The 140,586-nt window shown below is 53.8% G+C and overlaps 2 protein-coding genes across 4 annotated transcripts; both read right to left on the bottom strand.

Annotated features, from left to right (window-relative positions):
- Positions 1-29,848: 29,848 nt before the first annotated feature.
- Positions 29,849-52,125, bottom strand: KCNC4 (potassium voltage-gated channel subfamily C member 4). Of its 2 annotated transcripts, none has more exons than XM_032421839.1 (4): positions 50,630-52,125; positions 39,217-40,153; positions 36,984-37,187; positions 29,849-31,031 (listed from the first exon to the last, which is right to left on the bottom strand). In XM_032421839.1, the coding sequence occupies exons 1-4, from the start codon at positions 51,305-51,307 to the stop codon at positions 30,970-30,972; spliced, it is 1,881 nt and encodes a 626-aa protein (XP_032277730.1). In that variant the 5' UTR covers positions 51,308-52,125; the 3' UTR covers positions 29,849-30,969. The 2 variants fall into 2 exon arrangements, with proteins under 2 accessions (XP_032277730.1, XP_032277738.1); XM_032421847.1 differs by having other exon boundaries at positions 29,849-31,093.
- Positions 52,126-60,617: 8,492 nt separating this feature from the next.
- On the bottom strand, positions 60,618-109,881 carry SLC6A17 (solute carrier family 6 member 17). 2 transcript variants are annotated; one of them, XM_032421868.1, is made up of 13 exons: positions 109,505-109,881; positions 96,488-96,601; positions 93,017-93,389; positions 88,339-88,496; positions 86,583-86,709; positions 85,650-85,831; positions 83,816-83,926; positions 69,603-69,844; positions 69,142-69,334; positions 67,455-67,647; positions 66,787-66,946; positions 65,004-65,166; positions 60,618-64,569 (listed from the first exon to the last, which is right to left on the bottom strand). In XM_032421868.1, exons 3-13 carry the CDS (start codon positions 93,300-93,302, stop codon positions 64,201-64,203), a joined length of 2,184 nt encoding a protein of 727 aa, XP_032277759.1. In that variant the 5' UTR covers positions 93,303-93,389; positions 96,488-96,601; positions 109,505-109,881; the 3' UTR covers positions 60,618-64,200. The 2 variants fall into 2 exon arrangements, with proteins under 2 accessions (XP_032277759.1, XP_032277751.1); XM_032421860.1 differs by lacking the exon at positions 96,488-96,601.
- Positions 109,882-140,586: the final 30,705 nt, after the last annotated feature.

Here is a 140,586-nt window from a genome sequence, read left to right on the forward strand (position 1 = left end):
TGGAAGCAGCCAGAAGGCCTGATGTGGGGTGGAGAGGCAGCCCCACTGGTCCCCAACCCCTTGGCCCCCAGAAAGCTGGTGCCCCTCTCCCCAGCAAAGCCCAATGTGCACAAGCGCCTGAGCCGACCGCCACCAAACAGGCGAGGACCAGCAGCGCCCCCCAAGGGCGACGCCTGCAGAGGGGTGCAGGCTGCTGGCTAAGTGCGAGCTGCTGAGACTTGTGGAGCTCTGCATTTGTTTTCCTGCAGGCCCCTTGGCAGACGCTGCGGGCTCAGCAGGCCCAGCAGGCCGAGGAGAGAAGGTCGGGTGCCCCAGGGGAACTAACCGGGAGATGGTGAGCGGGGCCTCAAAAGGAACAAACATCCCCATGACAACGGTGCATCGAGGCGTGGGGTCCACAGGAACCTAGGGAACCCTGATTTCAGGGTTCTCCTGGTATTGAGGTCCTTTGGGTTACAAATGCCGAAAGACATCAGAGAAAGGAATGGGGCCCAGCAGGGCCAGGCATGGACAGAACAGCTGTGGCGGGCACAGAGCTAAGAGCAGACAGCGGAAGGGGTTGGACTCCAGGGGTTCAAAGCCCAGCCCTGCCACTTAGGGGTTCCTGCCCCCAGGCAAGGTGTAAACACCTTTTCAATTCTCACTTCCTCATCCGCAAAACAGGGACAATCATAGTACCTCCCTCCCAGGGTTGCTGGGGAGACAAATGAGTTGTCCCACGTGCAATGCTGTCTCGGCAAGCCTGGCTGCTAGCGAGGTCTCAGGAAGGGTGAGCAGCAACGGCTGATGGTGTTGGTGAGGATCTCCAAGGAGTCCAAACACATTCTCAGGCTGGACTGATTTGTGGGACCTGGTTCTTGTGAACTTTGGCCTCTACCCTCCTCACTCAGCCCTCTAGTGTCCAGCCTTGTGCCGACCAACCTTTCAAGGTCCGTTTCAACTCAGCCCAGCTGAGAGCCTCCCCCCCCCCCCCCGCAGCCGTGAATCCGGAGGGCACCAAGCCTGGCTTTGCGGTCCTGACTAGCCCCCTGGCTTATTGTGTTGCTCCTTACTTCTGCCCCTATTCCACAGGGCTGCTGGGGAGTGGAGTGACTGTACTTAAGTGTTAGAGTGCCCGCATCTAGTAGGTGCTCAGTGGTGTTCCTTTTGTCCTCATGTGGAGCTCAGGAACCTGTCTCCACAGCATCCTAGCTAATACCCCCACACCACCAGCCTAGTACCTCTACGTTTTCAGGAGAGGCTCTAGTTCTGGGCAGCACCTCAGCCATCCTACCCACCCCCTGGGGCCCTGTCCTGGCTCTAAGTTCTCTGGGTCCCAGAATAGGCTTCCCTGGTGCTAAACAGAAAATGACGTCTACTTGAGCTCTCTCCCCCAGCCGGTGAGGGGTAACATTTTGACATTAAATATTGTTGTAATCCAAGGACCTCAAGCAGCCAGGAGAACAGTGTGGGGTGATCACGCCCAGTGCTGCTTGGGGAGAGGGGGCCCAGGGGATTCTCTCGGGCAGCCCTCTCCAACAGCCCCTCTGGGCTCTGGCTACAGTCCTTTTCCAGTGACCTTAGGTTCTGTCGATCAGGAGCTGTCTTCTGGGGGGAAGGAGGTGGCTTTTGTGTGTGTGTGTGTTTGTTTGTTTATTTGCTTCTGCTGCTCTAGACCCAGGAAGCCTGAGCGTATTACCATTCTGGCCGTTTACTCATCAGCCACTTGGGAATCTGTTTTGCAAGGCTTCCAGCCTAGGAAGAGCCTAAACACTATAAAGGAGAGATTTTTCTAGGGACTTCTAAAAGAAGTTCTAGTCATCAATAAATAGCTTTGATATTGCAACTGTTTTGTGCTTTATTTTCTTTCTCTCTTCTTTTTTTTTTTTTAAATGTCAAGTCCCCATTAGAATTCCAATCTGCCTCACTCGTACTAAAGGTGATATGGGAAAGGGACTTTTCCCCCAACTCATGTGACCAGGGAGAGTAGGGGAGCCTGGTACTCAAAGGGGAGGCAAAGCCCAGAGGCAAAGAGATGCTTGCAAAGTGGCCCTCCTCATATGAAGACCCCTCCCCCATCCCCTCCTCACTCAAAGCTTGGAAGAATTAGGTTTTGTTTTAGGAAGGGAGACTGTTGGGGCACCTGGGTGTCTGAGTCGGTTAAGCGTCTGACTCTTGATTTCAGCTCAGGTCGTGATCTCAGGGTCGTGAGATCGAGCCCCGCGTCAAGCCCCACGTTGGCCGTGAAGTCTGCTTAAGATTCTCTCTCTCCCTCTCCCTGCCCACCATCTAAGAAAAAGGTGGGGGGGGGGGGAGAGAGACTGTTGTCTTACAGACCTTCATTTGTTTCCCAAAGTAGTCTCCTCCCTGGAAAAGCTGTTTCTTATGCTATGTGTAATACTGGACTTTTGGACCATCAGCCCCCATCTGAAATGACCCCCTCTAACTGGACTCCTTTGCATCAGGGCCGCTTTGAACCCCAGAACAACTGGGTCAGATGATGGCCCACATATTTCTGGGCGTCTGTCTGCATGCTTGTATTGCCCAGACGTGCTCCTACTTAGCCTTGATAATCCTTTCTAGACCAAGGGTGCCAAAGTGAGTATCAGTCACTCTGTCCCCAGTAGCAATCATAGATGGCCCAGGAAATGTCAGCCGTAGAAAATAAACAGCCCTAATATTAGCCCAGACATGTGGACATGTTCTTCCAGCAGGTGTAGGGGGGAAAAAAAGCCCTTAAATTCTCCATGTATTTTTAAAGTGTGCCTCATGCACCCAAATGCCTCAGGGCGTCACAAAATGCATTTTGGCCCAGAACTGCAGTTATAACCATCGCTTTTACCTGAGGGATGAGCCAGCATCCAGCCCTCAGTTCCCTGGGCTCTAAGTAGCCGGCTGTCCCCAGAACAGAACAAAATGAGCACCCCGTATGGCTTCTCACCCCACAGGTCCCCTCTGCTGCCCGCCAGGCAGTGATTGTAGGGTCCCAGCTCATGGCCACTCCTCCCACCATAGAAAAATGTGCATGGGACAGATGCAGAGAGTTCACCTCCAAGACCCCAGGTGTCACGCTGTCACCAATGAGCATCTGCTGTGTACGCTGCGGTGTCGTACAGTAAGTCATGAGGCCTACGTGCAGCATGTCCCGTTGTTTGCAAGGCTCTGCTCCAGGCGCTGGGCCTCCACAGAGGCTCACAGGCTGGTGGTCCTAGGCTGGACAGTCCATCCTCATCATGATACGTGCTGAGAGTGCCCAGCTGTGTACATAAGGGCTCTAGAAAAGCTCCCAGGGGAGGGATGGCCCTGAGAGGACAACCGAGGCCGGGATGGAAGAGGTGCAAGCAGGAAATGGGCTCTGAGCAGGGTCTTGGTGCAAACCTAGACCTCAAATAAGTAGGCAGGAGGAAGGCTCCTAGAGAAGAATTGAGAAGAGTAGGTTTGATGAGGTTGATGGAGACCAGGTGAGGCAGAAGCACAGTATTTCTTTCCTTTTTTTTTTTTAATTAGAGGGTGGGGAGGGGCAGAGGGAGAGGGAGAGAGAGAATCTTAAGCAGGATCCACCCCCCAGCTCGAAGCCCTACACGGGGCTTGATCTCACAACCCTGAAATCATGATCAAGAGCTGGCCGCTTAACTGACTGAGCCACCCAGGCGCCCTAAAACACAGTATTTCTGTAGAAGTTAAGAGTTTATCCCGTGGCCATGAGGAAGCCAGAGTAGGTTAAAGCACCACGTGTTAAAATGTAGGCTACAAGATTTGGGAAATCCCTACTGGCCTGAGATTTACATTTCCCTTAACCAAGGCAGCACCTGCAGAGCAGTGCTGGGCCTCGGGGCAAAGTGGGCTGGGGAGGTCAAAGCAGAGGAGAGGCAGGGAAAAGGGAAACAGTCACCGAGCTTCCAGCTGGGTCAGAAGACAAGGTGCACTCCCATGGGCTAAGACAAGACAGTCCTCAGTGCGAGGCAGTAGACAGTAAGCGTTACATGGTTGCTCTAACACCCAAAGTCTGTTCTTCCAAGCAAGCAGAAACATTTTTATAATGATTTATTATATATGATATAATTACTATATTTTTATAATTTTAATAAAAGGGAGTCAAAACCTATGGAGACTTCTCGTTTAAAAGGTTCTAAGACAAGTTAGAAAATTCTGTTGCTGACTCTTCTGCAGTGGACAGACAGGAGAGATTGAAAAGTATCACAAGCAGGGCTTGGGACAAAATCGTGTAACAGTGGAACATCCAAACATCTGTTTTCAGGTGCTCTTTCCCTGGCATGAGTTTATTTTTTAAGAGATGATGAAGCATCACCTTTATCTTGAAGGGGCAGATCAAGAGAGCTTATTAAAAAAAATCTGACAGCCATTTGTCATCACGGAGAAGGGCAATAAAAATGGAATATTTGTCCTCATAAGCAAAATTCTCTCAAGTTTGGGAACTCTTTTAACTGCTTGCTGAGAGAAATCGGGGAACCTCTGTGTGAAATGGAAGATCTTCCTGGTCATTCTCTATCCCATTACAAAGTGCTGTAAAGACTCCATACTTTAAAGACCTTGTTTTTATAAAACTAACAACATGAATGACAACCCTCAGTGCTCCTGCACATCTGGTCGCTTCTTGGCTGTCGAGTGAATGAATAGCAAGTGTGGTTCTACCTTTATAACCTCATCCCAGGCTCCCCTTTTCATTTCAGTCCAGAGTTTTCCCATAAAGGAGTTTTGTTTTTTTTTTTCCTGAGAAATTACTCATTTACTCTTCTTCCCGACGTCTTTCCTTTGGTGATTCAAAAATAATTCTTTCTAGTATTTAAACTAAATCTAGCAATCCCATTAACTGAGATGTAAGAAAGCTCCATATTTTCAATCAAATATAAAGCAAACTTCCTGTAAGGCATACTCTGTTTTATTTTGTTTTATTTATTTATTTATTTACTTAGATATTTTTAAAGATTTTATCTATTCTACTCATTTGAGAGAGAGAGAGTGAGCTAGAGAGAATGAGTGGGGCGAGGGGCAGAGGGAGAGGAGACAGACGCAGACTCCCCACTGAGCCGGGAGCCCCATTCAGGGCTCAATCCCAAGACCTTGGGATCATGACCTTAGCTGAAGGCAGACACTTAACCAATTAAGCCACCCAGGCGCCCCTGTTTTTTGTTTCGTTTTTTGGGGGGTTTTTTGTTTTTGTTTTTTTTTATTTGAGAGAGAGAGAGAGAGAGAGAAACAGCATGACAGGGGAGAGGGTCAGAGGGAGAAGCAGGCTCCCCGCTGAGCCGGGAGCCCGATGTGGGACTCGATCCCAGGACTCCGGGACCATGACCTGAGCTGAAGGCAGTCGTTAACCAACTGAGCCACCCAGGCGCCCTTTTTTGTTGTTTTAAGATTTTATTTTTAAGTAATCTCTACACCCAATGTGGGGCTCAAACTTACAACCCTGAGATCAAAAGTCACATGCTCTACCGACTAAGCCTGCCAGACGTCCCAAGCCTACTCTGCTTTAATATTCACTTCTTAAAATTTTTAGCAATGTTTCCTATGCATCTTTCAATAACACCTGCTGACTAAAGATTACATACTTTGTTGCCATATTGTTTTTCGTGTATTACAGCCATTTTGTCATGGTAGAAAAGCAAGTGTTTCCCTAAGGGCACGCAGCTTTTTGTGTTTTGCAATTACTAAGAAACACCAAAAGACTCTCGTATACACTTACTACATTTAATGAAATTTTGTTAAATACTGAGACAAGCATGGTTAATAAGTTTAAGCATCGATGAAATAATTGAGGAAGTTTATACTCATTGTCTGGATGCTTAATTTTTAAATATCTTACTAATTGGGAAGCTTTCTATTATCAATAGCTAATATCTCAAGGCAAAAACTCTTAGGGCAATAACCTTCATTAACAATAATAAATGTCAACCATATTTTAGGGAATTATCTTGAAAATGTTGGCTTTTTTGGTCAACTTCTTTTTAGGTCCAATTAGGCTGTCATTGCTTTTGCTGGCTAATAAAGAGCTTATTCAGGAGGAGAAAGTTCATTCCAGATATTTTTATTGTTTCTTACGTTTGCATCATCGATAGTATCTCTAATCCAGGTTTCTTTGCAAGAATCTTTTAAAGCCATTTGCTCATTTTGTGAAGATTATATAGATATATGGTAAGCACTCAAAAAGATTTTGGTTGAACTGAGAAAAATCTGACAGATGATACAGTCATCATTTCCTCCCACAAAGCCTTAAGGTCTTATGGATCTCAAAGGATTGAGACCCACGATCTATGGGGCCGTCAGTGGGGGGCAGTCCTGTGGCCTCAATGGTTTGAAATGGGAAAGGAGAAGATTCTGTTCCTGAGTCTAGGAGGATCAAATTTTTAATTCTCAGGGACTTCTCAGCCAAGAAGCATTTTCCTGGATGCCATGTTCTCTCTTGGGAGGAATAAAAGCAGTCCATGGGACTTAATTTTTCACTTTCCCCCGGAGTGATATATTAAGATGAACAGTCAAGATGCAAGCCCAGGCCTGCTGGAAATTCTTCCAGGAGAATCCAGCCAGTTTCTTTCCCTGATACATAGGGGGTCTGCTTCAAGCTGGCCCCGTGAGGAAGGGAAGTGAGCCTGGGGACAAAACCAGCACAGGAACTGCATATGGGTTGGCAAATCCACCATCACACAAAAAGGCATCGCCCTTTGGCAATCTTTGGGCATCAGTTAGGATTGCATTTGGCTTCCCTTAACAGAAACCCACGCTGGCTCACCAAATGGGGCTTTGATTTTTGCCATATAACCAGAAGTCAGGAAGTAGATAGCACAGGGATGTTGTTGGGAGAGTCACGAAGGACCTCAGATCGTTCTCGCTTCCTACTCCACTATCTTAGCATGGGGCCTTTTCTTTTCAGGGTTGCTTGGGTTCCCAAGCATCTCCTTCTCACTCCAGTCAGGAAGAAGGGGGAGGGGGGAGGCTAAAAACGCAGTCTTCTCCTCTGGGGCCTTTGCCTTTTATTAAGGGATGAATAGGCTTCCCAGAGATGTTTCCCTCTACTTTATTGTCCAGCCCTCTGGACACCTGCCAGTGAGCCTGAGAGTCCAAGATACTGCAACTGAGCACATTACCGCTCCCAAATAAAAGTGGTGTTCAGTTGGTAAAGACGAAGGGGAGAATGGATTCTGAATACACTAGGAGTGTCTGGGCTCTGTCATGAGTGAACCACCCAATTTCATATTGACTAGACTGATCCCTGCTTTCTCACTGTCCCCTTCTCAAAAACCTTTCATCATGCCCTGGGCAATGGATTCCTTAGAACTATTGCCAAGAAGCACCTCACCAGGGCGCCTGGGTGGCTCAGTCGTTAAGCGTCTGCCTTCAGCTCAGGTCATGATCCCGGGGTCCTGGGATCAAGTCCCACATCGGGCTCCCTGCTCGGCAGGAGGCCTGCTTCTCCCTCTCCCACTCCCCCTGCTTGTGTTCCTGCTCTTGCTATCTCTCTCTCTGTCAAATAAATAAATAAAATCTTAAAAAAAAAAAAAAAAAAGAAGCACCACACTGAGAGAAAGTCTTGCAGCGGGATCCCTGTGCGCCCAGTCATGCCCCTGCGCCGGCCTGCCATCCACTCCTGAAGTCTTTCCATGGGGGTGGCCAGGAGTCGGGGCACCTGGGCCCGGGGCTTTCGTTTACTATGGGTCTCCTCCATGTCCTTGACCTACCTTACGGGGACTTGAGAAGAACAGCTCCAATTCATAAATAACCGGAGCCATCTGTGAGCTGCCACACCCAGGCCGAGGCTTCCTGGAGAACCCGCAGCGCCCACCCCTGCCGCTCAGCATGACTCCAGGTGGGCATGCAGCCCAGCAGCCCCGGCGGCCGTTGGATTTCGGCGGGCCCGGAGACTGTGTGTGGGAGGCGTTCCCAGACAAGATGGGCCGGGGGCTGGCGGCGGGGGAGGCTCAGGGCCGGGGAGCTGGCTTTGCATGAAGCTGAGATTTTCTACAGCTTCCTCGGTGAATTTGCCACTTCTGCTCCAAGCCTCTTCCCTGGGTGATATCCACAAGGTCTGTAGATTTCGTTCACACTGAACTGCATCGATATTAAGTTTGTTTAAACCCTGCTTTCAGAAATGTCGTGCTGTCCTCGTGAAAGTAGCATAACCTAAGGGACTCTGAGCAGGCCCAGTCATCCCACCTGTGTGGATGAATAGGAGGTTGGAGGGGTAGTTTTTTGTGTTTTTTCCTCATTTTCAAATAAACATATAACACCGCAGATAATTTAGAAGTATCAGTCTCCCACTCTTCGTTCCTCCCACAACCCCAATTTTATTTAGGGTAGCCATGTGCCCAGGTAAAAGATGACATTCTTCAACCTTTCTGGCAATTAGCAAGGGCTAATGGGCTGTAAGTAGAACTTAGATGGGCTTTCAGGAAGACTCCCAAAGGAGGCGGGGGGCAGGCAAGGCAGGCACATGGACCCTTTTGTTCTGTTCTCTTCCTCCTTTTCGTGCCTGGAATGTGGATGTGATGGCTAGAACTCCAGCAGCCATCTTGGGTGTTTAGAATCAACCCTCTGTGTTGAAGGCGGTGACACAGAAAACCAGAAGGAAACTGCATCCCTGATGACTTTGTCCAACTGTCAAACAGCCCTGTAAAACCTGCCCCTGGACATCTTTTATGAGAGAGTAAGCTCCTCGTTTGCTTAAATCACTATGGTCAGGTCTCTGTTAAGAGCAACTAAAAGTAATTCATAGCTGATCCAGTACCTGACACAGAGCGAGTGTCCAGTAAAAGTTTGGGGCAGCACATTTCTCTGGAAAGAGCTTTGGGTGATGAGAAGAGTGGGCAAAAGAATCCTGGTCCTGTTTTGTCACCAACTCCCTGAGTGACCAAGTTTGTGCTCTCTCTGGGCTTCAGTTTATTTTCTGTGAAGTGTGAGGGTCAGGCTAAATGCTCTTCAAGAGCATCTTTGGGCTCTTATCCCTCTGAATCTGTGGACCGGACAGACCTGGGTGTTCTTTTGGTTTTACATCTTGCTAATTTTGTAGCAGTATGTGGATCATTTAGCCTCTTGGAGTCCCAGATTTTTTTAATCTCAGCTGCCTCGCTTATCAGGCACACAGGCAATGTTTAGTGAATGAATGAGGGAGGTGGGGACCATGCCGCCTATCTGAACTGCCTCCCCAGATGAGAGCAAGGATAAAACAAGATAACCCTGCACAATGCCATCCCAAGAGTAACTCAAATGCCTCCAGGACTGGCCTCCACCTGCCCCTCACAGAGCTTGGGTTCTAGGTATCTGCCAGGACTGACCTCTACTCAGAATGGCCCTGCCACTTTCCTCCCCAGGCAGCTTCCAGACTGCTTCTTAGGTGGCCCCAGTCCCTGGGCAAAGGAACAGAGAGAGAACCAAATGAGTCCTATGCCACCTGTGAGGAAGAAATAGAAGCAGTCCCTCCCTGAATGAAGTTCCAGAAACAGCATCTCCCATCTCCCGGCTGACCCCCTCCTGAGGATGCCAGGGACTCCTGCCATCATTTGCCTTCAGGAGAAGAAGCTGTGGCCATCCAAGGAGCTCCTTGGTTCCCATTGGCCCAGAGCTCTACCTGTGCCGCTCTTTCCTGACAGGAAGTTCAGTTGCCCTGGCACTCCATCTCCATGGCAACCCTTGCTTTTGAGACACTGAATGGAAACTGCTGGTGTGGGGAGGCCAGTAGCAGAATACTGATTTGCCCGGTGTCTGTAACCACGACAGCATCTCAATACCTTTCCAGATACCCAAGGAGCTAAAAATACACCTGGTTCTGTCTAGGGCTCTCCAACCAGGCTTAGCATCTTAAAGTGCATCTGGGCTGCCCCTGACCTGCTAATATTAGTTATCTTAAGCAACTGGGGCTCGGGGGCCAGGGAACGGGGCACTGAATGCAAAATTGCAGAGCACAGGTCTAGAGGGGTCTGCTGGAGAGAAGGCAGAGAAGTGAAGAGGGTCTCCTGAGAGGAAACTGAGGGGTTCTGGGGCACAGCCAGCCAAGACCACTGATTCCCTGCAGAGCTCCAGTGAACTTGGCCGTCCAACTCATGATCCGTGCCTTTGTCCATTTGCTCATTCGACAAACATGTATTAAGCCTCTACTCCGTTCCAGACTCTGTGCCAGGCACTGGGATTACAGGTGTGAATAAGAGGATGCACACGTTCCCTGCTCCCACCAGAGTTTACAAGATGTTTGAAACTGGGATTATCCCTGAAAAGGCAAACAAACTACGTGTATTTCTGGATGTCTTCTCTGCTGTGCAGTGAGCTTCCCGGCTCGAAGATTATTTTACTCATAACCTTGGCAGTGTTTGCAGCACAAAGTAGGTGGTGAGCTACCGTGGGATTGACGGTGATGGGAAGGACCTGAGTGGTTGACCCGCAGCCTCCCTCTCTGTGGGCACCCCAGAGGCTCTGCCCAGCCCTGCAAAGTGCGTGCTCAGGCCACGAGGTGCTGTATTGGGGATAGAGAAGTGTCCACTCCACTGACACCTGTTAAGGCAGCTCAGCATTAAATGACGGGCTGAATTACTTCCTAGTCTCCTTGGCAGGCTCTGCAGACAGCCCTCCCCCCACCCCACCTCCTCCTTCCCGTAACCGCTACACATGTCATTCAATTAATCCTGCATTTCCCAGAGCAGGAAGCTGTGCAGAGTTTACAGCAAGCTTTGCGTGCCAGGGCTGCTCTCAAAAAGCGGGTGCCACACAGCCCCCGTCCTGGCTCCAACCCTGGCCTCCTCCCTAAGGCAAATGGGCCACAAGACCGAGAGATGGGGAGACGCTGCAGGGGCTTTGCAGGTCCGTGAAGATCCCACAAAGGATGCACCAGGTCACAAGAAGCTGCCCGCATGACCCTGACTGCCTTCCTGGGCTGCAGGGGCTCAGATCCAGTGGCCGGCTGGTTGGCTTGGAGCAGGGAAAAGGGGCGGGGCTCCTGGAGGCACCCCACCTCCTTCAGGCCATCTGGCTGAGTGAGAATGAGGATGGCTCCACATAACCCGATTCTCCTTTTTGTCAAAGCAGCTCCAGATCAGCCTGATGGGGGCATCCACTGTTTGAGGGAAGCTTCTCTGCATCTGGTTCCCTCCTGTAAGTCTGTGGGCAAAACAGAACCTTGACTCCTTCTGCCTGGATTATTTCTTCCTTTGCCTGAGGCCCTACCTGTTCTCCGATTGCTTTCCTTTCCCTTCGTCCTGGAGAAAGGATCCTGTGGCGACCTGGGGATTGGTCTGTAACTGACCACCTGTCCCTACTGGTGGCTCCCTGCAGGGCCTTGGGGTGGAGCGGGCACTCCACAGACCTAAGACCCTGCACGAACCCGTTGGGGGGCACTGGGACGTCCTCTCTTGGACCAGGATCTCCTTGCTGAGTGCCGGTCCCATTCAGGGCTTCACCTGAGATACTTCTTACCCTCTGCCTCAGGCTGCCCTCAGAGCCCCTCTGAAGACACTTTCAACAAATGGGGCCCCAGCAGGGCCCTTTTCCTGGCTCTGTGGAGGAGAAAACAGTGGAGAAAATCAGCTGATCAGGGACACCATTCCATGAAATAGCTGAGCCTACGTCTTTGGCCTGGGTGGAGGAAAAAAGCCCTGCCCACAGGATCAGAAAATCTGGGTCCCAGTCCCTGGTCTTCTAGCAACCAGCTAGTCAGCCACCTGGGCTGAGGCAAGCCCCTCCGAATCTGTATGCCCACCTCCCAGGGGCTTCAGGAAGATTCATTCAAATAATGGGTACTCAAATGCATTGAACAATAACATAGAGATGTGTGAATTTATTCAACACCTACTTTGTGCTAGTTGAGATGGCAGATCCAGAAATGGTGGCCTCCACCCTGAGGAAGTTTGTAGAATCTGGAGTTGACATCTCAGGGCCGGGAACAATGTGGCATCCCAGACGATTGGTGGTTGGTCTTTAGGAAAGGCAAAGAGACATGTGAAACAGGCCAAGAGCGCAATGGGTGCTCTCCTGTGTTGTAAATGCAATTGGGGGTTGGGAAGGAGAGAAAGGGGGAGAAGGGCAGGGCCCCAAGTGTCCGAGAGGCCCAGTGGAGGAAGCCGGACCGCACAGATGGACCGGGAAGATACTCAGAGCTGGCTTCAGAGAGCCGGCTGAGAGGATGTGGGGGAGAAGGGTGCTGAGGGTGGGGGGGCACCTCGTGAGCCAAGGTCTGGAGGTCCAGCTATGGGTGGCATGAGGGAAGACAACCCACCCAGTGGGAAGATAAGATTGTAAACATGGGTTGGGCTCCAATTTTAGGTGCATCTCTTAGTAGCTGTTTGCCTTGGATAAGCTTAATTAGCCTGTGTGAGTCTCAGGTTGTCCACCTAGGAAAACTCGATACAATACTTAGATGAAATGGCCAGTGTGAAGATTATATTAGATCCAGGCCTGAATTTACAACTCACTAGGTGCCTGACCCAAACAAGTTAACTTCTCTGAGTCTCAGATTTCTCATCTTTAGAGTCGGGAACGCACCTCTTCCCCAGGGTGGTGGTAGGGATGAAGGAGCTCGTGTATGCAAACCATTTGGCCCCACGTAAATGCCCAGTGAATGGGAGAATGTGCCAGATCCACCCGAGGGAGTTAGGGCATTGGGAAGTTATTTGAGCAGAGAGGAAGGGTTTGGGCTGAGCCATCTGCCCTCTTCCCTGTGACCAAGGGAGAGCCCAGTGGGGGAGCAAAGCCTCTCCCCATGCCTCTCCAGCGGGCTTGAGCCAGTGAGTTCACCAGGCCAGCCACAGCCCTGTGGGGCAGGCTTTCATCCCCTGAACCCAGATGACCAACTTAACAGCTTTATAGCCAAAGGAGGGAAGGAATTCAGAGAGGGCTCTCCTCTGGCAGCCAGGGATGAACTGTGAACCTCCTTTCTTTGTGGGAAGGAAAAAGAAATCATTTTAGTAGATTTCTTTTCTTGCAGGCACACGGTCACAGAACCTGGTCATCCTCCCACACCCCCCACCGCCCCAGACAAAGGCACTCAAGCTGCCAGGACCAATGGGGTCTGGGGCACCTAGGTGGAGAGTGGGGGGGAGTACAGCAGGCTGCACCAGCCCCAGGTGACTCAGAGCTGCCCCATCCCTTCCTGCGGGGTGCTCCCTAGGTGCTCCTTCCTGTGGCCAGCCCTTAGATCACTACCTGCCAGACAGCTCCCCATCATGGGCTTGGTCTCTAAGGCCCCCTAGTGTGGGACCCCACCCCCTCTTGGACCTATGCAGTCAGGAGAGGCAGCCTGGAGTGAGCAAGAATCCCGAGCCAAGGACAGAAACACTAGCGTTAAATCCGCCTGTTTCCTTTGCATGCACAACAGGATAGCGTCCTGTCCCCAGCTCGTCTCGCAGGTTTGACGTGCAGACCGTCTGGGTTAATGTTGTCATCCTAACACCTTACAAATAATCATGAATGACCCAGTCATTTAAAATACTTCCTTCTCTCTTGAGCAAATAATCCCAAACCCTTATCTTCCCGTCGAATTCAAATCCTGTCCCTCTTTCCACCACACATTTCCACGTTCGTGGCCTGTGGCGCTTAAAGCCCTCTAAACAGACAGCTCTCTGAGCCAAGCTGGTCTAGTGTGCAGTGCCTGATAACGGAGGTCCTGCAGGGACTCTGGCCAGTGAGCTCCCCTACCTTGCTGGCGCTCCCCGCTACCCTCTGGGTATGAGCAGCTACCACCCCGGATACCTGTTTCTCTGTCACCTGTCACCCCGGTGGCCGCTCCCCGCCTCCTGCACCGCTCTCATCACCAGTCCTGACGTCAAAGCCTGGAGAGTTAGCCGAGCCTCCAGGTGAGGCCAGTGCTTCCTAGCAATGCACAGATGTGGCTTCAGAGCCCCCTGCTTCCTGCCTGCGGGCTTGGCTGAGCCCCCCAGGGAAGCCCCGGGCCCTTCCTGGGGGGCAGGGCCTCTCCTGGCCCCACGGCTGTGTCTGAGCTCACAGCACCTCAGGAGCAGATCTTACCTTCCTCTTTCCCTTGGGTGCTGAGCTGGGCGCCTGGCTCAGAGCAGGTATGGGTCTGACCATTGGGCTGGGCTGTGTGAAGGAAGGAAGGAAGGAATAACTGTGCTAACGGTGTCACCAACAGTTCATCCCCTTGGGATGTGGTTTTCCTCAGGACACGAAATCTCCACCAACAGTGAAAACTCCTCCTCCCCATCCTTGGGCCAGCCGCGCGGGCATATTTCTCCAAGAGGATAATTCCATCTCTTTTCCTGGGAGTTTCCAGCCCCAAAATGGCTCAGGCTTGCGCAGAGGTGCCAAATATGGTACACAAATTATTCTGAGCAACTCACAGCCTGGTCTTACACAAATAGTGAAGTAAAAGAGGATAATTCTGGTTTTCTCTCTCTTCGTGCCTGTCTTCCCTACTGTCATTGATTGAGTGAGTCACTCATTGATTCATTGATTCAAACTGTTGCTGAGCGCCGAGCACTGGGAGGCTCGGGTCATGCAAAGGGACAACGTGAACTGCGCCCCGGAGAGAGTGTGGCCAGGAGGGGGTTAGCACATAAACCAGTAACACCGAGGGCAGGGAGCCTAGTCGACAGAAGGGAGTCCAGGGAAGCTAGTGGGAGGGACCCCTTCTGGGGTTGTAGCTGGGAAGATTTCTGGGTGGAGATGAGGCTGGAACTGAGGCGTGTGGGCTTTTTAGCCAGTAAATAAGGGAGGCCTGGTGATGTGGGAGGAAGAGGGGTAGGAGGCCAGGGAAAGAGGAGCTTTGTCTGGGAACCGTCTGGAAGACAGTGTTTCATTTGACCTGAGGAAAGGGAGAGTGATGACCCATTCTTCTATGATTCCTGCTAAGATGTTAATTGGGTTTTTTTTTAAGATTTTATTTATTTATTTGAGAGAAAGAGAGCACAAGCAGGAGGAGGGGCAGAGGGAGAAGCAGACTCTCCGCTGAGCAGAGAGCCCAAGGAGCGCTAAGGATCCCAGGGCCCCGGGATCATGTCCTGAGTCGAAGGCAGACCCTTAACCGACTGAGCCACCCAGGCCCCTAAGATGTTAGTTGTTAATTAAAGAAAGCGTTAGCTGCCAACAGCTTTAAAGTACGGCCCCCTCTCTCAAAGACTGTATTTGTTTTCATTGCCTGCTGCCTGGGAAGAGTGTGACCTCGGAATCAAGCCGACCTGGACTCAAAACTTAACTGACAGTTATTATCTATCACCTCGAGCAAGTCATTTACTTTCTGGAATCTTCACTTTTTGTAAATTGGGGACAATAATCTTCACCCCCCCCCATAGGGTTGTTGTGTGGATTAAATGAGATGTCATATGGAAAGGGACTAGCTCAGAGCTGGTACCACACAGGTGCTCAGAAATGTTGCTTTTACCTCAAAAGATTAAACAAGCATTACCCTATGATCCAGCAAGTCCACTTCTGGTTATATACCCAGAAGAACTGAAAGTAGATCTCAAGGAAATATCTGTATACTCATTATTCACAATAGCCAAAAGGTGGAAACAACCCAAGTATTCATTAATGGATGAATGGATAAATAAAATGTGATACAAACACTGGACATTATGCTAAGCCAATTACAAAAGGACAAATACTGCATGATTCCACGTATATGAGGTACATAGAGTGGTCAAGTTCATAGAGACAGACAGCAGAATGGTGGTTGTCAGGGGCTGGGAGGAGAAGGGGAAGGGGGCTTGTTGTTTAATGGGCACAGAGTTTCAGTTTGGGATGATGGGAAAGTTCTGGAGATGGACGGTGGTGATGGATGGTACAACAATGTGAATGTACTTAATGCCCTCGAACTATACACTTAGTTAATTTTGTTATGTATATCCTATCACAGTAAAAAAAAAAAAAAAAATGTTGCTTTTATTCTCTTTCTCCAGCAGCAGAGCCTCTACAAACTTCTCTTTTCTCCGTAAGGGAAGTGGACAAGAGCTAGCTTGGTGTGACACTTCTAAAAGGTCACCAACCCTGAGCTTGATGCCTAATTATCAGTGGATCCTGCCCAGACTCCCAGAGGGGGGATTGATTAATCAATGTTCTGTTGAGGCCAAGAGTCTATATATCAGGCTCATTGGAAGGAAGCTGGCTGTAGGCTGGAGTCAGGCAGAGGGAGGGAAGGTGGATGAGCATTCACCGAGTGTCCACTGTGGGCCAGGAAACGTGCTCAGCAGTTGCCAGGCATACAAATGACAAGCTTCTGCCCTCAAGGAATTCACAGTCAAAATCTACCCTTCCTGCTAGCTGGCCATCCCCCACTGTGGAGATGGCAAAGAAGGTAAAGGGTAAAAGACATAATTTACAATTATCTGTCGGGACTCAGGACCCAGGGACTTTTCCAGGGCCCCCAGAACACAGGCTCCCCAGGCTAGCGCAGCTTACTGACCAACACAAAAGTGTCTTTGTGTCCAGACCTTGAGGAACCGTCAGCATTGTCTGGTGGGATCTTCATAGGGCTGAGGTTGGGAAGAGCCCAGGCCATGGGCAGCAAGGGAAGGGAAACCTATCCAGGTACCCAGCTTCCTGCACCCCTAGAGGGGTAGGAGGGCCAGGAGGACCTTCCCATGAGCTGACCAAAGGGATTTGCTTTGGCTACCATCCTCTTGGGATCACATGCCCCCAAAGTCAGGGAATCTTCATGGGGACCACCCAAATAGCTTAGGGTTCTCATCTTTCCTACACACCCCCCACCACCCCCAGACATATGGCAGATAAGGATCCCACTGCAAAGTGTGGTTGGCAGTTCAAACATGAGGTCCCAAGTCCAAGCAAGTGCTTTTTACTCATTCAACAAACATTTCTTGAGCCCCTACTTACTACCAGGTATGCTAATAATTCAGTCCGTGCGCTTAAGCTGGACAGGAGATAGAGATCTAAGTATAATTTCTAAAAAGTTAATAGCACGAGTCTCCTACAGATATAAGATGAACATGTGTCAAAGATTTTATTGAACTCATCAGTTAATGAGGGAACCAATAAGGTGCTAAAGGTGGTTCAAAGAGCCTTCAAGGAACTGCATTTCAAAGGAAGGCATACCAAGATAAATTTCTTTGTAAGTTAGAGACAAATCTGGTAAATGTCCTGCAGGGCAATAAAACTGGGATTCTCTTGCCTACCAGACAGAAATCATTTGAATCCCCTGCTTCTCCCTCTCCCTCTGCTGCGACCCCTGCTTGTGCATTCTCTCTCTCTGTCAAATAAATAAATAAAATCTTTTTAAAAAATCTACAAGTTAACATGCAACTTGACAGTCTGTGTTCTTTATTAATAAAGGCAAATGACAAAGTCACGCAATGACAGTGCTGTCCAAGAGATATAGAACACGAGCCATGTGTGTGTGATTTAAATTTTTCTAGTAGCCACATTCAAAAGTAAAAATGAACTGGAGAAATTAATGTTAATAATATATTTTATTTGATCCAACATGTCCAAAATATTGTCATTTTAACCTGGGGCATTTGCTCTTGACATGTCAAGTGCTCAAAAGTCCTATGTTGATAGCAACAGTTCTAGAGAATTAAATAGTCCTTGCATAGGTCTGTTAAACAAAGCTTCGCTATGACATTGCAAGAATATACAGTCATCCTTCTGGCCTTACCTAAATTTTGGATAATTTTTCTTAATATATTTAATATCCTAGTATCTACATAGGTCCCTTGGCCCAGTTAGCAGAAGTACAGAAAAGGTGAGTCCAAGCTAGGGCTCTTAAAAAGGTTTGTGCAAGGCAGTCAGGTAAATACCAAGTGCAAACAAATGCTCTTGTAAAGGTGCATCAGGGGCTGTGAGGGCCCTGAGTTCTGCTGGTGGGATGTGTGGATCAGGAAAGACTTCGCAAAAGATGAGTAGTTTTCACAAGGTGGAACAAGTGGGGGTCCCTGTAAGGTAAGGGAAGAGTGTGACCAACGGCAAAGCAGTGCCCAAGTTCAAAGAACACCCCTTTGGGTGTGTGGGGAGGGAGGGGCAGAGACTGAGGCCTGATGGGCCACATGGTCTTGGGCATCTCACCTTTATCTGACAGGGAATCATAGAAGGGTTTTCAGAAACAGAGGGACATGGTCAGACTTGTCTTTTAGGAAGACCCTTCAAGCAGGTGTTGGAATCTTCCAATTCTTTCCCCTCTCATTACCCCTGTGGTGAATGGGGATGAAGTCTGCGTCAAGGTTGGTAGCTAAAAATATTTCCTAGGCATCAAATTACAGATGGGGTGCCCAGACCCAGAGCGAAAAAAGCACTGACAAAGGGGTCAGGGTGGCTTCTGAGGTCAGGACAGAGTTGAGATTCCTTCTGGGATCTGAGGAGGGGTGCAGATGGCTTTTATGGATTAGTGGCTTGGTAGCTGATACCCTGGCAACCTTTGGGGCCAGGTGAGTACAAAGGAAGAGGAATCTCAGCTTGGCATTAACCCAGCCACTGGCCAAGTGAGGCGAGCAAGGGCACAGACTTGGGCTGTGTTTTGGTTTGTTTGTTTGTTTGTTTTTTAAGCTTTATTTATTTATTTGAGAGAGACAGAGAACAGGAGGAGGGGCAGAGGGAAAGAATCTCAAGCAGACTTCCTTCTGAGCACAGAGCCTGACACGTGGGTCAATCTCAAGACCCTAAGATCATGACCCGAGTGAAATCAAGAGTCGGACGCTCAATTGACTGAGCCATCCAGGCGCCCCCATCTCCATCATCTGGATGGAGATAAGAGCTGGCTTTGGTTTCTCTTGCTCTTTACATCTGAGAAGCTCCAAGTACTTTATGGGCATTCTCAAAGATGCTGGTCTCTCGCCTCGGCGAGAGGCGGGTCACACAAGGGCAAGGAAACTCCTGAATTTTCTGAAACGCCCTCCTTGGTCCCCCAGCTCCTCAATGTCAGAGAAGAGGAAGCTAACTTGTTTTGCTTCTAGTTCTACCTGAAGTGCACAGAACAAGCCGCTTTAAGCCAAGAGCCTGCAGCCCAGGGGAAGGGGAGAGTTCAGGATGGCTCTGCAATCAGTATCTCTCTTGGTGGTGTGTGCAGAGGGGGTGGGGGGCGAGGGGTCTCAAATCAGCTTCCTTACAGCTGATGTGTTTCTAAGTGTTCAGTCTGGGAAGGCAATGGACACTGGGGGCCCATTTCCACTTGGGGTTATATATAATCACCATGTCCTGGACTAACCACCCAGATGAAACAGGAAAATTCTGGTCTAATCTCCTTGGAGATAAGACTTTCCCCTTGCTTGTCGCCATGAATTGATCACCAACAGGGGCTCCGTGGCAATGCCTTCTGATGAAAACTGGAGCCCAGAGCAACAGAGGAAACGGAGTCAGAACTTGGGGGAATGGACCCACACCTGCCAGCTCCCAGCCTTCTAAGACTTCCTCTCTTCCATCCTCCACCAGAGCTAAGCCTCCGGCCCCAGCGCCTCCTGGACAGGCTGTGGGATGGCCTGTGTTCTTTCTCTCCAGCTTAGGTCTTCCCCAAAGATCCTCTAGTGGAGTCTACCCGCTCAGTTTGGAAAGGTTCCTTAGTGTTCATCCAGGAAAGAAGAGACAGAGAGGAAGGAAGGAAGTTAAGCTTTATGAAATGTCAGGTACTGGGCTAAGCAGTTGGGACACGGGATCTTATTCGAGCCTTGGGAGAACCTGCTAAGGTGGGCAGTATTACCCCCAACTTGACAAATGCTGCAGCTCAGCAAGCAGCTTGCCAAAGATAGCAGAGCCAGTGGTAAACACAAGGCTAGAGCTCCAGCCCCCGGGGTTCCTGTCCACAGTCAGTCCCAAGGAGAGCTGGGTCGAACTCAGAGAAATCCATGATGGAGCAAAAGCCCCAAAGTGAGGAGGACTGCTCAGGCAGGCTAAAAGGAGCCACCAGGGGCCACCTGGCTCCAGCTATTTTCATAGTCTGTGCTGGCCCAACTTCTAACTTCCAGACTACTCCCCGGGGCATCTGAGGAAAGCTCTGAATCCCTCCTGTGGAATATGACATACAAATGGCTTTGGCTGCAACTTCAGGGGGCTCATGGGCCCTGAGAGTCAGCAAATGGTCTTTGAGACCCAGGAGTCTCCCTAGAAGCCTAGGTGGGAAAGAGAGCCAGGGGTTTGGAAGGGTGGAGGAAGATGGAAAGAGCGCTATGGGGGCGGGGTGGGGCAGGGGTGGGGAGTGGGGAGCGGAGAGGCAGTGCCACTGACGGCCAGGGCAAGGGCCCCGCGACAGAGCCTCAGGTGGGCAACGCACCTCCCAGGGTGAAGTGTGCTGGCATCAAGTGAGGCCACCAAAAGGCATCATGGAGCCCTGGGGGTGCTGAGGGAGGCAGGGTCCCCCAGGCCAGTCCTGGCCCACCCTGGAACTGGGTTTTGTTCTAATAAGGGAAGGTGGTCTCCCATGACACAGCTCAGCGTCCTAAGCCTCCATTTGGAGAGTGGATTAAGATTCCTTCCGCTGAAGCCAGACACGGCCACAGTTACAATAAAAATCCAGAGTGGTCTTGGTCTCCGAGTAACTGAAACCTTCCACTTGCCAAGGATGGGGTGGCGTCAGGCTAACCCAACCAGCAAGGCAGCCTGTTAAAAATAATGCTTACGTAAAGAAAACACCCTCAGAAAAAGAATCCTGAGTAATCTGGGCGGGCTGGAATGAACGCCTCCTGTTCTGACCTACCTCTGAGATGAAATGATCTATTTCTTCCTTGAATTGCTCCCCCAGTTCTGTTCATTCACGTGCTTGCTCAGCAGACACCCAAACAGTGTTTTGGGTTTGCCCAGCTGTTCTATTTCCAGCCTGTTGAGTTCATTTTAGGTCCCACAGTCGGGATTGGTCTCTCCTCCTTCTCCCTCCTCCCCTCCTCCCCTCCTCGAATTTTCTCACTCCTCCCCCCACGCTTCCTCTCCTATTCCTCCATCTTCCACCCTTCCTCTCTGCCCCTCCCTCCTCTTCCTCCCCCTCTCTCCCCCCCCTTCCTCCTCCAGGATCCCTGCTCTCTGCCTCTCCTCTAGTGCTTTCTCCTACCTCCCCGCCCTTTGGCTCCTATGCCCCACAGCTTGCAGGTGTGTGTGGACAGGACTTGGTGGAGAGGGGAGGGGGCACGCCGCTCGAGGGCTTCTCTCTGACATCTCACTGCCCTGGGAAGGCCTACACAGGTATCACTGCTTCTGGGTTACCAAGAGGGAAATGGCCACGCCAGAGGGTCACCTCATGAGCATTCACGTCATAGGGCCCTGCGTCATGCTGGACACTGTCTTCATCCTGTCACCCCCACAGTGAATGGCCCTAGCAAGGATTTCTAGAAAAGGGTTTCTAGTCAGGCCTGCCAAGCCCTACTCCCCCGATTGTTTCTCTAAGTATAAATGGGGGACATGCCCAGAGCACCGTCCGCGTGGCTGAGTCTGGTGGGCTGTTGCGTGCATTCCACCTCTGTGTCCTCCTCCCGGCACAATCTGCTTCACTTCGCGGGCAGGGGGCCAGCGCTCAGAGAGGTTAAGTCATTTACCCGGTGTCACATAGGTCATGAGCAGCAAAGCCCGGGGCGGCCAGAATTCTGGGTGTGGGCAGTTAATCCATGAGAGTGGTGGCGCCAGGGCCGAGGGGGCCTGCTCCATCCTGTGGCTGCGTGTGGCCAGGGGCGTGGGGCCCAGAGCCAGGCGGAATGGGTTCAGGTCAAAATCAGCATGGGAAATCTATCTGTGAGATCTCTGTCAGGCTAATCTCTGTGCCTTGGTTCCTTATCTGTAAAATGGAAGTGATTTGGCCTTTTAGGGCCCTCACCTCCTGGGTTTCTTCTGAGGATTCATCCACACAGAAGGCTTAGAACAATGCGTGGCCTGTTACGCACTCAGTGTGAGCTCTTACTTTTTCCAGAAGCATCAGCTCTTCTCTTCTGGAGGAACATCCCAATCCCTGAGAGAAGGTCGGAGGAATGATAACCTTTCACCTCAGGTAGTGCTCTAGGGGTTCCAGAAGACCCATCTACCCACTTCCTCATTTAACCTTCATACCTCCCTTGGATGAGGGCAGGGAAGGTTTAATTCCCATTTCACAGATGTGGAAACTGAAGCCAAGCAATGGCACGGGACTGGCCTGGGCTCTTGTGGGAACAACAGTCTCCAGTCTCTCTCTCTATGGCCCCCTCGTGCAGCAGGGATTTTACCCACATTGGCACTCAGAGAGTCGGAGAGGGCAGGAGGCTCCTAAAAGAACACTCTCATGAAGACTGAGCCTGTGGAAGATGGAGAAGAGAGGAACCCAGGACATAAGCTCATAGGCTTCCCAGGTAGACTCCAGTGATAACCAGTCCAAAGCCATTAAGACCAGGAGAGAAAGGCCCAGGTGGTCAGAGCCTGGGAAGCGGAGGGGAGTTGGGGGCTGTGGTTGGGGGCTCTGATGGCAGGAGGGGAGACTTGGCTGGCACACTGTCATAGGGTGGTAGAGGGAGAGGCCCAGCATCCCAGGGAATGGTTCTGGACAAATTCTGAGACCAGACATGGGCTAGAATGACAGGTGCACATGACGGAAGTCAGCAGTGAGCAACTAGCTCATTCCCTGTCTGCTCATTCATTCATCACTGAGCTCCTGGGCACAGAGCAGGGGCTGGAGATAAGAGCGCTAATAAGAGAAGCACCCATAAATGAGTCAACAAGCAATAAGCTATCCCTGTGCTAAGTACTACAATGGCGGGGGGAAGGCGTGCAAGGTACAGTGAGAGTGTAAAGGGAGAGTCCAGGGAGGGCTCTTGGAGGAGGTGACAGTTGAGTGGGCCTTGAGGCCTTGGATGAATAAGTATTTGCCAGGCAGAGGACTCAACGCTGGAATATGGAAAGGGGATAAAAAGGAGAGAAAGGGTCTTCTAGACAGAGGCAGCTCCTACTGCATATCACTTCTGATTCCCCTTTTGCGCTCCATTTTCTCTTTTATTAGTCAAAGCGAAGCCAGAATTCCTTGTAGAACCTTGGCCTCTAATTTGATTCACACAAGGAGCTCCTGCTTTCTCCTCTGATCAAACAAACAAAAAACTACCTTGCTTGGAGCTCTCTGATGTCAGGACTTCCTACAACAGAGAAGGAGGCTCTTTCTCACTCCGTAAGTTGAGAGGAGGTCTAGTAATCCTGTGTCCTGGGAAATAAAATATGTGTGGACCCTAATTTATACTAGAGTGTGGATGACTGGCACAAGATACTTTTCATAGATGCGTGGATTAGACCATGAAGAGAGGGTGAAGAGAACAGAAGGGCCCTGGAAATGTGTGGGTGTTTGAGATGCAGTAAGGGGGTGGCATTTAGTTAGGGTAGAGAAAAACCCAGGAAGAGAGATGGAGGATTCTAGAAACCAATTTTCCGGTTCTGTCCAGGGAAATCAGCTAGTCACAGTCCAGCACACTGAGGTCCTGAGGGAGAATGGTACCACTGGGGCCTTCTTACACACACCCTACCCACTTCGTCCTACCCCCAGGCTCCCTGGGGGCTGGTTGCCACCTCTAGGGGTGTCCTGAGAGAAATGAGGTGCCTAATCGATCTGCCAGGAGTACAGTGTTGTCCCTCAGGGGAGGAGGCAGTCCTGAGGCATGAGGCTGGATGCAGCTGGGGTATTGGGAAGGCGGCTAGTTCTGACTCCTGTTCCTTGGTGCTGTGGCCCCTAGTGCACTGAGAGGGTGGCACAGACGGGCCCCCAGGTTGGCCGTCTAGTGGCCTAGGAAGGGCGAGCCTCCTGGGGCAGCTTCTCCATGCTGAGAGTGGTGGCGGCGGCAAAGCTCTCTCTCCATAGCAACTAGGCAGCCGCCACCCCAGGGAGGGCCACCATGGCAACAGCTAGTCCAGGAACAGCTCCTCGGGGCCTCCTGGGCCTCCTGGGCTCACCCCTGGTCTTCCCAACGGGCGGCTGGCCGGGCCTGGGCCAGGCAGGACACCTCCTCTCTGACCCCTCTTGGGTGAGGGCTGAGGGCATGGAGAAAAGTGTTTTTGTGTGTTTCCCTTGTTTGTAGGATTTGAACATTTGATCACTGATACTGAATTTGAAGTAATTGTCCTTGGAACTGGGGCCTAAAGGGAAGAAGCGGGGGAGAGGTGTGAGGGGGTCTCTAGGGGTATAAGGAATGGAGTTGCCCCCGAGTTAAGGAATCCCAGGCTCTGGTCCCTACAGAGGTCCCCTCAGGGGTAGTTACACCCCAGTGGCCCCAGGCTCTTGAGCTGAAGGCTCAGGATGCCCCTGGAGGACCCCCTTCGTCCCACCCAGAGGCCTGAGCTGGACCGGAGGCTCAGAGTTCCAGAAAGAGTGCGTGTGGGGGAGGGGGACTGGCTTGAGGGCCCCGCTGGGCCAGGCAACTCGTGTTCTTTCCCTCACCCTAACCCCTGTCCCTGCCAGCCTTGTCTTTCCCCTCTTCATCACGCCTTCATCCCTCCCACCTCCATCACGGCCTTCCTTCACTCCCACGTCCCAGGGGGAGCACCTACCATGCAGGACAGGGCCCCGAGGGGAGCCAAGGTGAATCAGCTCCCTCAGGTAGCTCGCGGTGGGGGAGGGGGCTGGCACAAGTTCCCCAAACGGTAGGTGGAAGCCAAGTTCCAGAAGGAAGAGCAGGAAGAGCTCCGAGAGCTCTCCTCTCAGCCTCCCTCTCTCGCAGCCCTTCTCATTATTCTGACAGTTTCTCAGGCAGGAAATGCATAATGTAAAGAGAAGAGCTTTCACGTTCCTCCCCAAGGACTCCCAGGAATGCCCTAGAAGTGAGGTGCAGAAGCCAGCTGGAGACAGCTTGGAGGAAAAGGGGCGGATGTAGTTCGGTGGCTGCTCATGGCGTGGCCAGGTCTGCCTGTTCATTCATTCACACAGTATTTATGGAGACCCTTGCACTGTGCTGGGCCCCAGGTACTTACAGGGAGGTGGGCAAGAGACAAATAGGTTGTTCCAAAGCGTGCTAAGCCCCTGGGAGAAAATGAGCCAGCTGCAGTGGTAGGAGACAGCACGGGGCACTGGAGAGGGCCACCAAGAAGTGACAGTTAAAGCCAGAGCAGAGGGATGAGAACTCAGCTGGGCAAAGGAGTCCGGTGAGGTGGGCACAGTGTTCCACTAAAGCTGGAAGAGACGGTGTGTGTAAGAAAGGCTCAGTGGCTGAGAGGACAGAGGCCTGGGTGACAGGGCAGAGGCAGGGAGGGGCTTGACGAGCCGCAGGCCCTTGAGGGCCCCCCTTAACGTTGACAGAGTTCGGATTTTATTCAGATGCAGTGGGAATCCCTGCATCTGGGCTGTCAGGGCCCCGGGAGGCTGTAGGGGTGGGTGCGGGCTACACGGAGGGTTTAAGCCCAGGTGACGGGATCCTAGTGTTCATTTTAAGAAGCGCTATCTGGCTGCCAGGAGGAGACGGGCTTGTAGAAAGGCAGATGGGAGCCAGGGAGGAAGAGTGAGAGGTGGAGGGCTTGCGAGGTGTATTTCAGAGCTAGGAATGACAGGACTGTAATGGGTTGGAATGAGCATGGGAGAGATCATTACATAGCTTTGTAATCTACTCATCTTTTGGCCTGTCTCCCCCATGACATTGGAATGTAAGCTCCCTGAGGGCAGGGATCCTGCTAGCCTGATTCACTGTCAGTGCCCCAGGATGCAGTAAGGGCCTTTGGTAAAGATTTAATGTGTGGTGAGTGAGTGAGAGTGAGTGAGTGAGTGAATTAAGGTATGAGAGGGAGGGGTTAATGACAACACCCTGGTTTCTGGCTCAGCCTCGGGGTGGATGGTGGTAGCACACGGAGGGGAGGGCCGTGAACTCAGAGCCCAGTGTCAGGGCGGGGGCTGGGTCATGAGCAGGTGCCTGGGAGGGCCCGAGCGGGCAAGGTGAGTGGGTGTGGAGAGCAGGAAGGAGAAGGGGCTGTGCGCTCTGGCCACTGATGTACACCCAACCTGGAAAGCAGGGCCGGGAAGAGAGAAAAAGCTCACTGTGTGTTTGTCGAATGAATGAATGGAGTTGAGAGGAGAGTTCTGGGCCGGACCTACAAACTTGGCTGTTACCAGGTCCTAGAAGGTGTTTCAGACTGTAGGCATGGACAAGATCACCTAGGGGAGAGTGTGTAGAGAGAGAAAGGAAGGGACCTCCTCTGGCCACCCCCTCTCCCCACACCAGGAATTGTTGATGGAGGGAAGCAGGGACTCTAACTCAGCAAAAAGCAGAGCCCTGCAGTTTGGGGAGACTCTTAGGGAATAGCCCTAAAGGCAGGTAATGTTGGTGACCGGGAGTGAGGGGAGGGGGAGGGGTGCAGGCTGGTCCCTCAGCCCTGTGAGAAAAGGAGAAGCTTCCAGCACCAACAGCAGAAGGCCTCTGACCCCTCTGACCTGGAGCCACGACAGCTCTCCTTCTGGTTCCCTCTCCTCAGCCCGTGATGCTATGGCCAGGCCCAGCTGAGGTTCCCCAGGAGAGAGCAGGGTCCCAGCCTCCCTGGCAGCCCTTGTGGCCCTTAGAGCAACACACGCTGTCCGAGGCTTAGGTGTGGTGACCACAACGCCACGTGACTGGGCCAGCTCTTGGGCCACCTGTTGTGTTGATCCCACAAAGGCCCGGAGCCTGGCAAGGAAGGCAGGTGGTCAAGGTGAGAAGGCTGTCAGGGCCCCGGGCGGCTGTAGGGACAGGTGCCGGCTACACATCATCAACCCAAGCCCGGGGTATCAACCGAGTCATCGGCCCAGACGCACCGCGAATGCCAGTCTTTGCCCTGGCATACAACCCATGACTGGCTGGAAAGAGGCAGACTAGCAGGGAGTTCCCCTCCAGAGTAAAGGACTTGGAGGAAAATCATGCTGGGAGAGGAGTTTATCCAGGTCCTGTTAGGAAGACCTGGGCTCCGGACCTGCCTGCACCCCTAAGGGTTGCGTGATGCCACCCCCAAGCCTCCAGGCAGAATGTGTGAGAACTGGGAGAGGTCTTCTAATTCAACCTTCCACGCCCAGCAGAAATTCTTCCCACGAACCCTGGCACATGACCACCCAGTGGTTCTCCAGACATTTCCAGGGACGGGAACCTCATGCCCACAGGGCGGCCATTCCTATTCGGCAGTTGTTAGAAAGCTTCTCTCTTTCCCAAGGCCTGGAAGGACCAAGACAGATGTTAACAGTGTCACCTCCCAAGGAGGAGCGTAGGACTATGGGAGGGTGACGGGGCCTTCCTTCTCTGTTGCTTTGGTATGGGATGCTTTCAATACCGTGTGTGAAATTTGTAATAGCAAGGAAAACAAGAAGTCAGGTTCTTCTTTATTTGACCCCGATCTGTCCTCCTAACATTTCCACCTATTGGTCCCAGGTCTGCTCTCTGGGATCAGAAAATCAGCTAAACCCGCTTCTCCTTGGATGCCCATCAAATACTTTAGATGGGGATCCCGTTTCTTCTCTAGGCTGAGCCATTCCTGCTGTAACTTGGTCTCCAGACTGGACCCCATCCCAGTCAGCCCCTTCTGAGCCTCAGACAATAAAACTCAGTGGGTTGCAGAGGAAGGAACCAATAATTCTGAGTTGGGTGTTATGCTAATTAATTAATGATGTCCTCTTTTATGTGTGTGTGTGTCGGGGTGGGGGGCAGGCACCACCAGATCACTCACTTCCTCAATCCTTGGTTATCTGTAAAAAGGGAAAACAATACCTTTGCTATCAGAATCAACTGAGATGAAAGAAATGAAAAACATTAAAAGCACAAATCCCTACCCTTTCAGTTCCGACTTAGAAGCCCCATTCCGTTTAAAAAGCAGCGAAGCCTTGGACTCATGGAGCCAAACGGCTTGGGTTCGAATCCCAGCTCTGCCACTCATCGGCTGTGTGACCTTGGAGAAATGAACCCCACATGGCTCTACTGTAGTTTTCTCCGTGAAACAAGGAGAATGAGAACACCAATCCCTGAGTGCGTTTTTAAGAGCATAGGATGTATCGCCCAGCCTTCGTGTTAGCTGTCCACTCCGCCTTCTCCCCAAGAAGAGAAGGGCTTTACCGAAATGAGGCTAATTTGTAGCACTTCCTCGGAAGGCGAGGCCATAAACCGAACTGGGGTGGGCTATTGGGGTGAGTCACTCCACAACACTCCCCCTGCCCCCCAGTATCTGCGCCCAGGGCTTTAGAGGGTGTTCACTGAGCTCTGCCAACAGCTCTGTGAGGTGGGTGCTATCCTCACTCCCATTCGACAGAGGAGGAAACAAAGGTTCACAGGGGTTAAGTAACTCGCCTCGGGTCACACAACTAGGAAGTCATGGAGCCGGGACTCTAGCTGAGTCTGTCTGACTCCCAACGTCGGTGTTGGACACCGGTGTCCTGTTCTCCTAACCAGCCCCCTAGTTTGGGCTCCTGCTTTTTGAGGAAGCCACGGCCTTTCTTCCCTGACCGCACTGTCCACTGTTTCTGTGAGGCGAGGCGGAGGGGTGGTCTGTTCTCTCACTGAGCTCTCTGCCCCTGCGCGCCGCCCCTCTCCCCTCCAGAAGTCTGTCATCAGACTGTCACCAGGGACCCCAGCTGCATCTCCTTGGGTCCCCTCAGGGCCATCCTGGCATGGTACCCCTGGGCTGTTTGCTGGTTCTTGGCCCCTGACCGTGAAATGGTTCCACACTCATCTACAAAAGAACAAAACGAGAAAACAGCCATTTTGGACGTGGGCCCTGCTGCGTAATATCATTACCCCGAGCCAGCAGAGCATCCCGTCCCATTATCGCCCGGCCAGGCTTCTCTGAGGCAAGCCTGGCTGCAAATGGCTTTCTCCGGGCTGGGGGGGCGGGGGGGGCGGCCCACAGCCCCTACTTGCCCTCCACTGCCGGAGGAGATCTTATCTTTAATTGACAACTGGCTGCCTGCCATTGCTTTGCCTCAGCTGTCTCCAGCTCCAAGCCCGATTTTCTCTTACGCTTTCTGGAGCAGGCTTCCCCTCACTTCTTCTGTCCCCCTCGGCTCTGCCTCCCTCACCCCCTGCCCCCCTGTGTGCTCTTGTCCTTTCTTGGGGGGACGGACACAGAGGAGAGCTCGGAAGTCTGTGGACAAAAGCCTGAGAGCTACGGCAGGGGTGAGGAGAGACTAACACTTGCTGGGCATCCACCGTGTGTCATACGCGCACCTAGGGCCCTGGGCCAGGTCTGTACACTCACTGTGTCTGAAATCGGGGCTGTTGTGATCCCCGTTCTCCAGGCAGGGAAATGGAGGCTCGGTGAGCTGCCCCCAAGTCACCCAGCTAGCACGTGGCAAGCTTTGAATCCAGACTTTGAACTGAGGCCCTAGGACTCTCGCTTATGCCTGGGCAGACGTGGCTGCATGGTTTCCGGAGCCCAGTGCAAAATGAACACTCAGAGCCCCTTCTTCCATGATTTCCAGATGGTGACAGCTGAGCATGAAGCCGCACGCCTGGGAGCCAGCCCTGCATGTGCCCCCACGTGAGTGAGCGGGGAAAGCCCAGTGAGGGGCCGTGTGTCACCATCACGTACCACGACCCCCATCCTCTCTGGGCCCAGGATTCGGTTATTCCCCGTCCCTCGGTGGTCCTGGATGTGCCACCACTCCCTTGTCGGCAGTTCATCAGCCACCCAGTCGTCGCGGTGACTGGGGCATCCCAGGGCCTTGGCCCACATAGAACTGGCACAATTGCAGGGAGGAGGCCCCCCGCAGAAACAAGCAGGAATACAGGGGAACTCCTTCCGAACGCCTCTGTCCTTCCGCACCACAGTGGGGCTTAAGGGGGCAGCAGCAGAGACCAGAACACTGCCTGGGAGCTGGGGGGTCCTGGGTTTTCCTTTCCCGACCCCAGGCAATCCTTTCTCCTCTCTGAGCATTCGTGTCTAGCTCTGAATGCAGGGGTGGCTAGGTATCGATGATTCCTGGGGCGGGGGACAGGGCTATGATAGGAGTGTGCTGCATTTCTCCGGTGCTGCGGTGGAAGCCCGGGGACGTCCCCACAGACACAGAGCCAGAAAGGAGAGGCGGAGGCAGTCACTCGTGGCAGGAGCAGCAGGATGCTCCAGACGTCTTTATTGGGGCTCGAGCACAGCATGACAGTGGAAGGCATGCAGACAGGGCGGCAGGGCCCAGCCTAGGCATGCCTCAGACACACACACACACACACACACACACACACACACACACACACACACACGAGGGGACAGCTTTAGAAAAGGACTGACCAACACTAGGGAGGGACAGGGTGGGGGAGTGGGGAGGGAGGGCCGCGGGAGGGGCAGAGGCCAAGGTCGAAGGGGTCACCTGGCCTCTGCTATTGCACGGTCCTCTGGCCACCGGCCAGGAAGTACAGTATTGCAACTGGTCTCCGCTCGCCCGAGGCTTCCCCTTCTCAGACCCCTGAGCCGGATGGGCGGACAGACCCCTTCCCTGCCCGTCTGCCCAGCAGCATCTTTGAAAACAAACGGACAAAGGAGACAGAACAAAACCCCCCAAATAAAAAAAGACAAAACGCTCCCCCCTCAGTCCAGGACAGAGGTAAGGTGGAGGAAGGAGTGGGAGAAGCTGCAGAGGAGCCCCTTGGAAGTCCCCCAAAACTGGGGCGAGGGTGGGAGGTAGAACCCCAATCTGGGGTGGGGTGGGGCTTGTGGAGCAGTGACCCTGGGGGGCAAGCGGGCCTTCCACAGACCACTGGCCACAGGGGAAACAACCCCAAGAGGGCAAGTCTAGCCTGGGATCCCCCAGTGGGACTGGCCGTTCCCAGATGCTCTTTTCCTGGGACATTCCACATACGTGTTCAGCAGAAACAAGGAGTCAGTGAAGGGGAAAGGGGACGGGGCTGGGGGGGGCCGGGGGGGGGGGGCCCGGGCTTGGGGAGACACAGCCTAACAAAGAAGACAGACCACCAATAGCACGTGCACTACACACAAGAGTATAGTATGTATGAATATAGATACTATATGTGCATATATATCTCTTCAATGTACAACAGAACAGAACATCGGACCCAGATGGCTCTGGGCCCAGAGGGTCACGTGGGAGGTTTTCCGTCAGTCCTGTGCAAACAAGGATCTCTGAGTCTTTCCCAGCGAAAGATTCTTGCCAGGGTTCCAGAGTTTCCCTAAGCCTTTGGCTTTCTGTCTGTCTGCCTGCCTCTCTCACGTTGGTGCCGCTTAAGAGAGGGTGAGGACTTCAGCCTGGGCATAGCTGGGCGAGAGGGCGTCTTGGCAGGTCTCTGTGTTTAAAGAGCACAGGTGTGAGACACTGGGACGCACGCTTTCGGCTCAACATTGCCTTCTGGGGGGGCAAGGAGTTCAGCAAAAGAAAGGGAGAAACAAAGAATGAGACGTTAGAAGGAAGCCAGCTGCGGACCCACAGCCTGTGGGCTAAGGACTAGGCCAGGAGCAGAGCTGGAAGGCATGGGGACCCAGGGCAAAGAGGCCAGGAAGCGCAAGGATGGGTCAGGGAATGGGGGGAGCCCCTCCTGCAGCCCCTAGCTGCCTACCCAGAGCTAGGCCAAGTGACTCCTAGGTCATGTTACAGCTTTATCTCCATACCTGCTCAGGTAATAAGCTCCAGGAATCCCTAGCCCTCAGGTCTTCGTAACTCCAGTGCAGTGGGTGGAGGGACCACAACCCTGAAGCCTGGCATGGACGCAGTGGGGGAGGTTCCTGGTGTGGCCTGTGGTCCAACCTGGGCTCCCTTCCCCCACATAGCTCCACCCGCCATCACTAGCTGGGGCTATCCCACTGTCCCAGGCGGGCTAGTGAAGAAGGCTCCTGAGTGTGCTGCCTTGTGTGCCCAGCCCCCCTTCCTCAATCTGGCGGGAACAGAGTTGGAACAGCTGGAGGGTAGATACTGAAGGGGAAGGTCAGGGAGGACCCATGTATCCATCTCAGGAGACAAAGCCAGAAAAGAGCATCTTACTGAGCGAGCCCTTCTCGGCATCCCATCCTCAGCCTGGAATGTCAGTGGCGTGGGCTTTCCCTTCTCCCACCTTCCCAGTGGGGGCACAGGAAGGGCAGGGAAGGAGGCTGCTGTGAGGGGCAGGCATTTCACGGTGATACGCTGGCCAGGGCAGAGGAGGCCCTCCTCTCCCAGGGGGCTCTGGGAAAGGGTGACTCCCGGGCCTACGCTGAACAGACGTCTTCCCCCCTGGTTCCAGCTCATAGCTCCTCCCAGAAGCCCTGGGGGTTGAGAAATGGCCTCTATGGCTGTTAACAGTAAGTAAGGTTAACAGCTCCTATCTGGGGAGCTTCCCTGCTCTGCTGGGAGGGAGTGGGCCCCAGCCGTGGGGGAAAGGTTTCTCTGAGACAAAGTAATGGGTACAGGTCCAAGTCCATGTGCAACATAAAGCAAACTGTGCTCTCAGATTATAGGTGGAAGAGAGAGTCTCCCCCTGAGGTGCGAGGCCCCAGGTCTGGATAAGCTGAGGCCCGTGCAGGCAGCCGCCTCCCTGGGCAGGGCCCTGGGAAGCCCAGTCCTGAGAGGTAGCTGGGGCGGACAGCCTCCTCAGCTGTCCTGTTAGCTAGGTCCTGTGTTTCCCCTACAGAAGCCAGAGAGCCAGTGGGGGAACGGGCAGGAGCCCACCTCCCAAGGCATGAGGGGCTCCAGCCTGGCACTCCCGCATCATGTCGCCCAGGGACAGCTGTACCCGACAGAGGGGTGCCGTGAGCACGCCCATCCCTGTGGGAGGGAAGAGAGGGAAGGAGGGGGTGGGTGCCGTGGAAACTTGGACTCCTGACAACTTGAGGGCCGCCACAGAAATAGCCGCCTCAGCTCCCTGAGCCAGGGAGGCAAGCCCGCGCACAGAAGAGCTGTGGTGTCCGCGCTAAACCGGACACCTAGCTCATCACGTCCCTGCCGGGGTCAGGACCCCGGTGCCAGGGAGCCCTGTGGGGACAGGACTGAATCTGTCCTTACCAAGGAGCAGCAGCTGGGCTCCCAGGGCCAGCTGTGAGAGGGCACCTAGAGTCTCCATCCTGCTCCACAGGGCTTCCCTGTCTGTCACTTGAAGGGGCCTGTCCCCTCTTGAAGGGTGGTCACATGGATGCCCCTTTATTTTCTCACCTCTTAGGGGGACATTTCATTCTGAGAGCAAGCAGGAGACAGGCCCCATGACCACAGCAGGGCTGGGGTATCCCAGGGCCCACTGTGGACAGACTTCTCTGGAAGGCACATTCCTGTGTCTGCCCCAGGCTGAAGACAGAGGGCACTGAAAGGGGGGTGCTCCTGGCACAGGCTTTTCACAACACCCAACCCTCATGAAATGATCTGACCTTTCTGCCCAGTTCACCATTCGGCGTGGCCTCCAGACTCCCCGGCCTCCTGCTGAGTCCCTGAATGCTGTCTTGCCCTTCCTATCTTTGCCCACCCTGGAAGGAGCAGATATGGACCTTAGTCATTCCCTCTCCAAAGTTGCATAATCTGACTCTAAAAATTGCCAGGCGCACAGCTCCACTGTCAGGTCTAATTCCCATCAGGTAAAACAGGAAATGTCTTGGCTGAGGCCTTCGGCGTTTCTGGGGCCGAGGGGGCCTGGAGATCCTCCCCTGGTTCGCTGCTGGAGAGGGGCCACCTGCAGCCTGGCCCAGCCCAGCCCTGCCCCGCCTGGGAGTGGCCGGGTGTCTGCGCAGGAGCGGGAGGGGGCGGGATGGCTTCTGTCCCCACACTTCCCCTCGGCTGCCCCTGCCCAGGGTGCGCCCCTGCTCCCTCAATGACTCACAAACCTGTTGTGCTCCCGGGCTCGTTAGGTAAATGAATACACTTAATTATAGAAATTAGATGAGTCTCCGGTTCTGGCAGCAATCCAGAGCGCAGAGGCTGGGTGGGAGCGGCAGGTGACTCAGGCAGGGCTGGGAGTCTGAGGCAGCAGGAGAAGGAGGGAAGAAAAACTCGTGGAAGCAGAGAGAGCAGCTCGGGAGAGATACGGCTGCTGGGCGCAGATGGGATGCCGGGCTCTGCTGTCACCGGATGTCACTCCCAAGAGGAGGGCATTCCCGTGCCTAGGCAGCCAATCGTGGGGCCCTAGGGACCCCACCTGCACGCCAGACCAGAGCTGGAGACCATCAGGCCTCCTCTCCCAGGGGGGCACCGCTCCCCTGACCAGTTAGCTCCCTGCGCACCAGCAGAGATCGGGGTGCCCCACGGGACGGCCTTATTCTTTGCTGGTCTGGGTGTGGGATGGACAGACAGACAGACAGAGATACTCAGTCGCAGGCTGGTTACTGACTAAAGGCCACGAGGAAGGGAAATGCATTTGCCATGAAGAAGGTGGGACCCTGAGGGGAGGCAAGGCCCAGAGGCACAGGTCCTGGGGGTGCCGGCAGCTCCGGCTCAGGACAGGGAGGCGGGGGATCGGTGCGAGAGGAGCCCTGGGAGCGAACTCCCCCTTGCTCTCAGGCTCCAGAGCTGAATGTTCTGGGGAGCTGGGTGCTGTGGAGGAGAGGCTCGGGGGCCTGGGTTCCTCTGCCTCCTGCCCGGCTCCCTCAGGCCTCCGGAGGAATGAGGGCTGGAGGGCATGTGAGCGCGGTGTGCGCCCAGAGGTGGGGAGAGCCGAGGGCGCAGCTAAGGGGCCGGGGGCCCAGGGAGGGGACTGGTGAGAGGGCGGAAGGGGTGGGAGAGCAGGAGCTTTCCTGGAGGGTAGGGTGAGCTGTATCTCGATGCCAGTGGAGACAGCCCCAGACTGGTTCCTCCTGCTCCAGCTATGTTGTTTAGACTCCGGGATTTTGCACAGCCTTGGTGAAGAAAAGGCACATGGGTCAGAGGGGCATGGCTCCTCGTCTGAGCAGCTCCGTGGGATCCATGCTCCAGGGGGACCCTGCGGGGCAGGTGGCCCCTTGCTGGTTGAGGGGTCTGGCCCACCCGGAGAAGGCTCCCTGACTCTCCCTGGCTTCCAGGTCACCTAGGCTCAGAGGACAGACCTCAAGGACCCACAGCTGATCTTTGCCCTGTCACTGTCCCCAGGTAAGTTTCCACCAGCCACACAAAGACCCCATAGCCTCCAGCAGACTTCTCAATCCTAAGCAGCCCTGATTAGCACTGGTCCCCGTCCTCCCAGGAAGTTCACACTCTGACACTCGGGCAGCCGGAGGCTAACCATGGCGTCTGTGCCCAGGGCTGAAGGAGCCCCGGGCTCCCCGCTCCAGGTCCTACACGGAGCCCGAGTGCAGAGAAGGGAGGCATGGTCTGGCACGGGGAAAGTTGCCGCGTGCTTACTGGGAGTTTGGCGATGCTAATTGCCACGCTTGCTTAGCAGGGCCTGTTTCCCAGCAACCCACCTGTTCCTTCTCGAAGGTCACTCTAATTGGCTGAGCTACATGCTTGTTGCCAAGAAGCAGTGTGGAGGCATCTTGAAAATAAAACAGCCGGGCCACACAAGCACCCAGAGGGATCTGGCGCTGTGTGCAATCCAGACTCTCCGGCCCATGCACGCACACGTGCAACCCCTGCCCTGGGTGTGACCCAGTCCCCAGGACCTCACGGTCCCTCCTGACTTGCACCCTCGCACCTCTTCCACGCTGCCACTGAGCCCCTGCCAATACCGGCGTGAAAACTGGGGTGCTCGGCACTCTGCTCAAGTCCTACATGGGAGGTGGGGTCCCCCCTGCCCCACATCCTGGGCCATCACTTAGCGTGCTCCAGCCAAAGCAGGTCTCTGGGGCTAAATCACGACAGAGTAGAAGCCTCCGCATGTTTGTGATGGGGGGCAGGAGGGACCGGCACATCCAGAGCCCAAGGATTGGGGCACGCAGAGGATGGGGTGACCAGAGGGACACAGGAGATGGTGTGAGCGTTCTGAGGACCTTCCATCTGCAGCCCTGTAGCTGGGGCCTCTGGGCCATCTCCTTCCAGCTGCCAGATGGCTGCCCTCGCTGCTGCCACCCAGCAGGACATATGTCCAGCAGAGCGGGACACACACCTCTCAGGGCCTGGTTAGGGTCAGGGTGCCCTGGGGATCCCATGGCGACAGGGGCTGGGAAGGTGCCCCGCAGGCTGCATGGGATGGGCGGGCCAGCGGACATCCTTGGGGGGACAGAGGCATCACAGGCTAATCTTGTAGCAGCCACGGCCCCACCTCACTCAACCCAGACTTGGCCTAGGGTTTGGGCATAGTGAGAAGTTTGGCAGGGGTCGCGGGGAGGCAAATTTGGCTAAAAGAGGGCAGGTTAAGAAGTGGCCTGAGAACCCAGGGACAAGCTTTTTTGCAGGGGGCAGGGGGGGAGTCAAGGTTTATCCTGGAACTAAGTGTTTAGGCAGGTCATGTCACAGGGACAGGGCACAAAAGACAAAAAAGGGATCAGAAACTGGGCAGGAGCACCTGCTCATGAGACTCCTGTCCTCAGCCACTACAGGCCCTCTACCCTCCTCGGTCATTTCTGACCCCTTTTTTGCAGGCAAGGACTCCCCAGCTCCGCTGCCCAGCTTCTGCCACAGCTTGGGGCCTGCTGACAGAATTTCAGCCTTCCCTTACCGGAGAGAAGAGGCTACTTCCTTGAGCCCTCCAAATCCTTCAGAGCATACTTCAGAGGGACACATATTCCCTACCTACCCCTACCCCCATCCCCACCTCCTGGTCACCCTCTGGCTCTGCCTCAAGAGGCCTGCAGAGATGGGTCTGGCCCTCCTGGGCTCCTGGACCGCCCCCCCCCACTCCCCCCGCCGCCGCGTGCAGGATGGAGGAGGTAGGGCCTGTGCTAGGATCTCCAAAGACCTCACGGCAGCAGCTCATTCTTGCCCTGACTCCTGAATGTTGTTGGCATCTCTCGGGATCACTTACTTGGGAAACCTTAGCTGTGTTTCAGGGAGGTCTAGGGAAAGTGTGGCACTGACCCTGGGGAGCCAGGCCTCAAGGTCGCAGCAGGAACCAGAGGGAGAAGTGGTAATCAAATGGAGGGCAAAGGCAGGGGCCCCTGATGTGGTATCCCCTTACCTTCTAGTGCTTGTCTTCCCTGTGGGTATCTGGGGTGGGGGGTGCTGGGCTCTGTGTACCTCCGGGGGATGCCCGAGGCCTTTCTAATCCAGGGACTGGGAGATCAGGGTACCTATCTTAAAAGCGGGGACACATCCAAGGCAGAGGAGATGGTGGCCAAGGCCTCAGGGAAGGAGGGGACCTCACGTTTTGTGGGGGACACTGGGGAGACTCAGCTCCCGGGGGCTCTCCCCCTGCCCGGCCTGGGAGCCATACCTTTCCGGACACTGCCATCAGCACAGGCATAGTCCCCGGCGCTGAGCAGGAAGCAGGCGGCCGCCTTCTTGGTTTTGTCCCGGGGGCCAGAGCGTCGCAGGGCCCGGCGCTCCTCAGGGGTGGGGGCAGAGGCCAGGGGCTGGGTGAGGCCAGCTCCCTCCTCGTCTGACAGCACCGCATTGGCATCGCCGTTCTGCTTGGAGTCTGAAGGGGGCAGACAGAAAGGAGGCTGTGTGAGGGGCTGCCCAGGCCTTCCTCCCGGGCTTGCCTGGGGTGTCAGATCCCGGACCTAGAGTGTCACTTCCCCGACCCAAGGGGGCCTGGCATCTCCCCGCGAGGGCCAGGGGGCAGGGGGCACCTGCTTCCCTCTCAGCCTCGGCCTAGCGTCTGTCCTGGGACACGGAGCCGCAGATACCCTAAGCAGGGGTTCCTGAAATCTGCCCGCTGCAGGCTGCCCCACGGGATTAGCCCGAGGCTGGTGGCAGACTCTTCTTCCTCCGTGGGTCTGGCTCAGGCTGAGTTTGCATTCCCTCAGAGAACGCCTGGCTTGCTGGGATGAGGGCTGGCACCGGCAGAGTTAAACCAAGAAAGTGGCTTCCACGGCCATCTCCCTGGGCCCCCTGAGTCACTCTCGTTCACTGGGCATCGAAGGCATTGTCAGGTGCCTGAAGGACTCGGAGCCCTCTGCTCGGGGCTCAGCCGTCTGGGGAAGAGCCTTACCGAAGAGGCTCGGACGCAGCTCCCACTGCTCGGGGCTCTGAGCCCCAAGCCCCGGCCTCCGTCAGGCGGCAGTGAGGGGGGCCCTCGGCTCTGGAGAGGGGCCCACTCGGTCTGAAGGCAGCGGCCTCGGCATTGGCCAGGGACACCCTGACCATGGCCAAGCAGTTAGTCAGGCTGAGGCACAGCCGATGGGGCCATGGGAAGTGTGCACCGAGGAGCGGGTGCGGGGCTTGTCCGTTCTGATACTAGGTTTCCCTCTGAGCTCTGAACGGCCCTCAGGGTACAGCTCCAATTTCCTGGGGCACTGGCTGGGAGATGTACATTCAGGGATCAGGGAAGGGGGTACCACTATGATGCGGGAGAAGCGGGGAGACTGAAGGGTGCTGTTCCATCAAGGTCTCTGGAAGACCCAGGCCCCCAAGTGACCCCAGGGAGTGAGTAGCCCCGGCATATACAATGGGCACCCACCAACAGGCCAGGTGAGTGTCTCGAGTCAGGCTCCCCCCTGGAGGACGAGTCCCACTTTGCCCCCAGAGCTTGGCCAGAAGCTGCTACCTTTGTCTCCTGGCCCACCCCAGCTCCCAGATGGCCTGGCATCCAAGGGCTCCCCAGACTAGGCATCCCAGACCTCCCTCAGGAGCCCACCCCATACCTAACCCTTAGGTTCCCGCTCTCCAACCTAACTCCAAGTTGCTGTGGGTTAAGCTGATTTCCTTTCCCATCTCTTGACTCAGGTGGAAGCAAGCTTTCCAGGGGTGGCCTTTCCCATCCTTGCAGAACAGGATCCAGGCCCTCAGGCCCTCCCCCTCCAGGATGCAGGTGTCATTTCTTCCACACTTCCTTTGCCCCTGCCCGATTCTGTCTGGGCTGTTCGCTCTTGGTTCCCTCCCCTCCCATGTTAAACACTGAGCCCAGGACTCAATCTAGGCTTGTGCTGAACAGAAGGCAGCCTCCCACTGCTGTTACGTTATCACATTTATTAGGCCAAGAGACATCAGACTCCAGTGTTTGGAAAGAAATGATTCATGCGTTGATGCACCTTGGAAGAACAGCTGCCGGTCTCTCTAGCTAATAACGACAATGCCTGATGCTTGTAAAGTGGTTTTTACTTCTCAGAGTCCTCTCATATCTGTCATTTGTTTGGGTCTCATCAACGTCTTGGGAGTAGGAGATCATTCCCATTTACCAGGTGAGGATCAGAGAGGGTAAGTGACTGGTCTCAGGTCACACAGCACAGTGGCCAAGGTGGTACTGGAATTTACAGACCCGTGCACTGCCCATCACAGCCTAAATTGGGTGGGACACTCCACAAACCCTGATGTTCGGAAAGCTACTGGAACACCAGGAGATAGAGATTGGGCCTCAATACTTTGCACTCTTAAAGGCACATCTTATACTCAGGGAAGCCCGGAGTAGTAAAGCACAACCCCAAATTCCAAGGGCTGAGTTTCATCTGGGGACTCCCTGGGCCACTGGGGGAGAGGTGGCTTTCCTTCCCAACCCCCAATCTCACCTGCCCGTTTCCTCTCAACCATACCCTCTTCTGGGGCAGGGGGGCTGGTATCACTGTAGGTGCTGTCCCGGGGCGAGGTCTCCTCAGACTTGCAGTAAATGGGTGACTCAAGCTGGGGCGGCCGGGGCACGTGCTTCTTTCTTTTCTTAGGCAGCTTCTGCTTGGCCATGGCCAGGGAGTAGTACATGCCGAAGTTGTTGACGATGACCGGCACGGGCATGGCGATGGTGAGCACGCCAGCCAGTGCACACAGCGCCCCCACCAGCATGCCTGACCAGGTCTTGGGGTACATGTCCCCGTAGCCCAGCGTCGTCATGGTGACCACCGCCCACCAGAAGCCGATGGGGATGTTCTTGAAGTCGGTGTGGTCATTGCCCCGCGGGTCGGAGGGCCTGGCGCCAATGCGCTCAGCATAGTAGATCATGGTGGCGAAGATGAGCACCCCCAGGGCCAGGAAGATGATGAGCAGCAGGAACTCGTTGGTGCTGGCCCGCAGGGTGTGACCCAGCACGCGCAGCCCCACGAAGTGGCGCGTGAGCTTGAAGATGCGCAGGATGCGCACGAAGCGCACCACGCGCAGGAAGCCCAGCACGTCTCGGGCCGCCTTGGAGGACAGGCCGCTCAGGCCCACCTCCAGGTAGAAGGGCAGGATGGCCACGAAGTCGATGATGTTGAGCAGGTTCTTGACGAAGTCCAGCGTGTCGGGGCAGCACACGATGCGCACCAGGAACTCCAGCGTAAACCACAGCACACACACCCCCTCGATGTAGGTCAGGATGGGCTCCGTCTCCACCTCCCGCCGGAAGTGCACGCTGGTGGTGTTCCCCACCCGGTGGATCTCTGTCACGTTGCGGTCAATGTTGAAGGCCTCATGGGTCTCCAGGCAGAAGGTGGTGATGGAGACCAGGATGAAGAAGAGAGAGGCGAAGGCCACCACCTGCGGGCAGGGAGGAGAGTGCGGCAGCTATCAGGGCCGGCTGGGTGCCCTCCTGTGGAGGGGTGGGGGTGGGGCAGGGGCCACCGGGCAATTGTTAGGTGGCGAGAGGCAGGATTAAGGTACGCAGTCAGGGGCTGGAGCTCCCTCCTCAGAGGGTCTTTATCCATCTGCTTGGGTGTTTTAAGGCAGTATTCCCAGTCTTTGTCCCCGTGCACAGAAGACAGACGGAGAACTATAGCTGCCTGGCCCCGCCTCCTGCCTAGCTCCGTGCCCCTGCAGTCCTGCCGGGCCTCAAAGCTTCCCAAACTGTATATAAATCATCTGGGAATCTTGTAAAATGTGATTCTGATTCAGGAGGTTGAGGGCAGGCCCTGTGATTCTGCATTTCTGACAAACTCTCCCGTGAGGCTGCTGGTCCACAGACTACACTTGGAGTAACTAGGCTTTAAGACAGTGGTCCTCAAAGTGAGGCCCCGGCCCAGTAGCAGCATCGCTTGGGAACTAGTTAGAAACGCAGATTCTCGGGCCCCGCGTAAACCTACTGAATGAGAAATACTGGGGGTAGGGCCCATAATCTGTTTTAATAAACCTTCCAGGTAATTCTGATGCACGCTATGTTTTGAGGTCTGCTGCATTAAGGGGTATGCCCAGAGACAGGGGGCTGGAGGAAATGACCCTGGGCCTCTTTCTGCCAGCTGAGTCTTTAAGCTCCAGCCATGACCCACTCCCCCTCCTCAAGCCCTGCGTCCCAGCCCCTCTCCCCCACCTCTCAGTTTAGAATGTCCCAGCCAGCTGCCCAGACAGTGAGAAGCATCTGAAAGAAGGCAGCATGCTCCATGGCAGGAGACAGGGGGAGTCTGCTCAGAATAACCACCCCTTCCCTTCCCGACAACTGACATTTCCTGGGACACTGAGCTCCAACAAAAAATAAACTGCACCCACTGGGATCGGAGTGTGGCAGCGGCTGGTCCAGACAGCTGCTGGGATCTCAGCTAGAATGATGACAGCAGTGCTCGGCAGAGGTTTAAGTGTCCAGTCATTATGAATGGAGAGGAAATGCATGTGTGATAACACCAATTATGGAGGCTCCATCTATTATTCACCACTGTCAGGGTACCTGTTGCCGAGGTCTACACCCCCTGCCACTGCCTGTCCTGTGGAGCGTGGGGATGGGCTTCCTCCCGAGCAGAGGGCTGCGCTTCAAACAGGTGCATGAGGAAGGACTGTGGGCCCACGACCACTGGGCAACCCCCACGCCTGACCCGCCCTGATTTCCGCCTGACCATGGCGTTGCCTCCTGTCTAATGGTGCCTCTGGGAGATGCCCTGCTCCCTGAGAGTCTGCGCTGGGAGGGAGAGAAGGCACGCCTTGCTCTTACTACTGCCGAACACCAATGGAGAATACAAGGGGAGCTGGGAAAATGAAGCAGCAGCATCTCCGGGGCTTCTGAAGCAGAACCGGGTCTGAGGAGAGAACTTGGGAACAGACATCCATTAGTGGTCTATTCTGTCCTGGCATGGCTGGGCACTTGGTACGTGTTACCGCCTTCAGTCCTCCCTGTGACCCTGTGAGGTAAGCCCCATCATCTCGCTTTACGGATGGGGAACTGAGAGTCAGAGAGGTTCTGTGCTTGCCTGAGGTCACACAGCCTGGAAGGGGTGAAAAGCAGACTTGAACTCAGCATGGTTTAACTTCAGAGGCTGCACCTTCTCTTTACACCACACAGTCTTCACCACCCCCAGGCAGGATCAATTCACAGACCCAGGGACGTCTTCTCTGAACCGTCAGCACTGCCCCCACCAGCTCCCTGATGACTGCTATTTCACCCTGAGGGATGTGTACCTTTGGCTTAAGACAGGCACCCATCACACACTAAGACATCTTATTTACACTTGAACATGGACGGGTTGATCAGATAGAGTGAGGAAGGAGAAGGGGCGTGGCAGGCCACGGATCACACTTTCCCTCCTTGAACAGCTTTGCCTGGAGCTTCTCCTGTCTGCTGCTTTCTTGTGAAGGTAAATTTCAAGTTCCTTTTCTGACCTCATTTTACTTCCCTGAGAAATGGGCTAGCAAGGCAATACAGGCTGATATGGACCTTAGGCAAATGGCTCCAGCCTGCGGGCTCTCCGTGGCCATCCAGAGATGAACTGGTAGAGGGACCTGTCCCCTGGCTGCAGAGATGCTGGGAACCCAGAGTCCTGGCACTGCCCCCCCAACCCCCAGAAGCAGAGGGGGTTGGGGTCAGGGGTGGGGACAGCACATCCCGGCTCTGCCAGGAAGCATGGGAAGCAGGAGCTCACTCTCTCCGAGGAAAAGTTAGCCAGGAGAGTTGGCCCGCCTGGGAGCCAAGCGTGAAGTTAATTAGTGATTTGGAAAAACAAGTTCAGGAAGAGCTGCCAAGGGGCTGAGCAGAGGGCTGGGGGGGGGGGGGCGGTGGCGTGTGCCCAGCTCCTTCCAAGCTCCTTCCTCCTCCTGCGTTAGGGGACAACCCCCTGAATTCCCGCAGTGTTCACTCATTTTCGCTGTGCTTTTAAAACACAGAACTGTTGTGTCTATTTACTCATACCGCTCACCTCCGCCCTCCCAGAAGATGGGGCAGGGAAAGGGTATCCACCCACGGGTGCCCATTTCTCAGGGGCGGCAGACGCACAAGAGGGAAAATGACTGGCTCAGGATCAAACTGAGGCCAGGTCTCCTGCCTCTCCGCTCAGAGTTCTTTCCACTTGGCCCTCTAACCAAACAAGTGGGGACAGTCCCCTCCTCCTTGGTGACCCCTTCGTGTGACCTCTCCAGGGCTGGCAGCCAGCGGCAGGCAGGCCCCAGAAAGCCCTCCCTCCCCAAGGAGACAGACAGACCTGAGGCCGAGCTATGACAGATGCAGGCATCTGGGCTCTGGCATGCTGCCCCACGTGGGTCCCGAGGTTACAGGTCCCCCTTCGGGGCCCCAGTTATTCCTTTTCTCCCCTAAGTTATTCCCAAACTGAGTTATTTCGTAAGTGGTGGTCCTAGGCAAGCGTGATCAAGGCCCTTCACCAGGCCTTCCCCTCTGGTGGTAGGGACACTGCTTTTTTCCTCCCACTCTCTTGATTGAGGGCTTCTGAGGACAAAAAAGGGCCAAGGAAGGAGGTGGTGGCTGCAAAATCACCCAATTTAGGCATTATGGAGCTGGAGCCTTGCGAGGCCATCCTCTATAGCCAGCAGGGCGCCCGTGCCTCTTTCCCATCGGCCCCTGCCAAGCAGAGAGTGAGCGCAAAGAGCTAAGGAGCCCTGGGGTCCGATGGCCTAGGTCCCCCACCCTGGCCCGGGCCCTCACTAGGTAAATGGCGTGCTTCGTACCTGTCCCTCACTACAAAACGGGGACAGCACTGGTGGGCACCGGGTGGTGTTACTGTGGGACTAAGTGAGCTTCTACCTGGCAAGTATCTGGCCCATAGTATGTGCTCAGTAAACAGTGGCCGAGCCCAGGAGGTGTGGGGGCCTCCACAGACCCCTGGGCGCAGCTTCTGAAAGCGGAGTTGGATCTGGAGCCAGAAAAATCACAAAATCCTTACTTTTTAGGAGCAAAGGGTCCTGGAAGCTCATCCTTTTCTATGTTTTACAACCCAAGAAACTGAGGCCGGGGGAGGAGGGACTTGCCTTGGTTCCTTCCCATGGCGGAATCCGTCAGTTCTTTCCATGGCCTGAGGACACAGGGCATAGATTCTGCCGGAAGACAAAACTGCCCACGCGGAAAACTGCTTGTGCGAACTGGTCTGGCCAGCAGGTACTCTCTCCCTGCTGGAAGGCTGCAGGAGGGCCCCACCACCCTGGGCAGGAGGTTCCTAGCCTCTGTGCAGGAAAGCGCTGCTCCTTCAAGCTTCCTGCTGCCTGTATCCCCTTGGGGGACCCGCCGGTCCGGACACCCACGTGTTTAAGCTGGTGGGGTCAGCCCTGTCATGGGCCTCCTTCACCGAGCTCAACCTGAGATAGTCGGTGGTGGAAATCTAAAGTCCACACTTCTGGGTCCAAGGTGGGCTCTGCTACTGACTGCCCGAGAGACCTTAGGCAAAGTTCTTAACCTCTCTGAGCCTTCGCATCTTTGCCCATAAAATGGAAATTGAGTGCTTACTACGTGCCAGACACTGTTCTGGGTGCTGGGGAACAGCAGGAAACAAAACAAACACCCCTGCCCCTTACGCCTTACATTCTCGTAGAAGGAAACTGTCAACAGGTAAGTAAAGTATATTGTATGTTAGATGCTGTAAGTGTTAGAAAGAAAAACAAAGAGTAAAGGGAGTAAGGAGTATGAGGGTGAGGGAAGTATTTCAAATCGGGTGATAAGGCAAGGCCTTAGCCAAGGTGACATCTAAGCAGAGACCTGAAGGAGTGAGGGAGTGAGGAATGTGAAGATCCAGGAAAGCTCAAGAGGCAGAGGGAGCAGGCAGTGCAAAGGCCCTGAGGCTACAGTGTGCTTGATGTGTTGAAGGGATGAGAACAGTGCCCACCTGATGGGATTGTTTTGAGGATTAAAAGAAACGGTATTTGTAAGACTCAGCACAGAGCCTAGAGTGTCTCAGGAATCTGGCACAGGCTGGGTCGGGGGGGTAGGGGGGAGGTGACAGACACCAGTCATTGGGAACTGAATATAATCAGCGGGGGCAGCGGAGGGGAGCCCAAGGAGAAAGGGCCAAGGAGACAGATGGACAGATAAACATAAGAAGACTCATGCCCAAAACCTATATTAAGGATGAAGTGTAGGAGAAGAGAAATTTGAGAACACAGCCAAAGACACTTGCAGAGGAAGATCTGTGGGGATGGGATGAGGAGCTGAGGTTTCTGGGGAAGTAAGATCCTCGTGCCCGGGCAGTGCTGTAAAGGGAGTAGGCAGCCCTGGGGGCTCAGAGGCAGGAAAGGGGAGAGAGCCTCCCAGGCAAGGCATCTCTCGGCTGTGCCTGGCCTCCTGAATGAGGGCCTGCACTACGAGGCCCAGGACCAGCCTAGAGACCTCTGCTCCTCTCCCTTTGCAGGCTCCCCTAGGAGCAGACCCTGGTCCTGGGACCTCCCATCCCATTCCAGGGACCAGAGCTGGCCTTTACCCATGCCCACCTCCTGCCTTTACCTATGCCCACCTCCTGCCAAAGCCAGCACATGGGGCTTCTAGAGGCCTCTGGGGGGCCGAGAGCTAAGGAGTCTGGCCCCAGAAGAAATTTGGTCCAGCCCAGATCACTGGCCAAGAACTTATCCAGCCAAATGCAATTCCTGGCTATTGCCTATCCACGTTCTACGCTGTCCTATCTCTGCCCAGGCTGGTCCCCTGGCCAGGAAATTCACCCCTTCCCTAACTCTGCATGGTTAAGCGCTACCCACATTGAAAACTTATTTATATATTTACTTATAGCCTGCCTCCTTCTAAAAATTATTTAAGGGAGCTAAGTCATTATCCTGCAGGGCCTATCCAGCTTAACTTCTGTTTCCTCGTGGAAGCTTCCCTGCCTGCCAACCCTCTCCCCCGCCTTGCCTCACCTCACGTACGGCTGGGATTTATCGCTTTCTCCTCACACCTCCTATTGGACTTTATTTTTGAAGACTCCTGTGGCACCTCTCATGATCTTTCTTGTATTATTATTACTATTCCTTGTCACATAATTTCCCTCAGCTGCTACCTACTCCACCTGACCTAGCTCTCTTCAGGAACAGGACCATGTCTGACTCATCTTTATATTTATAGGGCCCAGCTTGGTGTCTGGCATGTAGTAAGTACTCAATAAATGTTTTCTGAATGACTGGAGCCAAGGTGACGGCCTGCTTCTTCTCCTGGTCCTGGGGAGCCTGTCACGAGGAGACATGGCCAGCCCCACTAACAGGGGCCAGAGGGGACAGGTATGCCCAGCAATACCTCCAGGCACGTGGGCTCTCAGACTCCCGTGGCTTTCCAGGGTGGGCCAAGGCCACTGCGTGACGGAGCCCCCTGCCAGGGTCTGGGGCACCATCACCCAGCCTGAAAAAATACCCTAGCAGGGAGCTGGGCCAGAGGTGGTGGTAGGCTGGCTGCCCAGGAACAAGGATGGTGTGAGCGCCCTGGTGCCCAGCATGCCAAGCCAGCACTGCCCACGGATGGACGCCAGGGGCCTGGGGACTCCCTGTTCCCAAGGCCCAACTGCCTGGCTCCGTTCCTGCCCGTTCTCCCCGCATCTCCCCCAAATAGCTGGAGTTTATTTTAGCCCCTCCCCCACTTTACACCCCACCCCAAATGGTGACAAACAGAAGCACCTCATTATCCGGAGGCAAGATGTTCAGAGGCAAATGCTGGTCTGTTCAGAACAAAAAAGAAAAACACAAAACAAACCCAGAAGGAGATTGGGAGGCTGCCTCCGGGCAGGTCAGGGAGAGGCCTGCAGACTTGGCCTGACACCCCTCCGGCTCCTGGGAAGGCGCATGCTGGCACTCCCTTCCTGGGGGGCTGGGGAAGACAGGGCACCCTGTCTCCCAGGCTTGGCTTCCTGGCTCTCCCTAGCCCCGCGGGCTTGGGATCCGAGGGTCCTGCCCACCGACCGGCTAGTCTCAGGCAAGGCCCAGGCCAGAGAAGCTGGGGGCCTTCAGAGGCGATGAGCAGGAACAGAGCTCTGCATTTCTTTCCAAGAAGGCCTCTGTTTAATTCCGCCGCCTAGGCCAGGGGACACCTAGTGTCCTCTCGTACTAAGTCCCCTTTCTTTTTGTTAAAGTCCCACAGTGAGGAAAAAATAGAGAGCAAGCTCAAGGCGAGCAATTCTAAGGAGTGAGGGGATGGGAGCTTTAGTCCGGAGGGAGAAGTTAGGGGACGGATGGGAGGAGAGCAGAAGGCCCCCTCTGGGGCCCCTGAAGTCAGAGACCTTCTGCAGGTACGGTACAAACACGGACGTGGCTTCACGAGATCTGGGTTTGGAGCCTAGTTCCACCGCCAGCTGTGTGACCTTGGGCAAGCCCCTCCGGGCCTCAGTTTCCTTCACTGTAGAGTGAGGTAAATGATCCCTGCCTCACACGGGCCAGATGAGATCCTAGAGCAAAGCAGAGGTGAGAGCACCTGATACCCAGTGGGTGCTTAACCCAGGTGAAAACCCAGCTCCAGCTGCCTACTTGGGGCACCAGGGATCCTTGGGTCACATCCTCTCCTCAGAAGGGAAACATTATGGGAAAACTAACCCAGGTATGGATTTAGCCAAAGGAGAACGACTAACACTATCAATAGGGCTGATAACTGAGCTGAAGCCAGTCTCACCCCTGGGTCGTCAAGGGGTTGGGGGTGAGAGAGAGGAGTGTCCCGGGATCCCGTTCATCAGGCCTCCCGTCTGCCCTCAGGAAAAGAGGAGGGCCTATTTTACCGCTCTCCATACTGCCCAAACCCCCACTGGTCCCCCTCAGTCTGGGAAGCCGCCTGGCTGCGGCTGAGCCCGGGACAATGGGCACTGGGCAGGTGGGGACAGGACCAGCCTGCCCGTCGTGCCTGCTCCCAGCTCAGGCCACAGAAACGGAACCACGGCAGCAGCCGCCATGGGCCCGGCCACGGTGAGGGGGGCAGGGGTGAGCACCCCGGCCCACCTAGAGCCTGCCCGATCGGGAGTGGCTCTGCAGGCCAGGCCAATAGCTAGGCGACAGACTCCACCATCAGCTCAGTTCACTTCCCGTTGGTATCTGTTTTGCTCCTGTCATAACGCACTCCTCAGATGACCAGCTGCTGTGTGCAGAGAGACGCCTGGGGCGGAGCGCTACTCCTCTGCCCTACTGGCCTTCAGTGAACGCCCCAAGGCCATGGCCGAGGCTGCAGGCCCCCGAGTAGGGGAGGTACTGACCCAGGGGCTGGTGCTGGAGGGGCTGTGGTATTGGCCTGGGGGAAACAGGGTCAGTAGGGAGGCCACAGCCCCAGAACGCCTACACCTCAGGCCTGGAGGGGTAACAGAGCCAATGTCCCTGCGGATGTCCCCATCTGCCCCTGGGTTTTCTGATGTCACCCACAGGAGGTACAGAACCTCAGAACACCTTCCAGGCCAGAATAAGAAACAAGCCACCTCTCCATCTCAAGAACAGGAGCATTCGGTGAAAAGAACATGTTGCAATCGGAGGAGCAGGGCCTGGACTCACAGCATGCCACTATCTGGCTGTGTCATCTCAGGCAAGATCTTTACCTTCTCACGGCCCCAGTCCATTAAATGGGGAGGACAGCTCCACTCTAAGTTTACTGGGAGGACTAGAGCTTAATGCAAAGTACAGTTAATAGCAGTCATTAATTTTTTTAGATGGTGTATTCCCACCTGTCTGTCCCAGGAACCGCTGAACCGAAGGGCTGGCCTCTGCCATGTACTCCTTAGCAGGAGGCAAGTCCTCTTTTGGGACAAGTGCCATTAAGCTCCATACAGCTGTTCACATCAGTATTCACAACCAGAAGTTGGAAACTAGGGAAGGCGTCCTGCTCTGTTGTTACTTAACTGTGTTTGACAACATTCAACACCTCTGAATCCTGGTTTCTTCGTTGCTTCAATACGAAGAACTAACCCTGCCTGGTCCCAGACTCCTGACCTCAACTGGAATGGCTGATGTGATTCCATATCAAAAGGGTAAATATCTTGGGCTCCTGGAGGAATTGAAAGGGCCAACTAGGCTCTGAGCTTACTCAGAGAGCCCCCCCCCCGGCTGGTCCACCCTGGGGTTTGCCGAGCAGAACATAAACTCATTGATGGCACAGTCCCTTGGAATCCAAAAGAGAAGAACCAGAGAAGGTGAAAAGTCCCCCAGATACCCCAGAATGCTCAGAAATAGGACCTAGCTCTCCTAACCTCATCTCATTCCTGCCTCTACCGCCTCCTCTCAACTTGGAAAGAACGTGAATTATCCACACTTGTCGCTCTCCCCTAGCGCACATAGCCTCGAGCTGACACGAGCAGGGTCAGTGAAGTGCATGAGAAGTTCGCAGAACCCACAGCACACCCAGGCCAGGGCACGACCTGGCCCTCACCTTCTGAGCTGATCTCAGGACTGTAGGAGAAGAAACAAAGGCAGCTGGCCCCTGGCTTCAACTCTCAGTCCTGAAAAAGGTCTCTGCCCTCCACGGGCTGCCCTGGGGATGCCTGCAGCCCCAGCCTGGTAGGCCTCGGCCCCGGAGACCTCTGTTCCTCAGGCAGGAGCTGCATCTGCCCTGGTCTGGCATTGGCCTACAGCCCCACTTCGGTCTCCCCTCCTCCCCTGGGTGGGGAAGTAGAACTTTTCCTTCCATGACTAGGTGGAGGCCCAACCCAGGAGGTGCTGGGGAAGGGTGACAGAGCTCTGAGACTCATTAACACGACAACTTGGGAGGCCAGAGGTGAGGATCAGCTTCCACAGCAAGAGGCAGTCTCAGACCCAACACATATTGCTCTTTCCTGTCTCCAACAGACCCCAGCCAGGCTTCAGGCTGCCAACAGGGAAGCCAGACTCCAGCCCCCAGGGTTCTCTTTTTTTTTTTTTTTAAAGAATTTTTAAAGCTGTCCAAGCATATCTCCGCCCCTCTACCCCCTTTCACCTAAAGGGATTGGGAGAAACTGGATCAACTTGGGGAGGGAATGGCGGGAAGGGACCAGACCTTGCCTAGATCATCCTATGCCACCCCCCTCTCCCCCCATATACCCGCTTCAAGCAGTAACCTGAACCGGGGCTTTCTGGGAAACCAATCGGTGCCGCAGCAGGAAGAAAAGAAGTGGCAACAAATCTGGGATCATCACAGGCTGGCCACTGACCGCGGGAGCCTGCAGCGCCCAGAACATTAGGCCCTTCCTGTCGAACTGAAGCCAGGCCATCCCAGGTGACCAGGAAGCCTTAGGGGCATGGCATGGGGCAGACATCTTGACTTATCTCCCTGAAAGAAGGGTTCTCCGGAAACCTGGATGAGAGGCCTGGGTTCTGGTCCCAGCTCTGTCTGCCATGGGCTGAAGCTGGTGTCCCCTCTACAAAACTCACACTTCACGGCACAGGGAGCTGCGCCGAGCATTCAGAGGAGGTGGCATGCATGGAAGGAGCTGATACAGCGGCCTGCCACAGAGTAGGCGCTTAACACACCCAGTTTTCTTCCCCCAAACCCTGCCTGCCTCCGGCAGGAGGCCTAATTCCAGCTCTCCAGGATGCTGGCCCTGCAGAGGAGGGGGGGGGTCAATGAAGAGAGGCGGCCTGCGCATAAAGAAGGGGGTGGAAGAGCTCAGCTAAGGGTACCCCACTCCCTCCCTCCGAGGGGATGCGGCAAAGCAGGCAGCTGGGATGAGGTCCAAGTAGTAAGTCAAGTGTGTGCAATCTCCTGATGAGGCGTGCAGGAGAGAGGGTGTGTGTGGGGGGGGGCGGGCTGTGAGTCCCCTGTGGGCCCAGGGAAGCCGGAGGGAATTGGGAGGGAGGCAGAGGCAAGGTAAATCAGTCTCTGCCCGCTCCTGCCGGCCCCTATTCCCACCGCCACGGGTCCCCTTGCACACCCGAGAGGAGACCCAGGCTCCTGCCACTCACCCTGGCCGCCCGGGAGGAGTAGGGATCCTCGAAGAGCGCCCACATGCGGGGCTGCCAGCCACGGCAGCCCCCGGACCCGGCGCCGGGGCCCGCACCTCCCTCGTGGGGCCCCAGGCGCTGCAGGGCCAGCTCCCGTTCATCGTCGCCGGCCTCGTCGCCCGTCCCCGCGCCACCGCCGCCTCCGTCCGGGCTCTCGAAGATATCGAGCGCCTCTTCGGCGTCGCGGTGCTGGCGGTAGGTCATCCAGCAGCAGGGCTCCACATCGGTCTCGTCGATGCCCCAGAAGGTGAGCTCCTCCTCGAAGAGCGGCCCGCACACGTCGGCGGGGCAGTGCAGCTTGCCCGTGCGGTAGTAGTTGAGCACGTAAGCAAAGACGCCCGGGTGCCGGTCGAAGAAGAACTCGCAGCTCCCGCCGCCGCTGCTGCCGCGGCTGCCTGCACCGCCGCCATCGGACTCGGGCCGGCCCCCGCCGTCGGGATCGGCCAGCCAGGCGAGGCGGGTGCCCGGTAGGGTGCGCAGGGTGCTGCGGTAGGTCTCATGTCGCGTGCCACCCACGTTGATGATGATCTTCTCCGACGCCTCGCCCTTGGCCATCTCCTCCTTCAGACATGTTTTGGACGGAGGCTTGTTCCCCGACTTGCGCCCACGGTAGGAGGAGACACACACCGAGCTGATCATAAGAAGCGCTGCGGGGCTTCGGCTTGGGGCGGCCGCTGCCCTCCAAACACCCTTCCCGAGGAGGCAGCGTCAGACCGGGGAGGGGGAGGAGGCGAGGAGGCGGCAGGAGGAGGCGGCGGCGGCGGCCCCCTCTGCGGCTTGGCCCTGCCCCTGCCTCTCCCCCCCGGGGCGCAGAGCAGGAGGAGTTGGGTTTCTCGGGTGCACAGGTGGTTGGGCTTTGGGCAGGCAGCTCCGGCGAGGGAGGCAAGGAGGGAAAAGGCGAGCCGAGGACCCAGGCGAGGGACCCGGGGAGGCAGGGGCAAACACACACCTCCCCGGCTAGGACTGGACACTCAGACGCTCGGGCTCTGGACACGCCCCCCCGTCACCCCCAAAAGGCGAGTTAGCGCACAGTCCAGGCGCACTGCGAGGGTCCGGGGCGCGCGCGCGCGCTCACACTCACGCAGGCCACCCTCCGGCTCTCGCAGACCGAGCCGAGTCCCGGGAGCGGCCGGCTTCCCCGCGGCGGCGGCGGCGGCAGCGCAGCAGCAACAAGTCCTCGGAGCGGCTGCCGGGGCCGGGCCGACGCTCTCACGGCAGCCGGAGCTCCGCGGGCCCGGGGTGCTTGCGGTCAGCACGCGGCGGCGGCGGCGGCATGTGGCCTCTTCCCCCCATTCATAAATCCAGCGCAGGGCACGGAAGGCGGGCGGGGCTGAGCGGAGCGCGGCGTTCAGGCGGGCGGGGGCTGCGCAGGGCGAGGCGGCCGCAGGAAAACAAGCGCGCCAGCAGGAGCGAGCCTCCGGTCCTGCGTCCGCCGCTCGGCAGCGGCTGGGAGCGGCGCTGGGCTGGCGCTGCGCAGCGGGGGCCGTGCTGGGGCGGGGTGGGGAGGGGGGGGCTCAGACGGGGCGTCCTGCGCAGCGCCGAGCCTGGGGGGCGGAGCCGCTCCGGGGCGCGGGGTTCTGGGCTCCGGCGGCCGAGCGGCCAAGGACACCTGCAGGCTTCCCAGGCTGCGCCGATCGGGAGCTTCAGCGCAGCGCCCCGGCGCCGGGCTCCTGCGATCTGGCGGCGCTGGGAGCCACGCCATCCGCGCGTCTGCCCATCTCCGGGCGGGGTGCCGGCCTTGGCTCGCGGCAGGAGGCGGGCGAAAGGTGGCCTAAGGAAAGGGGAGCCTTGGCGCCGGTGGGCTGGGCCTCAGGGGGCTCTCGATCTCCCTCCGGCGATGGTAGCGGATGCCACTCTCTGGTGGCGCCTTTTCCTCCCGGCCCCGCCTCGCCCGGGCGCGCCCTCCGCGGGGTGGGGTGGGCGGGGCGCGGCGCGGGGCCGATCGGGCTCGCTGCAGGGCCCCGGCGGCAGGAGCTCAGCCTTCCTCCGCTGAGCCGAGCCGAGCCGAGCCGAGGCGCGTAACCCCCTCGCCGCCAGCGCCCAACCTGGCGCGCCGCCGCTGCGCGCCTCCGCCACCGTCCCCCCCCCTCACCGCTGCCCCCTTCTGCCCGGCTCCCCGCCTTCCCCGAGCCCGCAGCTCCTCCCACTGCAGCCCCGGTGACACTGAAGCGCTCGCGACCCCTGACCTCTAACCCCCGCCCGCTCCTTCTGGCTGCTCTGGTCGCCCCCTCCCCACTGTTGTTGCGGTTGCGTTGCGGTTGCATTGCGGCGGACTGGAGGACGTGGAAGGAAGGGAGTGGAGAGACGGTGTCGCGAGGAGGAGGCTGCCCCCTCCTGTCCCAGACACCGTGTTGGGACTTCCTAACCACCCCGCCCCCATCTTGCGCCTCCGAGGCCCAACTAGGCCCAAGATGCCTGTGGTCTCCGTACCGTCTCTGTCACCGTCACCGAAGACCCCGCGGTGGAATGGGGGACTGGGGGCCTTGCGCAGAGAATTGGCTCCTGGTCCGGGCGGAGGAAAACCTGAGCTCTGGCACCTATGGGGATGGAGTGCGTGGTCCTGAAAGATCATTAGGTTAAAGCCGTGGCTCCTCGTTGCCCTGGAAGCACGTAGGACGTGCCTGCGTCCTGCCTTGCGACCCCCTTCTGGTTCTGTGTTGTTTTACTCATTGCAATTTGTCTCCTCTCCCCTCTCTGGCCCTGAGGTCTTCCAGACCGCACTGCTTTTTCATCTTGATAGCTCCCACAGTGCCTGCCTCTGAGAACCTGTTTGCTAAGTGATTGAGAAGCTGCCATACCCAAAACATTAGGCTCCAGCCGGATCTTACTGGCCTCATCCCAAGAGCAATTTCCAGATTCATTCTTTTTATTTGCTTTTGAGTCCAGAGCCTCTTCTACATCTTTAAGTTAATTCTCTCTCTCTCTTTTTTTTTTTTTTTTACAGCTTGAGGCAGCCTCCATGTCCATCCGGATGACATAAGGAGGATTTTAAGGCAGAAATGCAAGGCGATGGACACCTGGTCTGGGCACCTGTGCACCATCCAACTTCCAGATCAGGCAGTACCTGGCTAAACTGGGAAAACAAGACAAGGGCCTGGGTGTGCTCCGAGGAAAAGTTAAAAGCTCAATGCAAATGTGAAGGATTGTCAGCAAAAGTCTCATTAATGAGGTCAGAAAACCAAAGGGACCGTGGTCTTTGATAAACCGTACTAATATGCAGAGAAGGTGGGTACCATCTTGGACTGCAGCCAGAAACACACATTTGTTGACACCTCTTTTGTGTCCAGTCCCTAATGTCTGCATTTCAGAGTTTGGCTGGCTTTGATTTTGCTGCAGCAAAGAAGAAATACCCCAAGTGTAACTGGGAAGAGAAGACCCGGGACTGGCCAGAAGCTAGAGTGAGAAAGGAAGAGCCATAGCAAGGATTTTGACTGTGATGAATGGCTTTAACATGCTCTCTGGGTGTGTCCTGGCAGACTCCCTTGGGGTCTCCCCCACTTTGCATTTTTCAGGCTGGCTGAACTCAGTCATTCTAAGAAGAGGGAGAAATTGATGGGAATGGGGTGGGAGGAATGGAAAAAAAAAAAATCCTAGCATCCCATAGCTGAGTCATTTGTTCCTCCAGTAAATATTTCTTGAGTACCTACTATGTGCCATAAGCTGTTCAGGTGCTGGAAATCAATGAATCAAACAACCCTCCCCTCTCCACCTCCCCCCCAGCCCCCCCAGATCCCAGCAGATCTCTGCTCTCTTGGTGCTTCCCTTCTGCAGTGTTTGTGGATGGTGATAAGTATGTGGGGAGATGGGTGGAGGGAGAAAGCTACCAGGCAAATAGAAGGCCTGGGCAGGGGTGGGGGGATCAAAAAGCTGGGTTTGGGTAGGGGAACCCAGGAAGAGCCAGGGAAAACAGAAGGCCCAGCCTGGGAGAGGCAGTGAGTCAAAGTGCAGGAGGTGGGAGGGTCTCTGACTCAGTGCACTGACCAGCTCCTGAAGATGGGAGCTCAGCCTCAGGACAGAAGCCTCCAGAGAAGTCCTCACCACTTGCTGAAGGTTTTATCCTAGAGCTCTGAGCTAAGCTGTCACCTGGCCTTTCTGGAATTTTCTGGGGCCTTCAGTTGCAGCTGGCATCAGAAGCCTCATCTCCATTAGTTCTGCGTGTATGGGGTCACGCTATTTCCCCAAAGTACAGAGCCCAGGACAGAGTAGAGAGCCCCCTGCCCAGCCTGCCCTGTGGACAGCCTACTCTGGGTGGGTGGGTGTTGCCCCCTGGTGGTGCTAGGAATCCCTGCTCCAGACTTCACTTCCACTCTGGGCTGTGGGGATAAGGAGAAAAGGGGGTTATAGGCTTGGGGTGACAGCAGATTCTGGGCTTCCTGTCAGTTCCCAGCCTACTTCTCCCATCAGGGACTCTGTCTGTTCTTGCCCTTTCCCACTCCTCCAACCCCGATAACTGGCAGGCTTAAGCAAGGCTGTGAAATAGCCACAGTTGGAAACTCCTAATTCCACAAGCCTCTTTCCCTCCATTGTCACCTTTTCTCCACGTTCCTTCCCGGGGCCCCGTGGTTTTGTCTCGCAGTCAGAAAAGAACATCTGTCTGGGCACTAGTCCACACTAAAGTGGCAGCCACAGTGGTTCGCCTCACCAGCAATAAAGGTGGGGCACAAGCGTGGGAAAAGAGGGCAACGTTTGCTCCCAGAGTGACACTGACGGGCTGGCAAGCCCCTCAAATAAGGCCCTTCCTTGGTCTCTGAGAGCTGAGGCCGGCCCTGCCCGCCCAAAGCTGGAGAGCCTGACATCAAAGCCATTTGCCCTTGCCCTTGCCCTACTGGGGCTTGGAGTGGGGCTCAGCCACTTCAGAGTGACAGGAGCCATCCAGTATCCTCTCCATCGTCCTGCTCTGGATTCTACTTGTTTTGAGGGGTTCCGGGCCTAGCAGCGGGTCCCACACCTATCAAGCAAGGACCTCCCCATTGATATTCACATCTCCGGAGCCCTTTTGGCATTCAGAGCTCTGGCCAGGGACTGACCCCTCCTCCCTGAGGCCCAGGTCCAGGAGCCAGCATCCTTTCCCAGCCTGCCCTGCTCCCCAGACCAATTAATTGAATTGTTTTATCAACCATCATCACTGGGGGGAAGGTGATAGAGCCTTTCCCTCCCTCTCACGGAGGCCCTAAAGAAGAGAGCCAGAGGAGGCTGGCAGGCTCCTGTTTTGCTTATCAGTCCGTTGAACCCTGCCTCCCACCCCCACCTGCAGGCAGCCTGCAGAGACTAACAGGCTCCAAATCAAATGCCAAGAGCCTTCCCAGGAGGGGCCCGGGGAGAGCCCAGCATGGAGGCAGCCCTCGGGGCCTTGTGGAGGTCCACTGTAATGGTTCTGCACAGGGGCAGAAGGCAGGGTTGGGTGGCGCTGAAAAATCCTAGGGAAGGGTATGTGGGGCTCTGGGGAACTCAGGAGATGGACTCTGATGTCCCAGCTCTTAAAGAGAAAGGACCAGAAGGGTGCAGGCCACAAGCTCAGGCCTGGCCAAGACTCAGAGCCTCATAAATCATGGACTCGGAGTCAGAGGGCTGGCAGGGAGTGGAGTGCCAGCTCCCAGGTACATTCTCCTTGAGAGATTTCAGGCCTAAGGAGCAGCAGTGAGCTCTGGGAGACTGAGCTGGGCCTATGGTTGGACCAAGGGTAGAGAATGATATGGGGTCCCACGTGGCCTCTGCCTGTAGAACTGTATTCATGGGAGTCACAGGACCAGGACCAGCTAAATGGACCCCCCCCAGAGCCCTCTTTACTCAAGGCTGCTGGGATAGAGACCCAGTCTGCATCTAGAGATAGCATGCACGCGCGTGCACACACACACTAACTCAGGGTCCAGCTGGCAAGACTTCTTGGCACTCGGCATTTCTCCATCTAGAAAAGTACAGATTCCTCCCACCTGGCTAAATTCCAGCAAAACTGGTTCATTCCATTAGAGTGCTTAATTAGTTCTGACGGTCCCAGCCCCCTCCAGCAGTGTCCTGGGGAAAGGGGAAGCCGTTGTCTGGAGAGCCAGACCCAACCCTGGCTCCTCTTGGACGCTCAGGAAGCCCAGGGATCCTTCCCTGCTTGGGCCAGCCCTGGGAAGAACAGAGAGACCCAGAAGCCAGCCAGCTTTGACCCAGGGAGCCGCAGGGTGGATCTCCACTGAGTCTTTCCGCTCTGTATCTGGCACTGTCGCTGGCATGGGGTAATCTTAATAATGGTTTGTGGTTGAGTGACAGATATAGTCTTCTCCCCATTTCCCGGGTTTCCTCCCACATAGGACAATGTCAGTGAAGAATGCACCTGTGTGCCTGGCACCAGTGGGTAATGACAGTGGCGGGACGCTCCAAGTCAGATTATGACTACCTGTACGAGGCAGAGGCCGCTGCCTGATCCTTATTTGTATATTCCCAATGCTTAGCACAATCCTTAGGACTCAGAACACTCAGTTCATGCTCGATGCATGCAACTAGTGAGATGGGATAAGGTGGGGGGAGGGTAGAAGCCCTCCCTGTCAGAACTTGCATTGCCTAGACTGGGAGTCAAGAAACCCAGGCATCAGCCCTGGTTTTCCCCGTTTGCTTGTCGGAATTCTGGGTAGATCTCTTCCCCTCCCTGGGCCTCAGTTTCTCCAATTGTTCTAGAAGGAAGTTGGGCCAGATCGTCAGTAGGCTTCGTGTTCTGGTTACTATCACTTTGAAGCAAATTACTCCCCAAATTTAGTGGGGTCCATATGACGAGCATTTTATTTGGCTTAGGATACTAAGGGTCAGCAGGTCAGAAGGGCTCGGTTGGACAATTCTCGCTTGGGGTCCCTCATGCAGCTGCAGTCCACGCGGGCTCATGTTCACCGTGCCGTGTTCCCGGGGCCCGCAGGTGATGGCGGCTGTCAGCTGGGAGTTCAGCCGCACCTGGCAACAGAAGCACCTACAAACACACGGCTCCTCTAGCACCTGCAGTCTCGGGGCAGTTGGACTTCCTACGTGGCAGCTGGGTTCCCCCAGAACCACTATCCCTAGAATGCCAGGTAGAAGTGGCATGGCCTTCTTAAGCGAGCCTCAGAAGCCATACAGCATCACTTCCGCTGTACTCTGTGGGTCAAAGGAGACATTTACTCATCCAGGTTCAAGGGGAGGAGCATAGACTCCACTTGAAGTATTAAAGGATTGGAGCCATTTTTTTAAAAAAAAGATTTTATTTATTTGACGGAGAGAAAGAGTGCACAAGAGAGCGCACAAGCAGGGGGGAGGAGGCAGAGGGAGAGGGAGAAGCAGGTTCCCCACTGAGCAGGGAGCCCGATGTGGGGCTTGATGTGGGGCTTGATGTGGGGCTCCATCCCAGGACCCCGGGATCATGACCTGAGCCAAAGGCAGACGCTTAACCAACTGAGCCACCCAGGCGCCCCCTGAGGCCATTTTTTTTTAAACCACCACATCCTGTAGTGTGTAGAATCCTTCAACCCTGGCCCGAGCCCTTATGGGTGGACTGAGGCTGTGTGGCTGGTTGCGGCTGTTTGCTGGGGGTAGCAGGACAGCGTGCAGGATCAGTGATACTCCCTTCTTTGGAAACAATGCCTTCTCTCCCCGCCTTTCTTGGTTTCTTTGGGTTTGGGGCTGAAACCATCCTTTCTGAACGGCTCTGCGAGAATGGCTCATGGCGTGGGTGATGGGACCCCCAGAATGAGACGGGCCCCACGGACTTACTCCAGTTGCAAAAAGGAAGGAAGCAACTATTTAATGAGTACCTGTTGCATTTCAGTATGGAAAGGATTCTACACTGTATTCTAGGAGGTATTCCAGAAGGAGTTCATTCTTCCCTCACAGCAATTTGATTGTCATCCTCCATTTACAAACTAGAAATGGCGGTCCAGAGGCTTGTGACTTGCCCAAGGTCATATAGTTGGTGACCAAGCCATGATTCAAACCGAAGCATGCCACCTGCCTCAGGCAAACCCAAGGCAGAAGGGGCTCTTCTCATGTCTTCCCACATGTCTTCCTCCCTGTCTGCTCTCTCTACCCACAGCCCCAGCTCAGCCACTCACCTCCCCGTCAGAACGAACCTGTTCTGTGCCCCAGTTGTGTGTCTGTAAGTTGAGATTCCCCCAAGGAGGACGCTCCCACCCAGATGCCAATGGTTGCAGATCCCTAGCACCCTGCGATGAGCCCGTGACATGGGGAGCCACAAATTCTTTGGTCCCCTTCCCATCGGCAAGTGGGGTCTGTATGCCCTCCTATTAACTCTGGGCAGATGCTGTGATCACAGAAAACAACAGAAGTGACATTGTGTCATTTTCCAGGCCCTCACCTTAAGAAATTGGCAGTTCCTACTCTGTCTCTTAAAACGGCCTCTCTGGGCACCCTGAGCCATCACTTAAGAAGTCTGGCCACCCAGAGATGCACTATGCTGGATAAGCCAGGTATAGACCCTCTTCTGGTGACATTCCCAGCTGAGCCCAGCCTGCCTGCCGTTCTTACTGAGGTGTCAGCCATTGGGATGAACGTGAGTACGGCTGCCTTGGGCCCTCCAGACCAGCTTCTCTGCAGTTTAACACCGCTGAGTGACCTCGGTTGCCACCAGAGGAGTCACTCAGACAAGCCCTGCCTGAATCCCTCACCTCAAAAACCATGAGATATAATAAAATGGTTGCTTTAAGCCACTAAGATTTGGGGTAACTTGATACCCATGGGGGCAACATGCATAATCTCATCCAATTCATTCATTATACCTATTTTACAGACTAGGACATTTAAGCTCAGAGGGATTAAATAACTTGCCCTAGGTCTCCTGGAAGGCGGGAGGCCCATCTGGCATTTGAACTTGAACTTGGAAAGTCGGACTCCATAGCCCCTTCAAAGCCACTGCTTCTTAGTGGCTCTACGTGTGCCTCCTGGCGGGGGGAGGGGGTCGACATTTCAACCAAAAACACTCCCTTCAACGAAAGGATTGAATGAATTTACAAAGAGGGACATTTTCAGCATGGGGACTTTCTCGACTGAGAGGTACGTGGGGGGATTTGGAGTCTGCGGGTGGTGGGGAGAGGTGTTCCCTTCAGAAAACGCAGGACAGCCGAGGTTGATTTATTCATCTTTGTGCATCCATCGCTGGCACAGGACCTGTCACTGTGGATGCTTAATAAATGTTCCTTCAACAAACAGACTAACCCACAAAGGCGGAAGTGCTGAGGTTAGGGAGGAGGGTAGGGGATCTAAGATCTGGAGGGAAAGGCTCTCCTGCCATCTGGTGGCTATTTCTGGAATGATACTGTTTTCTTCTAAGGCAGGAGAAGGACATGGAGGGCTCATTGGGGGACCTTGGCTGTGTGTGCAGGAGGTGAGGAAGCAGCATTGCAGACTGGAGTGGGGTGCGGTAGGGGGGCCTTACCTTCCACTGAAGTTTGCAAAAGATCAGAACTTAGAGTGTGGCTTGCTCCCCGTGACCCCTCGAGCCCCCTGCCATCCCTCTCCTATCTCCCAGCCCCCAGCACTCCCCTGAGGTGAGTTTCCACCTGCCCCCGCCTTGCAGAATGACAGGTATGGCTCTTCCTGGCACTAAGGTAGGGTTTCCCCATAAGCGGACACCAAACACCATCCTCATGTCAGACAGAGCCTCATTCTCCACACTTGGGAAAACCCGGAGCACAAAACACCTCCCTCCGAAGCTGTTGACATGAGATTTTGTGTGCGGATGACTTGGACCCCAAGAAGGCCTGCTACAAGCGTGCATGTTGTTCAACACCCAGGATGATTCTTAGGAAAATAAACATGCATCCCTCCTCATTGTCCCCGAACTCCCCAGCCAGCCAGCACCCACAACCTCACTGCAGTCCTCTCTGCCCCATCCCATCCATGTTTGTCCCCTGGAGCTTCTGCTGGGATCTCTGGCTTCCCCATCCCCTCTCCCTGAGCCTGGGGCAGATCAGAAAGGCAAGAGGGGTTAGGTAAGAACAGACACTTTATTGTACACCATGGGCAGGGGGTGAAGAGAGGAAGGAGGGGATCTGGGGGTGACAATGCCTCGTCCCCTCCCCTGGGCTGAGTGGTCTTGACCCAGGGCTCTGGCCAGTCATGGGGCACATGGATTTGAATTGTTCTGAACTTGCACCAGAACCAAAAGTGACACCTGCTGTGTGTGCTTGGGTCTGTACAAAGCAGCGCTCGGGGTGAGGAGGGACGCTGGGCCCTTCTTCCCCAACCCCAGTCATCAGGCTCCAGTGAGGGGGCAGCAGGCCCCCAGTTTCAGGGCCTAGTGGATGCTCAGGGAGTCAGGTGTGTTCCAACCTGTTGTCTCTTCTCTTTTCCACCATGGGAGTACTCTGGGGGGGGGGGAGGGGGATGCAGCTGTGAGGAGGAGCAGAAGGGGAGCCCCCTGCCCGTAATACTGCAGGCCTGCTCAGGGCCTGGCACCACGCGGCTTCTAGCCCCCCAGCCTCAGCCTCTGGCAGGTGACTCAGGAATTCTCCTGGCACTAGGAAAGTGCAAGTCCCCTCAGATTTATTGCTAGAGGGCCAAAGCCAACCTTGCTGGTATCAACTAGAGTGCCCTCCCTGTCCATCCCCATGTGGATCTCAGGCTTCATGCTGCCTCAGTGGAGAGGGCTCCCTGAGCAAGAAGCTGGTGATTGGGGCTAGAGGACAGGCAGGGCCGGGGACCAGGGGACTCTTTCGGGCACGCCCCGCCCTGCCCTGCCCTGAGTCCACTGTCCCCTGTGGGCACTGCATGGACAGCACCAAAGCCAGTAAGGGATGGGGACCCTGTACAGGGATGTGGGGGCCTGCCCCTCTCCGGCCCCCTTCTGCTCCTCTGGGGAATCTGGGGCTGGATTGTACCTCATCAGATGCCCCACCTGTTCTTGACTCCCCCCAGGCCTCGCCCCGCTCCTGGCTCCCCTGAGGAGTGAGGAGAGGAGTATGAGTCAGAAGCACAGGGGAAGAGCAGCTGTTCCTTTCAGAACACTCTCAGAACCGTCTCAAGGACAAATGCGGGACAGAGGCGCTGTGAGCTGCTCTCCTGGGGTCTCACCATCTTAAGAAACCCTGTGTTTTCCTCAGGATGAAGAGCCCGTGAGTCCAGTGGAACAGCAAGAGGTTGGCTAGAAAATAAATGTAAGGGCTTCCCCTCCCCCCACAAAGCCCCTCTTTCCCTGTTTCTGGCAAGCCCAGTGGTATGAAGGCAATGAGTCACCAGCAAGAAACACCTGCCTTTCCCCACAGCACCCTGCCCCGAGGCCTTGCCTGACAGAGCTGAGCGAAGATAGCGGCGGAGGGGGCCGGGGGGGTGGGCAGTGTGGTCTTTAGGAACACGGTGAACACTGGGGATCACAAATCACCATGCACACGCCACACACATACACACGCGCACGCGCACACACCAAGCTCCACGCCCTACGTCTAACACAGCAGAGACACAGCCAGGACAGGGCCTGGCCTACGGCAAAAGGCTGCAAGCATTACCCAGCCTCTACGAACCAAGCCGATGGCCCGGCTCAGCCGCCCTGGTGCAGGCTGGCAGGCTGGGGCCTGGCCCAGCCACACGCTACAAAATTAAAAATATATCAAATATACAATGAAAATAGATCTGTACAGCACTGAGGATGAAAATAGTCCACCAGCCACAGTATAATATTGGGTTTGTCAGTTAACAGCATTTACACCCACATGTACAGATTGAATGTACAATAGAAATAGAATATATAGAAGAGTATATATAGTAGAGTGTCTCTCCTGGGGCATTGCTTTTCCTGTTGCTAAATCTGCTGGGATTAGGCAGGGGGCCAGGTAGGAGGTGTTAGGTGAGGGTGCCTAAGGCGGGATGTTGTGCCCCAAAGGCTCATGTCTTTGGGGAGATGTGGGTCCCCTTCTCCCCTCACACTCAGAAAGGACAGGTGTGGCCGGAGGGCTGGAAACGTGAGCGGATATGGAGGAGGGAATGAGTCAAGAAAATGGCAGGGTGGGAGGATGGACCCCCAGGCAAGGTGGGGGGGAGGGGGACCAAGGGGCTAAGGGATGAAGGAGGGAACCCCGGGCCTCATCTGTCCCTCCCCGTGCTGAGAACACGAGAGGAACTCAGGACCTTCCGCGAAGGTGCCCAGGCCTAGCACTGTGGCCTGATGCTCTGCCCACCACAGGTCTCACAGATGGAGTTCTGCTGGCCCGGCCTGCCTGCCTGCCTGCCGGCCATCCATCCACAACCGCACACCCATGCATCCATCCATGCACCAGTCCATCCATCGCTCTGCAGACAGGATTCTCCAGCCGGGCTCTGATCCTCCCAGCCTGCACTGTGAGGGCAGCCCTCTTCCGGGGAAGGCCTCAGGTCAGGGTGGGTGGGGGTGCTGGGGGGGCCCAGCCCGGCCCTTCCTCTCGGCAGCCTCCAGTGTCCACAGCACTGCCTGTGTGCCCTCCCCACCGCGGACTGGGCATCTTGGGGGAAGGTTCCCGAGGTTATTTGCACACGACGGGCACACCACACGGGCTGGGCTTGCACAAGGAGAGTGAGCGGCAGCCCAAAGGGGCAGTGAAATTATCCGTCTTTCCCCAGGTGTGAGGTTTCCTGGGTACGAGCCCCTGAACTCCAGAGACCCCCCATTCCAGGAGAGAAGCTGCCACTAGCGAGAAAGTTGAGCCCCAGGTGAGAGAGGGAGTGTGCTTCACAATTGTGCTCCAAACCATCTGAATTGTGCTGTGAACCATCAGGTGTGCTCTGGAAACCTCTCTGTGTACTGTCCCCTCCTCTCTCGAGGAAGGAGGCACAGGCCACTACTGTGGGCTCCCGGCTGGGGACGGAGAGGGCAGGCAAAGCCCTAGTGGGGGTGGGGAAGGGTCCCGGGCAATCCTCTCCCAGGCAGGATGCGGGACACACCCTGCCCCAGGCAGGGCCAAGGACGTGGGAGATTCCCCCCAGAGCCCCAGGCTGAGGGGCGCCCATGCCTAGCCCCCCTCCCGCTGCCAAGGCTGGCGCTCAAGCCAAAGCGCACCAGCTGTCTCGAAAAACAGAACTTGGGGACTTCTACAAGATTCCATCCCAAGTCTGAGCCCTGAGTCCCGGCACAATCGTCCCATCCCCAACCTTAAATCAGTCCGCCTCTGGGATGCCCCACACCGCATCCTACGCCACCCGGTGCCCTCACCACCAGCTGGCAGCACAGAGGGATGCCCAGGACCTAAGACCTCCAGGTGCCAGGTAACAGGGAGAGAGGGTGGGGGGGGAGCGACCCCTACAGTGGCCACTTGCCATCTCCCCTGTGCTGGGAATCAGGGCTTCTGGACTGTTCCCGTTTGTTAGTTGCAATTTGGTGACAGGATCTCAGGTTTGACGGGTTGGGAGCCTGCACTGGGGACGGAGTCTCTCCCAGCCCCTGCTCAGGTGTAGGGGGAAGCTGGCTGGGACTGGGGTGGGGGATGAGGCAGGGCAGACCCCCTCTCCTTGGGCAGAGGGCCTGGCCTAGAAAGAGAGGCCAGGCTGGGACGAGCGGGCTGGATGGGCGTGAGGCAGGAGAGGTGGGCAGGGTGGGGTGGTGGTCACAGCTCCGACTCAGGGGTGCCAGCCAGGAGGTAGCTGCTCCCATAGCGTCCGTTGGGGTTGCCGCCGGTCTCCAGGGGGGACGTGCTGCCGGGCCCCAGGTAGGAGCGGTGGGTGGGCATGGGGGACGGCGCCTCGCTGGGCACCTTGCTGAGGATGAAGCGGGTCTCGTCGTTCTCCTCCAGGTTGGAGATGTCCTTCATCATGCGGCCCTTCTTGTAGGACACGGAGAGGGTGTTGGAGCCGTCGGAGAGCAGGTGGAAGTGCCGAAGGATGAACACCACAGGGATGGGCAGGGTCGCCACAACGATGAGGGTGATCAGGAGCGCCATGGCCCAGTTGGGAAAGTACAGGTAGCGCTCGGCAGCCTAGCGGGGGGGACGTGGGTGAGGGCTGTGACAAGCTCACCCTCCCGGGACCTCCAGGCCCGTCTCTTCCTGCCCTCTCCCCGCCCCCGACCCACCACCCTGGCCAGGCACCAGCAGAGATGGAGGCCATCAGGGTTGCTACTTGAGTTAACCGGTCCCCTTGGTCAAGGGCCTGAGCTCCCCTGGGTCTCAGTTTCTACATCTGTAAAATGGGTGGGTGATTCTGCTCCACAGACACGGAGAGAGAACATGGGTTAGAACTGGGCAAGTGTGTCAACCTTTCTGAGCCTCAGTCTCCCCATGTGCGTTAGGGGATAATGCCTCCTCTCTCTCTGGGCTGTTGTAAAAATAGAGGCCCTGGCAGGGCCTGGCACACAGCAGCTACCCTGTGAGGGTTTCTCTCTATTGCCTGTTGCATTCAGGTCCCCCCTCACCTCCTCCTTGATCCAGGCACTGTACCCCGGGGGCGTGACCCCCAGCTGGATGATGCTGGCCGTGGTGAGCACGGCCATACACAGGGGAGACACGAACTTCCACATGTAGAAGTAGAAGCGATAGGGCCGGAAGCCCAGCATCTCCGTCAGCTCCTGCATGAACCTGCCAGGTGCACAGAGGGCCCGGCGTTGGCATCCCCACCGCGCCTGCGCATTCCCCCACAACCGCCTCCTCCAGGAAGACTTCACTGACCACCAGTCCCTCCCTCCCAGGCTCTTCCATTCTTCACATTCAGGGCTCCCAGTTTATTCGGTGGCCCAGCTGGCCTCTGGGCAGGCTCTGGTGTCCCCTGCTAACTTCCTCTGAATACCTTACGTCACACCCCACCCAGGGATATGTTATAGTCCACGGGACATGCCGGGCAGGCGGACTGGCACCGAGGACTTCTGCGTTCACCAGGCGCCCAGCCCCACTCACACTGGCCTGGCCCTAGACTCCCCCTGCTGGAAACGAGGTGATGTGCACGTCCCTAGTGTCCAGGGGCCCTGACTTGGGGGTTTCTAACCTCCCGCTCTGTGGGGGGGGATGACCATAGCCGCAGGCTGTGTATATGAATGTCATAAGAAAAAAATCATCTCTACTTGAATAACACCTAACTGAAATCTTGCGTTTCTTTCTGTTGTAAATGCAAGCAACCACAGGGGTATTAGCAGTACCTGAGACTTCGTCACCGATTGATTAAATGACAGATATCTCCCTCTCACATTACAACTGAGCCTACCTACAAACATCATTTATATTCCTCACTATTTCACAATTACCATTATGATTACCCTAGCGAGATCTTCTGACTTAATGCAGTAAAAAATAACACACATTCATAAAAAACTGCACATATATTACTGTATCAGATTTTAAATAGTATTCTTGCTATTTTTCAATTTAATTCATTTCCTCTATAATCCTATATATTTTATTTTGTCCACTTAAACATAATATTCTGCGAAGGCACACGGGGCTTCACCAGACTGCAGAAGAGTCAGGGCCCCTTCCAGCCTTGGCTCCCGGGGCTTCTCCCGTCTCACCACGTCCCCACCCACATTCTCGTAAGAAGGACATGGCTGTAGCAGGGCCGTGAGAGAGCCTGATTCCAAGACCCCGTCCAGACATCAAGGGAGCCCCCGGCCTTGCAGAGAGAGTGGGAGGGGCCTGGCCCTGGGACTTCACAGGCTCACAGATTTGTTAAATGAGGAACGAGGCTAGGGGCTGACAGAGAGTGTGGCTCTGCCCTAGGCTCAGGCCACGAGACCCAATCCTTCCTTACCGCTGCCTTCCCTTACGCCACCTGACCCCACGCTTCCGGCCCTAACCACACCTCATCGCACACGCCTATGTCGATCACCTGAAAACTGCCTCGGGCTGCTGAAGTTCAAGAACTCCTCGACAGCGGGGTCCTCCTGTATACTCACTCAGTGCTTAAGAAAGTTAACAGAACTCTAAAGAGTTGGTTGTCAGGTTCGGGGCTAACTTAAGGCAGTTTAGGGTAATGCCAAGACCTGAACCCAGGAGGCTCACGTGCTCAGCCTGGCTCTGCCTCTCACCAGCCACGTGGCCTTGGGCAGTCATGTCCTCTCTCTGAGTCTCATTTTTTCGTAATGATCTCTAAGGGCACTTTCAGCTCTGACATTCTCAGAAGCAGCCCAGGGAACGCGGCACTCTCCAGGGGGTCGGAAGAGGACAGACCCCTCTTCCCATCCAACCCCTTCCCCATGTCCCCCTTACTTCTTGGTTCCATAGATCCAGGCCACAGCAATGTTCTCAAGGATGACGATGACAGTAAGCGGCAGGGTGGCCGAGTAGTCATCAAACATAGTGACAAAGTAGTTTCCGGAGCGCTGGACGAACAACAGCCCCACGAAGAATGCAAAGACACAGCAGCCCACTACAGAGAGCCGGGAGGCCAGTGTGGGGGCACAGGTGCAGGGTAGGCAGGGCCCGGGGGGCTTGGGGGGCACCCAGGCCCCTCCCTTCCCACCCCTCCTCCCAGAAGGCCTTCAAGGGGGGAGGGATCCAGATGCTGAGGTTCTGAGCTCCCACTCCTTTAGGAGAGGAGCAGCCCAGGGCCGGGAGTGACAGAGATGGAACAGGGTGCAGGCCAGCATGGGGGAGGACACCCCTGCCCAAGAGGATTCAGCAGGCCCTCAGAGAGAGGAGCAAATGACCCGAGGAAGAGGCCGCCCCCTAGTTCAGGTTTGGCCCAGACGCCCAGACAGCCTTCTCCTGGCCCTTGAGTGCTCTTCTCTGGGAGAGGAGCCAGGCTCCGACTGCATCCCAGTGGGGGCAGCAGGGAGCCTTCTCAGTATGGAGTCTGTCTAAAGTCAGAGGAGCGTCCTGACTGTCGTCCCTGAGGGCAGCCCAGCAGGCCAGCGGCAGCTGCCAGGAGGAGTTACCTGTGAACATCTCCTTGGGCACCTTGAAGGTGTCGATGATGGGTGTGGTGATGCCAGCCATGGTCCCAATCATACTGCCCAGGCCCAGGTTGATGAGCATCAGGAAGAACATGACAGACCAGAACGGGGAGGCGGGGAAGTGCGTCATGGCCTCCGTGAAGGCGATGAAGGCCAGCCCTGTGCCCTGCACGGACTGAGGGTGGGGTGGAGGGCGAGGGCTCAGTGAGGCCCACACCACTCCTGGGAGCCCCTTGCCTCCTTATCTTTGCCCCTGGGGCTTTAAGAATAACTCTTCTCTCTTTCACAGGAATCCGTGCCCTCACCTAAATCCTCTTGCCTTTTGACCAGTGGGTCTCAAACTTGGGTGAGTGTCAGAATCCGTCCTACCCCAGGGAGTAAGATACCGATGTAAAAGTGCACCTGTGGGATCTGGAAGCTACGAGTTGTACAGCAACCCCAGGTGATTCAGATGAAGATGCTCACATTTAGAAAGACGCCCAGCTTGAGACCTTCCTCCTCTAGGAGGTCTTCCCTGATTGCTCCAGTCACAACTATGGGAGCTCCCAGCCCTGAGCTCCAGACTTCCATATAGTGGGCTCAGCCTCAGCTGCCTAATGGAACCGCATTGGAGCCTTTAAAATACCAATGCCTGGGTCTCACCCTGGAGACAGTGATTTGATTGGTCTGGGGGTAGAGCTGGGTATCTGGGTTTTATTAAGTTCCCAGGTGGCTCCAATGGGTAGCCAAGAGAGAGAGCCACTGTGTTAATGCTTGGGCCCCTGCTCATGGGGCAAGTGACCACACGCTGCCCACTGACATCACTTCTCCGCTGAAGAAGGGCAGGGTTGGCCTGGGATCAAGGGAGCTGGCTCTGCCCCATGGAAGCCTTGGCACTGTTTGGGTCCCAAGACTCTGTGGGCATGTCTCTCTCCTGTTACCCTCTCTAACAGAACAGTCACTCTGAAAACTTCCAGCTGTGCAAATGGGACTAGAAGCACAGTGTCCACCCCTGGGCCTGAGCATTAATGAGGGTGTGGTATCCCCGTGCTCTACCCCAGGGGCTAAGTCATCATGGCAGTGGGAGCTGCAGGGCGGACAGTGGGAGGAGGGAACAGAAGCAGCAAGGGGTGACTCAGAGCATGGAGATCAGAACGCTGGCTCCCCTTACTAGCTGGAGGGCCTCCTCGGGAACGCTCCCAACTTACCGGCTACACAGCTTTAGAGCAGGGGACAATATTAATGCTCAATTCATAGCACTGTCCTGAGGGCCAAAGGGGGTAGACAGCAGAGGCAAACACTAACGAAAATGCTTATTTTCTGTGAGCCACATACAAAGCACGGTCGCAAGGGCCTTACAAATGGCAGCGACCCCCCCCCCACACACACACAGAAACCCATTCAATGAATCTGAAAGTCGTCCTGTAGAATTCCTGTGATTTCTGTGATAGGCGCGTCTGCCTTATCTCCTCGTCCAGACAACCTACCTCTGGGCAGGGGTTTGGCTGATCCCTTTCCTCTCTCCCTCCCCGGATACATAGCAGGTCCCTGTTTCTCAAGCAAGTGAATGCATCCCTGGCGGCCTTCTGAGGCCTGTATGCGAGCCCCAGCCACCCAAGGCCCATCTCTGGGTCCCACGCTCCCACGTCTGCCTTCCTGCCCACCCCGGAAAGGGCAGCCTGTCCCACACCTTGTCCAGCTCGTCCTCCAGAAGGCAGGGGTCAAGGCCCAGGGATGCGAAGCGGTCCTCCTTCACGGCCCTGATGACTTTGTACATCTCCGTGTAGTCCTTGGCAGTCAGGTGCGAGAAGTTGACGTGGGGAGGGATGAGGTCCCGGCTCAGGACGTTGGTGTGGAGGTACCCCAGGATTTTCTCGGCATTCCTGCAGCACAAAGTGGAGAGGGCCAGGTACAAAGGCAGGGGTGGGCACGGTCCCGGAGGTGCGTCCCAGACACCCAGGCAGGACAGCCCCCCCTCCCGCCTGCCCACCACGGGCCATTGACAGAGACATCTCTGACACTGAGCCTGGGATCCAGGGGCCGGGAACAGAGAGAGCTCCACCACCTCCGGGGGTGAGGGGGACAGGGACTCTGGGACTCTGGGTCACCCCCCGCCTGGGCAAGACAGACAGGAGGAGAGACGCCACCTACTCGACCACACACTTCTCGTTCATGATGTTGGCCTTGAAGCCCAGCACGGCAAACACCACGAGGGTGGCCAGCACCGAGGTGAAGAAATTAATGAAGGACACCAGCGCAGCGTCGAAGTGGCAGTTGTTGTCTTGCTTGTTGTAGCTGGAGAAGGCGATGACACCCCCGAAGCCCAGCCCCAGGGCGAAGAAGACCTGGGTGGCCGCCTCCCGCCACACCTGGGGGTCCAGCATCTTGTCCAGCTGTGGGGGGAGGACCAGAGACACACAGATGATGGTTTCCCACAACACCCCTTTCCGCATGGCAGAGTGGGAAAGCTGGGGCTGTGTGAACTTGGGCGTCCCCCCTAGTCCCCACGTGCAGAACATGGGGAACGAGAGTATCGGCTTCAGAGGATGATTGTGAGGCTTAAGATCAAATAAATGCTATGTGCTTACTCAGTAACTTCTCAGTCAATTTTAACTGCCACCTTTGCTTACCGTGGAGCTATTATACGGAGGAATAGCTTCAGGGCCATTAGGTATAAGGCATGGCGCACAACTCCAGGGAGTGCCATTCACTTGAATGGTGCCTCCTAGAGTTGTGCAGTGTACAGCCTGCACAACAGTACCAGAGAACTAAGAACACCGATATTTCCCCGATAACCTCCTCCACTTCAAACCATGAGAAAGGACACCAACTTCTCCCTCCTGCCCACCTGATCTCCCTTTCCCCAGAAAAAAAAAAAAAGGACCAATGTTCATTCATACACATCGACATACTCCAGATCACAGAAGGACCCTTCCCCCCTCCCACCCACCCAACTTAAAACACAGAACCCAGACACTTCCTGGAGAGGGGAAACCCCTGCCTGACCCTCCATGTGCCCTCAGACCTGACAGAACCCTGAGCTACACCAGCATGTAGAGGGCAGGGGGCAATTCCCAAAGTGCTTTTCGTATCCATTTTCCTTTTACTGTTTGCTCCTCAAGGCAGGGACCGTGGCTTGGACCCAGCACGGGGCTGTCGAGTTGGACAGACCCAGGTCTAAACCTGACTCCCATCTTTAAATAGCTGAGAAGGCTTAGGAAAATGACAGTGCCTGTTTTATTTATTTTTTATTGTTATGGTAATAACCATACATTACATCATTAGTTTTTGACGTAGTGTTCCATGATTCATTGTTTGTGCATAACACCCAGTGCTCCATGCAGAACGTGCCCTCTTTAATACCCAACACCAGGCTAACCCGTCCTCCCACCCCCCCTCCCCTCTAGAACCCTCAGTTTGTTTTTCAGAGTCCATCATCTCTCATGGTTCGTCTCCCCCTCTGATTTCCCCCCCTTCATTCTTCCCCTCCTGCTATCTTCTTTTTTTTTTTTCTTAGCATATATTGCATTATTTGTTTCAGAGGTACAGATCTGTGATTCAACAGTCTTGCACAATTCACAGCGCTCACCATAGCACACACCCTCCCCAGTGTCCATCACCCAGCCACCCCATCCCTGCCACCCCCCACCACTCCAGCAACCCTCAGTTTGTTTCCTGAGATTAAGAATTCCTCATATTAGTGAGGTCATATGATACATGTCTTTCTCTGTTTGACTTATTTCGCTCAGCATAACACCCTCCAGTTCCATCCACGTCATTGCAAATGGCAAGCTCTCATTCCTTTTGATGGCTGCATAATATTCCATTATATATATATATCACTTCTTCTTTATCCATTCATCTATCGATGGACATCTTGGCTCTTTCCACAGTTCGGCTATCGTGGCCATTGCTGCTATAAACATCAGGGTGCATGTACCCCTTCGGATCCCTACATTTGTATCTTTGGGGTAAATACCCAATAGTGATAGTGCCTGTTTTATGAGGCTCAGTTTTCCCATCTGAAAAATGGGAATAATAATACAGTGTCCCTCCCACGGTGCTTGTGAGGATCAGATGTGGCAGCAACAAGTAATACCCGGCACATAAGTAGCAAAATTAATCCTGCCAAAGTGCCTCTGACCTAGACGGGACAGGTTTTTGGGGTTTTTTTTGGTGAGGGGCAGGAATTATTATTCACATTTCGAAAGAGCGAACTGAGACCCCAAAGTGGAAATTACTCGCTCCAAGTGACGGAGCTGGTTGTTGGGGCAGAGAAGTTACTCAAGTACAGATGGTCTGATGCAGCCCACGACAACGTCCTAGCACCGTCTCCTGACGCCTCTACTCCTCAGAGCATTGCCCCCTGGACCTCTGCTGCTGAGGTCGACCCAAGTGACAGACCAGGAGACAAGGAGGCGCTAGAGAGTTTGCCACCCCTGCAGGCACCAGCCCTAGCTGGTCCTGGCCCAGCCGCCCCTCGCTGTGTGCCCGTGGCTCAGTCCTTCCTCGTGGGCACACTGAGGCATCGGACTTGAAGCTATGTTACAGCCCTAGCCCCCAGGACAGAGGCCCAGCCGCCCATCACCTCAGCAGCTCCCTAGGCACATGGGAACACCTGGCGTCACTCCACCAGTGGAGAAGGTGTGGGCAAGCTTGGGGGCCGGAGGAGGCACTGCAGGCTGAGGAGGAAGGGGAGGACAATGGGAGCAGAGCCTTCAGGGTCGGTATGCAAATGGAGCCCTGGCCCGAAAGTATGTGCGCTCTGGGGGAGATTAAGGTCCCCCACCTTGCACAAAATAAAGTCATCTCTGGTCCACCAAGAAAGCCCAGAACGCAGACATTCAGGAGCTAACAGCCCCCGACATCCCTGAGAAGAGGTGACCCCCCCCTCATTCCCCCCCCCCCGCTCTCTGCATCCTCAGTGGTAACGTGTGGCCTCCCTGTGACTATGACTCATCCATCCAACACAGAGCACCTATGTGGGCCAGGCCCAGTGCTAGGTGATGGGGAGCCATAGAGGGCAAGAACAGGCAAGGTCCCAGCTCCTAGCGAGTTGACATTCTAATTGGAGAGGTGGCCATTGTCAAATGACCCTGCAAACAGATGCTGAGTGGCAACTAGGACAGGGGCTGTGCAGGCCAGGCACCCAATGCTCCGAGAGCCTGTAGCGGGGGGACTTGAGCCAGGCAGGAGGCCACAGAAGGCTTCCCCGGGAGGAAGGGATCCTTGAACTGACATCTGAGAGATACAAAAGCAAGGCTAAGAGCGGGAAGAGCATTCCCGCAGAGGGAACAGTGTGTGCAGAGGCCCAGAGGCGAGGCAGGACAGAGGAGGGCAGGTGAAAGTTAAGGGAAGAGCCCAGGCTGCCAGAAGCAGCAAGGACAAAGCGGGAGAGGAAAAGGTGAGGCTGGGAGGCAGAGGAGTCCGATCAAAGGTCCTAAGAAAGCACCTAATCTGGGAAACCGCTAAGAGATATAGAGGAGGAGGGTAGCAACGAAGCCGACCTTAGCCACGGACTGGAGATGGGGGGATGCTGAAGAGTCAGGTGTCAAGGCGACAGCCACACTTCTGGCCCACCTACCTGGCGGGGTGCAGATGGAGTCTGAGGAAAAGGGGCAGGTCTTGATGGGGTTGGAACAGGGCAGATCAAGGCATTCACTGCAGAAATGCGGAATTTAATGTGTCTTTACACTATCTAAGAGGAGAGGTCAAGTGGGCAGGCAGACAAGTGGGTCTAGAGCCCAGAGAAGAGGCTGAGCCGGAGATGTAACTTGTGAGGAGCAGGTGTGCCGGAAGGAACTGAGGCCCTAACTGTGGAGCGCTGAGAAGAGGCGAGCCAGGGGCCCAGGCAAGGGGGTCTCACAAGGGAGGGAGAGGAGGTGAGCAGCCCAGATGGGAGGAAGAGCAAGAGAGGGCTGGATCGGAGGCCACAGGAAGCAAGCGGGCCTGGGAGGAGGAGGGCCCCGTGCGACCCGGAAAAATACACTAGGGTGAGCCTGTCCCGGGTGGCTCGGAGCGTTCGGGAAGCGATGGGGCCCGAGTCACGTAGGAGCCAGGAGAGCCGAGAAGCAGAGGGGAAGAAATGAAGGTAAAGTGGATAATCAACTCCTTGGAGAAGCTCGCCTTGGAACAGGAGGAGAAAGACGGCGGGTTCAGGCAAAGGCTATGAAAACTATTGATTTGTTGTCTCGTTTTTGTCTTTAATGCAGTGACTTGATGATAGGTAAAAGCAGATGGAGGGCAGGCGGTCTAGAGGGGCGGGAGCTGTCTCCCATCAGAGACCCTGGAGCTGCTCATGGAGGGACCAGGACAAAAGAATGGGATGGGGCAGGCAGGTGCAGGCGGGTTTGGATGTTCCTTGTCTGCGAGGGAGTTTCTGTCTCGGTGGCTCCTGTTAAACCCATAAAGCAGGAGGCCAAATCATCTGTTAGGGGTGAAGTCGGGACGTGCAGAAAGGTGGAAGAGGTTTAAAACGGTCACAGTGAAGTATGGAGAATGAGACGCCAGGGAAATGGGGTAGGGTTAGCCCACACTGTTGAGGGTCCACTGTGCTCACAATGGCCTCTTTACAAAAGGAGGATGGCAGGCCCACATTTCCTTATCTAAAAGCCCTGAGGCCAGACTGGCTGTGGAATTTGGGCTCTTGTTCCTAACTCTATTTTAGAAAGGTAATGTAGTGCATATGCCACATAATTACATAACACCCCCAGCAGGGTCTGGGGCAGCACTCCGTAATCAAACACATTAGTATTTTTGCAGCAGAATATGAATATGAATATTCACACCAAGTGAATCAATAGAAACTAAAAATAGCCTCACATCTGTTCAGGTCATTTTGCCGCCAAATGAGTTCGAGGAGAAAGAAAAAACAACTTTTGTTTTTCGGGGCTATTTGGATTTTGGCATCGTGAGTAAGGAAACAGAGGCCTATACAGAAATTTGAAGATTAATTTAAAAAGGAGAACAAAGTAATCACTGTCCCACTGGGAAAGGCCTTCTGTATCTCCCCTCTCCTGGGTGGGTTCTTAAATGATTCTCCCAGAAAGTTCTGGAAATGCGTGGAGGGATTACTTGTGCCTGGAAGGCATGCGGGTATTCACTGATGCTCACAAATGTCAGTCATGCCAGTTTTACCGATCAGCTGGAACCTAGGCACCTCCCTTGGGCTAGAAACGTAGACCTAATGGCTGGGCTCTGGGTGGTCTGGTGAGTTCCAAGCAGGAAGAAGAACACAAGATTTTGTAAGAGAGGGTAAATTGAGATGGACACAGCCCTGGTCATCTCCCTTGCATGTGGAAAAATCCCTGATCGTTCTCCACTGTGTGCTGGAAAATATTTTCCCACTTTTTGTCCCTATCTCCAAATGCAGTGAACTTACTCTTGAAAAGCACTGCGGTATCTTACCTCTGGCCTTTGCCCAGGCTGTTCCCTCTGCCTGGAATTCCCTTCCTCCTACTCACATTCTGGCAAAACTCCTATTTATTTCTCAAAACCCGGCACAAATATCACCTCCTCTCTGAAGCCTTTCCTGATGCCTCTGGCAGAGCTTGTCATGGTCCTTGGGCTCTCCCAGCTCTGGTCAACCCCTGCATATCAGATTTATACGTCTGCCTTCTTTTCAACACTTTGTGTTTCTTAGGGGCGGAGCCCATCTCCTGTTCATCTTTGAATGCAATGTCTGGTACACGGAAGGCAAGGAAAAGAGTTGGGGGCAAGAAAGACAGACAAGCTGCTTCCTGAAGGTGAGCTGAGCGGGAAGGACCAGACCAGGCACTGTGAAATTGTCCTGGCCTTTTTGTGCTAGGATGCAGGCTTCTAGGACAAGAAGATCCTTATGGTTTTAAACTCCTACTTTCTAAAACATGGTTATTTTAATGCTGGCTTCTTTTCCTTTCCTCTTGCTTTTCTACCTCTCCCTTCCCCCTCCCCCTCCCCCCTTCCTCCTCTTCTTCATCTTCTTCTGGTGATTTTTCATTTTTCATCTATATCAGTCATTACTAAAGTTTTTACTAAAGGGTCTGAATCATCTGTGAGACCCAAACATGTCATTGTTAGGATTTTCATCATTCCCTAAATCTAAAAATAAGACATGGGTAAATTCCTAGGCCCAGCCACTGTTCAGGGCCAAGTTCCACAAATGTTGGCAGCCACCCTAGGGAGGCCGCCATCATCCCAAACTGCATCACTGGAGCTCACCCTATAACTTGGGGGACAGACTCTCAAAGGACAGGGTAGGAATGTCTTATATGTGATGATTTGGAATGGGAATAAAAATTATTTGTATGTTAAGACTGTATTTGCTATTCTTTCTTCATTTTTAAAAATTATGGAACATTTATTTTAAAATGTACAAAAATGGAGAAGATAGTATAACAAACCCCCATGTACCCAACACTCATTTTCAACAGCTCCCAACACAGGGCCAACCCGGTCTCCTTTGTACCCCCATGCCCCATCCCTAGATTATTTTGAAGAAAATTGGTGGATCCAAATCTGATATTAATGAGGCCCCAGAAAAGAATCTGACAGTGCCAAAACTTAACCTTTGAGGAGAAAAGTGCCCTGTGTGAGCAGCCCCTGGGCACCCTCCCCAGTGGGGCTTGGAGGGACTCCCTTGCTGATGGAGATGACCAGATCTCTATGTTCAGCTGGGGGTAAAGTGAGTCAGGCACCTTTAGGATTCAATGCCTGTTGTTCCTTGAATTTAAAGGGGCTCTATCAGGATTTCTGGGGTGCTGGTGCATAATTCCAACAAGGTCCTCGGGGCGCCTGGGTGGCTCAGTTGGTTAAGTGTCTGCCTTTAGCTCAGGTCATGATCTCAGGGTCCTGGGATCAAGCCCTGCATCAGGCTTCCTGCTCAGCAGGGAGTCTGCTTCTCCCTCTATCCCCTGCTCGTGCTCTCTCTCTCTCAAATAAATAAACAAAATCTTTTTAAAAATTAAAAGAAAACAAAGGGGATCTATCAGGATTTCTGGGGTGCATGATTCTAACAAGGTCCTGATCATAGTGTCCACAGAAGATGAACCCATGGCCAGACCTCAGGAAGCCCAATGTCCTTTGCAAACGTCAGGGTGTGACTGCAAGAGGAGAGGTGGGAAACGGGCTCTCCCCACCAAAGACAAGACTCGCACCCTCCTTGGGGGTTGCGGGGGGAGATACCCTGAAACACAGCAAGGGCTTCCTGCCACCTCCTTGGCACATTGGCTGAGTCACTTCCTCACACAGAGAACAAGGTGTTTTCACGCATTTGACTCAGCGGCACGAAGATGCTTTCAGAATCCACAAGCAGCTCCTGAGCTCCTGGCCTGACCCGGTGCATGACCGGAGCCCACGCCCTTGCTTCTCAGCCCTGCCGGGCACCTGCCGGTGTGCGAGCCAGCCGGGGCCGCAAGACACCAGATGGCACTGGAGCGCCGGGTTCCCACTGCCCAAGAACAGTGTCACCTTCACGAGGGAGAGAATAATAATCACTACGGCTTACCATGCGCTCTCCGCACGCCAGGAGCAGCCCTCCATGGTGTCCTGACAAGGCTGTCGGGGAGCTACCAGGGTTCACCCCATCTCGCAGCTGGGGAAAACGGAGTGAGCTCCCCAGGCATCTTGCCCCCGGACCACGGAGAGATGAGCTGGGATCCGAACCAGCCTGTCTGGCTCCAGAGCCCACCCTCTGGCAATAAGGCTGGCCTGCCCTGGTCGTCCTGCCCAGAAGCCCTCCTCTACTCGTGGGGGTCAAGGAGCTCTGCCCCTGGGCCTTCCAGGCCTCCCAGGACCCCACTTCTCTAAGGGTTAACACGCGCCCTGACCCGGGAGCTGGTCGGGCTCCCTGGTGAAGACCCCAGAGGTGGCGAAGAGAGAAGCTGATGCCAAAGCTGCTCGCAGCTCAGGTTCTGCCGGGTAGCCCCTACCCCCGAAGACTGTGCGGCTTTCATCTTAACCGATGACCCCGGACTTAAAACTCAAAGGACACACAAAGGCACAGTAAGGCCTCCTTTCCCCCACTCGATCCAAACACTCGATTCCTCTTCACTAGACGTGACCATGATCTCTGCTGCTTGCGTGCCCTTCCAGTGATATTTCATGCGTCTATCAGTGACACAAACACACACCCCCAACAAACATATCTACGCGTGTGTGTATTCCTCCCCTTCCTCCCCTACTGTCCACACCGGAGATGTCCACCGCCCTGCCCCAGGCTCGACACTTCCTTGTCGTGCTGAGTTGGGAACCCACAGAGTTCTAGGGCTCCTGGAACTCACAGTCTGTCATCCCTCAAATCCCCCATCTCCACACCCCTTCCCTGGATGGTCCTCCCTGCTCTGATTCGGTGGTTCTCCAGCCTGGCTGCCCTTCAGAACCACCGGGGGCTTTCAAGAGCTACTGCTGCCTGGATACGCCCGGTGATCCTGATTAACCGGTCCGCTGGCTGGAGTCTGGTTAGTCAAGGGTGGGCCTGAGGCCGCTGCTCCCCCTGCAGCCCGCTGGGGTGGAGGCTGTTCTCGTGCACGCCCGTGCTGCCATTGGGCCTGGAGGTGGATGGGGTGCTGCCCGTTCCTCCAGGTCATCATTCTTATTCCACGGTTTCCTCTCTCTGTCCCGCTCTACTGCCATCAGGATTCTCGGTCCCTTCAGCTCCTCCCTTCCACCAATCCTGTCCTCCACCCCAGGCCTCGGGTCGTGCCATAGCCTCTGTCATATCTGAGAGCTATGCTCCAACGAGGACCTCAACGTTAAGGACCCTGAACCCCAAAGCACCCCATCTTTCCAGCTCCCTCCTTTTAGTATCTTGACTCCAAAAATTCTTCAGCCTCACTGGGACCCACCTACATTTCACTCCCCCCACCCTGTTTGGAGCCTAACTTCCCTTCTTGATCGGCTTAGTCAAGGGCCCATCACTTGGTTAGTCCCTTGCTACCCTCTTAACTCCCCTGCCACCTCTCTCCATGGTCGTCCCACGTCATTGCCTCCCGACCCTGGTCCAACCATCCACCGACTCTGGGCGTGCCCCCCAGCAGCTAAGCATAGCTAGAGAAATCACACAATGCACACTTTGGGACCTTGGATGAGCTATTTAACCTCCCTGTGTGTCAGTTTCCCCACGTGCAAAATGGCAAGAATAACCTCTGCCTCAAGGGTCATTATGAGCTTTAAAGGAGCTGATGTATGTAAGGTGCGGGTAACAGTGCCCGGCACCCAGTAAGTACCATCCACTGTAAAGCACGGGATTGTTCTAAGTACCCCCTCACTGTGGGAGATAGCCTGCTTTCAGAGGTATAAATAGGAGGAACTGTCCAGCTCGGAATTGGAGAAATATGAGCTACACCGTGCGGGCTGACTGCACCGCATACCCGTGCCCCGTGCTGTGCTGCACGCCTTCCCTGTCCCCTGCATCGTCACCTCACACTCACTCCTCCTTAGGCCCCCACCACCCCTCCACCATTCAGACCCTCAACCAATGCCCTCGCTTCCTCCTTCCCAGAAAAAAATGGCACGAGGAGAAGAGAGCTCCCGCAATGAGATGCTATCACTAGTCCACAGCTTTAAATTCTCTGATTCCAAATTTATATCTCCACCTGACTGGCAGACTCATCTGACCAACTGCCTACTTAACATCTCCACTTGGATTTTTTTTTTTAAGATTTTATTTATTATTTACTTGACAGAGAGAGAGAGAGAGCAAACACAAGAAGGGGGAGAGGCAGAGCGAGAGGGAGAAGCAGGCTCCCCGCTGAGCAGGGAGCCTGACGTGGGGCTTGATCCCAGGACCCTGGGATCATGACCTGAACCAAAGGCAGAGATGCTTAATGGACTGAGCCACCCAGGCACCCCTCCACTTAGATATCTATTAGACATTTTAGACCTGCCACATCCCAAACAGCAGTCTTGAACCTGCTCCTCTCACCATCTAATTTCGTCTCCATAAATGTCAACTCCATGCTTCTAGGTGCTCAAGCAAAAGACCTTGGAGTCATCCTTGACCATTCTCTTTCTCTTGCCCCTCACATCCAATCCAACAACAAATCTTGTTGACCCTACTTCCTAGATATATCCTCAATCCAACCACTTCTCAGCACTCCCACTGCTATCACCTGGGCTCAAATTGCAGTCACCTCTCACCTGGATGAATTCTAGAACCTGGATGGATTCACCTGGATGGAGCCTTCTGGCAGATCTCCCTGTTCCACCCTTGGCCGCTCAGATTCTCTATGGCAGCCAGAGGGATCCTTCAAAGACAGAAGTCAGATCGTGCTGCTCCTCTGCTCAGAACCTCTAATGGCTCCCATTTCACCAAGAGTAAACACCAAAGTCATACCTGGCTCACAAGACCCTCGTGAACTCGCTCCCACTATCCCCTTGACCGCATGTCCTTACCTCTCTCCCCACCCATTCCAGATTCACTAGCCTCCTTGGATTGGACGCCAGGCACATCCAATCTCAAGGCCTTTTCGCTTATCACTCCCTCCGAAATGGAAAGTGCTACTTCCAGATATCCACACAGCCTGCTCCCCCACCTGCCACGTCTTTACTCAAATGCCACTTTCTCAGGGAGGCCTTCCTTGAACACTGTCTGAAGCAACCCCTCTCCCTGGTGTCCCTAATCCTCTTTTCTCTGCTTTATTTTTCTCCTTAGCAATACCACCCAACAAGTCCTTAATCTTATATCGCTTGTCTCCCTAAAATACAAGATCCAGGAGGGTTGGGAAGTTTGTCTGCTTGGTTCATGGCTGCGTCCCAGGACCCACAACAGAGCCCAGAACATAACAGGCATCCCACGAACGTTTGCTGAACGAAGGGATAAATGAATGGTGGTCATTCAGGTTGTTTTCAATCTTTTGCCACTAAAACATTTGCTGTAGTGACCAATACTGTGCAGAGATCATTTTGCTTGTGAGTGAATATATCTGTAGGACAAGTACCTGGGAGTGGAATTGCTGGGCCAAAGGACTTGAACAGTTGTAATTTTGATAAACATTTTCTGAAAGTTCTGGTGGTGAGAAGTCTACCATAATCTATGACTCTGTGTTGAGCCAGTCACATGGTGAATTCTGTAGCCCTCCATGCTGACTTGGGTTTTTCACTGGATGGAAAGAAAGTAATCAGGAGAGAAGTTGCCCGAGGAATCCAAGAACTTAATTAGCCATCAACATGAGTTACTGTCCCATCAAAGATGTTAGTGGGTCATCATGGTATCCTGGCCACATTGCATTTGTCACACACTCAGTGACTGCTTGAGGGCATGGACTGAAAGGCCAGATCCTATGGTTTGGATTATTTCTGATGTTGGAAGACTTTATAAGAAGACATTCAGCATATCCATGGAGAGCCTACGCTTTTTTCAAGTGGATTCAGAGATGCCCTGGCCAAAAATCTTCTTGGACTCCGCCATGGCTGCCAAATGGCATGACCCCTGGGGATTTCATTCCCATTGTGGTCAATATAAATGGAGCAGTGCACAGCCTGGGCAGCTGTGTGCAATGACCCTAGCATTCGATAGCACCATTCTAGGTCAAGAACTTGAATTGGTTCCAGGGTTCCTCATATCTCAGCAATCCTGTGCTGGCATAGTCAGAGCTCTGCAGCAGTAGTCTGCCACGTATGGACAGTCAGAAGACTGAGAGTGGATCCACCCTTTTTGTGGATGACTTGGAGGAATTTGTAAATAGGAGCCTCACCCAGCCATCATTACTAGCTTTACCTGCAGTACAGGCTGTGAAGGGGATCCTTGACGGAAGAGTTTGGCCTTTGAGGCCCTTAGGCCTCCCCTTCCCTGTGCAACACATCCATTCAAAGTCAAGGGCAGGAGCTGCCCCATAGAACTGCTCAGTGAGCAAGATCTCAAGACAAGCCCACAGGCTCTACCCAGACTGGAAGTCACAAGAGCTAGATGGGCCAGGGCCACCTGCTGGGTCTTGGTAACCTGGCTCCTCCAGGGCCTTCCAGGTTCGGTTTCTTTAAACTTCACCTCAGGGGAACTCTGACCCCTGCAGATGCTAAAGTGGCATCACACCATTTCCTGAACATCCAGGAAAAGGTTTTGGAAAGGAGTGTCCTCTATTGTTCCAAGTGCACATCCACCATCTTGCATCCAGCTGATTGGCAAAAATGGAAGTCTGATAAACGTGGAGCCACAGGGACTCTCCTATACAACTGGTGGGAGTGTTGGCCATGGCCACCATTTTGAAGAGCAATTTGGCCACCATCTAGTGAAACTGAAGATACGCATACCCTTTGAGATAGCAATTCCACTCCTAAACACAGACACCCTTGGGAAAATTGTGCACGTGAAGACCTGTGCAATAATGTTTACTGTAGCATTCCTAGCCCCATGGTGAAAGCTGGAAACAACATAAATGATCCTCACCTAGAGAATGAACAAATACAGTTCAGTGCTACAGTGGACTACGATACAGCAGGAAAGATGATGCACTAGAGCTACAAACAGCACTATAAATAAATCTCAGATTACAGTGTTGCGCAAAAATAAAAGCTAAAGCAAGTCACAGGAAGTTGCGTATAATACGATGCCACTTATGTAAAGGTTAAAAGTACGCACAAATGCTATCCGTTGTTTATGCATACGGGTATATGTATTACGAATTTTAAAAAGTGTATTAGGAGGGTAAATCCCAAATTCAGGATAGTGCTTATCTTTGGGGGAGGAAGGACATGGGATCAGGGCAGGCTATAAGGGCACTTTTATGGCCTCTGTAATATTTTATGGCCTCTCTAATGTTTATTATATTATTATATATGTGTGTTTACCTGCCTGAGACATTTCATGATTAAACAGATGTTTTAAAGAGTGTCTGAATCAAATAGGGAACAGTACTGTGTGTGCTGGGACCAGAAGCCAATCTCATGAATCCCTCCCTTACTGGGCTCTCTCAGGATGGATGCCACCAAGGGGCCTGCCCATCTGAAGACCTGGGTGAACCTCCCCATTTATGAACACCTCCAGAGTATATTGTTTCCTAACAAAGTCCAGTAAAATATAACTGAAAGACTCAAGTGAAAACGTTAGATTGATCATTATTATAGAAATACAGTGGAAGTAATTCATAAAAACCACTGGCTTTCTTCTCATGGCCCTTTCCCCCCAAACATATCACTTGTTCACAACATCCTCATGTCAGCCACGTGGCTCGGGAGGCACACTCATGGTCAGGAGATTCACTAAGCTCTTCCTGAAGTGGACCTCCATGGTTGTAAGCCTCAGATGTTCTAACCAAGAATGCCCAGGGCCAATGGATTTCCTATCTGATGACTATGAGTGGTGTGTGTCTTACCCACTGCCATCCCCCAACGTCTGGGGATGTTCCCAGCGGCAGAGCGGAGCTGGGAGGCAATAGGGATTCCCCATTAGATCTGGGTTCTTCTCCCTGTGTCATCTGTATGAACTTCTTGTGTGAACACCAGTGTGGGTGAGCACACGTGTGACACGGCACTGTGAGGGCCAAGGTTGAGGGCCTCAAGATGGTGGTGTTCTGACCCATGCCCGTCGCCTGGAGTCTCACCAATGAGCTGGCTGCTCACTGATCAGCTGGCATTTGGAATTGGACCTCCCCAGCCTTCCCTGATGGGTTACTAATGTACATTGCTTGGGGCACCTTGAAGGGCATCCCATTCTGCATTTGAAATCTCCTTATTGCTCAGGGGACTAGCTCATGCCAACCGTGGCCAGTGGGGAATAGAGAGGCAAGGCCATGTGGTGGCAAAGACCACCATCAAGAAACCTGCGTGTATCTCTTCAGGATGACTATGGCCCTGTGATAGCCCTGTGAAATGTGCACAGTGGTCCCTCACTGGGCTATGGGGGGCGGGATGAAATGTGCGAAGATATGGATGGATTTGGTAAGGGTAAAATCATACCCCGCGTGCTCTATTATCCTGAATAAAACAGTAACACTGTTCCCCTGATTTGGGTACAAGCTGGGATTCCCAGCACGGAGATACCTTTTCTTAGGCATCTCCTTGGTTCCTGCTGTCATAGATCCACTGATGAAACCGCCCATGCTCCCAACCCCCATGCCCCAGCCAAACCTGCCTTCCCACCATGGCCTCAAGCATGCCCAGTGCTTTTCCACACTTGCTCCTGCAGTTCCTTTGACTGCAATGTCCGACGGCCATTCATTGAAATAGGATCTGCTCCCCGGTCACCCCTCCCTGAAGCTTCTCCCGATTCTACCCAAATTGAGGTGATGTCCCTCTCATTGGAACCTTGAGGGCAGGTGTATGCCCCTTCCCCAGTGCATGCCTCCAGGGGCCTGTGATGACTGCCTGACACATGACAGGTCCTTATGAGCGCTAAACTGCAGGACGCTGGCCGGGCCCAGTGGAGCTGTCGGTGTCCCCCAGACCCTTACCTTGGGGGTAAACATGTGTAGGATGCCATCGACGGCCCCTCGCAGCAACAGCCCCCGGACCAGGAAGCAGGCGAGCACCACGTAGGGGAAGAGGGAGCTGAAATACATCACCTACAGAGAGGACAGGGACCCACCGTGGGGCAGAGTGCCTCCTGAGGCTGGCACCCCCCTCCCCGCTCACAGCTGGGTCACACCCCCCTCCCCGCTCACAGCTGGGGCACACGAGCCTCCTCTGATGGCAGCAGAAAGAGAAGCCCTGGGACCCCTGGGCACAGGGCCAAACCCACTGTGCACCTGGCACTAAGCCAAGGCAGAAGCAAGAGCACAAACAAGCTGGAGTCAGCATGGCTGGGCCTGGGGCTAGCTTCCCCCTTTCCAAGGGCTGGCAGGGCTGGGCCTACAGCCTCCCCACCCCCAAGGGCCGTCAAGGGGGCAAGGAAACCTCTCCTCTCCCCTCCTCACTTTTTCATGTCTCATGCCTGCCTTTCCATCCCTGACTCCAGCGGACCCCCTAAGGCTCTCCCCTGTCCTTAGAGCTCCTTTGACAGAAGGCATCCAGGAGGTTACAGACATGGCTCCCAAGCCAAAACATCAGAAAAGGTCCTGCCTCTTGTGATTATACACTGTGTGCTGTTTTCTAGCATGTGCATTTCTTGCACATTTCTGTATTCCCCTGTGCCCGGCAGAGAGCCACACAGGAAGGAGATGCTCACAGAGTGTTTGCTGCACCGAAACAAATTAAGAGGGCTGTTTGGGTGGGATGGTGTTGAAGGTGAAAGAGCGTGTGTGTCCAGAGCTGGAGCACCTGAGTTCTGATCCTGGCTCTGCCATTTACCTACCATGTGACCTTGAGCTATTCACGTGACCTCTGTGCGCCTCCCTCTGCGCATCTATAAAATGGGTGTAAGGCTTCCTAACTCATAAGGTTGCTGTGGACCAAAAGCGTTTGTACGTGTGGCAGTACCTGATAAGTGCCCTCAAGTGTCAGCTACTGTTTTGGCCTATGGAGAGGGAAGAGGTGGTGGCCAAGAATACTCTACCTTCCCAAGGCTTAGCTTCCTTACTCGAGAAGTCCATTATGGAACCTGGAGCCTCAGACAGACGGCCAAGGCTCCAGTTCCAGCTCTGGGACTGACTGGCTGTGTGATCTCAGGGGAGGGGCTTTCCCAGCTCCCGGCCTCAGTTTCCTCATCTGTAGAATGGATGGATTGAGCCACAGGGTCTCTCATGTCCTTTCCAGCCCTGGCAGTCCGTGAATACTGGTACATGACAAAGAAGAAAGGGCCCCTGCCTGAAGGGGGTGTGTGGGATTGGCTGGGCTGCGCCCTGAGAGAGCATCGGAGAGCCACCCTCGGAGGCCCCAAGGCCCCTTCGCTCACAGCACCCACCTGCTCAAGGTGCCCCTTAGTTCACACACGGTGCGCTGCTGATTTCCACCAAAAAGTGCTCAGAGCAGGCTCTTCTAGGGCTTTTGCTTGGGAACCTAAGGGGCTAGGATCTAGACGAATGTCCCTGGGTCCGAACTCCTAACTTTCTTTCTCTTTAAAGTCTGCGGAGCAGGCCTGAGGTATCTGAGCACAGAGGTGGCTGGGGGTCAAGCACTGATTTTCCACAAGCCCCCTCCTAGCCACTCCTGGTGGGCTGTTCACAGGGAACAATGATGCAGCAGTGACATGCCCATCACCTCCACGGCGGGTCTGTGTCGTCATCCTGAGCCACCCAGAGGCCAAGACCACTCAATAGACCCTGCATGGCATAACCCAGGGTCTTCAGCCCCCTGCCCGCCATGCTCTTCTGTGGCCCCCTGTGCGGGTCTGACTCCCTTCCTGCTCACCTTCCCCGAGGACTGGATGCCCTTGACGACGGCCATACCCACGATGCTCCAGGCCACCAGGAGACACAGGGTCATCTTCCAGTTGAGGCCGCCGCTCTCCGAGATGGAGTTGGATATGTCCAGGGCCTCTCGGTACCAGAAGTAGGTAGTGGCTGAGCTCTTTTCACACTCTGCCTCCACCACTGGAACAACAGCAAAGGCCAGAGGGCCTCAGGCGGGGCTGTGGGGCCACCTCCTCTGCCTGATCCCCACCCAGGGCAGCAGTGGGCGAGCCCCCGGCTGAGTGCGGGTAGCAGGGAAGGCCAGTGTTCCTTCTGTGCTAGCCAGGATCTGGCAGACCCTGAGGACTCCAGATGGGGCTCCAGATAGGGCCCGGGAGGCTTTGGGACACATGAATCTGGCTGAATTCCCACACATGCCACCCCTGCCCGCCTCCATCCATGGAGGGCAGCAAGGATTAGGCAGAACTGGCCTCAGGTTCCTTGGGAAAGGTCCTGAGCTAGGAGTCAGACATCTGGTTTCTCATCCCAGATCCTGGTGCAAAACACAGGAAAGCCACTTCTGGGACCTCAGTTTACCCATCTGTGAGTGGAATAAATCATCCAGCCTTTTATAAGACTGGCATGTAAATTAAGTCTGCTTCCAGATAGGATGGTATTCGAATAACACAGGATCATTGATAACAACTAAACAAAAGCCACACTTTCCAGAGTTTTCCTTATACTCATTTCATTCAATTCCCTGAGAACTCTAGGGGATAGGCCATCAGAATGGGAAATGAGGATCAGAGAGGGTAGGTATCTTATTCAAGGTGACACAAGTCAATGAAATCCCAAATCTGTGCCTAAGCCTCTTAGGCTCCTTCAACCCCTTCCTGGGATGGGCTGGCTGCGGTCCCCAGGTGGGGTCCTATTCAGGGGGTCCCATACTTGCCTGCCACAGTCCCATTCCTGATGACAGGACATTCGCTCCACGGCAGCGGGTACTGGAAGGACTTGAAGAAGTAGAAGATGCTCCACCCGATGATCACATTATAATACAGCCCAACAAAGAGGCAGACCTGAGGACAAGGGTCCACGGTGGGGGGAGGGGTCATGAAGGCCGCAGGCTACTCCACCCCACCCCCACTCCCGGTCCAAGGCCCAGGCTCCCGCTGACCGCACAAAACACTTCGAGGTCTTGCAGGAGGAGGAGGAGGGGGAATGAGGCATGGGCTTTGAGGGCCTCCTCCTAATCCTCTGTTCATCTGGTATTCAGGGAATCCACAGAGGAATGTTTCAGATATTAAAGACCTCTCCTTTAAGCAATGAACTCTTAAAATGTTAATCCTTTCCAGTTTGAAATTCTTCTAAGATGCTTAAAGCATTTCCCCATCATTTCCTGATGACTCAGGATGACAATTCCAGAGCTGCCCTCCGGGACCACGGAGGCCGGCACAGCTTTTGCCTCTACAGACAACAGCCCCAGACTGCAGTGCACTTGAGGTTCTGCGGATGCGTCTTACTGGTGTCTTATGTCCCCCTCCTCTTAGGACACCGCTCTCTCTTTGGTACCGGCAGCAGCCTGCCCCCAGAAAGCCGTCACTTCTCGTGTCTCGGGAGCACAAACACTAGCTTTGGCAGAATTCTACTTGAAAGAGGAATGCGCAGATTCGGACTGAGGGTCCGAAAGCTTTCTCAGAAAGCAGTGCTTTTACACACAGGGATCTGCTGTACCTGCTCTGGATGCTGAGAGGCCCCTTCTACCCCCAGGGGCCCAGCTCGGTCACGTTGCGCAGTGTGACAGCCGAGGGCCCCTTGCTGCCCCAGTGTCACCTGAGCGGACACTCCCACGGCACACCTTAACGGGAATGCAGACGGAGAGAGACCCCTACTTCTTCCGCTTGGGCGCTTTCAGGCTGAGGGGAGACCCACTCACACTCATGGGTACACACATGGCCAGCCCCAGTAGAGGACGCTGTGCTTAGCCGCGTCAGCCTGGGCAGAGGTGAAGCCCAGCAGGACTGCGGGAGCTACACAGACCCTCCCCCAGTCCCTTCCAGAAGCGGGTGTGAGCAGGGGCACCGTGTGCTTTACCCTTAAGGGAAGCTCAGTTTCCTTACCTAGAGAACTAAGCAGAGCCTTACCTGCAGCCCCGTGAATGAGCCTCACCAAGCTCCCCATCCAGGCCAGTGGGGCCTCTCTGGTCCCACTGTTCCAAAGCCTCACCCCTCCTGGGTCAGCCATGGGCTCTTGTCTGAAACCTTCGCCAACTCTCTTCCTGTGCCTAACAAACTGGCAACGAGACCTCATGCCTCAGGGCGGCCTTTTCCCGGGCCACACTCTCGCCCAATTCAAATACTCTTCAATCAAGGAAAGAGGAAGGGCCTCCCTCACACGGGGCTGACGGGCTGGTAAGCAGACAGAGGTATCCGGGACGGTCCACGTTCTCTGCGGTCCGGCCGCAGAGAACTCCAGCTGAGATGTCCCAGCTTTTCCTCCTTGGTAACAATTCCAAATATTATATCCTGCTTCAGAAAGCACAGCTCACTTTCAACGTAGGAAATGTGTGGCCTTGAGATGCTGGTTGTAAGCAATTCTCATGCGGAGGGTCTCCCTCCCTGCCTTTGACCTGGCCCAACTGCAAACCCCATTCCCGGGAGCGGCCCCTCAGCCTGCTGGTTCCTGCCCAGTGTGGGCCCCCGACTCACTATGCAGCTGGAGAAGCCGATGCCCCCCAGGCGGGGGCACACGTAGTGCCACACACCGATGCTGCCGCGGCGGATCCTCTGGCCCACAGCCAGCTCCAAGAAGAAGAGTGGGATCCCGATGATGATCAGCAGCACAAGGTAGGGCACCAGGTAGGCACCTGGGGAGGAGAGAGGAGTGTCAGAGGGTGTCCGGAGCACGGCACCAGGGTGAGGGAGGACAGCCACGTCCTACAGTCTTACCCACCCTCTGACCATCCTCAAACTGCTGCCAGGCCTTGTGCTCCTGCAGGAGTGGTCTGGTTCCTACGTGTGACCCACCATGCACTGGCCACCCGGACCCCCCTTCTTCCCCTTGACTGCCCTGATCTGAAACGCTAAGGGAGGACTGCTCGCAAGGTTAGATCCCGAGAGAGACAGACAGATGCTGTACCATCTCTCAGGAATCCACCGTCAAGTCCTGCACGGACCCAGTCGCGTCCTGACGAACTGTGTGGACACCTGTTCACGCTCCCTCCCGGCCCCCAGAGAAGCAGCCCCAGAAGGAGTGGGCCCCGTTCACTCGCTGCTCCCCAGAGGCACAGACCCCAGGCACGGCCTTCCCCGCCTCTGAAACAGATGCTGACGCCGCAGACCAGGCAGCTCCAAGGAAGCGGAGCCTGGAAGCTCTCCAAGGAGAGAGGGTCTGACAGGCACCACCATTAATCTACAGCTAATTGGGAGGAACGAGAGAGAGAAATTAGCAGTTCAGAAAAGCATAGCCAGGAGGATGGTAATGAATAGAACAGATCTTGATAAAGATTCCAGATGATAAATTAAACTCACTGTCCCTGGCCTCACTGCAGACACAGTCTCAATTCCAAGTGACAGGGCATTTAGCAGGAGAATTAAAATTGTGTCTGGACACAGACGAGTGATCTGTCCTGAGAGTCGTGCCAGCAACCGCCAGACAGCCCCAGTCACCAGGGCCCCGGTGGTCAGCCAGCAGCCCCAGACCAAGCCTTGCCGGCTGGGAGTATCCAGAAGACCCCCAGCCACACACAGCTCTGCCCCCCGAAATATGACATTCCACGTGTATCCAAGCTTCGGAAGAAACCCGGGGATCAGGCATTTCCTGGGCACAAGACCCAGCACCTGGCAACAGTCAGCTGTTTACTACAGGTCTACCCTGTGCCAGGCACTTGCAGTGGGGGGGTCTGGGGGCAAAAGAGAGCACAGCCACTATCCCAGGACAGCTCGCAGTCTGGGAGGCAGGACCCGCAGGTTCACGTGAGCAATGTCAGCACACGTGCACGCACACGCACACACACGCGCACGCACGCATGCACGCAGACTAGTCACAGGGGGCCAGCTGAGCACCGCGCATGCCGAGGGAGGGCTCAGGGTCCAACAGAATTAATCAGGAAAGTCTTCCAGGGGCGGTAACCCACCCAGCCTTATATGACAGCATCTAATTCTTTAAACATACACCTACACACGGCCACACGTACACATAAGTTCAACTTGGCACTAACAAGCAGTACCATCCTGGCGCTGAAAGGAGGGGGTCCTGAAGGACCCCTGGTTCTGTCTCTTGGTCTTGGGTTTGGGGAAATGAGAGGAGGCACGTGACGTGCAGAAAAGCGAAGGGACACGACCTCACTGGTTTTGTATTTCAGCCATATCCCCTTGGGTGGGGCAAAACGGGCAGGGAGGCGGGTTTCGGGGTGTCCCGAGGGCAGGCTGGCATCTTCTGTGAAGGCTTTTCTCCTCTCCCCAAAGAACCAGGGAGAGCTTCCACATGTGTGCTGTCCACAGAGCGGTCCTCAGCAAAGACTGGCCACGGGCAAGCCGCCACCAGGCCACTGGGGCCAGTGGCCTGAGTCAGGCCCAGGGCACGGAGCTGGCAGCAGCTCTCCACCCCAAGCCACGGCCCAGCCACGCACAGCGCTCAGCAGCTGGGGTCCGGGTGAGGATTTTTGGTTAGGCAGAGGTCCTTTTTCTTATCAACCCTTGTTGAAATCATTTGGAAATGCACCCTCTCCTGCCTTCAAAAATACAATTTGGAGACGCAAAGGGATTCCCTTTGATATTTCAGTGACTTGTGGGAACTTCGGGTCCTCCCTCTCAACAGCTGGGAGCACTGGTCAGCGTGTCAAGCTCTCGGGAGCTGGGCTGTGGCACCTCCGAGACCTCCTTGATCCATGCAGTCTCCGTCTTGGTCTGTACTCTGGGTCTTGCTTCCGGCAAACCCTGAGGTTATTTCTGGGATTTGAAAGACCACCTGGTTCTCAGCCTGTTGAGATGCATACCAAGTAGGAGCTGAGACCCGGACCCCGGGGCCAGGCGTCCTGGGCCTGAATCCTAGCTCTGCCACTTACTAGCTGTGTGACTTTGGGCCAATTCCTTGATCTCTCTGTGCCACTTTTGGTCATCTATCTGAGGATAATAACATTCGGCAGAACCACATGAAACTGCTGATATGTGACCATCTTTGACTCAGAAAAACACCCATTTCTCATGCTTCAATGCTACCTCTTGCACGGGGCTGTTGTGAGGATTTACATGAGTTACTTCGCCCTAGTCAGCACTTGATGAACATTTGCCCCTTTTTCATAAAAATCAACAGAAAAAAAACAAGCAAACTAAAAGAACGCAGATCAAAGGAACCATCAGCATTGAGTGGTGCGAGCTAAGCAGAGTTCCAGAATGCCCACCCAGATTTAAGCCAAGTTTACTGGCTCCCCCACAGCTCAAAACCACAGAGCTGCCTCTCTCCACCCAACAGTTTTCTCCTTCCTGTATCTGAAATAGGATCATTAGCCTCCTTCCAAAAATCATTTGGGATGACTTACCATAATACTCGTAGAGTACAGGAGAGTTAAAGGCAGAGATAAAAGGGGATTCTAGGAATCAGAGAGGATGGAAGAATGTGAGCAGCAACAAGGAGTGGAGAGCTCAAAATCCTGAGCGCTAACAACGCTTTTCTTCTGGGGGTTGTCCACGGTGTCTGGCACCAGGGCGATGGGCTGGCGGTACCGTGAGGAGGAGACCTTTGGCAAGCCCACTGCCCCGGGAGTGTGTGTGGTGGGGAGAGGGACTCTGATTCAGCACCCAGCACCCAGGCAGAGCTGGTCATCTAAGCCACAAAGCACAAGGTTAGAGGTTCCCCGCTGGAGTCCCCAGAGGCGACGTGTCCTCTGACGTCACCATGGATGCCTCTTGTCAGCATCTCTCAGCACGTAAGAAAACCACACACATAGAGTTGTATCTTTCTTTGGGCTGGTCTTGTATCAACTCAGTGACCTGAGTCTGGCCATGCCACTCAGACCAAAAGCTCTAACTGGCAGTTATTGATTGATTGATTGATTGATTGGGGCGGGGGGCGGGGAAGACCTTGCAAAGCATGGAGAGCATATGGTAAATAGACCATGGTCTAGTGGAAAGATAAAAGCCTCTGGCCTCAGTTATACCAGCCCGAGGGGCCATCTTACTTCCTGCCCTTCAACAGAAACTGGAACGGAGGGGAAGCCTCCAGCCAGACTTGGCCTCTGGGTCAGAGAGGGTGTGTTCTGGGGAAGAAGGAGTGTCCCTGAATGGGGCTGCATCTCTGGGAGAGGCTCCGTGGCCAGAGTCCCATGGAGCAGAGACAGAGGGAGTCAGGTTAAAATGTCTACAAAGCTGTGGCCAACCATCAGTCTGGGGTGTGGCAGTCCCAGGCCACGGGGACTGAGGCACAAGGGCTCTCTGCTGGCTCAAGTCACTTTCGCAGATGTCCCAGCTTGTAAATGTCATTGTCTTCAGCCTGCTAGGTTTTTCTCTTTATTTTCTGTTAGCTTTCCCCTGGTTTCAAAAGAAATTACCTTTGGAACACTCCAGCCTGCCTCAGAGGGGCTGCTACCCGGGTTTGATACCAGGGGTAAGATCCTCTAGGTGGATTAAAACGCAAGGGGTAGTGTGAGGCCCCCTCCTATCTGGGAGACAGCAGCAGGTGTCCTCGGACGCCAGGGCCAAGCTGTCCAGGTTAGAATCCTTACTTTATCACTAGTTGTGTGATCTTGAGCAAGTCATCTAACCTCTCTGGGCCTCGGTTTTGCAGTCTCTACCATGAAGATAATAACTCCTTCCTCACATAGGGTATGGGGAAATCAATGGTTGAAGTGTATGAAACTGGTGTTTTGGTTGTTCCAAGATGCTCAAACATCAGCAGTTTCATGCATTTCAGCCTAATATCCAGTAAGCGTTAAACAGTGCCTGGCACCCAGCAAGCATTTAATTAGAATGGTCAACCGTTGCTCTTTACCATGCATCGGATACGGTGTTAAGCATTCCACACGTAAAGTTCATTTAATCCTCCCCACTCTGCCGTGAGGCAGGATCTACTATTTTTCCCATTTTACAGATGAAGAACAGAGAGGCGCAGAGAGATCAAGCAACTTGCATGGGGTTGCAGGGCCGACTGGCTGCACTGGGGTCTCCACGCAGGACATCCTGGGCCAGAGCCCGGGTCCTTATTATCACCATGCCTGGCAGCCTCTCGGTCGCTGTTAACCATTGGCTATTTCTGGGGAGGCTTCCTCTAGAATCCCGAGCTCCACCCGCCAAAAGCCCCAATTCTGCATCAGCAAAGGGGTGTTCCTTTTCACCCCTGGGCCCGGCCCATCTGCAGGGTGCCGTCGGGGCAGGCAGGGCCGCCTCTTACCGCCTCCGTTTTTCTGGCACAGGTAAGGGAACCTCCAGATGTTGCCCAGGCCCACAGAGAACCCAATCTGGGCCAGGATGTACTGCAGCTTGCTGTTCCAGGCCGGCCGGTCCTCCGCACCCAGCTCCTCATCTGTGGCCTTCTGCTTGCCGCCTGTCTCGCCCGCCACGTTCAGGATGCTCTGCTTGTAGTCCACCGGCTCCTCGAGGGCCAGCAGGTCGGCCACCGACTCCGTGACATGCTCGCTGCTGTGCTCGCGCTGGGTCACCTTGCTGTTCTTTGGCATTGCTGCCGCCTGGGCCACGAAGCCCTGCTCCCCAGCACTCAGAGAAGGTGACACTCGGCTGCTGTCAGCTCCTTCTCATCCGGGGACCTGTGAGAGCGACCAGGTGAGCAGGAGAGGATTAGCTGACCACACCAAGAGAGGTGAGGAGCCCACATGGAGCCAGATCCCCCATCACTCCAGGGCACATACTCAGAGGCCGGGCAGTGAGTGGCCTGGAATATGGAGCTTGCCTTCCTCCCCCTCAGAGGGTGCCCACCAAGGAGCTCAAAGTCTGCAGACTCAGTTTTCCCACAGGCCCTCTCTGAGCATCACCGAAAGGTAAACCTAGGGATGCCTGCATGGCTCATCAGATAAGAGTCTGCCTTCGGCTCAGGTCATGATCCCAGGGTCCTGGGCTCCTTGCTCAGCAGGGAACCTGCTTCTCCCTCTGCCTGCCACTCCCCCTGCTTGTGCTCTCTCTCTCTCTCTGGCAAATAAATAAATAAAATCTTAAAAGAAAGAAAGAAGGAAGGAAGGAAGGAAGAAAGCCAAACCAGACACCAAACCCAAATAAAGGGCCGTCCATGACGGTACTGGCCCCTCTCATAATTGCATGTCCTAGAGCGTTCAAGACCCTTCAGAGACCCCCACAGCCCTCCCCTCCCAGGCGGTGCAGGCTGGTGGCCAAGCCCTAGCCCTCCTGAGCTCTATGTAGCTAAGCCACCTGGTGGGACCCAGGGAAGCTGGTGTCTGCCTTCTCTAGGGTCTTTCTATTCAAACTACAGTTCGTGGGCCAGGAGCATCACAGGGAGCTTGTTAGAAATGCAGAAGCCCAGGCCCACTCCCAAACCTACTGAATCAGTCTCTGTATTTTTATAGAACCCTCAGGTGATTCAAAGGGACATTAATGCTTGCAAAAAAAAAAGACTAGAGCTCTCAGCACGGGGACCCTGCGCACCAGCCCCTGCGTCCCCTTCATTCCTCCAGCAAGAGCACTGACCAGGTTTTGCTAAGGATTCTAGCACCACCGCCCTAGAGGTGTTTGCTGACTGCCAACAAATGCTGGGTCATCGCTCAGCACTGACATTATCTGAGGGCCACTGCAGCCAAGAGCCAGTTCTCCATCCTCCTGTGACAGTTTTACAGCAGATAATGTCTGCACAGTGCGGGCGGGGGAGGCAAAACCCACCCCGGCTCCTGCCATTCCTCATCCGTCTTTCATGCCTCCCCTTAAAGAAATAAAGCACCAAGGAAATGAGTCCTTTGAAGGATAGCCACATGCTGCTATGTTTCAAAGCACCTCCTCGTTAAGGGGAGGTTGGAGGATTTAAAATTAAACACACATACACCCCAGCCTGCCGTTGCCCTGCATCTTTCGAGGTATGTAAATTACCCAGCTCTGTAATTGCTTTACTAAGGGAAGGAGCTGCCTCTGGAAGCCGTGCTCCCGTCTGTTCTCCTCTTCGGCACCATCGGAACAGCACGGGCCATGGCACCTCACAGTGGAAGCTTACCCCACACCTCCCGGCCGACTCCAGTAAAGACCCAGACTTCAAGGGGACCTGGCCAGCCAGATCCTGTTACACGTGTAGTGATGCTGGGAGACCCGACAGATGGGGACAGTTCCCACTGGTCTGTGTGGTTCACCAGCCCTCTCTGGGCCAGGCCGTGGACCACAGCAGCAGGTGACACCTCCCTGCCTTCCTCATCCAAAGGAGACAGTGAGTCTTTAGTGACTACCCCCCGTCCACCCCAGGAACAGTCAAGGTCTTGGGCTTTGGAGTGACTGAGACAGAACCGTCTGCCTAAAAGACCTCAGAATTCCCTATAAGAAATGCAGCTCTCTGTTGGGACTTCACTTCACTTCACATCGGGTCAGCGGAACATTCCACCATGTCCCGGAGGGAGTGTGTGTCCATGGACCCTTCATCCCTCAGCCTCCCCTGGCTGCCGCGTTGCCCATGCTACATAAGGGAATGGTGCCCCTAGGCGTTAGGCAATGGGGAGGCCTGTGTTCTTGCTGGGGTTGCAGGATGAGCCCCTCGCCTTCCCCAGTCAGCAGGTCCTTGTCGCCAGGGCACTCAAATGGAGAAAACCTAAGGCCCATGCAATGTCTGGCTGGCTGGCTACCCCATCTCCCCTATAGGTTAAACAAGAGTTTTTATTAAAAACTAGAACTGGGAGGGGCCCCTCAGTGGCTCAGTCGTTAAGCGTCTGCCTTCGGCTCAGGTCATGATCCCAGGGTTCTGGGATCGAGCCCCACATCAGGCTCTCTGCTCGGCGAGAAGCCTGCTTCTCCCTCTCCCACTCCCCCTGCTTGTGTTCCCTCTCTCACTGTCTCTCTCTCTCTCTGTCAAATAAATAAATAAAATCTTTAAAAAAAAAAAAAACTAGAACTGGGGAGAAGGGTTAGGGTCCCTCTGGAGACAGCAGTCACCAGGGTACCAGCTCAGAGCCTAACTCCAGGTACTGTGGCTGCAGTGGGATTTGATCAGGACAAATCTGCAGTACATTAAGCATGATTTACGCCCGTCATCCCACAACTGGAGAAAACCAGAGGGGATTCCTGCAAGTCTGCAGAATTTATCCTGATGTGGACCAACTGGAGGACAAGCTTCTCCATAAATAGCCGAGAGAGTGGCAGCTCTGGTCACCAACAGAGAAAGGGCTGCAGAGGGGGGACAAGCCTTATTTAAACTAGGAGGACTCAAGGACAAAATCAACACATTCTGGTAAAGGCAGGGAAGGACACCCGCAACAGCATCATAGAAACCCTAGACATCGGCTCAGTAGGAGCTTCTTCCTTCTTCCCAAGATGTGTGTGAGCATCCTGCATCACAGGAGGGGGGCCGGGTCCTCCTGCGCCATCAGGTTTGCAGGGCGAAAAGTGCTGGTACAAATTTGCAAGTGAGCCCCTGGGCTGGGCAGCAATCACGGCTGGAACCTTCTGTGCCCAGAAACACGCTCGATGACAGCAGAGTCTGACACTTAGAATAGTAAAGCTTGAGGGGCCCTAGCAATATTCTCATTTTCCGTATGAGAAAATTGAGGTCCAGAGAAGAAGTGAATTGCCCAAAGCCATTGGGTCAGACTCAGCATGGGGGGTGGGGAACAGGAAGAAGGCGGTGGTGGTGAGGGCCTGGGTTTGAGAGCTCCCATTGCATTCATTCATTCATTCATTCATTCACTGAGTGACATCCACTTACTGAGTGACTTCTCTGTGCCAGGGTCTGTTCTAGGCGTCAGGGACGCAGCAGCAAACAAAATAAGCAAAGTGTGTCCTCCTGTGGCGTTTATATTTCTTGTGGAAGGGCCAGATACTAAAGAAAGAAAGAAACGTACAATGGCCCGTGGGGATACATGATACAAAGAGAAATAACATGGTGGGGGGCGGTGTTGCAAGCTGGAGGGCCGCCATTTTGTGGTCTGGAAAGGCATCCCTGAGGAGGGGACGTCTGAGCAGAGGCACTCAGGAAATGTGTGTCAAGTGAGTGAGCGAACAGACGAGATGGGAGCGCTCGACCCCGGCCGGTCCTCAAAGCCCCTGCCCTCCACCACCGCAGCCGACTATGGGCACTTTGGTGCGCTGAGAGAGGTGGGCAGCCGCTTCACTTTAATGATGCAGGTGGCAGTCTTCTCGGGGGTAAAAAGGGTCTACATGATGACAGCTCCCCACTCCGAGGGAGGCTGCCGTGGGGACTCGGTGAGCGGGCGCATCCAAAGTGCCCAGCGCTGGGCCCGGCATCAGGAAGGACCCTGCTGCTGGAAAGCCTTGCATTATTTGCCTTTATTCGTTTAAAAATATGGAAGCTCCCCTATTTCTATTTGGTCACAGAAATGCTGTTGCTCCTCAGGAAAAGCCAGAGTGAGTTTGCGGAGAAGTGGGGTAGGGGGTGGAGAGAAGCATTTTCCATCCACACCATCTCAGGAATGTCCGAGTTTTGTCAGCAAGGACTGGCACCCCCCCACCGGAGGCTGCTGGGGCGACACCCTACAGAGCCCAGCCTGCCCCCTTCACCCGGTGCCACAGGGAAGCAGGTAACGGCTGCGCAGCGCAGGGTCTTGGGTCTAAAGATCAGCAGTGTTATTACTAATAGACACGCGGCCTCACCTTAAAGTCTAGCAATATTAGTAGTCGAACAACAGCTCATATTTGTGATAGTTTGAAACCACTTACAGTTTTTACTCAGTCTGCTGGCGTGGTCTGGGGTGGTGACACTGCTCAGGAGCCTGACTGCACGGGTTCAAATCCCAGCTCCGTGCTCACCAGCTGCCTGGCCCGAGCTCTGTTTCCTCAGCGGTCAAAGGAGGACAACCATGCCCACCTTACGGTGTTGTGGGGAGCATCAGTCGGGTGGGTCTCAGAACAGGGCCGGCGCCCAGCAAGTGTTCACAAATGTCACCTCTTCTTAACACCTCATTGGATTCACGGCCAGCCCGGGACGTGAGCGGCAGCCGTGTCCCAGGGTGGGACAGCACCTGGCTCACATCACGAGGCTGTCAGCACCCACGTCTCCTCACTCCTGTGCTCCCTCCATGTTTTAAAGAGGATGGGGCACCAGTGACTTGGAACGACCCTCCCTTCCTGCACCCCCCAGATCCCTGGGAGTCCCTGGGCTGGTGAAAGATCAGCTTTCAGACCAGGACATGGGAATCCAACACATACCCAGGCAACAACCCCGAAGCATGACCTGGGACAAGCAAGATCAGAGAAGGACCCAGAGGGGCAGACTCCTCTTTACCCCTGACTTTACAGGCCATGGAGTCAGCCATGATCCAGGTATCAGGAGGCCAGCGAGGTGCTGGTCCCGATGAACCACCAACCAAGCATTGCAGGCTGGCCCCGTTGCCCTGACCTCTCTAGGCCTCGGTTTCCCTGTGTGTAAAATGGGTTGGTCTGCATGATCTCTGAGGCCCTCTTCAGCTCTGTCTATATCCAGGGGGTGTCCCTCCTGCACGTGGGTGTGAGCAAGGCGTGACCTGCCCTGGGCACTTGACACCGCAGGTCCTCCCGCCTGGCTGTCTTAGCACCTCTGTCAGTGGAGGGCTCGCTGGGGTGTCTTGGTGATGCTCTGACGGCCAGCCCAGCCAAACTCGAATCATGCCCCTGGAGGAGCGGGGGTGGGCCGAAAGCTGCTTTCGCCAGCAGTACGTCAGATGATGGAGTTCCAAGGTGCGCTCTGAGAGGAATACCTCAATTACTGAAAGCACAATGCAGGGGGGCTCGGGAGCCCAGAAAGCCCGCGGGGCCAGATCTGTCACTTAGCAACAGAGGCTAGGCTTCCAGCTCAGAAGAACATGTGAGAGAAGCAGCACGGAGGGAGTGAACTGTGAATCTTCTTAAAAAGAAAAAAAAATAGTGTGACGAAGAGGCAGACAGGTAAAAATATCCCAGGCCAGAGGGCTGACAGCCCCACAACTTTTCAAGCACAGCACTCAGCCATCACCTCAGGCGACGACCTGCGACCGCGGCCAGGCCCAGCCCCTCCGTTCCAAGCAGCCAGAGCTGGGGGCCTTCTGGAACGCTGCATCCAGTCAGCCCACTGAACAGCCGCCTCTTGGGGTCAGCATCTCTCTTGTTTGGGAGGGCTGGGCCAGGTAACTCAGGGGACGAACGCAAGGGAATCCCTTATTTTCCAAGCCAGACTCCCAGGGGGTCTGTGTGGTGGGGCCACCATCTTTGGGAAAGCAGACAGCCAAGGTGACGACAGACCCCCCTCCAAGGCCCCGCTTCCCTGAGCTCCAGGGGGCTCACCTTGCTCTGCCACCCTTGGGTCTCGTGGCTCTGGGGACAGTAGTGCACATTCTTAAATGCGAACCTCTACAGTGGAGAGCTGGGAAGAGCCCCCCGGAGGGGAGGGCGGTGGGAGAACAGCCAGCCGCCTCGGCCATAAAGCCAGGGTTCAACTCAAGGCTAACGGGTGGTGGGAAGGAAGCCAGGTCGGAGTCCCTCTCTCTCAGACAACTCGACAGCTTCCTGATTTTCATGTGACAAGCCCTTGTGGCCCAAACTGCTCTCCTAATTACCTCAGAGCCTCTGGGCTTCAGCTGAGCCCAAAATGGGTCGGACTGTTATCAGAGACACAAATTGTCCTACAAATTATTTTTAATTGTTTTATCGAAACTTCTGGCAGTCACCTGGGGCAAACTGCTCCTGACAGGCCCTGGCCAGTCTTGATGGGTCTCCTTGGGTTTTCTCATCCAGCTCCATTCTTGACCTCTCCCTCCCTCACCCTCCATCCCAAGGGCACAGAGCCCCGACAGCATGTTTGACCCTGTCCTCGATTCCCATCCCCCCACCCCGCCCGTGCTCTAGTTCAGACCCTTCCTCAGTCAGACGCCTGCAGCAGGCTCACTGTCCTCTAGGCCTTCAGAGACAGCTTCCTGAAATACCATGTCATCCCACTGCCACTGCCTCGTGGAGAGAGCCCGCGGCCCTGGCCAGAGGCATTTGCGGCCCCTCCACTGGGGCCCTTCCATCCCCCAGCCTCGGCTGTCACTTCCTCCCCTCGGCCCCTCTGCATAAAGCCCTCCCCAGCCTCTGCCTACTGAAGCTTCCAGTCTTTGAAGGTGCAGCTCAAGGTCCATTGCCTCGCCTCTGTGACACGTTCTGTGATGCTCTAAGTGAGAACTAATGCTCCTTACTTTTCCCTTCTCTGCACGCAACTTGTAATACCCTTCCACGCTTTTACTGTTTAGCTTTCTAGTATAGCTACCTGTGTGCATCCTTGATTCCTCTTCTAAACAGGGAGCTCCCCGAAGGCAGGAACCAAGGTGTGCCCAGCTTTGTGTCCACCTGCCCCTGCCCCCAGCCCAGCCTGTGCCTGCCACACACAGGATGGAACAGGGTCCCTACAGATGTTCCAGGGCCGCTGCCTTCCCCTCCTCCAAGAGCAACCAGCTTCCCTGTTGAAATGCTAACCACTGCCTTCACCTTTGAAACAGAGGCAAGGATGAAAAGCTAACACAACTGACCGAGCTACATTTAAACCTACTAGGTGTCGGCCTGCCCCAGCCCGGGTGACTAATCGGGTGCAGGCCTGCAGCCCATGTGGGGAGGACCCCAGGCCTTGGAAGCCAGTTTTCTGTTCTGTCATCATCTGTAAAATAGGAAACAGTGCTTACCTACCAACTGCATCTGGTTACCACACGGATAGAAAGAGAAAGAAAAAGAAAAGTTTATCGAGAAGTCAAATAAACAGAACGGTAATTTCTGACTCCATTTCAGAGATTTGCTGGGTTTCTGTTTTGGTCTCCCTCCTATATCTCAAAGAATAACATCTTTGGTTCTGCAAGACCAAATCCTCATGTATTACTATTATATGTGCTCAATAAATATGATATGAAGGAAGTGAATGAGTGAATTCATAAACGGATGCATTTTGAAGCCCCTCAATTTTCCAGAGTCTGATACAATTTCCCAGCTCCCAAATTTTCCTATTTTCTGATGCAATATTCTGATCCCAAGAAGACTTGATGCCCCAAAGGTGCCCCAAGTAGCAGTTTATTTTTTATAAGAGAAAGAAAGAATGAGCTGGGGGAGGGGCAGAGGCAGAAGGACAAGCAGAATCCCGGCTAAGCAGGGAGACCTGCAGGGAGACCAACGATGGGGCTCAATCCCACAACCCTGAGGTTATGACCTGAGCTGAAACCAAGAGTTGGACGCCCAGCCGACTGAGCCACCCAGGCGCCCCCCCAAAGTGGCAGTTTAAAGCAAAGGTAAACTAAGAAGTCTGGCCAGCACTCACTGATGTTTTGCCTCTTATAAAGGATCCACTCTGTGCCTCACTTTCTCCACTTTGTAGACAGGGTCCGTCTTCACCTCAGAGAACTAAACCCTAGACAGGCACGGTCTTGGCACAGAGCATCCCACGAGGCTGGTGGGACCGTTCCGAACAACAACTCAGGCAAAAGAGCCAGGAGAACCTTCCGCGGCCTGTCTCACCTTCCTGTTGCATTTGCCGAGCGTGTTCTCTGCAGTTGGTATTTTGTTTTCTTCGTCAAGGAGGAAGGGAAGCAGGAAAAGGGGCAGATGGTCCAGAGGGGGAGGAACTGGCACTGGAAGACGTGGGTGGGGCTAGTGCAAACAAAATCTTTTGGTTCAGTTTTACCATTTCATGTGAGGGGGAAAGGCATGCCCGGTGGGTGTGTAAGCAACGGCAGCCCCATGGCCGCCCCACGGATGCATTAACCTTGTGCCAGAATTTAGGTGCTAAGGGAACTTCTGGGGGGGGTAGTAATAAACCACAACCACAACCCACAGGGGAGACTTCTTGAGGGCTGGCTCTGCGGCAGCCGCTGTTAAGCCGCAGCTTAAACCCTGCCCATCACTGGATGAGGTTGGTTCCACAATTATTCCCATTCCACAGATGAAGAAGTAGAGGTTCGAAGGGATTAGTTACCTAATTTCATAAAACCCTTTGATGTTGGCACTTTCTTGAACTTACCAGAGAGGGTCAGTGGAAGGTTTTCACCCAACCAGGTCACCACTGCCACCTGACCAACAGCTATTTTGAGATACCACTGATTGTACCTCGTGTCCTAAACTGAAGAGGTGACAACGTAAGGCAAAATGCAACTTGGAATTGATGAGATAAGGCAACTGGTTCATAGATACAAGTCAAAATCTGGAGGCCCCTGGGTCCACATCAGCGCAGTCTGACTCTGGGGTCTGACTCTAAACCACAACACAAGCGCAGAAAGATGGGCTTTGGAGCCAGGGAAGCCTGGTTGGGGTCCTGCTGCTACTTACTAGCTGTGAGTCTTCAGGAAACTACACAACCTTCTCGTGGTCTCCGCTCCTGGATCTGAAAAGATGGAGCAGACGGCCCCAATCTCACAGAGTTCTCACGAGGATAAAATGAGCTAATGCGGGCACCAGCCACCCCTTCATGTGAGCATGTGGGGGAGATGGGCTTGACCAAGTCTAGAGGCACAGCTGCCCACTGTCCCGCAATGCCCTGGCACCCGAGTGTGACAAGCACGTGGGTCCCCCCCCGAGGCGGAGGGGGCTGCTGGGGGATGCAGGTACTGGTGCTCCAACTGACTTCCCACTTCTACTTCCTTCATCCAATATTTCCTGAACACTAACTATGTGCTGGGCCCTGTTCGAGCACAGCAGAGAACAGAGCAAACAGTGTCCCTCCCCTGTGAGATTTATATTCTAGTGTAAAGTGACACATAAAAATCAGACAAATATATAATTAATACTGTGTATATAGACACATACCTATAGTATAGATAAAGATAGCACATAAATATGTAATAGTGAATGTGAGGGATTGGAGTGAGACAGGGATACTACAATATACAGGGGGAATAGGAGGACACACTCTGATAAAGACAGATAGAGTGAGAGGATGAGCCTTGTGAATAGCCTCAGAAACCATTCAGGGCAGAGAGACTAGGAAGTGCAAAGGCCCTGAGGCAGCCTGCTTGGTGAGTACAAGGACCAGAAAGAAGGGCCTGGACCTAGAGCATCCTAAGCAAGGGAAGAATGGGAAGTGCTGACAGGAGAATAGCTAGACTCCAGAGCAGGCAAGACTTGCAGGCCATGGAAAGGCCTGTGTTTCCTTTCAAGGCTAACAGGGAGCTGTTTTAAGTGTTTGAGCAGGGGAGCGATGTGACTCAACTGTTTTTAAGGACAAGTGAAGAAACAGGGAGGGTAGGTGAGAGGTGATGGTGACCTGAGCCAGGTTGATGGGTGAAGTTTAGGTTTTAAAGAGACAGGGAAACAGGGCCCCAGGATGCTGAAGAGCATACCAGGTCCCAGACAGGTAGAAGACCCATGGGACTATCCCAATTGGAAAAAGACACAATTTTTTAAAATCAGATGTGAAAATAAAAAGTCCAGGAGCAACGAGTGAAAACCTCACTACCTTCTTTCCTCATTCATGGGAGGCTCATGGTGGTAACAGATGGGTCCGCACAGTATCTGTCCAAATTCTCTGACCTGGATTTTCTTAAAGCCACTATTTTATCTTGTTTCAGGGAGAGACAGCGGGAACCAAGGGGGTCCAATTACCTGAGTTACCCACCAGACTGCTGAAGAGCACTTGAAAGAATAGTGATCAGAAACCCTTAATTACAGTCCCAACATGATGTCTCTTTTCTGGGAATGAGAAGGGTTTGTGACTCTTTCCTCACCAGCCCTCAGTGCAGCTTTGTGGATGGGTGGGCAGAAAAGTGCTCCTACTGGGAACAGGTCACGGGACAGTGAGATCACAGTGAAGGGAGAAAGTATTTTTTTTTTAAAGATTTATTTATTTATTTGAGAGGGAGGGAGAGAGAGAGAGAGAGTGTGTGCACAAGTTGGGGGAGGGGCAGAGAGAATCCACAAGCAGACTCCCCGGCGAGATAGGGCTCAATCCCAGGACACTGAGATCATGACCTGAACTGAAATCAAGAGGTGGCTGCTCAAGGGACTGAGCCACCCAGGCGCCCCAGGAGCAAATATTTTTGAAGACCTGCTATGGCTTACATACATTATTTATCCCCCCAAAAAACTTAAGGTAAAAAGTGTAATTCTCATTTTACAAACGAAGAAGCCAAGGCTAAGGGAAGATAGCTATCAGGTACAAGATTACCCTGCCATGAAGTGTAAGAGTGGGGATTCAAACTGTGGTCTCCCAAGTTCTGTAGCCCATTTCCTTTCTGGTATGTTGGCGCTTTTCAAACTTCTGTATGTCATAACACACAAGGAAGAGAATGCTGGTATGGCACACTGGGGTAAATGGAGGAGGCCGTACCACCCCAGGCCACTCCAGGCTATTCCAAGACATGAAGGCATCATTATTTCTGGGCCACATGCTACCCATATGTGGCACTGGTGAGGAAGTTCTCCACTGGGTCATGCTGCACTGCAAAGTGATACCCCTGAATCTCATTCAGCACGTCAACAGTGAGGTGAGTCCTTCTACCACCATTTCTCCGACGTTAGGAGCTTCTTCATTTGGCCAGGTCCTTTCCTAAGGCCAATGACATAATGCAAGTCGGGGAACTGGTCAAGGAGATTCCTTCCAGCTGTTCTAAAGGAGTCCCCAAATTCCTAGCCAGCAGGTCTTCTCGGTGGTGTGCCAGGACCGTGGACAGCGCCCTTCAGGCCCTTCTGGGAGCTAATGCTGGGTTGCATGGGCTCTCCTTTCCCTAGACAACCCCCTCCCCCCCCCCCCCCCGCCCAGGGAAGAGAAGGTCCACATCCTCACCAAATACTCACCTGGCAGCACCTGATGGAGCCACTCCAGCAGGTCACTGTTCACATTCCTTGAAAGGTAGCTTTATCAAACAACACTCCTGACCTGGAGAGGGATTTATAACCACAGGGGCCCCAGAGTCTTATAACTAAAGAGAAAATGCAACCAGCAGAAATTTGAGGGTGTGGACCAATGAATTCTATTTGTGAGTAAAAGAATAGGTCGCAAATTAGTGGTGCACAGAATCCAGAGGAAATTCTAATTTAACCAGTGATTAGAAATGATGGACTACAACGAGAGGCAACTTGTTATCTCCAAATAAACCAGGAGTAGCCTTGGAAGATCAAGCGGCAGCTCGGTGGGACAAATGCAGTGGATGAGAGATGAACTCCAGGGCCCAGGAGCTGGGGCATTATTCCCTCCAGCCCATGCCTGCCCCATCTTCACTCCACAAGAGGCCCCAGCCAAATAGGGCTTTAAGTCTCAATTCCCAAGTTGGAGACTCAGGCTGCTCAGGACTCACCTGACCCAGAATTATTCTCCAACAAACTATACCTGGTCATGAACATGAGAATAAGGTAGTACAGGAACCCATCTTGCATCTGAGCTTTTGTTCTCACCTGTAAGTTTTCTGTACACAGTGAATATCTAGTTGTTTTAATAACTGGATTTATCCATAGTTGAACCATGTTTTAACTTAAATAATTACTCATGGGGGTGGGGGAGAAGGGGAATTTTCAAAGGAATATATCTGCACAAAATGGCTGCCTGTGCAGCAAGGGCTTCTGGGCGAACTCTTCGTGTCCTCTGTGGGTGGGGTGGGGGAGCATTAATGCTTATACTCCAATTATCCACCCTCACTTACAGGAACTTCCCCAAGATCAATGGTGGTTTGGAGGTAGGATAGGATAGGATAGGATAATACGGGCCTATTCTCCCAGGGCTGGTGATTTCTCAGAGAGGGAAGAAATGAAGAAGCAGGAAGACTCAGATGGATGCCAAGTTTCCCAGAGCAGCCACGGACTCCAGTGACAAAGCCCCAGGGGTGAGGACAGTGGGCTCTCCATGGGACAAGACTAGGAAGCAAGCAGCGTCCCTCTGAGCAGCCCAAGCCAGCAGCTGCTGTAAATAACCTTGGAGTGTTAGCAGTTTTGCTCTGGGGTCTGGGGCCTCACCAGAAACTGCTGCAAGTCCCTGGCATGCACTCTCCAGCAGAGAAACCTGACACACCAGACCTCCCACCAGGGCCCGGCCGCCCTTGATTCTGCAGATGCAGACATCCTCAGGGCAACATCCAACCTGCTCGGACTCTTCCCTCACTGCTTCCAGCACCAATCCCTGACTTGGATAAACTTTAAGGAATGAGGTCAGGAGTGGTAGAGATCAGGAAGAAAAAGACCAACAGGACAATAAAGCACCACAATGGAGTCTGGGATCTTCTGCTGGATTCCAACCCACCTGGCACCACAGACCAGATTCCACAAACCTTGGAAGTTTACGTAAGTTCATTCTCTACCAAATTCCCATTGGTGGAGGCTCATTTCCCCCTTCCTCGGGGCACTAGCTTAAAGAATCAGACCCATAGGCTTAGACCGCCTCATTTGGATAAATGCTTAGGTAGCCAGCAAATATTTATTAAGAACTTACTGTGAAGACATATCACATAAGTGGTTCAGAACATAAAGTTTGGGTTCTGTCAGACCTGAGTTCAAATTCTCAGATTGCCACTCACTACCTGTGTGACCTTGGGCAAATTATTTCACCTTTCTGAACCTCAAGTCCCACATCTGTAAACTGCAGAGAGCAATATCCATTTCCTGGGATTGTAGCGAAGATTAAATGAGATGGTGTATGAATAAAGCACTTAGCACAACACAGAAGCTTCAGTAAAAACCTGGATATTATCACTGTGTGCCAAGCATGGCGTGAGCTGCTGGAATCCAGAACTCTGTCACCCCTCCTAAAAGCACGCCAAGAAGGCTTTTCCCCACAAGTCACTGGCCCGCCCGTCTAGGGCAGCACACCAATACAGACCCACCTGCGGTCTGTGCTTCTGCCCTCTGGAAGTCTGAGACACGAGGTGGGGGAGGATGATGTAAAAGGACTTTGTGGGGGCTGACTGACAGTCTTTTCCCAGCCTGGTGCTCCAGATGTTTGGCTGTGAGAACTTCTTGCAGCCCAGCCTAGGAGCGAGCAATAACTCAGATCTGCTTCCAGGAAGGAAGCTCAAATCCATCTTTCCTTTAAACTCTTCTGCTGCTTATCTTAGCAGCCTTAAAGGGACTGATGATGAATTGTCCCGCTGCAGCTAACTTAGACAGGAAAGGAGTACAAGGGGAGGGAAGGTGCACAGGCAGAAGGAGCCTGCTTCTCAAGAATCCCCTCCTCTCTGAAATTTGCTCCCAGATCCAGTGGGGAGGGCATCCATCCAGGGTGCGTGTACCACACACACACACACACACATACATTGCCTGTAGTAGATGGAGTCCCCTGGGCCAGCATGGCCTCTCTTGCTGCACTGGGGATCCCCTTATTGCCTTTACTTTTGAGGAGCACACATCTTAGCTCAGCACCAAGTCTAGACACGTTACAGAGAGAGCGAGGGGCCAGGATCCCTCTGGGAAGGCAGGAGACACACTCTCCTCTCCAGGATGGTTGTCATGCAGCTTCCAACTCCATGGTGGACAGGAAAGGTTGGGGGGAGGATGGCAAGATCTGATCAAAGGGCAGGGACCCCTGAAGTCCACCCAAAAAATGCCGCAACTTGAGAGAAGGCCACAGTCATGCACGATCCGAAAGAGTCAAGGTCTGTGCGGGAGTCTCGCACCGGAGCTGTTGCAGACAGCCGAGGGCACCCATCAGACCCAGCACTGCTCTTCTCGCCACCCGCACCTCACCCCCCATAACCCTGTTCTTACTCAGGGTGTCCTGGGGGGACCTGAAGTTTGGGAAGAAGTCAGTTTAAAGCTGAATTATGGGTCCTTCTCAACCACACGTGAAGCCCTGACACTTTCATTTGTCTCCACATCCCCTCTCAAACCAAGGCACAAGGGCAGGGAGAAAAAGAACCACCACTGGTTACGGGCCATAAAGAAAGGGGTGGGGAATCAACATTTTTATAAGCATCCGCCAGGTGTCCAGCACTGGGCTCCAAATAAACCTGAGGAAAAGGCACCATAAGCATCCCTATCTTATAACTGAGGAAACCAAGGCTCCAGAGGTAAAGTGACTTGCCCAAGGTCACCCCATGCTGGCACGTGGCAGAGCACGGGGCCCATTTCTGACCACAACCACAGAGCCTCCCCCAGAGCCTCTGCTCCAATCCCCCCACCCCAGCCTGGCTCTGCCTGGGGGGCCAGCGCTCTGGGACTCCTGCCCAGGAGCCAGGCAGCCTGAGTTCTGCTTAGCTCACCCTGAGGACTTGCCCACCTCTATGACCCCGAAACACTGGGAGCTCTGGTGTTTCTGGTTACAAGTCCTGGTATAGAACTCCATTCAACTCATAAACAGCAGACACACAACTCTGTGTGTGACTCAGGCCAAACGAACTCACTCCAGTCAGCGCTGGTGGGCACGATTTGCCTCCTGCACTGAGTCACTCAGGCCAAGCTGCAAGGATTTGCTGAAACTCACCACCTACTTAGCTGCAGCTGCTTCGTTAGAGAAAAAGCCAGCACAGGAGCCAAAACCTCTGATGGTCCCAATGGATGGGCCACAGCCAAGGACAATCAGGTGTGACCTCAAAGCCCTTCCTGCTTGGGTGACAGGTCCACCTCACTGGACCGTGGGATAATGTAAGCACAGCATGAAATACAAGAATCCTTCACTGTTAACCTCAACACCCTCTGACCTGGTTCTGCAGACATCAATGAGAACGTCCAGCACAGCCTAACAGGCTCCAACTAAAGTTTTGGTTGGAATATTTTTGGAGCCATTACAGGATTTTCTCAGCTCCTGGAAGTTCCTCTTAACAAGGACAGTGCCCTCGCAAGCATCTTCCTTCTCTATGCCACTGTCCTGTCTCCCCAACCCAACCCTCCTGCCTCATTCTCACAACTTAATTGCCCCCAAGGAAGCTCTGTTTAGAAATTTCCTAATTCCTAAATGTTTTTCAAAGAAGGAAAGAGGAATGGGATTTAAAAAAAAAAAAAATTTTTTTTTTTTTAAACTCCACTTGACAGCAACCGGGTCCTATAAGGTGAGTGGCCTCGGGATTTCCTAACACTTAGAGCCCTGACAGGGCTGTTGGGCTTTTAAAAGATAACACTAGGCTTCCTTTCTCAGCGGCCGCGCCCCTGGGGGAGCGGGCCTCCCCAGACTACTGTGAGCATAGCTTGGGAGCACGGTGCGCACAGGTATAAATGTGTCAGAGGCCTCTCCCGAGACGGTCCTCCAGACCTGCACCCGGCGCACGTCCCCCATCTCCGCCATTCGGTTGCCAGACGCGCTTCCCTCGAGGGAAGATGGGCTCCCCGCTAGCTCCGAATTGAGCGAGATCCAGCCCTAGACTGGGAATTAAATATTCATCTCGGGCGTGAGCGCTCTGCTTCTCCTGCCAATGTTACTGTCAAGGTCAAGGGCCTGAAGCCGAGCGGCTGGGGCTGGGGTCTCCAGCCGCGCAGAAGCCCCCCGCGGGAACTGCGCCCTGGGCGCGCAGCTCCGGGCGGCCACACCGGCGGGGCCTCCAGCCCGGTCCTCCGCGGGGCGCTTGCCTCTGCAGCTCTGCCCGATTAGCTCCGGAGTTCTTGGGCCCTCCTGAGCCCGGGAAGCAAGAACCCGTTGGCCAACCCGCGAGCGCGGAGCTGGGCACCCCCGGTGCGCCGGAGGAGCGCGGGCCCCGGGGCTCTGTCGCCAGGCAACAGCGGCTGGAGCGGCGGGAGGAGCCCGGGGCCCGCGCAGGGCCGGGCGGGTACCTGGCAGCGCCGCCTCGCACCTCCGTCCTTAGGCCTTCCTGGCTGGGGCGGGGCCGGAACAGCTAAACTTGCGGTGGCTGGCCCCGTAAAGCCAGGCGGGGCGCGGCCGGCGACTCACCTGTCCAGCGGCACACCGGCCGAGTGAGTAGCTGCGGTCCCCGACGGGTGGCGGGCGCACCGCCCCTCCCGCGGGCAGCCCGAGTCTGGCGGCGGCGGGCACCGGCCGGGGCTGGGAGGGGACCTGGAGACGCACGTCCGCGCACGCGACTCTGCTCGCTCCTCGCTCCCTCGGTCGCCGCCGGTCCCGGCCCAGATCCCGCCCGCGGCGCGCTCGAGCCTCTGGGGAGCAGCGCGGGGACCCAGGTCCCGCGGCGGAGACAGCCGAGGGCCGCCCTCCCTGCGCCTTGGCCGCGCCGGCTCTGCGGAGCGGAACGGAGCTGGGCGGAGCGCAGCGCGCACTGTTCCCTCGCTTTCCGAAAGGCCACCCTGGCGGCGGGGCGCCGTGACGCAGGCTTGACTCACGCGCGGGTCCGCGTCAGTGCGAGGCTCTGGGGCCGCAAGCGAGGCTTTGATGGCCGACGACGCAGGCGGAGGGGGTGGGCAGGGGGTAGGGAGAGGGGCTAACCCGGGAGCGGCCTCTTGAGGCGCCGGCCCAGGGGACCCAGAGCCTAGGACAGCATCACCAGGGCTTCTGTCCTCAGAGAGGAATGGGCCCCGATGGCCAATGACCTCCGGAGTCCTGGGCCGTATTTCTTCACCTTTTCAGGAGCAGCTTTTTGGCCGTCCTTCATGAACTCAGCTCCAGCCGAAGTGCTTACTCCCCTGTCCTAGCCACTTCCCCTCCCTGTCTTCGCTCATTTTCCCCCTACTTGCAATTCCTTTTCCACCCCACCGTCCTTCCGTCCTACCACCCTGCAAGACCATTCCCTGTGCAGTTCAACTTCAGGACAGCTGTGGAGCTCCTCTTGTATGCCAGGGCAGCAGGGGTTGAGAAGATCAGAGAACGGCCGCTGGAACCTCTCGGACAGACAGAGGGGGGTTACCTAGATAGACAGAATACCAGGCCGAAGGGTTGGGGAACCCTACAAGATGGGGAAAGTAGGGGATGATGAAGGGAGAGGAAAATTCTGACTGGGCTCTGAGGAAGGCCTTGAGGAAGCAAGTTGGGGATCCTAGCCTCAAAGGGTGGGCGGGACTTCAACAGACAGAAAGGGACAAGGTTGGCCCTTGTGGAGGGGAGAGTATGACAAGGACAAAGATATCAGAGAGTGGAGAAGGTGTGCAGGGGAGGTGACTGCCTGAGCTGGAGGGGTGGGGCAATAGGAGTAAAGTTAGGGAGGTGGGAGCCATCCTCCCTAGCCTTGGAGGGCTGGCTGCATGTGGAGTCTGGGATGAATTGTCTCTGCTGTAGGGGACCTTGGCATTAGAGACAGTGTTTGGGGAGGTGGAGGCTGATTCTCAGTTGTCCTACTGACAGGCAATACTCTGAAGGCTCTGAGATTTTACCCTTGGAGTCTAAAGGGTGAACTTGCCACGGTTTCATGGATGCTGGCCGAAGACATGAGACTCTGGGGCCAGAGACAAAGGACTTCATTACCCGTGGTGCAGCAGGAGGCAGGAGCTTCACTTTCAAATCAGTTTCCCTTGATCTCCAGATCCCATGGGAAGGGCTGGGTCCCGGTGATCCTGCACATGCTGAGGAATTCTAAGTTTAGAAACCCCAATCCTTTATAATGGGCTGCAAGCAAATCTGCCAACTTTTGCCCTGGAGGGAGACATTATTATCTTAGCAAACAAGCCCATCCTCCACTGAGGGAGACTGCAAAGCTGTTCACTATGCAAATATCCTCAAAAAGATAGTCTGGAGCGAAAAGCCACCAGTGCCTCTGCCCACAAGACTTGCAGAAATGTGAGACTCCCATGGACATTTATCTCCCAATGGACATCTATCTTTTCACTCAACAGCTACTGTGTTAGCTAGTGTTTACCGGGTGCTGTTCTAGGCCCTGAGGATACAGCAGAGAACAGGACAGATAATGATCCCTATCCTCATGGAGCTTACATTCAAGTGGACCCAACCAATAACACGGAGTGGGGTGAAGGGGCATGGCAGGAAGTAGCAAGTGATCCAGGAGGAGTGCCAGAGGTGAACAAACAGAATGTGACACTGGACCTGGTGGGGGATGGAGAAGAAGGATGGGGTCAGAGATAGGTGGTTTTAGGGCAGGGGAACTCACCGTCGGGTGGTGTGCTGATGGGGAAGGATAGGACTTTGGACCTTACAGACCTGTTTTCTTTCATCCTGACTACCACTTACTAGAGACCTAGAGCAAGTGATATCACATCTCTGAGCCTCAGTTTCCACATCTGTGAAATGAATAATACATGCCCCATAAGGTTGTTATGATGATCAGATGAGATGATTTTTTTAAATATCTGGTATTACATCTGATATGTGTGCTTAAAAAAAATGACTGTTATTAGTGGTATTATTAGATGATTTATTATTATTAACTAGGATAGGGAATCTCAAAAGAGGAACAGATTTGAGGAGCAGTAGGGAAGAAGGTAATGAGATCATGGATTTGGGACATACTGAAAATAAAATGTCCATGCGATATCAAAAGGATAACCCGAAGATGTCCATTGCTTCTCTGCCTGTATATCACATCAACCCAGTAAAGCCCCAACCTTGAATGAACTCAGTACTTGGTTTCTCTATGCCAAGTTCTCTAGAGAAAAACATACTATGGAGCACACAGGTGTCCCTCTGCTTTTCATGGTTACCAACCCCAAGTGGGCTCTCATATGGCACAACAACCTTCCTATGATTCTCTGGTCAACTTACTTCTCCATTCTGTTGGAGGCCACTGCAGCCTTCTCCACTCTCCTAAATACCCACCCTGCTGTCCCCCAACCCCACCGCAAAAGTCCCTGCCTTACTTCAGCCAGAAGCCCCCTTGGATTTCCACTGACGAAAGCAGACCTGCACCTCCATTTGCACCTGCCCTCTCCTCTTCCTTCCTGATACAGCAGGGGAGAGTCTCTCCTGCTCCCTGAGACTAGCCTCCACCTGCCCACTGGGTCCCCTGGCCCCACCCTTCTTGAGAGCCTCAATCACTGTGGGTTATTCCTTCTCTCCTGTCTTGTCAACCTTTGCCTTTCTACTGGATCCTTCTTAGCAGCTATCTTCCTTTCACAAAGTCACTAAAGCTCCCATCCCTACCTTCTCCTTTTCTTCCACATAACCTGCTTCCATTCCCTCACTCCCCACTCACTCCTCAACTCACCTCTGCCCATCATGCTGCCAAGACGGCTTTCCCTCACTAAGGTCACAGGGGACTTCTATGTCACTAAATCCATGGAACAGTCTCCAAGTCCTCATCCCCCTGACCTCTCTGTGATTCTTGTCTTGGCTGTCCTCCCCTTCCTTCTAGCACTCTCTTCCTAGGGTTCCACATTCCCTGGCTTTCCTCCTACCCTTCTGGCCACCCCCCAGTTTCCCTTGCTGACCTTTAAATGCTGGACTTCCCAGAGCCCTAGCCTTTTCACCCTTTGTACCCCTCTCCTAGACCATCTCCCAGACCACTGACTCTCACCTTTACATCTCCATTCCAGACATCCTCTGAGCTCCATATACTCAACTTCTTACTCCATCTTTCCACTTGACTCCCTTGGAATCACCTCCAACACAGATGTGCAAGAAATACATTCAACATTCAAAGTTCTACCCTGTAAATATTCCATAATTCACTTCTTGCTCCTCCTCTGGTCCTCCCTGGCTCCATGAATAGCTGAGCCAATCAGAAACCCAGTAATCATCCTTGAGACCGCCTCCGTGAATCTGCCACTAAATCCTGGAGATTTCATCTTCTAAGTACCTCTAGAATTTGGCCACTTCTCTTTCATTCTGCTGCCATCCAGTCCAGACCAGAATAATGGCTCACCTGGACCCTCACCATCACCTCCTGATTCTAATTCCAGTCTTGCTCCCTTTCTCCACACAGCAATGGCACAATCTTTTAGAAGTCCAGATATGATCACACTCTTCTCAAGCTTGCAGAGTTTGGCCCACATCTTTAACACATCCTTCCAGACCCTCCCTCAGCCCTAGCCTCGCTTCACACCCTCCCCCACGGCCTTCCCTACAGCCCACTGCCTGCTCCGACCTTCTCTTGGCTCTCCTACATGCCCATTCTTTCCTGACTTGGCCTTCAGCCATGTCCCCTCTCTGCCAGAGAGGGACATCTCTTCCATTCTCTCTGCCTCTCAGTCCCCTTCTCCTCTTCCCTCACTCCCTGCTCCCCCACCCAGTTCACCTCAAACCCTAACTCTTCACACCTCTCCTGACCATGGAGAAGAATTCGATCAATCTCCCAGGTAGACATTTCTTCTCCTTTGTAGCCCTTTTCATGATTGTAATTGGATGCCTAGTGGTGTGACTGTCTGATGACTGATGGTCTCCCTGGCTGATGGGTAAACTCCTTGAGGGCAGAGACCATGTCCATCTTTACCACAGGGTGGACTCTCCGTAGGGATTTGCTGAAAGAATAGATAAAGTGTGGTTAGAAATATGGGTGTAAAGTCCAGGAGAGAGGGCTGGAGACATAGATTTGGATGTCATGAGCGGAAAGGGGGTGCTGAAGTGGAGGGAAAGACAGCCCTCCAGAGGAAGTACATAGAAGACAATCGAGAGGACAAAACTTGGGGGGCTGTGCCTGCTTCTGTGGGGCAGGAGGAGCAAGAAGGATCAGGAAAGAAGAGAGAGGAGAGTCAAGGGTGAGAGGAAACGCTATCACAGAAGAAAGCATTTCCAGAAGGAAAAGGCCATCCACAGTATCGATATTTGCAGTGAAATGAAAGAAGATGAAGCCCAGAAGGTATCCCTAATTGAAGGTCCCGACAGGGAGAGGGGAGAGAAGGCTTCCACCAAAAAGTCTTCCTGAACCCTCCAGCTCTCAGCGGCCATCTCCCCTCTGAAAATCTAGAAAGTTGATTCTTCCTTGCCAGGCCTATAGAAAGGTTTTTAAAGTATATAGTATAATATTACGAGGTAAGACTATTAGTATCCCCAGCTTACTCATAGAAGAACTCAGGCTTGGTGTCCAAATCATACAGTGAAGTCCATCCCAGGTCCAAAGTCCTTCCTCTCAACCTTGACATTTAGGGCTTTATAATGTAGGTCCCCCTTCACATGTCTATGCCTTGCCTCTCAAATTAGAGTGTGGCTGCATATAGGGCTGGGACCTCTTCCTCTTCATCTCTCCATGCCTTGCGCTCCACCCTCCCCAATACAGGACTTATACATAATAGGTGCTCAGTCAAAGTTTACAGGCTGGGCAGCCCTGGCAAGTATGGAGGGTCCAACACAATGACCTGATCCGTTCTTCTAAATTCTGGTCCTGCTTGGAAGAGGAGACACATTTACTGGTTAAGCTCCCTTCCCCAGCTCTTCCTGTTCTACCCAAGCCTGTCTTCCTGAAAAGAAAGACCCTGAAGTCATGCTCCTAATTTTTGTTTCTCTCTACATGAATCCAAGGAACGCTACACCCAGAATCATTAAGTAGTAAGATGCAGGAGGAAGTGTTGGCTGTGGTTTTTTCCAGGACACAGGGAAAGAGCCCAAATGGCAATTCACTTAAATTGTTTGTGTTTCTGAGCATCTGAAACACACAGATGCTGAGCTATGATCTCCCCTTTGTTCTGAGTGGGAATGATTATTAGTTTTTCTAGCGTGGACATTTTTTAAAAGGGCCCCAACATTCTTTGACTGTGTTCTCTTCAAGAAGTGTTGCTTGTATCTCCTCCTTTTGAATCTGGGATCTGTGATGCCCAAACAAGGGAGGGAAGTTGTGTATATTTCTGGACCCAGGCCGTAAGAAAATGGTAGCTTCCATTCTCTCTCTCAGGATCCTTGCTCTTAGAACCTGACTGCCATTCTGTGGAGCCCACAGAGAGGCCCACGTGAAGAAGAGGCCCCCGGCCCCCAGTGCGGGCTGGACTCCTGACCTTGCCAGCCAAGCAAATGAGTCATCTTGGAAGCAGCTCCTCCAGCCCACTCAATCCCCCCAAGCTGACGGTGCATGGAGCAGAGACAACTGCCTGGCTGAGTCCTTCCCAAATGCCTGACCCACAGAAACCATGAGATAGAGAAAGGCGATTATTGTTTTAAGCCGCTGTGTTTTAGGGTGCTTTGTTACACAGCAATAACCAGAACAGCCATGTAATTGTTGAATAAGCATGGAAGCAGCAAGAAGGTCAGTGACCACGTGCTACTTTCACACCTTGGAAGCCTCCCTCACCAATGACTTAGAAGCAGAAAATGGGCCTTTTTCCATAGCCATCCCAGGAACCCCATCCTCCCAGATTCATTGAATTAGATCAGCAAAGGGGAAGAGCAAGCCTTACCCAAGTAGTGTTTAAAATGTAAAACATAGCTGATGCTAAAGTCCCCACCCACCCCGGCACAGTATGTGTCTTTAGAATAAATGCTAGGCCCTATTGTAGTTCCTTGAGGATGGTTATCCCATTATGGCTTCTGAGGATAAATCCAATCCCTGTGGGTATGTGGAATTTCACCTGAATGAAGAGAGAAATGCCATATTAACTCCCTGGAGGAAATGGAAATTGGAACCTAGAACAGGAGCTCCGATCTTCTGCCGGGCTACCCCCACTCATGGCACTTCTGCTTCCTTACTTCCTTTTCCTTGCCTGTGGCTGCCATCCCTAATCAATTGTACTTTGCTTTTCCAATGAGACCCTATGGGCTTCATCAGCTCACCAATCAGCTGGAGTCGGCTGAAGAAGCGACACACATCCGCCATCTTGAGTTAGAAAATGAGCAAGAAAGGGAGTCTCAGCTCTCAGCGGCAGGGATGCGGAAGCAGTGTGGGGCAGTACCACGTGAGTGTGTCGGAAACTCGGCCCCTGCGGACTGGTGCCAGAGCTCACAGTTTCAACTCCGCCTCCGCCCCCCCGCCCCCACCTCCCCCTCCCCGTCACTAGCGTGGGACCTCTCGGGACCCAGTGTTCCCACCTGCGAAATAGGGATAAGAATAGCGCTCTCCTGGGCGCCTGGGTGGCTCGGTCAGTTAAGTGTCTGCCTTCAGCTCAGGTCGTGATCCCAGGGTCCTGGGATAGAGCCCCGCATCGGGCACCCTGCCCCGCGGGGAGTCTGCTTCTCCCTCTGCCTCTACCCCACCCCCCTGCTCGTGCTCTCCTGTCTCACCCTCTCTCTCTCAAATAAGTGAATAAAATCTTAATCAATCAATCAATAAAAGAATAGCGCCCTCCGCACAGGATGTTGAGCATTAAAAGGAACACGTTTATACCAGCAGCTGGCACAGAGTGAGGACTCCACGGGTCCACCGCTGCTGGGATCATGATGACAATGTCGACAATGGTGACGGTGACAATGACACAGTAAAGAGCTGGGCCACAGCTTGGAAAGAGGTGCTTCTGGCCAGAGCCCTCTGTCCTGGGGTCACGTGTAGATGGAACAGAACTGAGCCCAGGGAGGAAGCTCTGCTAGCAATCCCAGCTGTCCGCAAGGTCACCTGTCCCAACTTGAGCCGAGTGTAAAGGAGGGAGCAGTGGGACCCTGAGCGGGGCAGGGACTTCCCTGGCAGAGTCAGCACACAGCAGGCAGCTGCCCCCTCACCTGGCCCATCAAGTGCAATTTGCAGGGGGCAGCGCGAGCAGGCGGGCAACAGCCCTTCCTATTGCTCCCAGCCCACCTGCTCCTGTCTCCGTGCTGTGGGTCTCTTTGCAAATCCATCTAAATGATATTTGGGCAAAGCTCCTCTCTATCCGGCACTGTGCTAAGCTCAGTCAGCTCACGGCTGAATTCCCAGGCAGGGTTTACACCATCAGCCAAAGACATCATGGAAGGTGTTGAAAAGCTAAACAACTTTCCTCTGTATTGGCCAGGGCCTAACAAAAGCCCCAAATCAACCCCAGTGGGGCAGAATTGGGGAGGAATGTGAGGAAAGAGAGAGGCAGGGAGAGATCAGAGGCCCCAGAAAACCAGGGAGGGGCCTCCCAATTCTTTCCTGCACCCCACACCTCACCTTCCTCCACTGGGACTCAAGCAAGCCACTGAACCACTTGGGCCCTCATCTCTTCTTTCGATGTGAGACAGTCAAGCACAGGATGGAGGAGAGGAATGAGCAGCCCTCCGCAGGAACAGGAAGCACCCCATAAATGCAGGCCAGGCCCCAACCCCAAGGCAACTCCAATCATCTGCTTATTGGAACTGCAACATTACCCTGGAGAATCTGACTCCACAAAGTCCTTATCAAGCAGGATGGGGTGCCCTGACTAAACACAGCCCTGCGTGAACATCCAGAGTACAGATCAAAACAGACCTTTGGGATGAGTGATTCTAAAGTCTTTCCTCCGTACACAAGGACTCGCCTTGCTCTCTTTTTCTGAGGCAGTGTGATGTACATAGTCGGATAAATCCAGGTTCTGAACCAATCTTGCCAAGGGATCTTTGATGATCACTTAATATCTTTGACCTTCATATTCTTTATCTGGAAAATGGAAATAATATTCAGTTCTCTTATCTCACAAGGTCCTTGTGAAGATTAAAGAGATAAATCAAGGCAGTATTATCGCTGTTGCTATTAGCAATAGCTCACAAAACACTACTGTAAGCATCTTACACTTACTAACTCATTGAATCATTAAAAAGCCACTTACCTTGAGTTTTAAAATATAATGTGCCTTATCCCCTTAAAGGCTGAAAGTTTTAAAATAATTTGCAACAGAAAAACTTAAACAGTATAATTCAGTAATATGATTAGATGCAAAATTAACATGTAAAATATCTGTAACATTCAGATATACAACGATCAGTAAGAAGATAATAGAAATGCTTCCATTACAATAGCAAAAACAACAACAACAAAAAAAAGAAAAATACTTAGAAATAAACTTAAAAAATGTATAGAAAATCCGCATGAAGAAAACTCCCAAATGCCACTGAGAGATCCAAAAAAACAAACGAACAAACAAAAAAAGACGTTTGGACAGAAGAAAACAGGTTTGGACAGAAAGGGAAGACAAAACATAATAAACATGTTAATTCTCTCTAAATTAATCTAAATTAGCATTAAAATGACCTCAATGAAAATAACAAAGGATTTTTTTTTCTTTTTAGCTAGATGAGCTAATTCAAAGGTTCACATGTAAAAAAAACAGCAGGAATAGCCAGGGGAATTATGAAAAAGGATTTGTGTGATGTAGGGCATTAACCCATTAGGTGAGAAAGCATGTTATAAAGCTACAAGTTTAAATTCGTGTGGTCCTAGTATGAGAAATACATGAGACAGAACACAGAGTCCATAAATATACTCTGACTTAGTCATTTAGATTATGATAAAGATTATATTTTTTTCAAGTGACTAGGGGAAAGATGGATTTTCTTAAATATTGTATTTATTTGAGAGAAAGCACAAATGCAAGTGTAGGGAGGGGCAGAGGGAGAGAGAATCTCAAGTAAACTCCCCACTGAGCATGGAGCCTGACATGGGGCTCAATCTCACAACCCTGAGATCATGACTCTGAGATCATGACCTGAGCCGAAACCAAGGGTCAGACCCTTAACCAACTGAGCCACTCAGGTGCCCTGGGGAAGATAGATTTTTAATAAATGGTATTGATTTGGCCACCAGAAAAGAAGTAAATTTGAATGCCTTCCTTACTCCTTACACCAAATTATACATGTACCAGGATTAATAAATGTAAAATTAAAAAAAAAAAGCTATAGGAACGCATCCAATGCAGTACTCAGAGGGATATTTATAGCCTTAAATAGATGTATTAGGAAAGAAGAGAGATTGAAAATCAATAAGCCAAGCAACCATCTCAAGAACTTAGGAAAATAGACTCAAAGGGAACAGAAGGAAGAAAATGATAAAGACAATGTAGAAATTAATGAAATAGGAAAGTAAACATACAGTAGAGAGGATCATCAAAGTCAGAAATTTGTCCTTTGAAAAGTCTAATTTTTTTAACAGAACCATACAAATACTAAAAGAAAACATGGAGAACTTATTCTGATGTTGGGTGGGGAAGACCTTCCTAAGTATGATATAATCACTGGTTCCCTTTTACCTCCTCTGCTTTATTGTTCCCCAAATCACTTATCATCATCTGGCATTTGGTTCACTTTTCTGTTCATTTGCTTGTTGTCTGCTCCCCAACTAGACCAACACTGTATCCCCTGCACTTAGAACAGTCCTGCCCTATAGTAGGTGTTTAGAAATATCTATCAAATGACTGTTTAAAAGAGGGGAGAGGTATTTCTTTAATATATAAAGAGTTCCTAAAATCAGTAAGAAAAAGAGAGAAGGATATAAATAGAAAGTTTGTGGAAAATAAAATGCAAGTGGCTCTTACATTCACAAAAAGATGTTCCATTTCATTCATAATAAGAGAAATGGCAAATTGAAAAACAATGAGACATGGACAAATAAAATTTTTTAAAAAGGTTGGTAATAAACACGTTGCTAATTGGAGATGATTTAAATTGTACAATCTCTGAGGAGGATAATGAGACCATATTATGAAAATTACAAAGGTACATACCCATTGCCAATTAAACCCCATCTACCAAAATTATGAAGGCACATACTCGTTCTGAACATGTGTTTGTTTAAAGGCATTTGTTTAAAAATACTCCTTGCAGCAGTGTTTGTAAAAAAAAAAAAAAAAAAAAAGGAAACAATTTAAATGTCTATCAACAAGGAAATGTTTAAATAATTTACGGTACCTCCACACATTGAAATTCTTTGCAGCCATTAAAATGAACAAATCTGCTCTATATGTTCTGATTTGGAAATGTCTCCAAAATGCATTGTTAAATGAAAAAAGATGCAGAAAGTGTGGAGAGGGTGGGACCACTTGTGTATGCTGCACGTCCTTGGAGAGGCATAAAACATTTCTGGAATGATACATAAGAAACTGATAATAGTGCTTGCCTCCAGGGTGAGGAACTGCATGGCTGCGAGCAAGCAAGGAAGAAAGATTTACTTTTCATCACGTACCTTTTGAATTTTAGACCTTATGTCTGTACCATGTATATTTGGTCTACCCATATCTGTTTCTATATGCATATGAGACCTCTAGGAAGGGGATGCCTGAAAGTGGCCACGGTCACTTCCTCTATGGAGGGGGCTTGGAGGTTGGAGGACCTTGGAAGGGAAACTTGGTACTGGACTTAGTTCGTTTTAATTTTTCTTTGACCATGTGCCTGTATTACCTGTTCATTAAAATAGCAAAAATGCATTTCTCCTTTCTCCTCTAGACCGTCCCTTTCCGCCGCTCTCTCCTGGACCCCCACCTCCCCTCCTGTCCCCTGCGCTCAGGCAGCTGCTCTCTGCAGCAGGGCACAGTGGGAAGAGCACGGACTGTGGGATCAGATCCAGGTTCTCATTCTGACTCGCAGCTCCTCGTCCTCACCTGTAAGAGGGGGATAACAGTCGTATGTATATTATAGGGCGTGCGAGGATGAAATGAGACAACATATGTCCAGTGAGTGAGCAATAAGCAGTAGTTACTGTTAGCATGAACTTTGCTTTTCTGGGACATGGCTCTAACGCCCATGGAGGGCTGGGTGGTGGAACCTTTGAAGTCGTGTGCTTGGAAGTGTACTTCCTCCCTTTTATCAGCTACCTCCAAACTCTGAAGGAAGAAAGAAATGGTAAAGGCTTTGAGGAGTCACAGTATCTTCTAATATTTACTGAGGAGCGAGGATACTCTCTTGTTTGTAAGGGGAGGTAGGGGACGGTGAAGGAGGATACCCCAAATTGCCCACATGCCCGCATCCTGGGGCCCCAAGCTCCCAGCCTGAGACGAAGCACTGTCCTTTGGACATGGGAAGGGGGTGGGGGAGTCTGATATAGTAGGAGCAGCATCCTCTAGGAGTGGAGTGAGGAGGGGAATGTGCCAGGAGACATAGGAAAGGAGGGGGCTGTTTGCCCCACAGGCATGCGGAGGGAGAATCGGGTGCAAAAGCTGCCTCACCCCAGGGCCAGCACGCAGCTTTCAGTACCAGAGTCAAATATAGACCCATTTCCATAAAAGCACCAGCCTGCTTCTATAAATACCTCAGCCAGTTTTCCGGGGTTCTCATGTGACTTTGATGCCTACCGACTGCGGGGATCCGTCACCATGGTTACCAGGCCATGTGACCAGCCACTCTTCATTCATGGCAGGTTGCCGCATCCTGGACTGGGGGTGGGGTGGCGAAGGGGGGCTGGAGGGAGGACCGAGGAGAGGGAGAATGGGGATGAACAATGAATAAAGATAAAGTGTCCGGTCTTGGGGGAGACTTGCAGAGCTCTAGCCTTCCTGCAAGGATGCTCTGACAGAATTATTGATCTCTCCAGGCTGGCTGTCAGGGAAGAAACATTATTACTCGAGAAGCAATAGACATCCTTGCCTGAGTCCGAGAAGCGAAGGTTCAGAGCTGGAAGTCACCTTAACAATCCTCTAGGCCTCTACCCTTGTTGTCAGATGAAGAAAACCAGGCTCAGAAAGGTGGAGTGACTTGTCCAAGGTCACACAGGGAGTCAGTTGCTAATCCGGAGCAAGAGTAGGGTGTGGGTCAGTAACAGGCTCCTTGCCACCTAACTGGGGCTCAGCTCTGGGCCAGGGGCTGCGGTGGGCCACAGAGATAGAAGTGTGACTCTGGTGAATGGGACTTCGGGTACCTTTGCTCCCACCTGGCTGGGATAGGTCTTCCAAGGGAGGTGCAAACAGAGCTCATTTAGTCTGTGCCAAGGCTTGGCCCCACCCCCCTGGCTGATAAACGCACAGAGAGCGGCCAATAAATCAGGAAAAGTCCTGTAGCGTCGAGCAAAGCCAGATGTCATCCGCAGTAATCTATGGAAATCTTTTTTTGATGGGCATGTCCCAGATCTGCCCCCTCCAGCTGAATCCCTCAGACATCACCATACCCTGCACCCTTCCTTGCTCGGTGCCGGGGACGAGATGAAGAGTTAAGAAAAGAACGCTCCTTGCCCCCGCAGAGCTACCATGCTTAGGGACATATGGACAAGCAAACAGAAGAGAATCGTGTTAACAAACAGCTGTGCTCGGGGACGTTCTCAGGTCTGGAAGCAGGACCGGCCGCAGAAGTTAGGAAAGGCTTCCAAGAGGAGGTGGGGAGGAGGACGTAGCCTGGCAGGTGGATGGGAGGAGCATTCTCAGGGGATGCTGGGAGATGGGACGGGACCTGAGTGCACAGGGTGGGGGACAGCGCTCTGCCTGAGGTGGGCCGAGGAGGAAACACTGGCCAGGTGTTGGGGTAGGACGCTGGCAACCACAGAGCCGATTCACATGATTCAGTCCCATGGGCTTCCCAGGCAGCAGTAGAGGGCCCAGGAGGAAACAGATTCAGAGAAGACAAATACTGAAATATTCCTGAAGAAGACAGAGAGTGAACGCAGACCTCAGCTGTGGGTTCTGTCACCACGTGGTCTTGGGACGGATGTCCAGGGGGCCCCACGGAGGTTCAAATCCACCGTGTGGGAGGCTGGTAGCAGCTGAGTGGCCTGGGGCTGGCTTGCTCTCCTTATTCTTCACCTATGCTCTCCATGGAGCTGAGGACAGAGCGCCCACCTGTCCCGCCCCCCTCACAGACTGAGAGCCTGAGTGCGGGCTGACCGTAGCAGCCCATCCCCAGCCTCCAAGGCTAAGAGCAGGTACTCTGATGAGGAGGCCAGGCCGCCCCGGGTACAGGCCACACCTCCTCTGGGCTTCACACTGGGCCAAGCACTTACTCTGGGTGTGTTTACTTCACCAGGACCTCCAGCTGCTGGAGTCCAGAGACCAGGCCGGGCCCTCAACCCCTCCCCTGGCTGGCAGCAGGGGCCTTGAATGCAAGCACACGCTCATTCGGTGCTGGGTGGTATTGAGCCCGCAGTGCAGACAGACCTGAATCGGATTCTGGGCCCCGTCGCACAGTTGTGCACCTTTGGGGGGCTTAGTCAGACTCTTGGGCCTCAGTAGCATATCCGTGAAAGGGGATAATGACCCCGACTTTGAAGACCAGTTGGGAAAACTAGAGATAAGGAGTACACAGTGCCTGGCACGCAGCAAGTGATTGTAGAAGGCAGTCGTCTCTGTATGGTGGGCACATGGGTGGGGGCACTTCCTCATGGGTCCCCGCTTCGCACTCTCTCGCCCCAGGATTCTCCTGGGACTTCCCCCTAGCTAGCACCTTCCTGGGCACCAACCCTTCTACCTAGAAGGTCCTCTCATTTGGCTCCACTCATCAGAAGCCTCTCTGTCCTTCAAAACCCCATTTCAAGGGCACGCCTCCCTGCTGGCTTGCCCGGTCGCTTCCAGCAGACAGGGTGTCCCCTGGGTGGATTTTGCCAGCACCATCACTGGTCACAGTCCCATAGTGCTGTCCCTCAGCACACAGCACACGCTGCCTTCAGCAGCAGGAACAAGAACTATCATCGTGGAACACTGTTTACCACGCTAAGGACCTACCGTAATGAGACAGAGAGGGTAAGTGACTTGGCCATGGCCACACAGCTAATAGGTAGCAGAGATGGAAGTTAACCTCAAGCCTGTCTGGTTCCACAGCTTCTGCTTGGAACTTACTCTTACTTGACCATCTTCATGCTCTCTCACTATAATATAAGCCAGCGCAGTGTGGCAGAAAACAAAACAAAACAAAACACAGCTCCTGGGGTCAACTGGAAATGGGCATAAAGCAAACCTTTGTCACCGACAAGTTGGGTGACCGTGTGTAAGTCCTTAACCTCTGCATCTGTTTCCTCACCTAGCGTTGTGAGGGGTTTAGCTAGATGATATGACGTGCAGCGGGGGGCCCATCCCGTAACAGCGAGTGTCACCCCTCCCGCGCCCTGCTCTCCCCAGGAGCACGGGCTGGGACTTGAGAGCATATACCAGCACCAGCCCCGTTCTAAGGGCTGCTGTGTATCTTTTCATTTTCTTCCTGACACCACCACCACAAAGAAGATACTCTTAGCATCTCCATTTTACAAAACCAGAGCTTCCAGAGGGTGAGAAACTTGCCCAGTGTGACATAACCAAGCCGCAGAGCTGGGATTTGACCCGGACCCATCGTACCTCAAAGCCCGGGCTCTGAGCCATGATTCCATGTGGCCTCTCCGCAAGGTAAGGGAGGGATGAGTCCTCTTCCATCTCTGCTGCGAGGTAGTTGAAGCAGGGATCACAGCGTCCATTTTGCAGATGGGAAAGTAAGAGCCTGAGGATGTTAGGTGACTTGCCCAGGTACCAAGCCAGTTGATGGCAGAGTCAGTTCCAGAACTCAGCGTTCCTAAACCCAGTGCTCCACTTTCTCTCTCGCTCCCTGATGCCTGTGGCTGAGATTCTTGGGATGGAGACACCAGGACCCTGGGACCTGGGCCAGGAAGTTGGCCACAGGCCTTAGCCTGGGCCCAAGAAGCCTCCAACCATGGAGGAATTTGCTTTGAAGACAAAGGATGACTCCTGGCAGGGAGAGTCATTCCTATTTCTGTTCCAGACAAATGGGAAGCTGCTGCAGATTCCATGATAAATCTCTTTGCTAAAGATGATGCATCACTTCAGGCTGGTTATATGCACAGTCTTTGGACATTATACAAGTCAATTACCGAGACCAAGTTCTCAGCACTGAGCGGAGATATTTTCATCAAGTGGCTGTAACAGAGCCAGCGCCTCCCAGGGATCTGGCTGGGAAGATGGTCCACTTCGAGGCTGATCCCAGGGCAACTGCAGACTGGTGAGACCTGCCCCACAAGCCCCGAGGAAAGGTGCCCCCACCACCATCATAATGGCCATCGGGCTATGCTTGCCCCTGAGGTCACCCCAAGGCTGCTGGGCCAGCCAGGATTATTCTGTCCAGGATCCTAATGTGCCTTCACTCTCTGCTGCCTGGAGTTGGGGAAATAAGTGTCCACTCCGGGCCAAACTCCAAGTACAGAGCTGCCAACAGGGCCTTGCTTCCCCAGCCCCGGAAGCACTTCCCTCAGACTCCGAGGAGCTCCTTCCCTGAGCCCAGAGCACTCCCAGGTCATCTCACAGCTCACTGACGCTGGCCCCTGGGAACAGCTCCGGGCCAGCAGATCCAGCTTTCCCTCACCCCCCAAACCTGAGAGCGCACACAGCTGGTAGTCTGGTGTCAGGAATTTTAAAGCTCCTATGTTTGCTGCTCCGAGAGGGTCTTCCCCTGGCCTGAGTGTGGGGTTGAGTGTTTCAGATCTACGGTTTGAGGTCCTGGCCAGAACACTGGCCTGGAAGGTGTGGGCTTCACTTACTGCTGTGTGGTTTGGGGCAGGTCTTTAGCCTCTCTGGGCCCCAGTCGCCTCATCTAAAAATAAGGCAAATGGTTCTTCCTAGCTCCAAAATGCTAAGCTTCATTCTCTGGGATCCCAAGAAGGCGGATGGAGACGACTGGAGCATAAGAGGAGAGGGCTGAGGGTGGTAACTGATTAAATGGAGAGAGCAGGGGCCTGAGTCACACAGAACTTGAATGTCATGCTAAAAATTTAGGTTTTATTTTAAAGGTAGTGGAGAGCCAGGGGAAATGTTTAAGCATGGGAGTAGAATTGCCAGATTTAGCAAATAAAAATACCAGACAGCTAGTTAAATCTGAACTGGGCATCCTGTATTTTCTCTGGCAACCCTGCATGGGAGGGACAGAGAACGCTCTTTGGCCACCGAGTGGAGAATGCATTGGAGGGGACAACACCGGAAGGAGATAGACCATGTAGGACGCTATTATTATATTCCAGGTAACAATTACCAAATTGTAATATTTGTTGAGCCCCTGTTTTTTGCTGGCATGAAGTACTGTGTGCACACTGATGCATCTAATTCTCATGACAAGGTGCGATACCTAGTATCATTTCCATCTGACAGGCGAGGAGACTGCCACACAGAGAGGTTGACTAACCTGCCCAGGTCACACAGCTACTGGCAGAGCTGGGGTTGGAGCCCCAAGCCCACACACTTAACTGCCACCCCGGGAGCCAGGAGAGCTTGAACCTGGGCCAGGCAGTGGGAGCTGGGTGACAGCCCCTGGGTGGGAGTTGGGACACCGTGACCGGCAGAGAAAGGAGAAGGGAGCTTGGGACCTGCAGTGTGTCCCAGCGACCCTCACATTGTCAGATCCCTCAACATTTTTCCAAGCAGGAAGAGGGGCTCATGAGCAGAGAAACTAGCACTTCTTCAGCATCTACTGAACAAACACCAGGCAGGGTGCATGGGGAGCCTCAAAGTATTTAGGGGGCATAATGAACAGGGCATGGTGGTTGACTGGATGTGGAATAAGGGCAAGAGGGAGGGGGAGGAAGACTTGGCACATTCTGGTTTGGGATGGCTGAAGGTGACATTAACCAGTGAAAGCCTTTGGGATGGTGAACAGCATGGGGGGCTGGGCCCCAGGTGTGGGGTGTGGGAGAGAAAATGTGTTTCAGTCCAGGACATGCTAAACTTCTCAGGTATAAGGCCATGAGGCAATGGAGGCCCAGAGAGGTTCAGTGATTCTCCTGGAGTCACGCAGACTATAGGTGTGAGGGCACAAACAGGAACTGAAGTCTCTTGACTATATCTGGGGTGCTTGGCCCCGACAGAGCCCTAGTCTAGCTTCAAAAATGAGATGAAGATGGAGACACCCCAAAACACAAGTCATGGTCAGTATGTGGGGGCCACTGTTGGATGCGGGTTCTGGCGTGTCTAGGAGCTCAGCTCTGACAGCAGATCTTGCCCGCTTGACCTCTGAAATCAAAGCCGAGGGCAGAACTGGGCTGAGTTTTAGGCACTGTGAGCCAAGAACAGTCTCTCTGCAATGGGTTTTCTCCACCTGCAAAAAGAGAACAGTAGCCACAGCAGAGTTGTGTTGAGGATTCAGCGAGGTAAAGACATGGGAAAGCTTGCAGTGTGCAAATATAATCTGTGATTGTGCTATGACTCCATTCTTCTGCCTCTGTCACAACCCCCTCCCCCTTGCGTCCTCCTCCTCTTCCTCCTCTCCCCCACTGCACCCTCCCATCTCCTCCTCTTCCCCCCCGCCAGCCCCCTCCCCCATTTTAGGCCTTGGGACAGAGCCTGTTCCAGGGATGTCTGCAGAGAAGCTGCCTGGGGACGAACGTGCCACCTTCCATCTCAGCCCGCCTGGCTCGCTCCTCCCTCTGGCTCCTCCCTCCCGGTCTCCGGCTTTCCACCCCTCCCACACACACACACTCACCGGGACACGGGACATCCCAGCACGGCGCGGCCAGCTCGCCTGGCCTTGTCTCCTGCGGACCTCCTCAGCTCCCCTCCCTGCCTCCGTGTCCCCTGGCCTCCGCGGGAGCCCCGCACGCACTCACGGGCACTCACGCTCGCACACACACGCATGCACGCTCACTGTTGCCGGGGAGCACCGCAGTAGGGACTCACAAGAGAGGCCCTAGGGCATGGGGAGGCTCCGGCCTGGTCGGCCTGGAAATGTACAAAGCAGGTCCCCAGGGACAGAGCGGGGGACTGACGTCAAACCAAGGCTGAAAATACAGTCTGGAGAGTCACGCGGCACCGTGAAAAATGAGCCGCCCTCCCCAGCCAGAGACATGGGGAGTGGGGAAGAGACATAAATCCCAGTTCTTCAGAGTCTCCAAACGACAGGGGTGGCAGCTATTAGCCTCTAGAATGTCTGCGGAGAGGTCTCAAGGTCCCTAACGCGCCATTCGGGGGCCAAGGCACACCCTCCCCACTTCTGAGAGCAGCCAGTGCCCTGGGAACCCGGAGGGGGGGGCACCAAGCAGGAGAAGAGGGGTTGCTCCAGTGCCCACCCCCACGCCTGGTGTGTCTGGCTAAGCCACTGCGTGGTGGGGACACGACCTCCCAACCACACCCAGAGGGCCCAGAGAGCCAGGACCAGTGGCTCGGTGTGGGGCTCAAGATCCCTGCCAGCATTAAGCTCTGACACCCTTTGCTGCCCTTGGGCATCCTGCCTTCCCATCTTTTCCTCCACCTACTCACCCCCACAAGTACTTATTTGTTGCCCCTTTAGTATAGGAAGAACAGAGGTCCAGAGCTGTCGCATGGCCCAGTCCCAGATGACAGGTAGCCCATGTCAGGGGGCCCCAGCGTCCTTTGGAGCATGACCGACTTCCTGCCACTTTCAGATCCCCAGACCCGTGTGAACAGAGCGGAGGGGCCCCAGGCCGCGAGGGCAGCCATGGGATGGCGGTTGTCTGGACCAGCCAGCAGGGCCTTCCGAGCGAGCGACGTCAGTGGCAAATGTCCCTGCCCCTATTGCTTGCCCCCACCTTGGCTCTCCAGAGGCTTCCCCAGGAATTAAAGCAGTCCCAGGGAAAGTGATGGGCCTTCACCCCAGAGTGACCGAGGTTAAAGTCTCACCACTCCACTGCAATAGAGTTAAAAGAGATTTTAAGCTATTTTAGAAAATAAAGAAAAGTTGATTAATCTCACTCCTGAGTTGGAGGTTGAGGTTCTACCTTCTACACATGTCTTCTGTACGACTGTGTCTTGTTTCTGTTCCTTCCTTTTTTCTGGTCTGCCCCTCCAGCCTCTCTGCTTAACACCCAGCTCTGGTGTCGTCCGCTCTCTGAATCCCCCCACCTCATCCCCCACCCCCAGCACCTCCAGAACAAACTGCTCATCCTCTGAGCTTCTCCACGATGGGCCTCCTCACGCCACATGTTGGTGTACCACAGACAGGTCTGTCTCCTCCTGTGGGCGCGCCGGGGCAGAGCATCTCAGTCATCTCTATAACCCGCAGGGTCAGTCCAACCCAGCCACGAGGGCTGGGCTCACATTCATGGAAACCAACCAAACAAGCTTCATTTGTACCTTACGGTTAGCTTCCTGAGGACCCTGGAAAGACACACAAGGCCTGGAGCCCGGTGCTGGGAGGGGAGTCACGAGACTCCCCTTCTCTGGGCACCTGTCCACAAAGCTCTGGACCTCAGGGTTCTGACAATCCTGGGGTGGGACTGGATGAGAAGCAGGGGCAGCTATGGACAAACCTCCTTATCTAGATGGTCGAGCGCAGAGCCAAGCTTCAGGAGCAACAAAGGCATGTGTATGAAAACCTAAGTCAGAGCATGTCACTCAAAGTCCTGTCCCTGCTCACTTGGGGTAAAAAACCAAAGTCCTTACATGACCCCAAAGCCCCATGTGATCTGGCCCCCAATATCTCTCCACCTATTTCATGCTGTTCTCTGCCTCCTTCTTCCTGTTCCAGCCACAGCAGGCTTCCTTGAACACTGCACCTCAGGACCTTGGCACCTGCTCTCTCCCATTGCCCAAATGTCACCTCTAGGGAGGCCTTTGCCTACACATAGACACACACCCTCCCTGTACCTCTTCCCCGCTTTATTTTTCTTCTTATCATTTATCACCAACTGATACCTATATATTTTATTTGTTTATTATTTCTCTCCCTTACTGGAATATAAGCTCCATCAGGGCAGGAACTTTTATCTGTTTGATGTTCATTCTTCTCCTCCTTGATTCACATGCCCCCTTTTAATATCCTTTAACAAATTCTGAGACATAAAGTTAACTACTGTTAAGACATCTTATGTTAGATGTTGAGGGAATGAGAGAGGGAAAGAGACAAAAATATTGGCCTAGTAGCAATACGTAGATAAAAACTTCTTCATAAGGAAATACAGTCCTTGTTTCTACAATTGGCCACAGTGGTATTTATAATTCCCCCCACACACACTGGGTTGCCCATGCTCCTTTCGCCCCCAGCAAGCTCCTCAGTTGGTTGTGGGTCCTTGCCAGTGTGATGGTGGGGTTGCTGGGGCACATAGTAGGCCTTCAAACAGTATTTACCCAGTCAGTGAGGAAGAGGCTGCCCTACACACATGACACGAAGTAGAGAGGAGGTAGGAGCCTGTCTTTGATTTGTGTAGATGGCCAGAATAAATAATTGACTTTAAAAAGTGCTACTCCTACAATAACTGTTATTTGCTCAGATCAAAGAATATTCTCTCATCAGTTTTGCATTCCCCAAGGTGCTATGACACACAATAAGAGAGAGCTGGTCCTCTGGCTGATGCCGAGGACTTGCCTGCCTCAGTTTCCCCACATCTGCGGACGGCAGGGGTGAACAGATGGCTTTCTCAGGGCTGGATGTGTAGGAGGACTTAGACACTGAGGGACAGCACACAGAGGAAGGTGAAGACAGTCCCTCATGGCCCTGCTGACGTCCTTCCTCAACGTCTCCCTCTGGATGGCATTTCCCAGTGCCATTACCCATGCCTCTAACAAGGCTGGGGAACCCTGAGGGACCCCTGGGGGACTACCACCAGGTTCCCCGCCGATGCCCTGAGAACCCTCCACTCTTCCTGCTGGCTTGGAGAACCTACCTCTGCAGCGGCTTCTCCTGAAGGGTGTGAGCCTGAGTGCTGCTCAGGGCAGCCGGGCCCCGCAGGGAATGCCAAGTCCAGACCACAGCTCTCCAAAGGTCTAGCATTAGCCCTCACCCAGCCATACACCCCAGAGAGGCGCCCTCAACTAGGAGCTCCGTGAGGGCAGGGAAGGGTCTGTCTGCTCACCATCAAATTCCCACCCACAGCACTGGCCACGAAGGAGCTGCACGGAGACAGGCCACGCACCTGGGGCTGGGAGGGCCCTTGGGGTCAGCCAGGTCTTGCTCCTGCTGCTTACTGAGTGAGTCGTCAGTCACTCGAGTTCTCGGAGTCTCCTGACTCTTCATCTGGGAAGTGGGGCTAACAATGCCCATCCCACTCACCGTTTAAATGTCCAGATGTGACCCAGTGTTTATTGCTGAACCAGAGGATGGCGGGAGTTTCACAAACACTGCAGCCGTGCAGACAAGCAGACCTTGCCTACCGCATCTGATGTAGGAAAGATGTTGGGGTTCAGAGTCGACGGCCAAGAAAGAATTCTTGAGACGTCTTTGGTGCAAAAAAGTGGTTTTATTAAAACACGGGAAAAGATCATTTATTACTGCTTAGTAAAAACTCAGTCATGAGACCCTTCAGATATGCTTGGGGGATGATTGCCAACATGTATCTTGTGGGGGGGTAGAGATAAAGGAAGTTTCCAAAGGAATTTTTCTATGTCAAAGTAGACTCACAGGGTCCTGGGGGTCAGGCTAGGATGGCCTTTTGCCCTTAGCCAAGTACCAACATCGAGGCAGCTGAGTCCCTAGAGGAATGTCACTCTGCCTATTTCAAGACTTGTCCATGGGCTGTAGGTAATAAGGAAATTTAATCATTTTTCTTCTGCCTCTGTTTCCCACATCACACCTGCATGACCCTCTGGTACCACTGAGGGGCCTCCACAGGGGCCTCGTCCCCAAACACATGTCCCCTCTTGCTCGCTGACGCCTCCCGCCGCGCTGTGTGCCGACAGAAGCACCTGGTATCAGACGTGGTTCCACCAAGGAAGCAGAACCAGTAGGAGGAGATCTACATGCACAATTCCAGGGACTGGCTACGTGAGTGTGGGGCTGGCTAAGCCGGTCCGAGGGCCATGGGGCAGGCAGGCAGGAGGGGAAGACCCTGGGAGCCGGAAACCCTCAGACTCCCGTGAAAGCTTGGCTACACCCGAGTTGCTCCCAGGGCAGGCCTAAGCCTTCTCTTAAAGAGCTTCCAACTGATGGAGTTGGGCCCACCCAGGATAATCTCCATAATTTAAAGTCAGCTGATTAGGGAGGGGCTTTCATCACAGGGGCAAAATCCCTTTGAAGCACCTGGATGTGGGTTTGAATAACTGGGAGAAGGACCGTGGATGCAACCAAAGGGCTGCTTGCTGGTCCCTTCTGGGCTCCATCTCTCAGAGAGCACTCTGGAAGCGCGGGAGAAATGGAATTCTGGGGACAGTAATTTGGCCCAGCCAAGCCAGGCCACCACAAAGCGTCACACAGCCCATGGGCCTAAATCTGCATAAAGACACAATCATCACACCTCCTATGCTGACATGCCCACCCAGGTTACAAAGCACATTTGTATTCCATTGTCTTGCATAATCCTCTTGACAGCTCTCTGAAGGGAGTTTAATTATTTCATTTTACTGGTGACTCACCCCACCTCACACTCAGCTGGTAAGTGACAGAGCTGGAACTTGAACCTGTCTTGACCTGACTCATTCATGTCCTCACCAGAGAGTGAGTTTGATACGGAGAGTTTCCGGATGCACTTTAGGAAAGATGAAAGGAATAGAGACCCTGGTCCTCAAGACAATCTTTGCCTACATTTTGGTTTTGCCGGAGCCCATTCTGGATGAAACAAGATAAGGTGTCGTGAATAAAGGATTTTACTCTCCCAAACTTGGTGCTAAAAAGGTCACATTTCTTTCTTAGGTCACATAATCTTCTTCTTTCTTCTTCTTCTTTTTTCTTCTTCTTCTTCTTCTGCTTCTTCTTCTTCTTCTTAAGATTTTATTTATTTATTTGACAGAGAGAGAGCACAAGCAGGGGGAGCGGGAGAGGGAGAAGTAGGCTCCCCGCTGAGCAGGGAGCCCGATGCCGGGCTCGATCCCAGGACTCCGGGATCATGACCTGAGCCGAAGACAGATGCTTAACCAAGTGAGCCACCCAGGCACCCCCACGTAATCTTTCTTCTAAAGATTAAATTAAATTTAATCTTCTCCAGGCTTCCATCCTCCCAGTCCAGAGCAAAATTCTATTAGCTCTTATAGGGGCTTCCTTGCCCACCTCTCCATCAGAGGTAAGCAAAGTCTCGGGGGTCTCCCACATTACAGAACACTCAGGGAAGGGCCCCCTGGTCTTTGTGCCCTCTGTCCACACGGATATGCTCACTGACCGGTTCTCACGGTTCCTGAATGGGAGTGGGTCCTCTGTTTCTGGGCCAGTTTGGGGCAAAGGTCTCTGCTGAGAGTCAAACCTTCTCAGGGCACCCCGCAACCCTTATCCTCAGGCCCTGCCCCTCCCTGGAGCACCACAGGGAAGCACGTACATGCCCCAACCTTGGGACCACCCTACCCATCCCTTTCAGCCTGTTTTCTTTCAAACTTCCCTCCATTGCCTCCTCCTACAAAGACAATCCAGCACAATCCCCTCAGTGAGCCAGGAATTTTACAAAACCAAAGCCAGGAAAGGGTGACAGTGGTCTTCCAGGTGCCTGACAGCTGACGCTTCTGGCCCTCCCTTCCCCCAAACAGGATCAATGATCATCCTGAACAATGATCAAACTTACTGAACATTTACTGTATTCCAAGCACTTCACTTGTGTTCGTTCATTTCATCCTGTTAATAGGTCTCTAAGGTAGATGCTATTGTTATAGTCACTCTTTCAGATGAGGAAACAGGGCTGAAGTAACAGAGCCAAGGTGAGCCCAGCTCACAAGCAGCCCTCAGCATTCCCACTCCAGGGCCGATGCTCTAAGCACAGCTCTGTGCCATCTCCCACCGAAATCTGGTGTCAGGCGAGTTTGCACTAAAGCCTGCCTGTGGTCTTGGGATGGAGGAAGGACAGTTAGTTACATAAACAAAATCAAGTCCCAAACCAAAGTTTCAATAAATTATCTCAGCTGGTAGGTGGGGAGTAGGGGAGGGGAGTAAAGGATTCAGATACCGCTTCTGCTGTACACCAGCTCCGTGGCTTTGGGAGTTTCGATCTCCTCAAATATAAGATGGGGATGGTAATCTCAACCTTTCAGGCTTGTTGAGAGGACCAAAAGAGAAAAAGCATGTGAGAACTCTTTGTAAACTCTAAACTCTGCACATGTTTGCATTAAGGGCAAGGGGCAGAACATGCCTGGGCTTAATAATCTCAACCTTGGCAGGGAACAAAAAGACAGTCCAGTGCCAAGACAGGTCACTGTGCTGGGAGCTAGGGACCAAGCAAGAAGCTCTCTTAGACACAAAGACAGAGAGAGAGACAGAGACAGAGAGCATTTGCTTTCCCAGACTTCTTTGCAGCGGGGGCCCACGTGTGACTGAGTTCCACCAGGAAAATCCCTGAATGACATTGGGAAGAGGAGTGGAGGTAGAAAGAAAAGGGAGGCAGCAGCTGGGCTAAATGAGATTAAGTCTCCTGAGTCAAAACGGAAACACTAATTGGAAAACATACATGCACCCTTATGTTGATTGCAGCACTATTTACAATAGTCAAAATATGGAAGCAACCCAAGTGTCCATCGATTGAGGAATGGATAAAGAAAATGTGGTATATATACAATGGAATATTACACAGCCATAATACAAGATGAGCTCGTGCCATTTGAGGCAACATGGAATGACCTAGAGGGTATTATGCTAAGTGAAGTAAGTCAGACTGAGAAAGACAAATGCCCTATGATTCCACTCACAAATGGAATCTTAAAAAAAAAAAACAAGAACAAAAACAAATGAATAAAATAAACAGCAGAATCAGACCTAAAAATACAGAGAACAAACAAATGGTTACCAGAGGGAAGGGGGGGTGGAGGGATGGGCAAAATGGGTGAGGGGGAGTGAGAGATCCAGGCTTCCAGTCATGGAAGGAATAAGTCACGGGAGGAAAAGGCACAGCATATGGAAAACAGTCAATTATATTGTAATAGTGTTGTAACGGGACAGATGGTAATGACACTTGTGATGAACATGTATAAATCACTAAGCGATCGTCAAATCGCTAACTTGTACACCTGAAACTAATGTAACGTTGTGTGTCAACTATACTCAAAGGAAAAAAAAGAAAGAAAGAAGAAAGAAAGAAAGAAAGAAGAAAGAAAGAAAGAAAGAAAGAAAGAAAGAAAGAAAGAAAGAAAGAAGAAAGAAGAAAGAAAGAAAGAAAGAAAGGAAGGAAGGAAGGATGAAGGAAGGAAGGAGGAAGGAAGGAGGAAGGAAGGAAGGAAGGAAGGAAGGAAGGAAGGAAGGAAGAAGGAAGGAAGGAAGGAAGAAGGAAGGAAGGAAGGAAGGAAGGAAGGAAGGAAGGAAGGAAGGAAGGAAGGAAGGAAGGAAGGAAGGAAGGAAGAGTCCTGGGTCAGCTGTGGGAGGTTTCCCATGCCTCGTCCCTGGGCAGCGGGCAGCAGAGCAGTGCCTTTCCTCCAGATCAGTCCTGTGGGGACGCTCGGGTGTTCCTCCTGGCTTTGTAATGTCTTGGATTTCTCCAAGGTTCTATAAACTACCTAATTTCCTCTAATAAATTCCTTTCTGCTTAAATCAGCCAGAGTGGGATCTGTTGTCCCAGATTGGTATCGGAAGAGATTCCAAGCAAGAAACACTCAAGGAAATGAGAATCTGGGACTAGTTTTCTGAACGAGTTGCATTTCCAGACAGCAGAGTGCTGGTTAGCACCAGAAGACGGGGCTTTGGTGGGGCGGCGGGGGGGACACGTTGTCATGCAATGGCTGCCGCCATCACCTGAGGTCTCCACAGGAAGGTGCCCATGGGATGCAAGGCTTTGGCAACTGAGCAGCTGCTGAAGCGAACTTTCCTCTGTCCCAATTCACTGGATTGTTCTGAAGCAGATCTTATAAAACATTTCAGAAGCATTTCAGTGTGCTTCTCGAAAAGGTGACTTTGGAAAACATTAACCACAATGCTATTATCCCACATTTAAAAAATACACAACACAATTCCGTAAGACCATCAAACATCCAGTCAATGTCCCAATGTCCCCATTGTCTTGTCCTTTTTTTTTTTAACAGTTTGCTCAAATCAAGATCCAAATAACTCTGGCCTTTGCAATTAGTTGCTACACTTTAAGTTTCTTTTAATCTATGGATTTCTCTCCCTCTTTGTCTCTCTTTTTTCCCTCCCTGTTGAAGAAATTGGGTGGTTTGTTCCACAGACTTTCCCACAGACCAACCCCCTTGATTGTTGGAAAGTTAAAATCTACATTCCCAAGAGTCTTTCCTCTAAGGCGTCCTCACCACCTAGCTTCTCCCAAGCAGATGCCCCCACATGAGCCTTATAGGTGGCAGTGAGCCAGGAGAGGGGCGACCTTCACGGTGGTGCTGCGGGTGTCTGAGTCCCCTGGGGCACTTGTGGTGGGGACTCTGGGCTTTTGTCCCTGTAACCTGAGGAACCAAGTAGCGGGTGGGGTGGCAGTCTCTGTGTCCCTGCTGACTGCAGCCCCTGGTCCTCCCAGGGATCCTGTAAGCCATCCCCTTCCCTGCAATAAATCCCTTTAGGTGCAAACTGGCTAGAGAACATTCTGCTGACTACAGGGGGTGGGGGATGAATAAGAATAAGCCTTAGTTCTGAACAGCACTTTAGAGTCGACAAAACACTTTCACAGGGGCGCCTGGGTGGCTCAATTGGTTGAGCATCTGACTCTTGGTTTCGGCTCAGGTTGTGATTTCGGGGTCGTGGGATCGAGCCCCACATCGGGCTCCATGCTGCAGGGAGTCTCCACAAGGGGGGGGGGCATTCTTATCCCCACTGAACAGATGAGCACACTGAGGCTCAGACCAAGGGAACAACCCAAACTCCCACAGCTAGGGAGTATCTCAAGACTCAGTGCCAAGTCTTCAGATTCCAGGTTCTCTATTGTCTCTCACCATCCATCCTGCCTCCCTTGCCTCACGGGCTGCCATAGTCCCAGCCCAGATGAGGGATGGTCTGGGGTGAAGACGGCCTCAGGAAATACGGCAGCACAGAAAGATGTAGAGTTTGGAGAAAGACTCCTTACTTTGCTTACGATCAACATGCATCCTCCCCAAATGTCTCTGCCTCGTGATGTCCGCTCTGGGGCTGCTTAGACAAGGTCCTGGGGTCTGAGCGCCCCATGCTTTTCTCCTTCCGCCGGACGGACTGTGCTGGAGAAAGGGGGCGGCAGGAGGTCAGGAAAGGCAGCCACCCGGGCTACCGCAACTCTGTCTGACACCCCAACTCTGTCACCAAAGCCCCTCCAGAGTCCCTGTTCCAGCCTGTGTGTGGAAAGGGGTGCGCTTGGTGCTGGTCGGGACAATGAATTGGAAGGGGCTCAAGGGGACCCTGGGAGCACTGAGGATCTCTCCAATGCATTATCGGTCAAGTTTAAGTAGTCTGTATGAGAAGAGGAGCCAGTGGGGGGCTCCGAGGGCCTCTCCCCTGCCGTCTCTGCTGGACAGCAGCTTTGATCCAGGGTCTGAGCTCATAAATAACAGCCCTGTGCGGGTGCCCTGGGGCTTCTCCAAGGGCGGCTGGCTGACAAGGCCAACCCCGCAGGGCCTCCGTAGGCAGGCCTGGCCCCACTGCTGTGGGCTGTGACGGGTTTACGGCCCAGCGGCCAACAGTAGTTACCTCAGATTTATCACCCTTCTACCAGGGCAGAGGGAGCCGCTAAAGGCTGCCAAGGAGGCCTTAAATCACCGTGACGCGAAATGCTGTCAGAGGCGGCGGAGAGCGGGTAGGTAGGAGCCGTCCCAGGGGCTTGGGCTTCCTTCTGGCTCCTTGGGTTACAGACCTTCCGGTGGGGATTGGGGGCCAAGAAGCCACCCAGGGAGGAGCCAGGAAGGACTGCAGGAAATGAGCCAAGAGAATGAGGGTGCCCAGAGCCATGCAAGTGCAGGGACCCAGCACCCGGACTGCTAGCCGCCGTGACTGGAAGAAGCGGCTTCCCCGCCACGGCTGAGCCTGCACGCGCGCCTGCCCCAGCAGTCCCACCTCCCTGGCCGCATGGCCATCTGCAAGCAAAGCTGTTTGGGGCAACCCCATGTGTGTGCAGACATCTGTGCCCTCTGTCGGGGCATGTCTGTCCGGGGCTCTAGATCAGCAAACAGGTGCATGCGTGCAATGAGGCCATTTGCCATTGCACTTGAGCACAGGGCTGGGTAGATGTGCCTGTGAATTAGTACTGCAGATGTGGGCAGGTGGGGTGCAGGGTCAGGACATATTCAAAGATGGTAGGTCCCGGGTCTCTGTCCACGCCTGCACACTGGGTGAGTCTGGGTAAATACTGGAGAAAGAAGACACGGGGAAGGGGCGCCTGGGTGGCTCAGTCGGTTACGCATCTATCGGCTCAGGTCATGAACCCAGGGTCTTAGGATCGAGCCCCACATCTGGCTCCCTGCTCAGCAGTGAGTCTGTTTCTCCCTCTCCCTCTGCCCCTCCACCTGCTTGTGTTTGCTCTCTCCTCTCATTCTCTCTCTCTCAAATAAATAAATAAAATCTTAAAAAAAAAAAAAGACACGGGGAAGACAAGGAGAGGAGCTGGTGGTGGCATTCAATAAGACAACTAGGGATGACTGAATGGGATGAGGAGAAAGGGAAGGCGGGCAGAGGATGGGTGCAGAGACATAAGGAACAGAGAGAGAGAGAGAGAGAACACTAAAAGAAAGTGCCCAGATGTCCACACAATGCAGTCCAGTAGGCCCCAAATGTAGTCAGAGAGAACAGGAAGGAAAGGGTAGGGGAGAGGTACAGGAAGAAACCCAGAAAGGACAGGGAGAGGAGGAAGGTGACCCAAGAGGGGAGGAGTGGGGCGAGGCAGCTGGCGGGAACACCATCGGCTCCCGAGGAACCCCACACCTGGGCTTTGCAGCTGTTCTCACCTCAGCTGGCTGCTTGAGCAACCCCTGGCTCAGCAGCAGGACCTCCCCCAGGGCAGCCTGCCCTCTGGCCACTTCCCTGCCGCAGGCTGGCAGCCACTCACACCCAGCTCAGAGCACGCGGAGAGCCGTCCAGGCTGGGGCAGGGAGCTGAAAGGCAGGCAGAGAAGGGGGGGGTCTCTGTTCGCCGACATACACGGGCTGATGCGCACGTAGGTGCTGGTGCCCCTGCAAAGCCCAGTACCCAAACGTGTGCACCCACATGTCCGCCTCCATGTCCCTGTGCGTCCTTTGAACACCCCTGTCCTGACTACACGAGGCATCACTGGGACACAGCAAAGTTGGTCCGCGCCACCTCTTCCAGCAGCCCTAGCAGTTCCTGGACTTGGCTCAGCAAAGTCTTCCTTTTCGGTCCTTGACTTTGCTGCGTGGGATGTTTTGGCTGGGCCGCCTGGGCGGGGCCGAGCCCGCGGGGCTCCAGCAGCCTGAGCTCCAGCAGGTCTGGGCCCTAACCCTGCAAGTGGCACAGAGCCTCCAGCTCACTCGGCAAACCTGGCTCTGCCCCTGTAGACGCCACCCTACGGGTCGGGGGTATGGGGGCTGTCTTTGGGTTTAGAGCTGTGCCCCCGGGGTGTGTCTGTGTGGCTCCGGGTGTCATGAGGCACCTAGCAAGGTCAGAAGCTGGGTGTGCTAAACCAAGGGACAGTTCTCCAGGCGTGACGTGAGGAAAAGTCCCTCATGTCTCCTTCGACTGCCCTCCTTTCCTACCCCTCACCAGCTCATATGCCGCCTCCTCCTTGAAGCCTCCCTGAGGCTCGGCTGGGGCGACCACAGCTCCTGGGCTGAGACTAAGCCTTTAGTGGATTTATTATCAATGATTTCATTCATACAGCAAACCTGTACAACACAACACCCACTGTGGGGGACAGGCTACTAGGTGGCCCCCCACGATCTCTATCTCCCCGTGTCTGTGCCTTTGTGAGATCTCTTTCCCAAGAATGTGGGCGGGACCCGTGACGTGCTTTTAATCAAATCAGGCATCGGGGTCTCTGTAGCCCCTAGAACATTGTTAAGTCCCCTCTTTCTCCAACATCCAGAAGAATTTCCATCCTGAAAGACCATTCCCTGCCCCATCATTTAGGACTTGGGATAACAGCAATGTCCCCCAGCTACCAACACATCACCGCAGCTCAAGCATGGGCCCTGGCAGGACCGGAGGGGCTTCTCGAGCTCCCTCTGCTGTACCATGCAGCACGGGGTACAAGGGGGCGCGTTTCCTTCTGCCTTCTCAGAAAGGCGGGACCCTTCCTCTATCAGCCTAAATCACTAGCAGAAAGCCTGGCACATAGTAGGGCTGCCATCAGTGTTTATTGATCGAAGAATAAAGGACTGATAAAATAACACAGGAACAAGGATGCTGCGCCTGTTTCCAGCAGAAAGACCATTTTGCCGGGAGCCAGGGGACTGAGAGTGTTGGCCTGCAGCTGATGCGTGAAGGAACCAGGAGAAGCCAGATTTCTCTGTGGATAGAAACACAAAGCTGGCTGTCCGGAGATGCTTCTGGGGACAGAAGCAGTGGAAGTGGTGCCCTCAGCCAGCCCCGACACCCCCACTAACTAGAGAGAAGACAAGGGCTTCCCCGTCCTTCATGCCAGTTTCTCTCAGCAAAAGGAATAAAACGGCTCACTTAATTTTATCGCCCACAGATTTCTTGGGAAATGGGCTATTAGTTCCCCTAATGTAAAGATA

Source organism: Phoca vitulina, unplaced genomic scaffold (assembly GCF_004348235.1).
Source record: "Phoca vitulina isolate PV1807 unplaced genomic scaffold, GSC_HSeal_1.0 scaffold2, whole genome shotgun sequence".
Lineage (NCBI taxonomy): Eukaryota > Metazoa > Chordata > Mammalia > Carnivora > Phocidae > Phoca > Phoca vitulina.

Bases quoted from the DNA above. Each gene is read 5' to 3' on its own strand.
- KCNC4 (XM_032421839.1), bottom strand. From the start codon at position 51,307: ATGATCAGCTCGGTGTGTGTCTCCTCCTACCGTGGGCGCAAGTCGGGG. The intron at 40,154-50,629 runs GTGAGTGGCAGG...CCCTGCCCGCAG, and splicing joins ACTCCTCCCGGGCGGCCAGG to GTGGTGGCCTTCGCCTCTCT. The intron at 37,188-39,216 runs GTGAGATTGGGG...TGCCCCCTTCAG, and splicing joins GGTTGAGAGGAAACGGGCAG to ACTCCAAGCAGAACGGCGAT.
- SLC6A17 (XM_032421860.1), bottom strand. From the start codon at position 93,302: ATGCCAAAGAACAGCAAGGTGACCCAGCGCGAGCACAGCAGCGAGCAT. The intron at 86,710-88,338 runs GTGAGTCGGGGG...CCTTGTCCTCAG, and splicing joins TCGGCTTCTCCAGCTGCATA to GTCTGCCTCTTTGTTGGGCT. The intron at 64,570-65,003 runs GTGAGGGGGGAC...CCCCCCCGCTAG, and splicing joins GTGCCTGGATCAAGGAGGAG to GCTGCCGAGCGCTACCTGTA.